The sequence below is a fragment of the Micromys minutus genome (genome assembly GCF_963924665.1).
Source record: "Micromys minutus genome assembly, chromosome: 9".
Classification (NCBI taxonomy): Eukaryota; Metazoa; Chordata; class Mammalia; order Rodentia; family Muridae; genus Micromys; species Micromys minutus.
Genome location: NC_137978.1, coordinates 10658130 through 10802308, shown reverse-complemented (window position 1 = coordinate 10802308; position 144179 = coordinate 10658130). Strand labels below are relative to the sequence as shown.

The 144179-nt window shown below is 40.8% G+C and overlaps 1 protein-coding gene and 1 pseudogene across 3 annotated transcripts; one reads left to right on the top strand and one right to left on the bottom strand.

Moving 5' to 3' along the window:
• The first annotated feature begins 26262 nt into the window (after nt 1–26262).
• TEK (TEK receptor tyrosine kinase) lies at nt 26263–142508 on the top strand. 2 transcript variants are annotated; one of them, XM_080920571.1, is made up of 23 exons: nt 26263–26636; nt 66090–66401; nt 78376–78486; nt 79580–79732; nt 84710–84841; nt 85242–85382; nt 91657–91785; nt 94015–94166; nt 99102–99246; nt 99545–99700; nt 101693–101827; nt 107380–107667; nt 116152–116451; nt 118454–118605; nt 119915–120125; nt 121836–121946; nt 126504–126694; nt 127185–127298; nt 134274–134344; nt 135466–135506; nt 136311–136407; nt 140637–140736; nt 141533–142508. In XM_080920571.1, the coding sequence occupies exons 1-23, from the start codon at nt 26585–26587 to the stop codon at nt 141605–141607; spliced, it is 3369 nt and encodes a 1122-aa protein (XP_080776697.1). In that variant the 5' UTR covers nt 26263–26584; the 3' UTR covers nt 141608–142508. The 2 variants fall into 2 exon arrangements, with proteins under 2 accessions (XP_080776697.1, XP_080776696.1); XM_080920570.1 differs by having other exon boundaries at nt 118454–118608.
• On the bottom strand, nt 129411–129965 carry LOC308423831 (large ribosomal subunit protein uL22-like; annotated as a pseudogene). Its single transcript has one exon. The product of its transcript is annotated as a large ribosomal subunit protein uL22-like (transcript).
• Nucleotides 142509–144179: the final 1671 nt, after the last annotated feature.

Sequence of the window (144179 nt, the reverse complement as noted above, 5' to 3'; positions counted from 1 at the left end):
TGTCTCACCAACCACTCTGGGAGCTAGCATGCTCTTGCAGCATCCTGTGGAAAGAACAAACACACCCTTTTCCCCATATTAATTGGTCCCCTTGACCAGGACCATACCATATGCCAGTATGTGGATCCTTTCATTTCACCTGGGTATAAATTTTCCCAGTTGTAGGATGCCATAGATATTTTTTAACATCTAAATTTAAAAATTTTCTTAAAATAAAAAGGTGTATGATTTAAATACATGGGGATGTAACTCTCCCCTTTTAATTTATGAAAATATTGTTTTAAAGTTTTATAGTATTTGTATTACAATATCTTGTTTTTGAAAATTATAAGGAATTTTAATAATATTGATAATATTAACTTGTCAACAAAGCATCTCAAATGTTTGAGTGTAATAGTCAGTTCTATTATCTGTTATAATCTGATTTGGAGCACCAACCAAAAGAAAATAACATAGGCCATGAAAAATTATACCTTTAGTTGTTTTTTTCTGCTAAAGCAATTGCAACTAGAAAGCTTGACAAAGGTGTTAATATTTAAATAAATATTTGCCATGATTGATTAGAATTAAGTCCTCAAGGGTTAACATAAGAAACTGAGGACATTTAGGACAAATTTTTATAATTTGGCATGTACATTCTCTAGAAATATTAAAATTGTTATCTCAGTCCATTACTATTTTCATGGTAAAAAATGAGATTATAATCTACCTGGTATACAAATTTGTGGTGGCATTGCCTTTATTAAGGGATCCAGGCAACCTAGTATCTTTTAAATATCTAAGTATGGGACAGTATGTTCTTTTAAATTAAGTTGTATTTGTATAACTAATTGTAAAGCTCAAGAATTAGCAGTATCTACAAATAAAATAATTTTAAGTAATTGCAAACTATAAGCTATATATATTGGCTATCAGTATATAAATTTAAAGTTTAACTAATTTTTTAACATTTAAAAACAATGGTTACAGTACATAATTCAGTAATTTCTGCTGTAGCAGGGGGAAACTCAAGAGAATGAACATGTGATCTAATTGTATATATTATTTTCTTATAGATGAACCATCTATAAATATAGCAATTGCATTGTCTATGGGCTGCATGCGTTAATTTACAGGAAATAAAAAGCATGCATAGGGAAAAGAATTAACAACTCATCTTTTGAATGATGATTATCAATTGTCAATTTCGCCTGACAAGGTTTGCACACGCAATAGGCCAAGTATCAGTATTTAGCAATAACTAATATAATTGTTTGGAATAAGGAATAAATATTTTATTAGGTTAAGACATCACCTTTAATATATATATATATATATATACCTTTACTACTTTATCATGCAATTATGTTTTAACACAGCAAAGCTTTTATAATAGGATACTAAAATTTTAGTTAAAGAGGAAAAAAGATGGATTTACATTAATGGTTTCTTTTGTCAAAAGGACTGCTGTAGGTGTGAGGCAAAAATACAGACAATGAACAATTGATTATAATCTACATAATATCTGCTGTTAACTAATTGCTTTCTCTATATTCTCTGCAAAACTTTTCACCTCTCAGTTAACTGCAGAGAGACTAGAATTTGCATCTCTTAAGAACAGCAAACTAAAGTTTGAGTTCTCCTGTGGTGAGCTTAAGGAGAGGTTTTAGTCAACCAACATCTGATGATTTTTGAAAAGTAAATTATCTTTTTGAACTTTCTATGCCACAATCTGGCTAGGAAGACTGATAACCCAATTATTTGGCTCCTTTTCCGGAGCAATGACCATTCTCTAAAGCTCCTTGTAAAAGCAAAAACTCCAGTTAACAAAGCAAGTAAACATTGAGGATTTTAAGTTTCAGCTTCCTGCCATCAAGGCAGCAGTAAAACAATAAAAGACCATCAGCCATTCCCCCAGGCAAAGCTATTTATTGATACCCATTGTTTTAAGGGCTCTTTAAAACCACAAACAGACAAGCCAAATGCAAACCCTTTACAATCATGAAGATGCAAAGGAATGTATAAAAATGATCTTTGAAAATCTGTGATAATTCTTTGGAATGGCAACTGAAGCAGCAAACCAGGCTGTAAAGCTCCTGTAAATTCCACAGCCTCCTCAACCCTTTGCAAAGCTGTGGCAAGTTTTACCTGTTTGATTTTCACTTAGTTACAAATATAGCAGGATTCTAAGGAGAATTAGAAGGCTCAATTAGAAAGCTCAATTAGAGCTTGCAATTGCTCCTGCACTAGCTATTGAGTGGCCACTATTTTCTTCTGAAGCTGATTAACCCATATAGGGACACCACTTTTTAAAAATAATATTATCTGAATGGTGTGCAGGTTTGCTAATTAAAAATATCTTAGATCTGTTTTTCCTTTTCTAGGGGTAACTGCAGCGAGCTCTAATTTAGCCCTGATGTTGCTTTCCCAGACCTTGATTAGGCAGGTAACCACAGTTAAACATTTGTTGTGTAACATAGTTACCGAGTCTATATAAAAGGACTCCTATGTCCTTCATTATATTCCTGCCCCACAAATTTACAGGTAAATTAGGGACAATATATTATTTATTTAATAGTTCTTGACATTAGAAGGGATATAGAATGTCCTTTTGCAGTCTGTGAAATGAGCTAGCATACACAAGTAAACTGCTGTTAGAGTTTGCTACCCCAGGAGCTGTGTGCAGCTCTCCCTGCCCCCTTCTCAGCCAAGTTCTGGCTCTCCAGGTCTTCCTCTGAACCTCCCAGATCTCTGGCACTAATCTCAGGAGAGGAAGGAGTGGGGATGAGGCTAGGCAGACTAAAACAATAGACAGGGGAAGAAGACAGAGCAGGCAGGGTACCTCGTGACCTTAAAATCATGAGCTGAGTTTTCCTGTGTGTCTGCCGAAGTGTCTTTAAAGACAGTTCCAAAAAAGAGGCTTTAAAAATATCAAGATAAAGACAATACTCTTGGCTCTGCCTAAGTGCCTGCCTTACCAGGTATATGCAGTAATATGCAGTCACTGATAATTGGATACTAGCCCCAGAAATCTCTGAATACCCAAGAAACAACTCACAGACCATATAAAGCTAAAAAAAAAAAAAAAAAAAAAAAAAAAAGAAAAAAAGAAAAAAGAAAAAGAAAAGAAAAGAAAGGCCAAAAAGTGGAAGCCTCAGTCCTTCTTAGAAAAAATAACAATAAGTGTATAGCACCCTCTCAGAGTGGGGTACACCTAGACCTTAAATCATTAATAATTCAAGAGCTAAGAATATAGCCTTGTGGCAATTCTTGGTATTTAAAAATCACTATGTTTAATCTTTACACACCAAAACAAAACAAAACAAAACAAAAAAAACTTTGACTATTTCTATGTTATGTTTGCTTTTACATGTACTTTAAGCTCCTTGTGACTAGTAAGATTTCAATGCATACTATCAAACCTTTTAAAAAAATCAAGTACTGACAAAAATTTTTTATATAGTTTTATGCAAAAATGCTTTAAAAAATCTGTGCATTTATCTCTGTTTTTTTAAAAATAAAATTTTTTAAAGAAAAAAAGAAAAGAAAAAAAAACAAAACAAACACTTTTTACGGTGAAGCAGTGGGGGTGTAGAGCTCAGTGCAGTAATATTCTTTAAAAAGCTGTGGGCGGAACAATGCTCTCAAAGCTGTCCACACCCTGGCTTGAAGGAGGCAAAAGTGTTACCCTTTTAAACTGACATTGTCCAACCTTAATTTAAAATCTTGAGATGGCCAGATTGTTTTCTGTTATCCAGATAGATTGAATGAGTCACAGACATCCTTTTAAAATACAGGCAAGAAACTCAGAATTGTGAAAGTAGAGGCCAAGGAGTTCTAGTGACATGATTTCAGGAAGAAGGGGCTGAGCTCAGCCTTTCAAAGCTTGGGAAGCAAAACAGCAATCTCCCTACATACGTTCCAGTACCAGAGGATGGTAAGTTTATGATGCTCTGACTATTACACGGGTACCATTGTCAAAAACATAGCAGAAACCTACCGAGCATTCCTTGGCACTAGAGGGCCTCTCTGTTATACTAGTGATTAATCAAATGTCTGGAGGGATTGTTAAGTTGTTGTAAGTAAATTTTTTCAAGGGGTGTTTGACAGAACTATACAGGAAGGTTCATGGTAGCTACCGTTTTAGCCAAATGAAGAACTGTTAGGAAGCTGCAACTCCAAGCAAGAAACAAATTCAGTGCCAGGAGTGGGACCAAGGTGAAGTGAGATTCCGAGACATGAGCAGTTTGAAAACTTTATCTCCAAAACATCTCCTTAGTAATCCACTTCCATTATGACCCGCTAACTGCCACACACTGCTCTGCTTTGAATGGTTTTTAATGGACCTCTTCCTACCTACCATTGTTTAAGTGAACTTACAGTAATGCTTTTGCGTGTCTTGGAAAATATTCAAAGTTCAGTAAACACAAAGAACGTTACAACAAACAACAGTGTGCTCATTACCCAGAGTTAGCAAGTTGTGGCTATTTTGTCTTGGCAGATATAAATGGCCATGCAAATATGACGACAGCAAGCATACTTGTGTGCACCTATAACCCAGCATTTGGGAGGCAAGGGCAGAAGGACTGCCACAAGTTCAAGGCTAGTGTGTGTTACACGGGAAAGACAGTTTTTAAAAATTTATTTTTTAAATTCATTTAATTTATTTACAATCCAGCCATTGCCCTTTCCCAGTCCCCCCCCCCACATTCCTCACCCCATTCCCCCTTTCCCCTGTTCCCGAGAGGATGCTGCCCTACCACCAGACCTCCCTCCCTGGGGCCTCAGGTCTCTTGAGGACTGGCTGAATCTTCTCTCAGTGAGGACAGACCAGGCAGTCCTCTGATGTATATGTGCGGGGCCTCAGACCAGCTCTTGCATGCTGCCTGGTTGGTGGCTCAGTGTCTGAGCGATCTTGGGGGTCTGGGTCAGTTGAGACTTGCTGGTCTTCCTATGGGGTCACCCTCATCTGCTTCTTCCAGCCTCTCCATAATTCAACCTCGGGGGTCCCCAACTTCACTCCAATGACTGGGTATAAGTATCTTCATCTGTCTTAGCTGTTCGTTGGGCCTCTTGGAGAACAGCCATGCCAGGCTCCTGTCTGTAAGCACACCATAGCATCAGTAATAGTGTCAGGACTATTTGGTGTCTCTCCATGAGTTGGATCCCCAGTTGGTTGGTCACTAGACTGCCTTTCTTTCAGTCTCTTTCCTATCTTTGTCCCTGCAGTTCTTTCAGACCACAACACTTCTGGGTCAGAAATTTTGACCTTGGGTTGGCAACCCCGTCCCTCCTCTTGAGGCCCTGTCTTTCTACTGGAGGTGAACTCTTTGTTCCCTCTCCCCATGTTGGCACTTCCTTAAATTGTCCTATTCATTGGCATTTAAGTTGTTTCATATTTCCATCACTCTGGTGCTCCTGGTGCCTCCCGTGTCCTCATACATACCTTTTCAAACGGGGCTGTGGACTGCTGAGCGCACAGGGAATTCATGTAGGCTTTTTCAATCTAGTCTCCTTAGACAGGCTATGCTGAACTTGTCATTTTCAAACTTGAATGTTTTTTAAAAAATGTTTTAACCTGGATCTTGGATGTCTGTTGATCATCCAGAATGTTCTTGTCAGGACTGGACATTCTTTTCCTTCTGGGATTATCTGTTCCTCTGTTTCCCACTTTTTATTACGGTTTTTAATTTCAAATGCTTTCTTATCACATTTTTTGTAATTTATATTTATTTTCTGTGTATTGGTGTTTTGCCTGCATGTATGTCTGTGTGAGGGTGTCAGAAGCCTCAGAAATGGAGTTACACACAGGTGTAAACTGCTATGTGGTGGCTCAGAATTGAACCCACATCCTCTGGAAGAGCAGTCAGTGCTTAATCACTGAGCCATCTCTCCAGCCTTTTCTTACCACAGTTACATATTCTGATCTTATATGTTATTTGTTGTGAATATCTTTTCTTAGTCCATTACATTATCTTCCAATAAGGTAGCTTTATTTTAGCCAGCCTTTTTTTTTTTTTTAAATCAAAAGGTGGTTTTATATTTATTGAATTAAATTTTTTTTCATGCAATATTTTTTGGTAGTATTCTTTCTCATTTCCCTAACTTTTCGTAGGTCCTCCCCAATCTCCTATCAATTAAGCTTCATGTTCTTAAAGGGATAGCTTAAGAACACAAATTAGGGACTGGGACAGCGGCTAATGGGTAAAAGCACTTGCCTGAGGACCTGAGTTTGGATTCCCATGTGAAAACCAGATGCAGTATTGTAAATATCTGTGAACTCAGCATTCAATTGCAGCATGAAGGGGAGTGGAGGCAAGAGAATTAGTCTAAAGCACATAGGCTGGAAAGTCTGGAGTATTCAGGGGGCCAGAAACAATGAGAGAGACTTTGCCTCAGAAAGGTGGAAAGAGAGAACCAAAAGTTTTCCTCTTACTTACATATGCTTATGTGGTAACTACACACCTGCACTCACACATATCACACACACACACACACACATATACACACACAGATATATATATATATATACACACACATATATACACACATATATACACAATATACATGCACACACATATCACATGCACTCACATACACATACATATATACCACACACATATACACATACACCACATGTACACATCACATGTGTAAACACATATCACATACACACATCCATATACATCACATCCATATACATCCACACATACACACATATATACAGATCACACACACCATATACACATACCATACACATGTGCACATCACATGCACACACATACATAAACATATACAACACACACATACATATATCACACACACACTAAAAATAAATAATTTAAATTTGAAATTTAAATCTGATTTATGTGCATGTGTGTTTATGTGTAAGAATGTGCACACATGCTTGCCTAGAGACCTCAGCGGCCAGAAGAAGACTGAAGTTACAGTCATGAGTCATCTGCTGTGGGTGCTTAGAACTGAAATCAAATCCTCTAGAAGAGCAACAAGCATTATCTTTTATCTTTTTTTTTATTGGATATTCTCTGTATTAACGTTTCAGATGTTATCCCCTTTCCCCAAATCCCATCCCCCTTCCCCCTCCCATTGCCTCCACGAAGGAGCTCCCTCTCCCACCTCAGTGCCTTGGCATTCCTCTACACTGGGAAAATGAGCCTTCACTGGTCCAAAGGCCTCTCTTCCCATTGATGCCAGAGAATGCCATCCTCTGCTGCATATGCACCTGGGGCCATGGGTCTGTCCATTCGAACTCATTGGTTGGTGTTTTAGTCCCTGGGAGCTGTGGTAGGTTTGGTTAGTTGATAATTTTGTTCTTCCAATGGGGTTAAAAACACTTTCAGCTTCTTCAGTCTTTTCTCTGGTTCCTTCATTGGGGTCTCTGTGTTCAGTCTGATGGTTAGCTTCAAGCATCCTCATCTGTATCTGTATGACTCTGGCAGAGCCTCTAATGAGGCATCCATATCAGGTTCCTGCCAGTAAGCACTTCTTGGCGTCAGCAATAGTGCTTGGGTTTATTGACTGCATATGGGATGGATCCCCAGGTGGGACAGTCTCTGAATGATCTTTGCTTCAATCCCTGCTCCTCTATTTGTCCTTGTATTTCCTCCTGTGGTTGGTTTGTTCTCTCTTCTAAGAAGGACTGAGACATCCACATTTTGACCTTCCTTCTTTTTGAGGCTCCTAAGACCTGTGAATTGTTTCTTGGATATTCTGAGCTTTGGGGGCTAGTATCTGCTTATCAGTGAGTATATACCATGTGCGTTCTTTTGTGACTGGGTTACCTCAACTGAGGAAGATAGTTTCAAGTTCCATCCATTTGCCTCAGCTGGCATTTGTGTTCTCTTAGGATCTGTATGACACAAGTCCAGGATTTTCTAGCTTTCATAATCCCTGTTGAAAAGTCTGGTGTAATTCTGATTGGTTGGCTTTTATTTGTTATCTGTCCTTTTTTCTCTTACTGCTTTTAGTATTCTTTCTTTGTTTTGAACATTTGTTGTTTTGACTATTATGTGTCAGGAGGAATTTCTTTTCTGGTCCAATTTATTTGGGGTTCTGTAGGCTTCTTGTGTGTTCGTGATCTTATCTTTCCTTAGGTTAGGGAAATTTTCTTCTACAATTTTGTTGAAGATATTTACTGGGCCTTTTAGTTGGAAGTCTTTCTTCTCTTCTACACCTATTATCCTTATGTTTGGTCTTCTCATTGGGTCCTGGATTTCCTGGATGTTTTGGGTTAGAAGTTTTTTGATTTTTGCATTTTCTCTGACTTTTGTGTCAATGATTTCTATGGTATCTTCTGCCCCTGAGATTCTCTCTTCCATCTTTTGTGTTCTGTTGGAGATGCTTGCGTCTATGTCTTCCAATGTCTTTCTTAGGTTTTCCAACTTCCTTTTGTGATTTCTTCATTGTTTCTATTTCCATTTTCAATTTCTTCACCTGTTTGTGCTTTCCTGTTGCTCTTTAAGTGATTTTTGTGTTTCCTCTTTAAGGGCTTCAACTTGTTGGCGTGTGTTCTCCCAGCTTTCCTGTACTTCTTTAAGTATGTTATTTATGTGCTTCTTAAGGATCTCCATCATCATCATGAAGTATGATTTTAAGTCTAAATCTTGATCTTCTGGTGCATTGTGATATCCACTACCTGCTGAAGTGGAAGAATGCTTTCTGATGTTGCCAGGTTGTCTTGTTTCTTGTTACTTAAGTTCTTGTGCTTGCCCCTTGCCATCTTGTTATCTGTGATACTAGGTGATCTTGTTGTCTGTGGCTGGAGCTGGTCTCTCCTGTGGGTCTGTGGGCCCGTGGTCTCCAGAGGAAGATTGCTCCTGGTGTTCGGCTCTCTGAGTAGGCTGTGAGTTCTGATGGCAGCGGGCCAGCTCTGTTTGGTCCTGAACTGTCCGTTCCCAGGCAGCACTGAGCTACCTGACTGCTGAGAGTTTTTTGCAGTCTCTCCCCAGCTAGTGAGTGAAGAGGAAGTGTGGACTCTTCTGCGGACTCAGGAGTGAGAGCGCTCCTGCGGCTCCTCCAGATGCCCAGCAATCTGCGAGCAGGCCACCAGTCCCAATGAAACATGGCTAGCTCTGGTTTTAGGCCAAAAGTGCAACAAGCATTCTTAACCATTCAGCCATCTCTCCAGCCTCCTAGATTTAAATTTCAATTGACATTTAGGTTAGTGTGAGTAGAATAAGCAATACATTTCTGCATGGAAACAAATTTCCTCAAATGGCTTATTTCCTGCTGTTTTGGGCATGGAGCTGTTTATCCACTTGGGGTTTGCAGAGGCGAAGGCTATTATTGGTGCCAGCCGCCAGCCCCAATTCCATCACTACCTCTGGCCAATTATTATATAGTTGAGCAGGTTTCAAGTATTTGCATTTTATTTCAAAAACTTGTTAGGATCTGCTCCCACAGCAATGCCTGGGAACAATCCAGTTTCCATCTACTTCCCCCAGAGTCATTACATTTTAAGTAGGTGTATTTTTATGCATACTTGTACATAGGCAACAGCCTTTAAAGCTAATTAATTAAAAATAGTCCATATTTTCTCCATGAAATTACCTGGGAGAAATAGCCCGTTCTTTGGGTGAAACTTGAGTTTATCTTTAATAGGCACACAGTGTTCTAGAATTGGATGGAGAACCATCTGGTCATTGTTTCCCTGAGTGTTAAACGTCATTTTGATTTTATTTCAGCACTATAGATGAAGCTGTCATACACACCCTTGGATGTCCTTATCTACGGATGCATTTAGCTCCCTGGAATAAATTCCTGCTACTGGATTGCTAGCTAGGAGCTCATTTGCATTTTTTAATTTTAATAGCTAATTTTAACAGCAAGATAGATTCCCTAGCAGCAAGAAATACAGAGAATTCACCGTTCTTAGAGGATGCTGCTCACACACAATAGTCACACGGTAATAGTGACAGTAAGCTGTGGTAAGGAAGTTTCAAACAAAGAAGCATTCCATTGGGAGGCATCCTCTCTTTTAAATTACTGTAACTAGGAAGTGCAGTTAGGTAGGGGGATGGGACCGGGGCAGGGGACTTGAGGAAGAAAGATTACAGAAATAGAAAAGTTCTCAAGTTCACTTTCATCTAGAGCTGACTTTCCCTCCATGGGAATGCTGACCTGCAACAGGATGTTGAAGTGTTTTTTGGTAAGATGCAGTCACTAGCTACTGCACACTTTTCCTTTCAATTTCCTCGGCTTCTTTTAGTTAAGTGTTTTGTCTTGTGCAGCACACCAACACATCCCTCCAAAGCATTTTCACCCTTTTGGCAGTGGTGAGCCAAGGAGGGTCAGGCTCTAAGATTCAGATGATGCTAACTAGACCTCAGGTACACTTTAGGTATACTTGGATGCTCCAAGTTAATTGCCCACTTTACACATTTACAGTGCATCTTTGTAAGAGGCAGAGTAAAATATGATTTATGAGGCATGGTGGAACAGGCCGTAAGCCCAATATTAGCGAGGCTGAGATTGAAATCACAAGTTCAAGGCTAGCTTAATCTACATAGAAGACTCTGTCTCAAAAATAAGACAAAGTAAGAGTAATAAAATGCCATAGATTGGAATAATTTTAAAAAGGCTTCTAAAATAGAATTATCAGGCAATTTGTGTCAAAAGTAACAACACTAAGAAAGGCTAATTATATTTTAAAACATACCCATTAGTAATTTGTATCAGAAAATATGATCTTTCTGCAAAGTATGTAATCTATAATAAAGATGAACATAATCTGCACATTTCTTTTTAAAAATAGACAGCCTATTATGGTGGTACAGCTGAAAGCCAGCCTGGCTTCCTCAATAAGAGTGTCTTTAAAGAGGTTATTTTTTAAAAGCGGATAACAGGAAGTTGTCTAAAATGCTACAAACAAAACTATCGGACTCGTCTTCGCTTCACTGAAAGAGCAGCGTAATTAATCACTGGCCAGTAAACTAATTTAAAAAATGCCATAAAGATAAAATCAGAAACAAAGTACATATAAACTTATAAATAAGAATATTCAAGCTATTCTAGCAATATGTTTGCTAAATATGAAAATATGCTTTTAACACAAACTTCTCCATGTGCTGTTAGTTTACTGTCTCGGCACTTGGGGAAACTGAGGAAGCGATAAAGTTGCTTTCATTTTCTTTTGCATCACAATTACTGTCCTGAATGAGGGCATCTTTGAACACATTTACTTATATGCATTTTTCAAAGAGTTTTGACTTGATTTGACATGATTAAGCAGACTGTTTAGTTAATTATTTTACAAGTGAGTTCAATTTAAGTGGGTAGAATGTTAAGTGGGTAAAGAAGCCCTTTCTTAAATCCCGTGAAAAAGAAAATGCTTTTTCCTTAACACTACACTGGCTTCTGTCAGCAGTTCTCAGTTTGTTCAGACCCTGGGCCTGGTCTTTCTCAGTCTCCCTTTGCACTGGAGAGAAGAGGAGAGAAGAGGCACCAGCATCCTTTACATCATGGAACTAAGAAGTGCCTATCTCTTCTCTCAACTCTAAATCTTCAAAGAGAGTAATGCTTAGAATAATAAACTCTCAACCAAGGAAACACACAGAGGGCTCCTGGCTGACACAGAGGCAATCAACAACATTTCCCCATGATTGGAAGAAGACAGAAATAGAATTACAACTAATAAAACATACATGTAAATGGTTTACAAAATCTACCGAAGTTCCAAGTAGGTCTCCATTATTTGGAGAGTTTCCTGGAAGGGTGCCTGGGAAACCCAAAGATTCCTTACCAGAGATGCAAATTCAACAGGAACCAAACCTGCTCCTCTCTATATCTGACTGTTATTCTGCTAAGCATAGCCCGATATCTTTGTGCTATTTATACTTTGTACTTACAGAGAAATCAAAACAGAGAACCTATTTAAGTAGTTCTTTAATAAAAAAAAAAAAAACATGTAATAAACTTCTACAGAGGAGCTCATCATTTATAAATAAATCAATTACGCAGTTGAACGACTACAGAACCCAGAACCCTTTGGTGTCCTTTACACCCCAATTCTGCCACATGCAATGTAATAACTGAACAGTTAATGATCTCCTTGTTGTTACAATGATGTTTCCATTTTTGTTACCATGTTGAAGAACATTAAACATTTACATTTAGAAAGACATAAAATTACTAGGCATAGATTGTAGAGCCTGTGAAGATATGGGGGGAGAGGAAGAGATGGGTGGAAGGGAGGAGGAAGGGAGGGAAGAAAAGAGGGAGAGAAGGGGTAGAGAGACAATAGAGAGATAGAAAGTAGGCATAGTATAAATAGAATATCTAATTTAAAAAAGAAAGAAGAAGAAAAAAAAAGAAAGAAAGAAAGCAGGCAGGCACAGTGGCTGACACCTATAATCCCAGGCAGGTAGCCATGAGCACAAGGCTAGTCTAAGCTAAACAGCTCCCACACCTGAGTTATAGAGAGAGACTTTGTTTTGAATACACACACAGAGTGAGAGAGAGAGAATGAACTCTGGTAAGTGTTTGAAATTTCCTTTTCCTCAACTATTGTAGCTTTCATCCATTTGTCCCATGTTGAGTCCACACCCCAAAGCCCACAACAGCTTTCAGGGTTATGGTGGGCAGTGAGAAGTTCCTGAACTTTCTGTGTACGTAGTGTTCAACCCATGGTGTGTTCCCTTCATTTGCTTTGGAGAACTGTAGTGCTTAAATCATTCGCTCTCTTACTTGTTTTCAATAAGTACTCACTGAAGATAAACCACTTTCTGTGATCTTCAGTGTTATTCATGGAATGTTTCGTGGAAGAACAGGAATGGAATTTGCTATCTTTCGTGGTCATGGAAGATTAAGATAACACAGCAGTGCCTGTTCTGGGTTCTGAGAGAAATGACTGCTTTTCTGTTGTAAACAAGTTTGTAAAAGCTACAGGGAGAGTGAAATGCTCCTGAGATAATCCTGAAAACCTAGGGTTATCCTATCACCATAGGATTCTTTGTGCCAGCAAAGGTCTCACCAGTAACCAACAGCTCTGAGTTTTTACGGATAGGAAACATGAACATTTTCTGCTTATTGAGGTTTAGAGATGGTCAGATGTTTGAAATGTTACCATTTAAGATCATGAGAGATTCCTGTTTCTCCCTACCCCAGTGAGGAATGTTTCAGACTCTTTACTATACTTTGGTTCCACCCTTTAGCCCCAGGCATTAATTTCTAAGATTTGGCATGCCGTAAGACTTTACTATTTGAAATTTTCTTTGGGTCGACTGTGTAATGCTATTTTTCAAAGAATCCAGTGCCAGATAGCATGGCATTGTTGTATTAAAAATCTGCTGTATTTTGTCTTTAATACTTATTCCCCAAGTCCTGGCAACCACTGGCCTTTTCACCATCATTAGTTTTCACGTTACTATAGTTTTTCTTTCCCAGAATGCTGTGCAACTGGAATCATGAGTTTTCGTATGGTCATATGTTTGGAAGAGCCATTGATATATCTGCACAGCTTGATACCATATCCTTTACATCCCTGGATGTTATTCCATTGGATGGATGTCTTTGAATGCTCTTCTTATTCACTTTTGGTTGCTGTAATAGACCCCATGACCAAAAAACAAGTTAGGGGAGGAAAGGGTTTATTTCAGTTTACAGGTTCAGAGTCCATCACCAGGGAAGGAGCTCAAGGCAGGTGCTTGAAGCAGAAACTAAAGTGGCAAAGATGTCAGGAGAGCACTGTTCACTGACTAGGTCACATACAGATAGATTTCTTATATAGACCATGGTGCCTGGGCTGGATCCTTCTACATCAATTAGCAATTACAAAAATGCCCCACAGAAAAACCCACAGGCCAAGGAGATGGAAGCGATGTCTCAATTGAGACTCACTTTCCTCAGATGTGTCAAGCTGACTAGCCATCACAGACATTTATACATGCTCCTCTTTCCTGTACAGGCCATCTTACAAACTTCTGATCTCAATCTTTTTACATGTTGTCTTTGTCTTTTGTTTTTTTTTTCTTTGCTGTTGTTTTCTTTTGCTTTATGGATCATTTCCTTCAGCTGTCTTCTCTGGCTGTTCTTGTAAGCATCTGCTTTTGCCTCAGTGGGAACATCTGTGTGGGCTGCCAGCTGAGTGGGGTAGCTGTCTGCTGAGGAGACGAATACCTGAAGGCCCAGTTGCTGACTGGAACCTCTACTGCAGGACGTTCTCTCTTCAGAGCTGGTTCCTAGCTAGAGGGGAGTATTACCAGTCATCAGTGAGTCAGAAAGGAAGGAGGAGCCCCAGCTCAAATTCTTTAATTTAACTTTAGCCTATTACCTGGCCTGTATGAACCCAGAAAACCCCACTTTACTATCTTGCAAAGAAGGCTCTCTCTCTTTAGAAGCCTCTGTGAAACAGCTCACACACACAAAGCACATTGTCTGGCCTTGCACTTTATGTAAATCGAATGATACAATACAACCTGTTATGTCTAGATTACTTTTCTCAGCCCTGTGTTTTTAGGTGCCATCTGTGAAGTGCATATACCAGCATTTTATTTTTAACTGCAGACTGATATTCCACTGTATAAAGACAATATTTTCTTTATTACTTCTTGGTGGCTTGGAATGCACTTTGGAGTTCATTATGACAGTGCTATATATTCTGTGGACATGTTTTCATATTTCCTGGGTATGTACCAAGGAGTAGAATTTCTAGTTTATATAGTATTTCTGTGCTTAACTGCCGCAGGAATAACTAATGGTGTCTTAGTCAGGGTTTGTATTTCTGTACAAACATCATGACCAAGAAGCAAGCTGGAGAAGAAAGGGTTTAATCAGCTTACATTTCCATATCACTCACTGTTCATCACCAAAGGAAGTCAGGACTGGAACTCAAGCAGGTCAGGAAGCAGGAGCTGATGCAGGGGACATGGAGGGATGTTGCTTACCGGCTTGTTTCCCCTGGCTTGCTAAGCCTGCTTTATTATAGAACCCAGGTCTACCAGCCCAGGGATGTCACCACCCACAATGGGCTGGACCCTCCCCCTTGGTCACTAGTTGAGAAAATGCCTCACAGCTGGATCTCATGGAGGCATTTCCTCAACGAAGGCTCCTTTCTCTGTGGTAACTCCAGCCTGTGTGAAGTTGACACGAAACCAGCCAGTGCAAATGGTTTTCCTCAAGCAATACTCGAAAGCTCCAATTCACCACGCCTGGGGGACACACTATTCACTTTCTCATGGCAACTGTTCTGTCATGTGTAACATGCCATTTTATCTAACTAGTCTTAACATAAGGCCACTTCAAATCCTACCTTATCCCATCACCCCCCTTCACACACGCTTACTAATTTAGGACGCTCCAGGTCTATTCTGCCTCCCACTAATCTCTGAGCAGTAGCATTTCTGTCTAGAAGTTAACTGCACTGGGAGTTTCTAGCTTCTAATGGTTTGCAATTCCTTTTTCTTCCATTTCCTTTCCCTTGTGTGCCTCTAATTCTTTTTCACTTCTTTTTGTGTTTTTTTTTTTTTTTTTTTGAAGGAGGGAAAAGTAGATAAAACATAGAATTAACACTACCCTCTTCAAACAGAAATTTTACTTTTATTCCTATTTGAATTGTAAACTAGTTCTTTAGTTTAATTTGTCAGGAGGCTGTGGCAGAGGGAGCACTTCCTGCTGCAAAGGCACACATTGTGGCTCTTCTCTCGCTCCTGGTGTCTCTCTCCTTTTGGGACTGCTGACGTTTTATATGAATGGAGCTGTTGTCGCTTTCATCTTTTCTATGCTCGGGTCACTGAGAGTGGTTCTTTTGAGTTCTGTGCAACTGATGGCCATTAACTTCATTTTAGATGCTTTAACAAAATAGTAATATTTTGTTAAATATTCTTCCTTCCTTCCTTCCTTTCTCCCTCCCTCCCTCTCTTTCTCTCTCTCCCTCCTTCCCTCCCTCCCCCCCCCTTTTCTTTTTTGACATAACCCAAGCACTGTATTAAACACTGTGCTTGCATTTTCTCATTTGGTGTTTTAACAGAATAGCATTACACAAGGAGGCTGAGCCCCTAGTTTCTTGTGGAATATGATAGGGAAGGGTAGGAATGGGCACATATGTCTAGTTTTTCTCATTCCAAGCTTTTTCTTACTAGAGTTCTATTACTGTGCTTCCTGGGAGACCATGAGTTTATTCAGTTTGTAGGCTGGTCAGTTTAGCTAACTCTGCCAGGTTTATTTGCTTACAGATTGTTTATGTCAACGACATTTTAAATTAAACACACATAAAGGGTTCAATACATTTTCCCTATATGTGAATTCTCTGGGTTGCTTTTGTTCTTGTTTTGTTGAGATGCTCTCACTGGGGAGCTCAGGCTGCCTTGGAACTCTGATCCTTCTATCTCAGCCACTGAGTGCTGGGGTTACAAGAAGCAGTAAAGCTCTAGGTTTGGCAGTCTGTCCTTTGAGGCTAATAATAATTCTAGCATGTAGCTAGAATGTGGATCATAGTTGGCAATTCAAATCAGGCTTGACAGCAGAAAATGGCAGTATAGGACCCATGTTCCTACTTAGGTATTTTTCAAAATATAAGAGGAAAAAAATTAACTCCCTGTAAGAAAAGTTAGTTTCTAATTTGGGTGTCTTCATTAGATGCCCCATTTCAACTGTCCCTTTATCTCAGCATTCAAGGGGAGGAGCCAATGGCTATCTCAGGAGCACTATGTGTTTGAGGAGACACCACACAGCCTAAGTGTTCTAGGGTCAGGATTTTTTTTCTTCCCCCTATTTTGTCCCTTTCACTGAAGTGATAAACCATAGAACGAGATGTTGAGACAAAGGGAGACGTTGCCATAACTCCAGGAGGGTGGGATGTCTTGTGGGAAATTAGCCTGGATGTGCCAGGAAAAGAGAGGAGGCTATTGTACCTACAGTGCAGAGGGTAAAGGGCAGTGGCCCCAGATAAAACTGGGGAGCTTGGCAGGATGCCTTCTACAGAGTGCAGTAGGCCTGGCCAACAGTTCACAATGGAACCGGTGAGTCATGAAAGGCAGGAGGCATCCCTGTGCACTGACATGAAGTCTCTTTAGCTTCCCCCTGGAATCAAAGGGCAGGGTCTCTGATTTTGGCAGGGTCTCTAGTAGTTTGGGTTGGTACTTAGTCCTCAGAGGCATGGCGTTTAGCTCTTCTTACTGGGACAAGCCTGTATTTCTAAGTGACTGGGTGGTGATATCTCCAGTATCATGTATGGACACATACATATGGATATTATAAATCCTATGGCAAAGTTGGACTATCATTAGGGAGTTTTCCCAGACATGTAAGATATCAGGCTAACAACACAGAGCTAAACAAACCCCTGTGAGTTCAGCGACTGCGATGTCTTCATTCGCTTTCACAAACCTCCGAATAAACTCCAGTCCAAACCACCTCCGAGTCTCTGTATTCCACGCAGCATCTAGTTACTATGCTTCCTGACTTAAAACCTGTCATTTCTGGTTCTTAATAGCTTTAATCGGGATGCAAGTGGACAAAGGTTTTGTTTCTGTTGTTAGATGGTTTTGTTGTTTCTTGTTTTGTTGTTTTCAATGAAAATGGTCTCTGGCCAGACCTTCGCCACCAAAGCTCTCAGTCTCAAAGTTGCAGATTCTCTCTGTGGACCCCATTGCAAGGTGGTGGTCTGAATGAAGCTAAAACCATGAAGTATAAGAAGTTTGCTGTGTTAAAATCCAAAGCAAAACCCAGTCCTTATAGTTAATGTTAAATGCTTCCAAGTAAGCATCACTAAAGACAGCAATAGTTAATGTGGATAAATGGATCACCTTACAAGATGGGTGATAAAAGAAAATTTCTAAATTTGAATAAATTTACACAACAACTTACAAAACACATGAAAAATTGTTATAACCAAAGAGACAACAGTAGTCAATAGTTAGAGGTGGGATCTTTAATTTTCTGCCCTTGGACGTAGAAAACATAAAACATGGAGGTGAAGTCAGTATGGAGTAGAGGACCACACAAAGCTTCCAAGCCAAACTTAAGATTCCAGAGCATCCCAGTGACAACGGAGTTAAAGCATTGGCCTAGAGGGACCACATTCTGTGACATAAAACAAACCTTAACACATTTAACATAGCTAAAGCATTCAATTTATGGTTCCTAATCATACCAGCACTGAACTAGAAATTATTTACACAAATAGGTCTGAAAAATCTCTAACATTTTGGAAACTAAGCACATTTCTAAATTCATGACATAAAGGGGAATTTAGAACTAAATGCAAAATAAAATTCAACATTTCAAAATTTGTGGGTGGAACAAAAGAAATTCTTCTTTATCTATTAATAAGTTTTTGAAATTTAAATAGAATTACACCATTTCCCCTTCTCATATATAATATATATGTATATGAAATGTATACACATATTACTACATATATTTATTTGTGTGTGTACATACACACACAATACAACCTGCTCAGTTTGCATTTTATTGGTTATTTTATTTATTTACATTCCAAATGTTATCCTCCTTCCCAGTTTCCCCTCCGCAAACCCCCTATTCCATCCCCTTCTCCCTCTTTCTCTGAGGGTGCCCCCCTATCTTACCACCCTAGCATTCCCTACACTGGGGCAGCGCTGCTCAGTCTGTACAATGTTACTTTTAAGTATATGATTCCAGGGTGGATGGCTTGGTATTGGATAACTAATTGGGAGGCTTTTCTTGGGGAAAGACTATTTTTCTCACTCTCTGAATTCCTTAGGTAAGGACCCATGAGATTCTCCTTCCATGTTAGGATGTTAATTGCTATCACCCTTGTTCAGGTCTTGTTTAGGCCGTGATACTGACATACAGCATTATGTGATTATGCTAAAGAAATTTTTTGAATTACTATCAATACGACTCTAAGAAAAAAAATCAGATGAAGTTCAAAACACACATAAGAATTCGAAGAAATACAAACAACTAAAACAATGTTGAGCAAGTGACAAATATTGGCAAAGATGTGGAAGAAAAAGGACTTAATATACTCTTAATGTTCTGTTGGTAGGAAGGCAGCTTAGGAGACTGACTGGAGAAGTGAATGTGCAGAAGCCTCAGAAAGCACAACTAGAACTACCATGTGATCCAGGGATATGCTCATCTTGTGCATATAGTTTGCTTTTTATCATTGAGATAAAACACCATGACCCAAAACAACCTGGGGAGGAAAGAGCTTATTTCATCTTACAGTGTATAGTCCACCATCCAGGGAAGTCAAGGCAGGAAGTTGGAAGCTGGAACTGATGCAGAAACCATGGGGGAATGAATGCTGCCTACTGACTTGCTCCTGATGGCTTGCTCAATCTGCTTATACAAGTCAGGATTGTCTGACTACAGGTAGCACCACAATAGGCTAGGACCTTCCACATGAATCACTAATCAGGAAAATGTCCACGTGGGCTCGCCCTCAGGCCAATCTGCTAGGAGCATCTTCTCAGTGAATAGTCTTTCTTCCCAGATGACTCAAGCCTATCAAAACTATCCAGCATAGTACGTAAGAAAATGAAGTCAGCATAGAAAAGAGATTTCTTAACACACATGTTTACTGTAGCAGCAGTATTCACAATGACTAACATGTTAAATCATCCTAGTTGTCCATCCACACATAAGTAGAGAATTTGTAACACACACACACACACACACACACACACACACACACACACACACACACACACACACCATGAATACAAGGTATTCACCCATAAATGAAAAAACCTTGCCACATGCAGCAAAATGAATGGGGTTAATAATGACTATCATGTTAAGTGGAATGAGCCAACCAGAGACAAACAAATGTTGAAAAGCATCCTAAAATCTGTGGCACAACAAACTTAGTATGATTAACATTATATAATTAGCCAGTTAAAGTAGTTATGATGGTTAATTTTATTGAATGTGCTTTTATTATATTTTTCAAAAGCAGTGATTTTACTATATATAAATTGATTCTGAACAAGCATGACTTTAAAAAATAATCAGTGTTCATATATTTGCTTGATTGTCTTTTATTGGATTATGATTTTGTAAGTCTTCATATCAAATGGTTGAGCTTAGGGCTGGAGAGACAGCTCAGCAGCAAAGCATGCTCCAGGCCGTGAATTTGATCTTCAGCAGGGTGGGCTGTGGTGGGTGGACTAGGAGCTTCAGTAAAAGAAGAAGGCTTCAGAAGCAACAGTGTATCAATGTTTAGTTTATGCTTCAAGAAAACTTCCCTATTTCCATTCATTCTTGGCTTTCTGATCCTGCCACAATAAAAGAACCCAACTTACTTAATAGAGGACAGAGATTTGTCGCTCCATCCATCTTGATGTTCATGTCCGAAGCTGGGTTATATGAACAACCGGCCTTTTACTATGGATACAGGAGGCCAGTGGAGATTAGGATGATTTGGTGGAAAGTGGAGCTGTTCACCGGAGGAAAATGAGATCTATAGAGCAAAACATGCTTAAAAGCTGCACGTGTTCACTTGCTACGATGTGGATGAACTATGGAGATGGGTTCAGTGCTGAGTGGTTCGTTATCAGTCACTACTGCAGGAATGTCTCATAGATAAGGGAAAATCTGAATTCTATTTTCAAAGATGAATCGGAACAGAGCATTTCTTACTTTTATTTATATTTGTTTGAAAGCTTTATACTAATAAAGAAAATACTGGGACTTGTTACACCTCCAATCTGAATATTTTTATTTTTTTTCCTTCTTATGCAAAAGATCTATCCCCCAGTTACAGTACATGTTAGGAAAGCACTTTACCACCAAACTACATCCTCTACTTTAAACTTTGTTCTTTTTTTTTTGTTTTTCTTCCTTCCTTCCTTCCTTCCTTCCTTCCTTCCCCCCCCCCCCCCCATGTCCTATTTCTTTTTTTTTTTTTATTACTGGGAGCTGAACCAAAGACCACTATGAACAAAGTAAGAGTTCTACCACTGAGATATCTATCTCCTAACCTTGCAAACACTGTTGCCTCCTCCTTCTCCCTCTCCTCCTCTTTCAAAGACTTTATTTTCAAAGAGGATCTCACTAATCTTCCAAGGCTGGTTTTGAACTCACTGTGCGGTCCAAGCATGCCTTGAAGTTGTGATACTTCTGCCTGCCTCGGTCTCCAAAGCAGCTGGGATCAGAGGCTTGTTCCAGGAAGCCTAGCTAGGTTTTGAAGTTTTCTGTCTCCTAATGGTTGAGAGTCATTCTGGTCCCTCTTTTCTTGAACAACACAGGTTCACCTGAAAGAAAGCACTAAGCTTCTGCCTTAGGAGATTTAATTGTATCTGGGAAGTTGTCACCTGTTCTAGCCAGCACCAGGTGGATAAAAAATGGTATGTGAACTGGTGATTTATGGCCAAAGAGGTACCAAAGCAAAGAACTACGGAACTTCTTTCTGCCTGTACCACCCTCTGGCATTTAACCACACAATGCTTGGTTTTGTTCTTCAGCTTTTTCCTGTTATGACGCAGTCACTGGCTTGTGTAATTATGAGCTTCAAAAGCTCTTTTTGTGTCTCTTCTTACGAGGACTTAGTGTAGTACTTACTGGTTAGATGCTTAAGACAAAGAAAGGGATTAATGAAAAAGAAAGAGAAAGAAACGGAAGGGAAAGCAGGCACAGTCACTGATAGGGTTTCTGTAAAGCAGTCTGGAGGGTCAGGCATTTTCCATAGCCACACCCCCAGAGTGGGTGTTGCCACTTTAGCTACCCTGGTCTGGCTGAAGGCCAGGACTTGATTGTGGATGGCCCTTCCTTTGCTGCTAGTTGCTGTTAAGAACTGCAGATTTACAGAAAGCTTCATGGAGGTCTGTAAGAAGCCAGGGATGTTACACCACGGCTCAGAGCCATTGACCAGCAGAAAGCAGAATGCCTAGGCTATTTGTAGACACCTGATCAGACTACTTGGGTCTAGCATAGGCAATGTTCACTTGGATTCACTCTATTTGTCAGCAGATGGTTTAAATCCATCTATTTCCAAGGCTCTACTGTTGCAAGTATTCCTCCCCTTAGCTTCTTTCCTTTAGGGCAGTGGATCTCAGCCTTCGTAATGCTACAACCCTTTAATACAGCTCCTCGAATTGTAGTGCCTCCAAACCATAAAATTATTTTGTTGTCACTTCATTACTAATTTTGCTACTGTGAAACAGTCGTTTGACCCCAGGAGGTCACTACCCGAAAGTTGAGAACCATTACTTTAGAAGGTCCTGGGGTTGTAGAAGAACATGAAGAAAAGAGTAACAATGGTCGGTTTTGGTTCGTTACATCACAAAAACGGTCACTTTAAGGTTTAGGTGTTTGTTATGTATATGTGATTGTGTAAGCACTTTACCTTGTTCTCCCCAGGCCTTTCTCCAATCACCATGCCTAGCATCTTCACCACCCCATACACACCAGCTTCTCCTTGCTCTCTAGCTTTGGGCATCTCTTCTGTTCCAGGATAGTCATCTTTTCTTTTGCTACTCATACCGTTTCCTAGTTTTGATTACTACCAGCAATGTTCCTAGACCATAAATTATGGTGCACATTTTAAAATTTTTGCTTGGTAAATATCATAAAACAATCCAGTGGTGCTGGTGGTGATGCGTGAAGCAGGAAGCCATAAGGTGCCTTTATTCAATCTGTATTTGATACAAATTGTTATTTCTTCCCACTTCAAAGACACAGAATCTGAAGTTTTGAGGGATGAATTCAATCCTTCACATCACCAGACAGTATATTACAGACACCACAAATAATACATGGCTTTGCCGGACTTCAAAGCCCTGTTCTTGACGTAAGGATATGAGTAACAATGGTAGTACCTTAATTTTTATCAGTTCACGAAATATTCATATAAGACTTACTATGGAGGGAGATAGAAGGGTGTGAGGTGGGGCCATGGGAATAGGAAAACAGTGGAAGGGAGAAGGAGAATTAACAAAAGCTAATTATGTTTGAAAATGCCATAATGAAGCCTAATTTACAAAAGGGCCATTACATGACCTGTGCTGTGTGTGCTAAGTCTTGGAGATTTAGTGGTGAAGAAGTTAGGTGTGTTTTCATGGAGGATGTAGTCAGAGAGCAGAGGAATACATAAAAAACACAGGCATAAGTGCATGATTAGTTCCATGAAACATATGAAGGGGAATAAACTAGTTGGGAGGCCTGATTTAGTTTGAGTGGTCTTCAGAGACCCTTTAGAAACTGAGAACTAGAAGACAGCTAGCAGGGTGAAGGCAGCATCTTGACCTGTCAGATGACTGGAGCAGCTTAGGGTACAGCTGATTCTCATGTCCTCAACAAGGCTCCTCAGAGAGTGGAGACACACTAATGACCACACCCAGCCTGCTAAAGAAGGTTTCTGAGAATGTCCCGCCCAGAGATGGAAGTGGAAACTCAGCAAGACAACCCATTTCAAAACTTACGAACCTATTGCCCATCAACTCTCCAGACTTGTTGGCCCTGAAGTGTGTCGGGAAGCTCTCATTGTTGGCCTTTGATCGGTTCTCTACGTTTTGAAATCCAAGGAACAGATATCCCAAATAGAGGATCTTGGGATGTCTGCCCATGATTGACTTCACTTTATACCTGTAAGCTATAATACATTCTAAAGATGCTGCTGTCCCAGAGAACATTTGCTTAGGCTTTTGACCCGCTGCAATAGAAACCCAGGAAAAACGGCGTCACTGGCTGTTCTGGATGGTTAAAAGCCACACCACTTTCCTGAGTAATGAAGAATGAATCGGTGGCATCTTGCCTGGACTGCAGGGACCGAGGTGAAGCTAATCTTTCCGGGAAATGGACGAGGAAAGAATTTGACTAGTATTTGGGGGTTAACAATTTATCTTACTAGACAGCAGGCCAAAGGAAACTAAGCTGCTTTTCGGATTAAGCCACCCCAGTAGATGCTGCATGGCGTCATCCTGGGAGGAAGTGGGCAGGACCAGGTGTGGCGGAACATGCCCATAACGTAAGCACTTAGGCTGAGGTAGAAAGATTGTGAATCCCAGTCCAGCCTAGTCTGTATAACAAGACCTTCGCTGGCCCAAAAATTAGCAAATCCAAACAAACTAACAAACAAATAAATATAAAAAAGAAGACGGAAACAGCTGCCAGGGGAGGAGGTAGTGGGCAGTGGAGACTTCCGGAATGACCATCTAGCAATGATGAAAGCTTGTGTCTGAGAAGATAGGCACTTGAGCATTGCCTCAGGCCTTTTATTCCTGCTTCTTACGGCTTGAGGCCAGTGGACTTCACTGGCTCATTCATTCTCCCGGCTCTCTTGGTTTCCCCCATACCTGATCCTGCCCCCTTCCCACTCCCCCTCCTCTCTCCCATCCAGGTCCTTCCCTCCCTCTGCTTCCCATGATTATTTTGTTCTCCTAAGTGGGATTGAAGCATCCTCACTTGGACCTTTATTCTTGTCAAACTTCATATGGTCTGTGAACTGTATCATGGGTGTTCTGAGTTTTGGGGCAGTATCCATTTATTAGTGAGCACATACCATGTATGTCCTTTTGGGTCTGGATCATCTTGCTCGACATTTTCTACTTCCATTTGCCTGAAAAATTCATGATGTTCTCATTTTTAATAGCTGAATAGTACTCCATTGTATAAAAGTACATTTTCGGTATCCATTCCTCTCTTGAAGGACATCTGGATTCTTTCCAGATTTTGGCAATTATAAATAAGGCTGCTATAAACATAGTGGAGTATGTGTCCTTGTGGTATGGTGAGGCATCTTTTGGGTATATGCCGTGGAGTGGTGTAGCTTGGTCTTAAGGTAGAACTATTTCCAATTTTCTGAGGAACTGCCAGATTGATTTTTAGACAGACAGGGCCCAGAGTGGAAGGATGGAGCCACCTACCTACCTTCCTTTTTTTTTTTTTTTTTTTTTTTTTTTTTGCCAAAAATTGTGTCTATCTAAATGAAATGCAGGGACAAAAACGAGGCAGAGACTGACCAGCCCAACTTGGGATCCATCCCATGGGCAGGCACCAGATCCTGACACTATCACTGATGCTATGTTGTGCTTGCAGACAGGAGCCTCTAGCATGGTGGTTCTCTGAGAGGCTCTACCAGCAGCTGACAGAAACAGATGCAGGTACTTACAGCCAACCTGGAATGAGGTCTGGGAAGAGTTGGAGGAAGGTTTGATGGAGCTGAAGGGGATGGCAACCCCATAGGAAGAACAACACTGTCAACTAACCCTCAGAACTCCCAGAGACTAAGTGGGTCGTGGGAAAGAGAGGGGCAATCCTTTCTTCAGGCAGTCAGGTGTCTAGTGGAGCGCTTGCTTCATTCATACAGAGAGCAGATAATCACCTGGAAAGCTTCAGGTGCCTGAGCTTGCTGAAGAATTCATTATTTTCTCTGCTCCTGTAGATACAATGACTTTTGTTGGGTCTTTATAAACATGGCTTATATCTTTGTTGCTTGTATGTTTTATGTATGTGTGTATACATTTAGGTCACATGTAAAGTGCAGGTTTCCAGGTGTCTGTCTTTTCATCACATGGGCTTTGGATTAAACTCAGTCTTGGCTTTACCAGCTGAGCCATCTGATCTGCCTGATTATTTAAGATCTCTGGATAAATCCAGGAGTACTGTTTATGATTATAGTATCAGCACTCAGGAGGAGGCTGAGGACGAATTGCTGTCATGAGCTTGAGGCTCGTTCCAGGCTGGCCTACAATGTAGAGCAAGCTGCTCTCTCAGAAAGTACCTCCCCCCTATTTTTGTATATAATTTGCATCTGAAATTTTGTTTGCCAGCAACTATGAAATTATTTGTATTACTAAAATCTTCCGGTGCCAAGTTCTCCAACAAATTAGATCACCCTCAGATGAAATGCTAATAAAAGTTAAAGCTGTAGCCAGTAGCATGCGTATATTTGGGCTCAGGGCCAACAGACAGGCCATCTGGGTGTAAGAAAATAGGCTAATGGCTGTGGAATCTAGTCTCTAGTGGCTTTGCTGAGAACTGACCTCAACCACGCGTCCCCAAATTGATTGCCTTCCACGTTATGATTTCTCATCACAGGAAACTTCTTTGCCCAATTCGAACCCTGTGAGCAAGAACGCAAACACGAGAGCAAATGCTGCTTCCCAATGTCCCAAAACCCCTCTTGTCAGGGATCCCAAATGCACCCCAGAGAACTGCTTAGCCTGCGAAGGGCTGGTCCTCGTCGCATACCATACATAGGTGGAGGGCTTGTTTTTCAATTCCTGGCCTATGAGAGGATACCCCTATTGTTCCTGAAAATGCTGACCAGGACCTTGCTTGTAACAAAGATCCCTCTGCCCCGCAATCCAGTCAAGGCAGGAGCAGGAACAGGAGCAGAAGATAAGCGCTTGGATGAAGGGAAAGATGGATAGGGCTCGCTCTGCCCCAAGCCCTGCTGATACCAAGTGCCTCTAAGATACAGCCTTTCCCATCCTAATCTACAAAGGAAACAGGAAAAAGGAACTTAAAACTCCCTGTGCTCAGACAGAAATGAGACTGTTACCGCCTGCTTCTGCGGTGTTCCTCCTTGTCTCCAACTTGTAAACAGGAGCGAGTAGACCATGCGAGTGGGAAGTCTCAGAGTTGTGGGTTTTTGAAAGGCTCCCGGGAACCTCATGCTCATCTGTGGACGCTGGATGGGGAGATCTGGGGAAATATGAACTCTTTAGCCGGCTTAGCTCTCTGTGGAGTCAGCTTGCTCCTTTATGGTAAGTTTTGGCCTGACGCTTATTTTTTGTGTGTTTTCTCTCTCTCACCAAACCTTTGATTTGGTGACGCTGACACTGCTTTTCTGTGACTCTCCAGTTTACACATGCAAAGGATGAAGTTCAGGTTCCCTGAGGCACCAGCTGGGTTTTCTAACCATCTCTTGTAGATAGATGCTGTTTCCTGGGTTGCCAAAGCTTCTCCCAGAACTAAGTCACCCTTATTTGAAGGGATCTGATTATTCTGGCATATTCTTTCTTGTCTCTCATTTGGTGTCTGTTGTTTTCTTGTTCATAACAACAAGATTGGGTTGTAATTACTTTAATCAAAGTCTTTAATTAGATTTTTTTTTATAGAAACAAAATTCCTACCTAGCAGTGTACAAAAAAACGTCGTTGTTAGGTAAAATGATCGCTTTTCTGAAAAGATTACATATGTCCACCCTATTTAATTCTGGTGGTCCAATTCGGGGCTTTTTTTTTTTTTTTAGGTAGGGGTCAGGGAAGTTAGGGTTATGCCACTGACTTTGGTTTTTTGATGTTTCACATAGAATAAGCCATAAAGATTAGCCCAACCAGGATAACTAAAACGTAGGCAATTACCAAGCTCACTGAACTCAGTATCTGCCAAATCCTATAGTGGCCTCTGTAGAAAGGGCAGCCAGAATGAGCTTGGGTTTTTGTGTGTGCATCACAGACTCTGCACTGTGGGTTGCCTTATAACTCACCAGCACAGGTAATTCATGCTCGGAGAAACATCAGGGCCCAAACTGTAGATCACAGATTCATTGTCGCTTCCACAGTTTCCTGGATCGATTTGAAAATATTCTAATTAGTATGATAAGAATGTAATTGACACAGGAGATGAATTTGGGAAATTTCACCAAACTTAATGGTGAGGCTATATATTGTAATAGAATTTGATGCAAACAAATACTTTTGATGTTAATTTTATAGTTTTCTATATGATTAAATGTTTTGTTAAGTATTTGAAAAAAATTAGCCCATTAAAGCATGGTAATTGTATACAGTTTCTCATATATCTTTTCAATTTGACTTCAGCAGCCAGTGTATCAGAAGTTTAATAATAATATTTAAGAGTATCACAACTTGCTGGAAGAGCAGCTAAGATGGTGTCAATTACTTATGTAGTAATTTATGTTAGTTATACTAACTTAATACATTGTTACATATTTGTATTAGTCTTTATATTAATGTAGAGATAGACTGATGTCTTTGTTATTATGTACTTTTAAATAATTATTAAAGCTCCTCACTTTCATCTGGCTTTCCACAAATCACACTGATATGGGACTGACTTTACACCAGAGATTTTAATAATGCAAAGACCAGGTATCTACTTTTGCTCTGATGTAGTTTTGAGTTAAATAGACTAATAGTATGCTCACATACATACACAGTACATGCACACACACAGAGAACTGTTTTAACTTACTCTTTCTCCTTTAGTGAGCTTGTTATGGCATTCTGCAAAATAAGTCTAGAAAAGATGTCATAAATTTATACAAAAAAAAAAAAGGTCTGTTCCAAAATAGTTGTCTCACTGATGCTTGGCTTCAGTTCCTTCAGACTGATTTCTGGGAGGAAGATGGCAAGAAGGTCATGTTCTTGTTTGGAAGTAAGACACAGAAAACTTGGTTTCTGCTGACGAACTCTGTTGATTCCTGACTTTCATTCTGTCTTAGCCTCCATGAATGCTTGAGGCTTGGTGACCACAGAAACAGCCTCAGGAGTTCTTCTTCAAGTCAGACTCTAATAGTCAGACTCTGACACTTCTTTAATGTGACAGGGGATATAGAGCTCATATGGATAGTCTACTTGGTGGCCTCATGCTTCTTTTTGTTGAACAAACATAATGGAAGAATAAAGACTCTGTATTTGCCTCAATAAGGGTTGCCCTGGGTGGCAAAGCACCTTGCTAATGCATAAACTGGAAGAGGCTGAGACTTCCATAACAACTCAAGACTCTGGTGCTTGCTCCTTCCACCTGAGAATTGTTGCCATTTTCAGCTTGCAAACAAGTTCTCATATAACTTACCTCCCCTTTTTAATTCCCTGTCTACACCAAACATGGCTGCACACTCTAAAGAATTGTATACCCTTAATAAAAAACCACCCACCTCTATTGTTTCATCATGATGTCCTATATGATTCACACTGATAGGAAGTCTTCAGCCACATATCTTCAGCTGTCCTTCCTGTCCTGTGTGACATTTTAAACAACTGGATTCAGAGATAGCAGGGATGTTGTCTGGGCTGGCAAAGGAAATGCAATAGTAAGGTGAGGAAAGTGGTCCCAGAGGAACCTTCTCCTTGGACAGGGATCAGGACACCTCTTGGAATTGTTTTCCAAGGGAAGATCTGGGCTTTGTCAGAAACTCTTCTTTCCAGCCATTGCTGTTGTTAGCACTTCCCTCTTAGCACTGTCCTGAGAGGACTTCCAGGGAGAGTCTAATTCTTCTAAGACATCTCTCCATGAGGAAAGGAATTATCCAAGCCCATCTCAAAAAAACTATGCTGTGTCCTTTTAGAGCAGCAATTCTCAACCTTCCTAGCGCTGTAACCCTTTAATACAGTTCTTCATATTGTGGTGACCCCCAGCCGTACAATTATTTTCGTTGCTACCTGATAACTGTAATTTTGCTACTGTTATGAATCATAATGTAAACATCTGATATGTTACTCTCAAAGGGGTCATGGCTCACAGGTTGGCAAACACTTCTCTAGGGGCTTTAGATAGGTTGGCTCTGAATTCTTCTGAAGATAACACTTTATTATTTACAGTTCCACCTTTCAAAAGATAGGTGTGAGCAAGTTACCTCTGACTCCTAGTAGGAGGTTTTCTAGTTAGCACACAGAATCAGGACTCAAAATTTCCTTTAATCTGGAAGGATGAGTTCAAAGAAAAAGACATTATTTTAAAAAATAGTTAAACATTAACTTTGTTATTTGGGTTAAAATAGATTATGGATATTATTATAGGAGAAAACTGGTAATGTTTAAAATTCTTGTGAATAATGAGTAGGTTTTGATAAGACACAAAATTAATAGAAGCTCTCTTGTTGTGAAATATGATCCATAAATTAGGTAAATGAGAAATGATATCACTTCAACATGTTGATTAATGTATCCCCTTAAACATCCCAGAGAACCTTCACAGCAAACCAACCAGCCAAGTGCAACAGTTTAAAACACGGATAAGGAATCACAAAGTTGAGTTTTCAACATCAAAGCCCAATGTATTTCTGTACTAAGCAACGATGATACTATCTTTTCCACCATCTAGGCAAAGCTCTCAGTACATGTGGTCTTTTCCTACAATACCTCAACATGGTTGAGCCCTTCAAGGTTTTATCCATTCATCCCTGGTCATAGTACATATCAAGACCACCTTCAAAATCTATACATCGTTTTGTCTCAGCTGTCATTCATGAAATCTTACCCTTCTGAAAACATCAATTTAATTAAAAAAAAATTATCTTATTTGTGTGGGTGCTTTGGATCCGTCTGTGTACCGTGTGTGTGCGCACACGCGCGCGCGCGCGAGCGCGTGCCAGTGGAGACCAGAAGAGGTCATTGGATCCCTGGGACATATGGAGTTATAGATGGTTGTACGCTGCTTAATGGGTGCTGGAAATCTAACCTGGGCCCTTAGGAACGGAAGCCAGTGCTGGAAACTGTGCCACCTCCCCTAGTCAGCATTTCCTCTTCACGGCTTTCTCCTAGTTCGGTGCAGCCAATCCTGTATCATTGAGTTTTGGACAAGTAGAATTAACTCAATTAGATTCTTAAAATCTTTTACAACAGATGTTAATCATTTTCTATTCTTATCAGTGCATTTGTCTGACTTGTAGTGATTTTTTTAAAAAACTGAATAGAGTTTAATAGTTGTGGTAAGGAACAATTGGTACTGGGGAAAAAGGAATGTTGTAGACAGGGTTGAAGCTACATTGAAGCAATATGTATAGTGGATGTATACGTATACAATGAAAATAAATCATTGCTATCTTAAAAGGTAAATTTTAAGTAAAAGAAACGTATCTTTCTGGGCATCAAAAATAAAGAGAAAACACGAAAGGATGTTTAGCTAGATTTCTTACTTAGTATTAGGCATTTTATAATTGTTGAATACTTCCTATAACATATGCAGATGTTTTATTCAATAGACATCCAATGAATTTTTTGCATGCCTTTTGGTATTCTTCTTTGTATATCTTTGATTTCAATCGGTGCTGTCTTACTGGAGATGTACCTTGAGTCATGTACAGTACTAGAAACTAAAAAGATAAACAAAGATTATCCATATCCCTCTTTTCCTTACAACACTCAGGTTTTAAAATGAAAAACGCCCGATGAATTGTAGGATTTTGTGATAAATGATATAATTGTAACTTATGCAAAATAAAAACATTTACAAGTATGACAGAAATATTTGTTAGATCCAATGATACAAAATGAGATTGCAACATCTAAATTCTATATACATATTTCCATCTGGTTTTTGCTTTTCTTGGGGATAAAATCCAAGGTCTCATGCACGTTAGGCAAACACTCTATTACTAAGCTGAATTCACAATTCGTGGAGGCATATACCTTTTATACCAGCCTTTAGGAGGTAGAGGCAGGAGGATTGGGAGGTCAGAACCAGACTGGATTTCGTAAGGCATTTAAGACTAACCTGAGCTACATAGAGAGACTCTGTTTCAACAACCAATGGCTGGGGATGTAGCTCAGTAGCAGGATATATGCCTAGAGTTTACAGAGCCCTGGAGCTATTCTTCAGCATTATACAAAATTAGAATTAAGTGTACTGTAAACATTTAAGTAAAAGTCTAACCACTGTAATGACTTCACTAGCTGCTTGTTTAAAAATACGAAAATGAAATTGGGAAATTTGCAGGTTGAGTTTTTCTTTTCAAGCGTTCCAAAATAATCACAAATATTTTCAAAAGTATTTATGAGTTATGCAGAACTGTGTTTTTTGAGACAGAGTCTCATTGAAAACCTTGGGCTGGTTTGTAACTCTTTGTAGTCATGTTGGCTGTGAGCTTAGAGATTCTCCTGTCTCTGCCTCCAAGGTGCTGAGACAGCAGGTCTGAGCTACCATGTCTGGCTTACATGATGTTAAAACTGGAGAAAAAAAAATGAAAAGAAAAACAAAGACTTTCCATAAAAGGAAGCAACCCAAAAGACTGTTGGGAGTATGAAACTGCAGGAATTTATTAAATTCCTTTATTAAATTACGGTTGGGGTCAGACTAGGAAGGGCCTTAGAGACCATTTTAAAGCTTGTACTTTGCTCTCTGTATGTTACAGCTTAGCAGGGTGTTAGTCCTTTATTGTTGTTGTTGTTGTTGTTATTATTATTATTATTAAATCACATCTGGTTTAAGCTCTGGGAGAATCACTGTAATATTAATGTGGAGGATGGGCTAAAGAGGTGTAGGCTGTGTCCAGTATCCCATCTCAGCCTTGTTGGCAAGAAGGCTGCAGGGATGACTAGGAAATTTGAAACAGCTTTAGAAGAAAATGCAGGGTTAGTGACTGGTTGCATCTTGAGGAGGAGAGCAGTATTTTGGTTTGCACAGAGGCAGAGCCATTCCAAGTGCTGGGAAAGGAAACATGGCAGAAGCAATTGGCTGAAGGTCCGGGATAGAGCAGATGATGCTTTTGTACGTGTTGATGTTGAGATTGCAGTTAAAGGGGACTGCTCAGCAAAATCTGGCTTTTCAGGTCTGAAACTCAAAAGAAGAGAATTAGGCAAAGGATTGACACAAATATATCTTGATAGCCAAGAGCTTTTTGATGAGGTAGAAGTTGGGGGGCGGTAGAAACTGCAAAACCAATCTGTATTCTTTCTTGAGATCTTTAGATAGTTGGTGTTGTTAGCTACAGAAAGAGTTTTAAGAAGGAAAGTAACATTCAGGCACCAGAGTGTCAGGCCCCAGGCCTGCAGCACTTGCCGACAGATGAGATTCTTCACAGAGAGCCAGGCAGCTGCCTTGGCTAAACCAGATGTGGGAGGGGCCGGATCAGCTGACATCACTCCCAGCCTCCAGGAAAGGCAACGTCTAAAGTTGCCTCCCTTAGTTCTGGAATTTTAAACCGATAACCCAATTTCCACCATCCTGACTAAACTCTTCCTTAGCTCACATCATAAACACGCAGGTATTTTTTTTTTTAACCAATGGAGTCATGCTTGCTTCCTTCTATACCTACCTCAAAGAACTATTTTATAAAATTTTATTTATCACCCACTCTGTGTGTGTGTGTGTGTGTTTGTGTGTGTTTGTGTGTGCCTGAGTGCTCATGTGTGGGTGTGCATATGTGTGATACACATGAAAGCCAGAGTTTGGTTCTCTTTTTCTACAACGTGGATCTCAGAGATTGAACTCAGATCATCATCCTTTGTCTCTTCAGCGGTCTATGTTCCTTCCCCAAGGTGTGGACCAGGACTGAAGTTCAGAGCCTGCCAGATGGGCAGAATCTTTACTCTTTGGCACATTTGTTGCTGATGGGGAATGAATTCCCATAAGAACACGTCTGATGTGGTGTGGAAGTGACAGAAATGGGGACATTTATGGGTCAGTCACAGGAGTTGGTGAGGCCTCAGGGTGTTGTGGGTGGCTGCTGTTGACTCCCTGCTTGTCACACAGCCTCTTGTTCAGGGCTTGACCAGGGAGCTGTGTGTGTGTGTGTGTGTGTGTGTGTGTGTGTGTGTGTGTGTGTGTGTGTGGTGGTGGTGGTCACACCTATCTCAGCAGATCTGTCAGCTTTCCCGCTTTTGTTAGAGGGTGATATCATGCTTCCTGGGGGGAGCTCTGGAAGACAATGAGCAGCCACTTTCCTCTAGATACAATGGGCGGAGTCAGGAAGGCAGTATTGACATTGCTGGGGCCTAGGAGCTACTCACTGCTCTGTGGCTGTGAGATGGTGAACCAGCATAACCTTGGCACACAGGCCTGGCTTGTACAAGGCGTCTGGCTGCAGGGCCAAAGAGGACTCCACCCTAGGGACAGGGGTACTTCAGACATCTGGGAATCTGGGATGGGTTTTAAATTCCGATCCCTGTATCAAAAACAACCCAAAACCAAACAACAACAATAAAAAACAATCCCCAAAACAAAACAATTGTACCAGGAATAACAAAGATCGAATACCCATGTGCCAAGTCTTTTAATATAACTCTCAACATCCTGTCTAATAGGTATTATTACTCACTTTTTAAGTACCAAGGTAACCAAGGCTCACATGGTTAAATTACTTGCCCAGAGTTAAGATGAGTAATAGGCCATCAAATATTTGGAAGTTTCTAACATATCTACATTCAAAGGATGCCATCCCTTCCCACTGTAACTCTGATGGGACTGTCATTCACTGGACACAGAATGTCCTTTTTAAAAAAATTTTTTTTGTATTAGATACTCTCTGTATTTACATTTGAAATGTTATTCCCTTTGCCCACCCTGCTTTCATCCCCCCTCCCCCTCTACTTGTCTTCACAAAGGGGCACTAGCTCCCAATCACCCTCTCTACCTCCATGCCTTGGCATTCCCCTACACTGGGAAAACATGCCCTCCCTCGACCAAAGACCTCTTCTCACATTGATGCCAGACACTGCTATTCTCTGCTACATATGCAACTGGAGCCATGGGCCTCTCAATGCGTGCTCAATGGTTGATGATCTAGTCCAGAGAGCTGTGGAGGATTTAGTTGGTCGACAATGCTGTTCTTCACATGAGGCTGCAACCCTCTTCAGTTCTTTCATCCCTCCCCCTCCAGCACCCTCACTGGGGTCCCTGTGCTCAGTCTGATGGTTAGCTGTGAGCATGTTCAGCTACATGACTCTGGCAGAGCCCCTGAGGAGGCACCCCTATCTGGTTCCTGCCAGTAAGCACCTCCCAGCATCAGTTATAGTGCTTGAGCCCAGAATGTCCTTTCTATTGAAGGACAGCAGACGGTTTACAAGGAGGGTACAAATTCCAACAGGAGTTTAGAATCAGCTTGGACTTTTAGTATAAGATGTAAGATCTTCCTCAAGGTCAAAGTCCCTGGCCACTTTGGGAAGAGAATGCGGTTGATAACAGCCACAGATGTTATTTAACACAGGCCCAGTGCTGTGGGACCAGAGCTCCATCCTGGTACCCTGTAATTACACGAACTTCATTATTTGTTTGGACTGCTTTGGCCTGGTTTCTGTCTTCTAAAAGTGAAGCATTTTGAATGATTGCATGCCTCTGGGGAAGTGTTGGAAAACAAGAGTCAAGCAAAGACTGACCTGAGCACACAAACTTTAAAACATGCCTCTTGACTGCTGACTAGGTCACTTCAGGTTGTACCCTCAAAAGCAAGGAAAACATGTGCTTTGGGGCAAAGGTTTTAAAAGCACAACTGCTTAGCAGTACTTGCTGCAGTGTTAGTATGTGATAAGCATTTACATAATGGGATGGTCTTAACTGCTTTGTGTACAAAGCTAGAACCTCTCATGTTGCCTGATACTGGTGTGCAGGCCTCCATTCCTGAGCTAATCTGTTTATATGTGTGGGGGGCTGACTCTGGCTTCTTTGACTGCTTAAGACCATCTTTTTTATCAGGAAAAAGGAGAGAAGGGCTTAAAGCTCTGGGTTCTTAGGCTTCTTTTCAAAATCTGGGTGGGGACATTTCTTGCTTGTGACTCACTCAGCCAGCAAGGTGGAGCCCCCTACATTTCCCCAACCAAGTCCCAACTTCTTATGGCCTCTGGGTCTTGACTTAGCAGGGGCTCTAGGATGATTTGTCGCTTGCAAGCACCCTCCTTATTTCATTTATTCGAAGCCTGTTGCTATCTAATTGACAGCTGATCAAACTGAGCAGAAGCGGCCGTATTTTTTTTCTGCTTGTGGGGGTTTGAATGTAGAATGTATGTAGGCCAAGCATGTAACCACTGAGTTCTACATACTTCACAGTTGGCTTCCAGGGTGATGAGGCTTTGTTATTATGTCATAATGCCGAGTGCTCAATGCTTACATGTTACAATAGTTCTGCTCACAGCTAACTACTTCTCTCTCCTAGTTCCCCTCTCCCCATCTCTGTTCTTTCTGTCCCTCCCTCCTGCACCTGAAAACACTTACTACTCTTCTAAGGTTGATTTAATCATCCTTCAACTTTCATATTCAACATCAGAATCAAAGAGGGAGAAGGTGGTTGTGTTTGAACCTCTTCCAGTGCCAGTCTTTGCCCAGTGGCTGTGTCAGCCTGTTGTGATTCTCAGACCTTCACATGTTGGAGGTGTGCTCTATTCGTGCTGGGTTCCTTTTAGTTTCTAGATATTTACCATCAAGTGTTTGTGTACTAGCATTCTGTTGGTTAGTTTTTGTCAGCTTGATATAAGCTAACACTTTCTGGGGAGAGGAACCTCAACAGGGAAAATGCCTGCATCAAATTTGCCTATAAGCAAATCTTAGGGACATTTTCTTGATTTAATGCTTGAGATGGGAGACTCCAGTCCACTGTGGGTGGTCCTACCCCTGGGGAGGGATCCAGGGTGCTATAAGAAAATAGGTTGAGAAAGCCACCAAGCAGTGTTTCTCCATGGTCTCTTTAGTTCCTGTCCTGACTTCCCTCAGTGATGGACTGTAAGTATAAGATGAAATAAACCCTTTCCTTCCCTTTCCAAGTTGTTTTGGTCATGATATTTATCACAGCAATAGAAACTTCACACATACACACACACACACACACACACACACACACACACACACACACACAAAGGCTGGCATTGAAAAAGGTTCAAACAACCAACATAATATGATCTCCCTCTGTTTGGAATAACCTCTTCATCTGTCTAACATTGAAAGAGAATCCCTACTCTAATAAGAGCACAAAGATGCATGTTTGCTGCAACGAAGAATTTTGGAAGAGGACAGGGTCTCACCAAGAGTGTGGCATTTGAGAAGGACAAATGACCTTGTGGAAAATCGGTAGATGTAAAGAATGGAGGAAGATATTATAAAATGGAGAGCAAAGCATTGAAATGAAGCATGAAACATTTAAGAAACGCTTCTTTAGTTCCTCAGTGGATGTTACTGTCACTACAGTGAAGAAAGTGTTAGGCTAAACATTTTCTTAGGGAAAATAGGCTAAAAAGAAGCTAATCTGTCTTGAGATTGCACGAGATGGAGACACTTATATTGAGTCCTTTAAGATGTGGTCTGAGACCATGAGAGCAATGGAGGTATTCAGGCCTGTCTAGAAAGCAAGAAACAAAATCAGTGTAGAACCAGGAACACCTGGGGGAGGAAGAAATCTTTTCTCTAACCAGTAGCTACTGGTAAGTTTCAGGTACTCCTATAAATAGATGCTCACCCAGGATCCTGTAAGCTACCTAATTGGAGTCATAGGGTCACAACCTTCTGCTCAAGTCCACGAAGGCAGGAGGACATCAAGGGGTTATGTAGGTAGAAGAGGAAACACAGGGTCTGCCCAGAGAAGATGAGCCCACGAGAGGGGAGAGTCTATGAGACATAGTGGAGACTTTAGCACAGGAGAGAGAGGGGGCCTCGACAGTGGTAAGGTGTTGCTGTGACGAAGTGGTTGCAGTGACTGGGCAGGGCTTGGGTTGAGAGTTAAGGAAATAGATCAGGAAAGTGAAGTTTGCCCTCTGAGAGATGTCTCCTGCCTGGCAGCATTCTAACTCCGTGTGTTTCTCTGTGAGCTTGCTTAGAGGATGAGCTGTAAGGGAGAAGGACCCAGGATCTCTCTACCGTTGTTGACCAAGGATGACGGGGGAGGCTGTACTGGAGTCTGAAGGAGGGGGGGAGGGGCTGTTATAGAACAGATACTGAAGCAGGATGAACACATCCTCTGAAGCAAAGATTGTTGTATGTTTCTGAATACATCATAACAGGAATGGGTGGGTTTTGGGGAGAGGGTTGTGGTACTGTTATTTAGCACGATTAGATTGGTATGTTTCATGCTTGTATATGATACTATGTATGACTCATGTTTATTCTCATTACCCTCTTGTCCCCCACCACACCCCAGTGATCTCTTTTTCAATTCGGCCTGCTCCTGCTTTCATATACTTTGGCAGGCTCATGTAACACTTACAGGTTCCTGGGTGAACATCTATTTATAGGGGCACAGGCAACTTACCAGTAGCTATGTGATTAGAGAAGATGTCTCTCTCTTCCCCCGGCAGCCATTAGCTGTCCATAGCTCCTCATGGTAGGTAGGACCTCGTGAAGCAACTGCTAACTGCTGAGAATCATGGAATCCTTGACCTTTTTCTTAAACTACCTTTTCAAGAGAGAGACAGAAATACTGCTCTTCAGAACTAAAGTGTCTTCATTTGAGTGAGCGTGGAAGGCAAAAACGCTTAAAGCAAGTCCCCTGCCGTTGTCAGCCTTGAGTTTTCGTTCCTGCTTAAAGCTTGTGCTGGTTTGTTATCCTTGTGTAAGAGGCTACTTCCCCAAAGCGATCGCTAGACTGATCTAGAAATGGTTACTCACCTGCGTGACCTGAGCTGCCTGTGCTTGTACATCAGGGTGGCCCTGTTTTAACTGGGGCAGCTGGGGCTTCAGCTGGGGCAGTTGGGGCAGCTGGGGCTTCAGCTGGGGCAGTTGGGTCAGCTGGAGCAGCTGGGGCTTTAGTTGGGGCCGTTGGGGCAGCTGGAGCAGCTGGGGCAGCTGGGGCAACTGGGGCAGCTGGAGCCCCTCTGCTTCTTGCTGCCAGTGTGGAGTGGGGGCTGTTTGGATGGCTCAGCTCACACCCCCTCCTCCTGGACCTGGCAGGTCATAGTGGGAATTTGTTTTCCTAATGGTGTTATAAGCCAGTGAGGGGTAACTAGAAACAGACAAATGAGTGAGTTTTCCCTTAAGAGCTTGGCTTAGGATTGCACTGCCACTCCTAAAATAGATGCCATGCCTAAACTCAGGACTGGGAACTATACTAGACCACGAAGGGATTAAACAAGGACAGGGAGGTAATGGCAGATGAAGAGATGGGACCAAGAGTTCAGCCGGATGTACCTGGTGTTTGTTAGCATTGAGTTCAAGAAACTTCATCTGTAAAGCTTTATCATGTTAGTACCAACTTCTGGACTCTGAGAAGAACGTGTGGGTTAATTCTAACAGACCTCACACACAGAAGTGCTTGACTTTAGAAGACATTAAGTAGATATTACATTGTCACCAATTTTATCCACCTAACAGGACTGTGTACACAGAGTAGCATAGAAAGGTCTGACTCCACGGATTGGCAGAGTTTCAGCCATCTTACCAGCCTCAAAAGGACTCCAAGGGGAAGTCTTCTAAAGAGCACTCAAACAATTGGTTCATAATTTCACTTTCTCTGTCTGAGAAGTACCTCAGAGCCGTAGACTCAGATCCCTACCCCCAGCTCGTGCTCTGTTCTGCCTGGCTTCTCTGCCCCTCCATCCTGTGCGGCTCAACCCCATGTCGGTACTGCAAGGAACACAAGCACCTGTCCAGAGGTGTGGAACCGGAGCCAGCGACAGAGCCAGCTGCAGAAGCTCTGCCACCTAAGGGGCCTGACCACCGGGTGACTCTAGACTAATCCAGCATGAGTAATATGTGAGTCCCTCCAGCTGCTTTTGGGAGCAAACAAAAGACAGCACTGTTGCCAGGCAGGGAAGGATCCCCTCTGACTGTATCACCGTTTTCCCAGGGATGGCTTTCTCTGAGGACACCCAGTGACTTGGAGTAGCTTCTATCAGGCATCCCCTAAATCTCCAACAGATTAAGTTTTGACAAAACTCTAAAGCTCATAAACCCACACCGAGCCCATGTTTCCACCTTATGGAAAGGGCCCTGTTCATTTGCATGGGACCTTGGACAAGTCTTGTTCCCTTGTGTGGACGAAGGATAATGATGTCACCCACCCTAACAGGGTGTGAAATGAATCATGACCAATGCCTAGCAAAATGCAGATGAATAACAGACACCCAAACCTATTAGCTGTCCTTATTTTCTATCTCTCTGTATGATGAGGCTAGATTTTCCTCGGAGCTCCTGTGTTTAAGAATCTGTATCCAGCATTCTCCCTTTATCTGTGGTTTTGTTTCCCACGGTTTTTGTTATCTGTTAACCTCAGGCCAAACTATTGCCCAGGAGGCTCCAGAGATAATGGCAAAGTTTCAATAGCTCAGCATCGTGACTCAAAATCTCTTCCTGTTCAGCTGCTCTACCTCACTACTTTTGTCTAGTGTATCCATGCTGTACGCACGATCTGCCACTTAGTCACTTGAGTCACGATCTTGGGTGCTAGGTTAACCATTATGGCATCACAACACTTGTACTCAAATATTCAGTATTTTAAAATAATTACTGAAAAGTGCCAAAAGAGTAACAGGGTGGATGCAATGAAGAGAAAGCACGGGCAAAAACGTATAAAATGTCATCTATATTGAGAAAGAATGAATGTGTGTGTGTGTTCTGGGGCTGCCAAGAATCTATGGAATTATGGGAAAAACCCTAAAAAGTTAGACTAACTTACTGCTGTGTATCACATATCAGATGTTATGTGACAAGTGCTTAGTTCATAAAGGCATTAACTGGGTTGGTGCATTTATAGAAAAAAATGCATGCGTGGAGTTTGGTCCATTCTGTGACGTCAGACTTTCACTGAGTAACACGGACTGCTCCAGTGTAGATGGAGACGATCGCTGGACACGTTCTCCTCGACACCTCTCCCTCTCAGCGCATTCCACAGCTCGCCAACCAAGCTTTCACTTTACTTCCATTTTTCCCAAAGAGCACTGTCTGTTTATTTATTTACTTAGTGTGTGTGCATGTATGTAGGATAGAGGAAAATATAAACAATTTATATTTTCTTCCTTTCACAAAGTAGGTATAATCATGACTAAAACCCATAGTTTGCTGCAGAGGAGGTTGGTGTTACAGTGTAAGTTGAGACTAGATATTCAGTGGGTTGTTCATGGTAGCTACGTTCTGTAACCCTGGGCACAGGACTAGCATTCTGCAAACCTCTGACCACAACACTTTCATTAGTAGATCAATATGTAACTCTACCTGTTTACAGCAAGTCTTTTTTTTTTCTTCTTGTTCGTAGGAAGCCAGGCAGTGCTAGAGCACTGTGCTTGGAGACTTGCAAGCAAAAAAGCACAAAAATGGGGGAAAAAAAAGAGTGTCCCTGAATAAATTAGAAAGAGATGGTTTATAGTGTGAGAACCGAGCAGAAGGATACCTGCTCCACTCGAGCTGGGAGCTTATATATCTGTGGTCTCTTCATGCATTCAAACGCCTGGGAAATACTGCAGCACGGGTTCTGAGGGTACAGGCAGAGCGTAGCTAGAATGTTAATTCATAGAGATAGCATCTGTAAATAATCAGGGCTCCGCTTGCAACACTGGAAAACAGGAGCAAGTTAGCCCCAACGTCACCCAGCTTCCTCTGGAAGTCCCTTCAAAGTCCTGTACTTCTGCAGAAGCATGGTTTTCTGTTGTCACCCTGTGCTCCGCACTCTACTCCAAATGACTTATCCAGAGATCCATCCAGTGAAGGATTTTCTCCATGTTTTGGCATCAGTGCCGAAAGACCCCCCAGGTGAGCTTTCACCTCCTGCTGCTGCCTTGGCGGCAGGCTGTTGTTCACAGCAGTTTCTCTCATCTTGGAAGCCTGGGTCCCAATCTCTGCAGCCTCTAAGCAGCCTGTCCAGTCTACACAAGCTATGCAAAAGTGATTAGATTTTCACTAAGCCGATGACGTCACAGAAGGAGATGTCTTTAAAATGTTTCCTTTTGCAAAAACTGCTGTTACTTTAATCACCGTTTTCCCATCTATGATACAACAATGTTTTATAATTTTTGACTCATATGATGTAAAATTTACTTCCAAATAATTCTCCTCAAACCACTAAAGATATTATCTTTGACACTTTATAAAATAATTACAACTTTTTATATTAAAGAATAAAGACCTGGTCTTCAGCAGGATAAATAATTGAGAGAATTCTGAAAAAGCAGAGTGTGTTTTGGAAATAGTTCTACTAGGTCTTAGTGTGGGCTTTGGCACCTTTTATATTTTTAAATCATTTTTGTTTTATGTGTGTGGATGTTTTGCTTGTGTGTCTACGTGTCCATGTACCTACCATCTGCCCTTGGAGGCCAGAAGATGTCACAGTCTCTGGAACATGTGGGTGCTCAGAATTGAATCTAGGTCCTCTGGGAAAAACAGCTAGGGCTTTTCATCTCAGCTCTCTCTGTCGTAGCCTTCAAACTATGGAGAGTACACAGCATCAACCAACCAGACCCTCCAGAGCTTTCAAGGACTAAACCACCAACCAAAGAGTACACATGGAGGGACCCATGGCTCAGCTGCATGTGTAGCAGAGGATGGCCTTGTCTGGTATCAGTGGGAGGGGACACCCTTCCTTGGTCCTGTGAAGGCTTGATAGCCCAGCATAGGGAAATGCTAGGGAGTTGGTGGGTAGGGATGGGAGCACCCTCATGGAAGCAGGGAGGAGAGGGCAGGGAATAAAGAATTTGTGGAGCGGAAACCAAGAAAAGGGATAACATTTGAAATGTAAACAAATAAAATAACTAATAAAAAGACCCCACCCCCCCCCAAAAAATCATGGAGGACAATGTCAAGAGTTTGGACACATAGATCATCAGGGCAAACCAGATCTGGATTTCTATAAAATTTTAACATAGTATAAAGGATACAAAATCATGAAAAAAAGAGAATAGTAGTTTCAAAAACCTGGTGTTTGGTTTGGGAGAAGAGTTACTTAATAAACACATTTTTTCCCCAAGGCAGAATGCACATGCGTGCCTATCCTCACAATTCTAGAGGTAGGGCTTGCCACAGTTTAAGACCAGGTGTAGCTACATAGCGACAGGACAACCCAGGCTGCAGAATAAAATCCTACCTTAAGAAACGAAAACAAACACAACACTCCACAAAACAACAGCAGTAAATCAAGCCATTACACAAAGATGGATCTTTTAAACTTAAAATAAAGTGGAGGAAATAAAAAAATTAAGTCTTAGCTGGCAGAGAAGACACCATGATCATCAAAAGTAAAAACCAGTTTACCTGGTCATTAATATAAATCATATACATCATATTCATATACACATACACATACACATATGCATATGCACATGTATATACATATGCAAACACATACACACATACATGTACATGTATGTATATTCAAAAGTGACATTTGGAGATAAACAGCAAAATGAGAAAAATTCTTGCAACAAATATGGCAGACAAAAAAGAATAAACTGCATTTTATTTAAAAGTCACTGAAATCAATAGAATAAAATGAAAATGGGGAAAAGGAACAACAACAAAAATTGCCCACAAAGGGAAGTAAAGCTGGCAAATAAGAGTACAAAGAGGTTTGTTCTAAAGCTGACTCAAGAGATCATTTTCCTGTCATAACAGAAGAGCAGAGAAACAAGTAAGTGTGTTCAGTCATTCACACCAGGCTGGTAACAGATGCCTTCTTATGGCCACAGCCCTTTAGAAAGCAACTTGGCATTCAAGAGCAGGAATCTTTAAAGTGTTGTGATAAGGCAAAGCAAGCACTCAGGAGATGAAATTCTATTCCATTTCAGCTTAGGTGGGAGGCCCTGTGGTTTCTGTGGTTTGCTCCTATCTACATAAATGAAGGCTATATATTAACTTCAGCATGCACAAAACATATTTAAAAAGGCATTTCATAAGAAGAGTTATGTTTTTATATAACTTTTAAAATGCTATGAGAAGATATGTTATATTTATGATTTTTAGAAATACTGTGCTTTCTTTTATCTTAAAATTCATATTACTTAATTAAGTTGAGAATCAATGACCAAAGTCCCCATGTTTATTATGATTGTTGTCTATTTTAAATACATGAAAAATTGATGTCTGTTGTAATATTGATCAGCTTATCAGTATGATAGATACAGGATGTATTTGAGAAAAAAATTTCTACCTTGGCAATTTTTATGAAATTATTCTAATGGCCAATAAGTAAGACAAGCAAGACACCGAGAAATGTTTCCCTTGTAATATTTAGTTAGGTTTAAAAGTTTGGGAAGAAAATCTTAGGCAGTAAAAATATAGATAGTGATTTTTTTTATTAAAGAAACATTGACTTATTTGTATGTCTGGGCACCTGCTTGCCTTGATGTGCACCAGAGGTGTGCAGTGCCACAGAAGTTAGAAGGCGGTGATGGGTCCCTTGGAACTGGAGTTACAGGGGATTGTGAGCCACTTTATGTGAGTGCTGGGAACTGAATGTGTGTCCTCGGTAAGAGCAACAAGAGCAGCAAGTGCTCTTAGCAGTCGAGCCCTCTCTCTAACCCCTAGACATCAATTCTAAAGTACAGTGTTTGAAAGTTTCAGTGTCAAATATGTTTATATAATTACAAAGCAAGTCTCACTCACACAAACAGTTGGATGCACAGAAAAGTATTTTGTATAATCCGTCAGTAACATTAGTTGATATGTTCCCTTATGAATAGATCAGTAGCTGCACACAGATAATGAAATATAGTCAAAGACAGGATTGAATGCTTGAGTGGGAACATCTGTTAACACCGTCTTTAAACACAAATACAGTTGGTCGTTCTATGTTATGTTGTAAAATGTAGCTGGAAGAAAGAAAAATCAGTCTTAACTACAGGACTATTGACCACAAACTAGAAAGAACCCATAGGAAGTAAGCTTACAGGGTTAATTGTGGTTTCCAGTGCTGCCATGTTATGATGTTATTTTATGCCTGAAACATACATTCCTCCCGTCTTTAGAATGCTCATCGTCTTGTCTTTACATGGAGGAAGGAGTGTGGCATAACAAAAGTATGGGGTTAAATCTCAGAAGTGGGTTTAGAATATCAAATACACATTATTTTTATTTTAATTACGGGCTGAACAGGCCGTGCTTATTTTTAGGGTTGTGAAATAACTGGGGATATTCAAGAATTTCTGGCTTAATGAGTAATATAATTTATTCCCGACTCTTTGTTTCCATCTTCCATATAAGCCTTAGAAGCAATGCTAGTTGAGCGTAGGTGAGATGACGTCACCTCGTAGCTGATTTCCCGTCTTCCACCACGGCCCCTTTGCCATTACCATTATCTCGCAATTCAGCCAGTGTTGGTAGCCCGAGTTTCTGGCTACTGCCAGTGAATACTTAGATTCAGATCAACTACTAGAACATGCTCCCTCTCGATGGCTCTGTTAAGCTGTAAGCTCGTGGCTTACAACATCGTCTAGGGACAGCCATGCTGGTCAGGGTGAAAAGCCGTCTAGGACTCTCTGGGGACTCATTCACGTCCTCACTTTAGACTCTGCTGCTGACACGTGTTACAGGATATGCTCTGGCAGGGACAGTCGAGGGCCTGAAGTCACAAGTGGGTGTTCTGCTTGAAAAATGACTGCTGAAGGCAAAAGTAGAAACATTCATTAGCAAGTGGACGACTCGGCATGAAGAGTTGATTTGCAGCTTTCGCTTTCTCTAGATTCAAATCACATAACATATAAAGCAATAATCTGATAGGTTGACAATTCTAATAGAGAGGCCATGTTCTAACGAATGAGCTTTATGATATTTTTGCTTATTGAAAAAAACTTTACGCAATATATTCTGATCATGTTCTTCTTTCCCTGAATTCCTCCTAGATCCTTCTCACCTCCCTACCCACTAACTTGCTTTGTCTCTTTCCCTTTGAAACAAGGAAAAACCAACAAACAAAACAAAACAGCCCCCCACATAAAAACAAATGCAAATAAATAAGTAAAAGACCATTAAGACAAAAACTAAGCTATCCCATCGAATTTAGTGCTCCAAAGTCTCTCACTGTCTGCCCGCTATGACATTGACTTTTGACATCGCTGTGGTGAGGTATGTTGCTCCTAGTACTGTTACTGTATTGGCGATTAATGCTATGAACTCGGACTAGACAGATATCTCATTCGCTCTGGGAGACTCGTCGCCCTCAAACTGAGGTTCTAAGGACCATGATGGATGTATGGTTACTTTCTTCATTGATGGCGTGTTAGCGTTGCTCTTTCACAAATGTTACAATTTTGAAATTGGTCACACATAACCTTAGAAGCCAAGTTTGAATTTCAATCATACAAAATAATGCAAAAATTTGACTCTCTTTGAACACATCCAACATTAAACCACATCCAACATTAAACCACTTAAGCATTTAAGTCAATTTAACATAACTTTATTCTCCCAGGGCTTTGAGCAGGGAGTCATATTACAATTCTGAATCCAGAGACTCCAGATTTCAGTTCCTAGAGCACAGGGCTTGTAACCTGGTATTATACATATGTGTCATCTTTAGGGTACAGTTAGATTTAATCAGTAAATCTACAAAGTAAAACTTATTCTCAAGAAGGAAGATTCAACAAAGAAAGAAAGAAAAACTAAGATTTTGCATCATAGCTCTGTATGCCAGGACTTGGGACAGTTCCGACGTTTTCAGAACACGCAAACTGTAGCTTGTTTCTTATCCAGGTTGATGTTGCTTTACTCAAGCTGTTACTTCATGAAATAAGAGAGAAATGGGTATAAAATGGAAACACATTTTTTTTTTGTTTTGTTTTGTTTTGGTCACTGTTATAGACTGGAAAGTGTTTATTTGCTCATTTTCTCAAACTCTTTTCCCTGGAGATAAGATTTAAAAAATCCTGTCTACAAACATTTGCTTTTCCTTCTGATGGCTCTACAGGCAAGCTGTCACTTAGGAGAATCTGAATCTGGATCTGGTTGTGATGCTTTTGAAGGAAAACAAATCCCATTTTCATTGATTTCACAACTTTAGGGATTCGTAAATCAATACACTGGGATTATAAATCATCATTACCTTTATCACAGTAAACAATATATCTACTATGTGTCACATATTCCTTTTGTTATTTTAGAGATGGGGGTAGGTTTTTTTTTTTTTTTTTTTTTTTTTTTTATGTAGCACAGGCTAGCTCTATATTTGCCTCAGCCTCTTGGGTGCTGGAATTACAGGTAAATGTTACTCTGTCTGGTGTATATTCTTCTTAAATGGACACGTTCATAATGTACACATTTATGGGGAACAATGGGACATTACACTGATATTCAATTTAGGGTAAACATAATCATCTTGCTGGCTTCTTTTTCTTGACCTCCTTCCCACCTTTCCTTCCCTTCATCGTTTCTTTCTTGACAAGATCTCATGAAACCCAGGCTGGCATCCAGCTCCCTCTATAGCAGAAGATAACCTTAAATTACAGCTCTCCCTGCTTCCACTTCTCAAGTGCTGGGCTTTCAGGTATGCACTAGCATGCCTGGCTGGCTGTGTCAAAAGTTCAGAGTCTCCTTCTCTAGCTTTTCGAAGAATGCAAAGTGTTACCACCTCACTCAGTCATCCCACTGTACGGCCGAATACTCACGCCTACTTACCACCATTTTCATCCCTTCAGGCCCCTGACATTTCAGACCAGCCTTGCACACACTTAGTATCACAGTTGTAGAAGTTACAAAAGATGTTATTCATACTTAAACGTTGACTTACCCATCCTCATGGAAGTGCTTAGAATAAGTACCTTGGCCTCTCCTTGCTGATGACCAGTCTGTGGTGCACAGGATAAATAACTTGTTTATGATTCAGAATTGCTTCAGTGACGTGAGGCAGTCAGAACTGAAATTGAAGGTGTCCCCGTTTCCTGACCACTGCCACATTCTGCTTAACAGTGTTAAGTTTCCACGATCTGTTTTGAGACGCACAGCACTACCCAGGCATCTGAAAGTAGGGGGATTGGTTAGGCTGCCTTCAAAATAAAGGTGTTCGTCCATTCTTCCCAAGAGCTTAAATTTTAAGATAGTTATCTCTTTATTCTCTGTGTCTAACACTGCTATCCAGAGATAGCTACTGTCAGAATTGTCTAGATAAGGTTGAATCGATACCCCTCTTTTTGGAAGTGTGTTGCCTTCTGCAAGCATTCCTTTACAAGGGTGCGTACATACTCCTTGTTTTCTCTGGAACTCATCTTTGGCCCTGGGTCTGGTTGAATATAATTTGAATAACCTCTTCTCCACTTCTGCCTCTGCCTCCTCACTGTCCAACTTGCCATGCATCCAGGCTTGTAGGCCAGCTTTAACCTCAGCTAGAAATAAGAATACTGTGTTCATGGGCACAGATAGTACAGAAAAGCACAGGCAGAGCATCTGTGAGTGTGACCTGCTGGCCTAATGAATAAGACCATTTCTCCTGGGCTCGATCTCCCTCCCTCTCCCTCTCCCTCTCCCTCTCTCTTTCTTTCTGTGTTGCCTGTTGGAATGTCAATTGAGAGGATGTCAAATGTATATATCGACTTACTTCAAGTTTCCATTTTACTAAATTTTGTCTTTTTAAAATTAGGTTTATTCATGTTATTGTAGTGTGAGTATTTTGTTTGGATATCTGTCTGTGCACCACATGCAAGCTTAGCACCTGTGGGGGTGAAAGAGGACATTATATCCCTCAAACCGGGTGCTGTGGATAGTTGTGGGCCACCACATGGGTGCTGGGAATCGAAGCCAGGTCTGCTACAAAAGTAACAAGTGCTTGTAACGGAATAATCTCACTACCCTCTCCATCCCACCTTGTTAAAATCACACACCATCTTTCTATGTCTCTAATATTTTTATTTTTGTTTTTATTTACTAAACGTGTTTTTGGTTTAACAATCACCATGTTTTATTCTTGTTTTAATTTGAAGTTATAGATGCTTGTGAGCCACATTGGAGCTGGGAACTGAGCTGAGGTCCTCTAGAATAGCAGTTAGCTTTGAGCTGTTGGGCCATCTCTATAGCCCATGTCACCTTAATAAAATCACTCAATATCTTGTCACGTCTTTGAATTTTAAAAGTTGGCAAAATTTGACAGATAGTTTGTATACCCTATAGATTTTATACTTGTTTATTATGTCCTGTATCCATATATTTTTATTCTAAGCATCTTTGGCTTTGAGGATAAACCTATATTATCTACAGATAGCAAATACTTAAATGAATGACTGAACTTATTTATTTCTAAGTAGAATTTTCACAATGAGATAGTTTTCTTTTTCAGTTTTTGAAATTTATGATAATTTTCTCTTTATTTTTATTTTCTTTCTCTCTCTCTAGCTTGAGTTTTATTTCCTGAGAATACGTCTTGATTTGTTTATAAAAATAAAAAAATAAACATAAAATTTTGCTTCTGAAAGCAGTGTGAGATTATCATAGCAGGAGTGAGAGTAGAATTCTTTTTTATTTTCTAGAAATTCTTTTACTTTAAAAAATCTTTTAATAATTTTCTAGAAGATAGCTTTATTTCTTTTTAATATAAAAGTGATTGGTGTGCTTTTTTTCCTCCAACAAAAAATGTTTAAGTTGATTTATTGAAGTGTGGTATGGGGTTTTGTGATGGTGTGGCAATACCAAATCAGAAGTTGCTTTTTGGGGGGTATTATTAAGGCAAAAGTGGGAGTGAAGAGAAAAACGAGGCCAAGGTCACAGTGCTGCACACTAGTTCTTGCAGGAGCTGAGCTGTTAATGAGAGACATAATCAACTGCTGCTGGCCTGCAGGCCCCTGCCTCTCCTGTCACCTCAGCTGCATAGTCCCTTCCTTAGGCTCTCTAGACTGATCTGTCATTCAGCAACAAAAGGTCACTGTCTGGCCCATGGGGTTCTTGCATTCCCCTAACTGATGAGGTGTCTATTTTCACTGGTCCACGTTGTTAATTATTTTGGACATCGCCTTTGAGCCGTCCAAATATATCCTAGTTAGAAAACCTCAAGTGCCCATTCTCAGTCTGTGTATATACTTATGTAATATCTTTGCCCATCCGTTCGCTTTTCAGATTTTATGAGTCTTGTGGGTGTCATTAGTATTATCTTGGGAGATTTAAGTTTTTCTATAGTTTTAAGTATTTGTTTTCTTGTATGTCTGTTAAATCATAACTAATACTCAAACCTACCTCCCAATTGTCTTCACTTTATGATCTGATTACACTTCTCCAGTGCTTGCTTTCTTTTATCCTCCTTTCTCCTCTGCTTGTTTGGCTAGAACAGTGATGTTGTGTTCCCTAGTTGCCTTAGGGATTTATTGCTATGAAGAGACACCATGACCAAGGTAACTCTTATAAAGTCAAATATTTAATTGTGGATGGCTTGCAGTTTCACAGGTTTAGTCCATTATTATCATGATGGGAAGCATGGCAGCACTCAGTCAGACATGGAACTGGAGAAGTTGATCCTCAGGCAGACACTGTGTGCCACACTGAGTGTAACTTCAGACCTCAAAGCCTGCCTACACAGTGACACACTTCCCCCAACAAAGCCACACCTACTCCAACAAGGTCTCACCTCCTAATAGTGCCACTCCCTATAGGCCAAACCTTCAAGCACATTAGTCTATGGGGGGCCATACCTATTCAAACCACCATTCTAGTCATTTGTAGCACATACATTCTGATTTAAAATTCTAGTATTGTCTACATATATGTTCTTTTCAGAAGCACACTCTGCCCCATGTGTATTGGTTTCTAATAATAGTGAGTCCCCGTGTAAACACAGTCCTTCCATTACAACCTTTCTCATCTTCTTTTCCTTTCTAAGCTGTTGCCAACTTACTTTGGAGTTTGAGTTTCAATTTACTTTTCTACAGTAAAGATTGCTAATTTAAGAAGATGTTTTTGATATTAGAAATAGTTTAATGAATGAGGTAGGCGTGCTAATTAAACACACACACACACACACACACACACACACACACACACACTTAATCCCAAGGGTCAGGAGGCAGAGGCATGTGGATCTCTGTAAATTCAAGGGTAGCCTGTTCTAGCTGGACAGTTACAATCTAGCTAAGGCTGCATATCGAAACTCTTTTTTAAAAAGTTGATGAAAACACATTTTTAACAATAACTTCATTGGTCTTTGTGGCAGTAGATGAAATAACTGGTAATTTAACATTTCGGTTAGCCCCATAGTTGTATTTTTCCATTTCCCCCTGTCTTTATAAGCTGGAAGGGGCTATAGGATGTGAGTCAATGATGTTTTAAGACTAAGATTCAGGCTTCAGTGGTAACTGGTTATGTTTTCTTCACATGATGTTGTTACAGAGATGACCTAGCATTTGGCATACTTTAAAGTTTCTATAGATAAAAATAATGCATTTGGACTCCAGTTAGGATAGCTATGCTGGGTGTACTTTGCTGTCAATGGCAGAAACCACAGTCACCAGGAAATATGGATTGCTTCCTATGGCATGACTGTGAGGCATTCTCTTGTTTGTTAATTGATGTAGGAGGGCCCAGCTCACAGTGGCTGAAACGATTCTTGGTAAATAGTCCTGGGTTGTATATAAAACAGCCTGAGCAGGGAGGGTAAGCCAGTAAGCAAACTATGATGGTATCCGATGTTTGATCTCTAGACTTTGAGTTGTGAAAAATACTGGAACATAAACTTTTTTGAGCCTTAGGGTCTGAGCTATAATTTGGAAGAAACTGGACTTCAGTTGACAAGTATCTGTAGGGAGAAGGAGAAGCGATAGCCAGAAAGGAATGGGGCATGAAGTTTGATCAAGTGAATGAGAATGGAGTGTGAGGAGAGGTAATTTATGGCAATACAGCTGTAGGCTATGGGTTGTGGGATAGAGAAGAACATTATTGACAATGGCACATCATTTTCAACAATCCTGTTATGGTTTTTATGTGCTTGTCTCAGGCAGTGGCACTATGAGAAAATGTGGCCTTGTTGCTGTAGGTGTGACTCTGTGAGTGTGTTCTTTAAGACCCTCATTCTCGCTGCCTGTAAGTCAGTCTTGTCCTGGCTGCCTTTGAAACAACAGGTGGGACTCTTAACTCTTCCAGCCCCATGTTTGCCTAGATGCTGCCATACTCCCAACTTGATGATAGTGGACTAAAGCTCTGAACCTGTAAGCTAGCTCCAATTGTAGGAGTTGCTTTGGTCTTGGTGTCTGTTCACAGCAGAAAAACCCTAACTAAGAGAAAACTAAAATTAGAAAAAAATAAGAAATGAGGATGAAAGACAGCTCAGAGGCTCCTCTTGCAGAGAACCCTACTTAGGAACCCACCATCTACATGGTGTCTTACAACTGCCTATAAATTCACTTCCAGGGGATCTGATGTACTCTTATAACCTCTCTAGAGGCAAATGCATGCATCTGATGCACATATACACACCCTGGCACATATATGTACACATGATTAAATGACTAAATAAGGAAGAGAAGGAAGGATAAGAGGAGAAAACAGGCCAAGTTCAACCTTCTACAAAAGCTGACACAAAGCTATTCAGCAGGCACTTTTCTCTGAAGTAAGGGCAATGGCACTTGCTGAGTTTTGGAAGATGAACTGCAAGTGAGGTCCAAGGGAAACCCACTAGTTAAGATCCACGGTATTATGCATGGAACATAGAACACACATCTGTTTCTAGTGGAATGAATAAAGAACACTATCAGACAATATGTATGAGGGTAACTGTCAGAAGAGGAAGGGCTAGGAATTCTAGGATGCTTTACATTTGAGGTCTCATGCAGCTATCAGCATTCCTTCCTTTGTCTAAGTTAGTTTCCTTGTTTTTGGTATGGAGATACTCGTGTGGTGGTAGCAAGAATTAACAATACATTTAATTTATCTGGGCTGAGATAGGTACTTAATTAATAGCTATTGTGTTATTAAAATAATTTTTAAATTTTTAAAAAGAGGGCATCAGATCTCATTATAGATGGTTGTGGGCCACCCTGTGGTTGCTGGGAACTGATCTCAGGACCTCTGGAAGAGTAGTCAATGCTCTTAACCTCTGACCCATCTCTCTAGCTCTAAAATAATTTTAATAACCATGTATAATTGAAAAATAGAACTAGTAAATACTTGATAGAAGTGATTTGTAAACTGGTTTTCTTAAAGAAATAGACATTCCAGGGAGTTGCCCAGGCCTGGGAGAGTAGATGGAAAGCCAGTATCTCTGTCAATCAACTGAAAGTATGGCTTTATTTGTTCATAGGTATTATTTATTATCAGGATACACCCAAAGGGACAAGGGAGAAATTATGGAACCTGAAGGGAACAGTGATAAGAGAAGCATGCACTGTAGATGGCTCAGAGAAAATGTGGTTGGGAGAACAACTGCCCTGGCAAAATCTCTCTTGCATCTTCCTCTCTTGCTGGTTCTGTCCAGTAACCAAGACTGGAAAGACACAATAAGATCCATGGATCTAGAGCTGCCATGAACCACCCTCAGGCTGGAGAGGGTTTCTGAGAGAGGTGAAACAAATGGCTGGAAGTGAAATCATGGGTCACAAACTGATGGGCTCTGTTCTGCTTGAGACAGCTTTCTAGATTGCTCCCCTGCCACCTCTCCTCTCCTCTCCTCTCCTCTCCTCTCCCTGTTCTGCTTTTTCTGGAGATCTCCAGACACGTCTCTAATCGAGGCATCTTTGTTGCAATACTAAAAAAAGTCTCTGGATAGCTCATCTCTTGGCAGACCAACATCCCAGTTTTCTATTTTGCACATTTTTACCCCAGGTTCTCTTTTGATTATTCCTGTGGATCAGCATCCTATGACCCCAGCCCCTTGATCCTTAGAAGGAGACGGCAAGCACAGGCACAGACAGTAAAATACCTGAGTAGGACCCCACCCTGAAATTACCATTCTTACCATGCCCTGGGCCTGTACCTAAACTCCCTCAGCCCCAGGTTGACCCTGAACCCAGGAATTTTCCTACCTCTGTATCTGCCTTTTCTTTGTATCTTTCTGACATCTGGCTCATAGTGCAGCTGCCTCTGTATTTTTAGATCTGTGAACCTTCTTATATAATTCACATTGCATCCTTATATTTTATATAGTTAAGAAATTATAAATTTTCAAACTCATGTTTTCAATGTTCTTTCCCACAGCCCTAAGGGCTGTCCTGAAGGTCACAGCATTCTACCATTTTGCTGAGACACAGACACACCCCTGTCTCCTGGACTCACACTGTCTCAGATTATCAAGGAGTTATTAACCATGGCAGAGAGGGCATTTCTTGAAGGAGGAATGTGAAAATATGCACACTATTATACAAACAAGCCACACACTCATAGCAACCATCAACACTTGTGGAGGCCCACAACCTGCTGGCTTCAATCCAGGGGCAGGAAACCATTTAATGCTGTCCCTTACATGCCATGCTGGACACATAGAACTGAATAGAAAAGGGTGGGAAGTAGCTAGAGAAGGGCAAGTGTATACTGTATACTGGTATATGGTATACTGGCTGGGTCTGGTTGTACATGCCTAGAGTCCCAGCCACCTGGGACACTGACGTGGGAGGAATGCTTAGGTATAGGAGTTCAGGGCCAGCCCAGGCAGTATGGTGACAGCCCATCTCACACTGAAACAGTGAATAAACTGGTATACTATAATTCAACTTAAAAGTGGAAGTAGTGGATATGCGCTAGAGAATCTGTTTGGAACACATAATGAAATCAACTCCCTCCAGAGACTTGCAAATCCACTCTTCTGTCTGTCTTTAAAATCCAATGAATAGTTAATAAGGGATGCCTGCCAGTAGTTTTGTGAGATATTCTCTGACTGTAAAATCAAACTGACATTACTCCTTCACTCCCTTGCTTTGGTGTTAAAATGCTAGCCAATCATGTCTTTGTAATAAGAACACTGTGAGGAGCCAGTGCTTGGTAGCATAGAACTTTTTCTCACGGAAATTGCTACATATTTTTATTGTTCCTGAACTTTTGAAATAATACAATCTATAATTCTTGCCCCAGTGAGACTTAGTCGGTAAAAGGAATTTGGCATCAAGTCTGACTACCTGAGTTTGATCACTAGGATATGTATATGTATATATGTAGAACATATGCTTGCATGTGCACACACACACCCCATAAATAAAGACATGTAATTGTTTTAAAATTAAAAATGAAATCTCAGGAATTGTTGGCAGGCCCAGGAACACACTGGTTTAGTTTGGTGCAGATATCTATGGCATCTGCTCAGGTGAACCCCTCAGTAACTTCTCATCCTGTCCTGTGTCCCCATGCCAAAGTATATGGCAGGCTGCTTTTTGGTGAGCAGAAAATCCACTTCCTATCAAGGTCAACCCTACAAGAAGAGGGCAAGCATCAAAGGCTTCAGAAAGAAACACACGATCCTCCTTAGTGCTCTCTCAGCCTGGCCTGCTTCCTGTCCATAAGTGTTTGAAGTATACGGGAGCACAGGCACACAGCAGGACACAAAGCATTGTGAGTTCCCTTTTCTGAAGTACCTTAGCTTCAAGACCACTGAGAAAAACAATTATTTTTATCGTGGGGTGGAGGGCAACAGAGATATGGTTTCATGCAGATATATATACACACATGTATATATATGTGTATGTATATATGTGTGTATATGTATATATATATATGTGTGTGTGTGTGTGTGTGTGTGTGTATATAAAATTTTGGCCATGCTAATAAAAATGTCTCTTAATAAAAATTTCAGAGATTTAAGAGCCATTTCCCCTTTTACAAATGAAGATGATGTGACAAAACTCTGAGATTGAGCACTTCACTGTCTCATGACTGCCTGTTTGTGTGAGGCAAATAGCAACTCACAAAACATTTCCTTGGATGGGTCCCCTTTCTCAAAGGAGAAGGGGATGGGTGTGAGGGGAGGAGCTATGTGAAGAGGGAAGGAGGAAGGGAGCCAAGATTGGGATGTAAAGTGGATAAATAAATAAATTTAAAAAATAGTTCACTGGGTTTAAAGTCAGTTGCGTTTGGTGGCTGCTAAAGTTCTTCCAATTCAACCCAAGCATATTAAACATATCAATAATCCATAAACATAGTGCTTGGCAACTGGAGCAGTGAAGGTGGGTAAAGCACAGGCGTTTTTCTCTGCTTCCCCAAGGAAGGGGATGGACTAGTCAGTGATAAACTAGAACCCTTCATTAGTCCTGTGTTCTTTCCTATTTATTTATTTTTCTTTAAAATTATAAAGAAAATGAAGTATTAAGCATGCAAACACTGAATGCTCACACCGCTTTTGCCTGCTTCTAATTCCCGTGCCTGGCAGTTTAATTAGCCAGAGGTAACCACTGCCTTGTTTATCCACAGAAAATGTGAAGACCTTGTTGTCAAGTGTTATGTATAACAAGGTTTGCCAACAAGTGGAAAACTTCATTGTATAATACTCTAGTTGCAGAGAGGGTTTTGGGTTTTTTTCCGTAGTCAACTCTGCCAGTATTTTCCCTTCATGGTTTTGATAATTTTCATGCCTTTGAGTGAACAGACTGTTAAGTCTGTTGAAGACACAGACTATATTTTATTCTTCTTTTCACCCACAAAATGTAGCATAAAACCCAGTAGTGAGGTATTTATTGAATATAATTATGATAGTGTCATTTTTTGTGTATGTATGTGTTTGTTTGCCTATGTATGTGTTAGTAGGTGCACATGCATGTTTGTGGGTGTGCATGTAGATGTGAAAGACAGCCCTGAGTGCCATTTCTCAGACACCACACAGCTTGTTATCTTGTTCCTCTGGGGCTCAGCAATCAGACTCAGCTGGCTATTGAGAGCCAAGGATCCTCCTATCTCTACCTCTGTTGCTTTGGTGTTACAAGTGAATATCGATGTGTCAGGCTTAGTTATCAAGCACTTTACTGAATGAGTTATTCTTCAGCGTCTAGTCTCATTCAGTGCTAACCTGTTCACTCATTAATGTGTGGCTGTATCAATTATGTCCCAAGCATTGTATTTATTATTAGAGGTAGAGTGATGTGGAAGGTATATTTCTTCATGGTATTTGCAATGGAGTATGGTGAAATAGTAGGTTTAATACCAATAAGATATGAGTTCAAATTTCACATTACTGTGGTGTTACCTTGGGTTTATCGAGCATCTATAAGTCTTCCTTCCTTCCTTCCCTCCATCCCTCACCCCCCTTTCTTTTTTCTGAGACAAAAACCCTTTCTATGTAGCCTAGGTTGGGTGCAAACTCATGATTCTTCACCTCAGTCTTCTTTAGTGCTAAGATTATAGGCTGCCATGTTTGGCTTGGGATTTTAAATCTCTAACCTACAAAATGAACTATAGATGCCTTTTCTTCAACATTGTGACACTTCATATGGATAGTAATTGTAATGGTTTATAGCAGAGTGTTTTCTGTCCAGTATATAGTACAAATGTTAGCTTTCTTTCCTGAGCAGCATAATAGTAAGCCTGCCAGGTAGCCTACATTTTCTTTTGCCAATTTTAGCAACCATCATGATTCTGAATTGCTTTCATAGTAAACTCATTATCTTGGTTTGCTCTTGTAATAGGAGATTCTTAGCCTCTCTCTCTCTCTCTCTCTCTCTCTCTCTCTCTCTCTCTCTCTCTCTCTGTGTGTGTGTGTGTGTGTATGTGCATGTGTGTGTGTGTGTGTGTGTGCATGTGTATATGTGTGCAAGCCAAGCCATCAAATTTTTCTCTTTATTAGAAGCTAAAGAACAGGGTGATGAAGAGCTAAGGGTGTTGTCATGGAGAACAGAGGTGTCTTTTTCTGGGTGATGACATATACCTTTTGGGACAGCATAGAAAGTAGAGAATTTGGAAGACTACTTATGTAGCAAAAGAGGCCAGAACGTAAAAGTGTTTGAGTCCAAATGGTCCATGAATTTCCTGGTACTGAATAAGCCAGGTTCGGTGAGAGAATTTGCCTCCATGTTAGTCTTATTCTCATGTAACCAAATCAGCAAGAAGACTCCTTAGAGGAGGAAGGGTTTCAATTGACTCATGACTTTAGAGGTCTTAGTCTGTGGTTCGTGTCTTTGTTTATTCAGTGCCAGTGGTGAAGTGGTGCATCATGTGACAGGAGCCAGTGGCAGAGGTTACTCACACCCTAAGCACAGGAAGCAAAGAGAGGAAGGAGCTGGAGACTAGGTACAACCTTCAGAGGCACACTCCCAGTGACCAACTTCCTCCAGCAGGTCTCTACTTCCTCCAACACCTCCCCAAAACAGCATGGTGAATGGAGGTCTAAAAAAAAAACCACAAGAGGCTAGGGAGAGGGCAGCTCATCTTCAAACCATAAAAGCCTCTTTGAGTAAAGCTGGGTAGAGAAGTTCATCATTGTCAGACTTGACGATCTCATCCCTGGGTTTCTCTATTCTCTTTGCTTTATATTTTTTTCTTACTTTTTGATTGCTTCTCTTCAATTTTTTTCCTTATTGTCCTATTTTCTGACAATATTTAAATGACAAAATTTAACTGCTTTAAATCCCCCAATCCTTAATATAGATTTGGTCACTTATATTATTGCCCTGGAGCAAGAGAAAGAGTACCAAAAATAAATAAATAACTAACTAAATAAAGTGAGAACTTGAGAATTGGCTTTAGAATTACTTTGTGTTACTACAGATCATCTCCTTTTTTGTTGTAAAATGTGGGGCTTCTATCTGATAACTCCAAGGTCCCTGTTTTAAAAAGCCTTCAGCTTGATAGTACCACACTCCTTCGAACTCTGATACCTCCCAGGATGTCAAGTGTCCAACATGTCAAATGTGCCAGATGTCTAACAACAAATATCTGTATGGATGCTCAGCTTGTCTGAAGCTAGTAATAACTAGCCCGTATTTATTTACTTGTTTGTTTGTTCTGTATGAAAATTTCTGTCATTTGTAGATAGGGAGAAAATGTTTTTCTCTCCATCAGACAGACAAGGACCTCATTTGGCTGGAAAGCAGGGATGGGAAATGGGAGTACCCCTGGAAGAAACTGGCTTGGCACAACTCCTGCATAAAAATAGTTTGTCATAGGGGCACAACCCAGTCACTCCCAGAGTGCACTTGCCCGATTCTCAACTCCTAGTTATACATTAGTAATTTCCTTTGTCGTGTCCAGTCTTGTGCATTTTGGGATCATCCTGTTAGATGTCTAATGACTTAGAAGGAACTTTGAGGATGAAGCCATTGCTCAAACACTCACGGCATACATAAAAGAATCACAGAGAACAAAAAGAAACGGGATGGTTCTGTGGAAGACAGGGTTGGGAACTGGATTCCCTCTCTGTAGACTAGAAGACAGAAACATTATAAATGTCACTAACCTAAGTTTTAGGAAGCAATAAGTATAATATAATGCCAACTTTAGGACAAATTTAAGGAGATTTCAGAAGGCAATCCTTCTAAATAATCATTTTAATAAAAATCCTGACCAGTAGTTATCCTTCTAGAAAAACTGTTCTGTCTTTTTATGTCTTTCATAGCCTCAGTAACTCAACTCCTCATCTGCTTTATTCTAGATATGTACTTGTTTGTGTTGTTAGTGTGTGAATCCATGTGCACACGTGCATGTGCTACAGGACGTGGCTACAAGTCTAAGAACAAGTTTGTGGAGTTGGGTCTCTTTACTTTTACATGGATCTCAGGGATCTAACACAGGTCACCAAGGTCTCAGAGTAACTACTTTTCTGCCATCTCACTGAGCCCATAGCTAGTTTATACTAAATATCTACAAACTCTCCCTTCCCATGCCAGACAGCTCTTATTAAGTTCACTATTAAATCATCCCAGAGTTATGCAGTTCTCTATCATGGTACTAATATTATATTCATCAGTGTGATTAATTTTTCATATCTGTTTTTCATCTTTGTTTGTAAGCCATAGAAGAGTTGTAGTGTCCAAGGCCTATTATTAATAAATAAACAGTTGTTTATTTAATGGCCATAAATTTTATGGATAATTTTTATCTTATAATTTCTTCTAACAATTGCCCAACTGTTCTACATAGCTTTTGCATTATCTTTGGCTCATTACAGGAGATCTAAATTCCAAAACTGCTAAAGCTTTAGCTAAAGCCTTTTGGGGTCCATTGCTCTTCACCTGGTATATGAAGTGCTTTGGGACAAAATAGAACTAATAGTCATTTGAAACGCACATGACTTTCATATACCTTTCTCTGCTGCAAAAGGAGGATCGTTTAACATCCTCTGAGCTTACCAGTTCTTCAAGGTCAAGGACCTAAATAATCAGAAGTTAATTACTGAAGCTGTGTGCCGCTGGATCTGGAGCATGCTTTATGGAGTGTGCCCTGTGGAGTGTGCTTTAGGGAGTGTGCCCTGTGGAGTATGCTTTCTGGAGTGTGCCCTGTGGAGTATGCTTTATGGAGTGTGCCCTGTGGAGTATGTTTTATGGAGTATGCTCTATGAAGTATGTTTTATGGAGTGTGCTCTATGGAGTATGTTCTATGAACTGTGCTCTATGAAGTATGTTCTATGGAGTATGTTCTATGAACTGTGCTCTATGAAGTATGTTCTATGAGCTGTGCTCTATGAAGTATGTTCTATGAACTGTGCTCTATGAAGTATGTTCTATGGAGTATGTTCTATGAGCTGTGCTCTATGGAGTATGTTCTATGAGCTGTGCTCTATGAAGTATGTTCTATGAACTGTGCTCTATGGAGTATGTTCTATGAACTGTGCTCTATGAAGTATGCTACTGCTGTTTTGCAGTGGAATAAATTCTCATTGGCATTCATGCCTGAAGCCTTCACTCATCTGTTTGAAAAGGAGTTAGAATAGATGACTTTTGAGTATGTTTAATGAAGCAGTATCACTCTTCTTGTCAAATAAAAATCAAATGTAGAGTCTGAGTGTCAAAATACAGTGAAGACTTGAGCAGCTCAGGACGACTGTGATACGCATGTGGGAAGGAGGCAGGTTGGAGTCCATCCTGCTGCTTTACTCATTTTTATTCTCAGAAACCTCAAGGGCATCTTTTATGACAGTGAAACAGAATGATTCTCGAAATCAAGCTTAAAGGCATGATCCTTTCTCCAAGTTTGAGTTCAATTTAATTTGATTTTACAGGTGTTGATTTGGATCCAAAGTCATCTTGTGACTACTTATAGAGACAAATATTTTTATTTCCATAGTGTTGTTAATTACGATGCAAAGCAATATCAAGTAGAAGAAAATCTAAGTGTGAAAAAAAATGTTAAGGGCTGTGGATATAGCTCAATACAATGCTTGTCTAGTATTCAGAAGGTCCTGAGTTCAAGCCCCAGCATGATTAAAAGCAAAAAGAGGAGTTGGAGACAAAGCTTAGTTGGTAAAGTGCTTGCCATGGAAGCACGGACACCCCCAGTACCCACGTAAAAGTCAGGTATGCTGCGACAGTCCTGTAACCCCAGAGCTGGAGAGGGGGGGACAAGCAGATCCCTAGGGCTTGCTTGAACAGTGAACCCAATCTAATTCAATAGCAGCTGAGGTTAATCTTTATTCCTGACATACATGTACACACACCCGTACACATGCATTTGTACCCGCACTGCTGGAATTATTGGCACACAGGGTCATCTCTAGCTTTTTAAATGGGTGGCTCAACCCACAGTGCCATCTCCTCATCCCTGAAAGACCTGCCTTTTGACAGCCACTCTCAGGCAAATACTCTGCGCAACCTGTGCTGTGTGTTTCAGCAGCTCTGCTGTTGCTCCCACGTCTCCCACGTGTCGGTAGAAGGCTCCTTTGATGCGTCTGCGAGATGTATCAGCGAGGGAAGGCGGCGAAGCCTGATGACCTGACTTTGGTCCTGGGACCCACGTGGTAGAAGAGCATTAACTTCTACAAGTTGTCCTCTGGCCTCCACATATGCAACATGTCACACATGCCAGCATGCGTGCACACACACACACACACACACACACACACACACACACACACAAAATATAATAAAAAAAAAGAGAAGATTTTTAAAGAAGCCATAGGCTACAGTCATGTAGAGGGCTCTTGTCCTCTTTCTCCTTATTAAATTTGATTGTAAGTTTTCCCTGCCCCCAGCATTGCTGTGCGCTGCCACATTCTATGTAATCAATGCGAAGACTGAAACAGAAAATGTGTCATTGAAATTCGAGTCACGAAAGTAAGTGGGCACAGGGATACATGACAAGAGACACATATTTCTGTAGCCATCCCCCCCTTCGGGGTATAAATTACTAACCACAACAATGGCATTGCAGATTCATTTCGTCATGGACCCACACGTGCTGTGGCTTCCGCACGTGAAGACCCAGAGGTGGCACCTTTCTCTGTCAGTTGTCATTCTCCTCGGCTCCTGAGCTCTTCACTGAGCTCATTTCCAGACCGCTGGCCAGAACCTGGCTGTATTTTCCATCCTGGGTATCCTGTCTGGGCTCTTGCACCATGGTGAATGCTGCACCGGGGTTCACACATTCAGCCTCACGGTCCTCTTAGTGAGACCAGTGCCCTTTTCTTCAACACTTCACAGAAAGATGTTCATTCTCCGTCAGTGTGGATGTGAAATGCCTGAAAAATTGGCCGCAGCTTCTCAGGGATCACTAAAGACATGGCGGCGACAGCAGTCGTATCGGACTCCTCCAGAAGAGCTGATCATGGCTCTTGACCTTCTTCATGGGGAGTGCAATGACATCCACTCTTTTTCCAGTTCCTTTTCTGGGGGCTGTGAACCTAGGCTTTAGCAGCTGAGCCATCTCTCCAGCCCTACATTTACTTTTTATGTAGGTAATTTTGCACATCTAAGTAGGTGGTGAGAGATTTCCTGTGAGCATTTCCCGCTGACCATTCAGTATTCCCCTGCTAGATCGACTCTGAGCTTCCTTTCATGTATCACCTTCTAAAAGCTATCTACACACACACACACACACACACACACACACACACAGATCTTACTTTGAGAAAACTAAACAGATGGTTTAAAGTGTGTGTTCTAGGAACCTAGTGGGCATTTTGTTACCAAGAGCCCATATATGTCATCTGGGCTCCAGCATAAATGGCCTGTCTCTGCTGTAAATGGTTCCTGTTGGTGATGACAGCAGCTCTTGAAGACTGTCAAAGAGGGTTGATAAAATTGATACGTTGAAAAAGGTGGTACCATCAGACCAAGTTCTGATTCCCAAGTACACTGTTTCATTTTTTTCAGCATTGAGAGTAAGGAGAAGTAGCTGAGGGGGAGGGACAGGATTGTAAGGTCCCGATTCAGACCTAGCTGGCCTTTTTGAGCCAGCTGTGTGGTCTGTGATTTCCTAAGGTTGTAAAATGATCCATGCTCAGTGCCAGTGAGCGCAGATCTCCTGTTTCTGTCCGTTGACTAAACCTAGAAAAGATCGGGGCTGGATAGAGCTGCAGTTGGAGGGATGAGCATTTCCTTCCTGAGGAAGACCTTCTGTGGACCATGCCTAGAACGAGGACAGCAGGGGGGGTGTGTGCTCAGTCAGGGGTCTGGCTGCATGTGTGTATGAAGAGGAGGTGTGAGCTGGAGCTATTTTTGGAGGCTGTGATTTCACTTTGAGATTTCTCTGGCTCATCCTATCTGCAACAATTTCATGATCTGTCTGGGTTGGCATTGACTGTCAGCTGAAGGCAGTCTAGAGTTATCTGAGAAGAGATGTTTTGATTGAAGAATTGCCTGGACCAGCTTGACCCATGGCTATGTCTGTGGAGGGTTTGTCTTGCTTATTACCTGACGCAAGTCTTGAGGCCGAAGGTCCTGGCTATGGAAGAAAGCTAGCTAGCTAAGTGTGGTCAAGGAGTGAGCCAGACAGCAAGCTAACCAGCAACATTCCTCCACTCCACAGGCTCTGCTTAGGGTTTCTGCTAAATTTCTGTCCTAACCTCCATAATGGTCAACCTTGACTGGAAAGTGCAAACTAGTCCTTTGAAGTTGTTCTTGGTCAAAGTGTTATAGCAAAGCAAGAAAATGAAGCTAAAACATTATCCCCAACTCCACATTTTCCAGAGATCTTACAGACAAGGCCAGACGAGGGATGCTTCAAGATTAAGCTTGGAAAACTATGCTAGGTCCATGTCCTCTCATGCAACTAACTGCAAGTGCTACTTAAATTGAGTTGGCCTTGAAATTCTTTTAATTAATCAGATAAAGAACCTCCTAGTAAGGACATCCTCAGAACACCACTGTGCACAGCAACACTGGCCACTGAGCCGGATGACAAACTGTATGACAGGTGCTGTGCCATGTGCTCAGTCTTATAACCTCCAGTCGGCCTCCTATCTGTGGCCACCTTTCTGTGCTATTCTGTAAAAGCAGTGGCATTAGTTTCTGTCCCCTTGTAATGTAAGTATCAAAAGGTGAGAGAAACTAGATGAGAGGCTGTGAGAGAAGGAGGTAGATAGAGAGGCATATGAATGGGTAGAGAAAAACGAAGAAAGCAAAACAATGTCATCATCAACAACAAAGATGTTACTTTTCCCCATGTCTGTTAATCCATCTAGCTACCTGTATAACCTTGCCTCATGCTTGGGATTGAACCCAGGGCCTCAGGTAAGCCAGGCAAGCATTCCACTGCTGAGTTATTTCCCCAGTCCAGGTTTTTAGTTTTTAAAATGCAAATGTAGTTTTCTTGTTTCTTGAATAAATGTTAAAGGTCAGGCTGTAGGGGTGAGGTTTGATGTTAGGCATTCAGGAGAGGAGGGAAATCAAATATGGCCATTGGGTATCAGGGTGTGTGTGTGTGTGTGTGTGTGTGTGTGTGTGTGTGTGTGTGTGTGTGTCTGGCAGTGCCTGTAAGTATTTTATGGTATTTAGTCTTTATGAGGCACAGGACTTACTTGCACCATTGTAAAGATGAGGAAAATGAGGCCTAGAGGGAAATGAAGAGTTCCCTTAGTCAGTGCCTCTCTAATCTCTTTAAAAATTTAACAGTAATACTTTTCTGAAAATATCTCCTGCTTTAGAAGAGGCTGAACTTTTGCCAGACTTCACAACTAAGTTTGTAATATACTTTGGAGTCACTTAAGACTATGTGTTCAGTCTGCTGTTCTACTGTGCTCTGTGCCTTCTAACTGGTTTAACCTGACTTTAAGAAAATTACCTGAGTGAACCTTACCTGCCTTGGATTTCCCATGCAATCAGCTTTTACACGCTAAGGAAATACACAGCTTTAATCTTAACTATCTCCTCTTTCACACCTCTGACCATGAATAATCTACACATGTGTGTATACTGTGGTAATCATTTGTAGAAAGCAGCCATCAGGTTGAGAATAACCTTAGACAACAAACGTCCTGTAACAGTTGCTTACACCTGCATGTGGTTTTAGGTGCTGGTCTGGATTACTAAAGTAACATTTCCCCTAGTACAACTCTTAAAATTCACTGTCTAAAAGCATCCTGCATCCCTTCCCCTACCATGTTTTCTGTGCTGTTCAATAAATACTGAGCAGAGCTCTTTGTTACAATATAGAACACAGACAGACAGCTAGGACAGACACAAATCAGACTTGTACATCAGAAGGGAACACAGACAGATCCTAGACCAAGTTTCACACAAATAGAAATTGTAGGAAGAGAGGTAGAAATTGGTCTAAACTACTCCAAGAGGAAGTCTCTTTTGCCACCCATTATTGGGACATTGACACATTTTGGTGCCCTCCCTTCTGAGATTTTAAAATAATATTTTGAAAATGAAGGTCTATAAAGTTAGCACAAGTGTAGTTGATAGTGGGCAGCATGATAAAATCAATTCACTAATTAAAAGCTAATCATAATTTATTAATAATATTATACTATCTTCATTACTTATCTCAGTTGAGCAAGCATTTAATGAATGTCTCAATCAATATAGAGGGAGGTGTGTGGGCATATACATACATATATATATTTGCGTGCATGTGTGTGTGTGTGTGTGTTCGAGCGCGCGCGCACACACACACACACACACACACACACACACACACACACACACACAGGAGAAAATAAGCCGAGCAGATGAAAGGACTTGATTCCTGGGAGTTTTGACTTTGTCCAGTGAAAAACAGGCACACGATCAGAACATTTTAAAATAATTGTTCATATGACTGTTTTTATTAATTAATTATTTTATTTATTTATATCACTAATATTGCCATCTCCAGGCTCCCCTCCCACTTCTCTTCATCTCAGAGAGGGTGTCCCCTGGGGGGCATCAACTCTACAGGATTAGGCACATCCTCTCCCACTGAGGCCAGACAAGGCAGTCCTCTGCTACATGTGCAGGGGTGGGAGTGGAGTAGGGTGGGGGAGGGTGGCTGGCTTGGACCAGTCCATGCATGCTTTTTGGCTGGTGGCTCAGCCTCGGAGAGCTTCCTGGGGTCTGGGTAAGTTGAGACTATGGCCTTCCTATGGGGCTGTCACCCTGTTCAGTTCCTCCAAACCTTTCCCTAACTCCTCCATAGAGGTCCTGCCCTCAGTCTAATGCTTGGCTGTGAGTATCTGTGTCTGTCTTAGTCAGCTGGGGGTAGAGCCTCTCAGAAGATAGTCATGCTAAGCTCCTGTCTGCAAGCACAACATAGCATCAGTATGGTGCCCACCCACAGGACAGATCCCTCTTAGACCCTAAAAGATCATATGACTATTGCTAAATGAGGCTTTAGGCAAGAGGAGCTTTACCTGTGGAGTCACGTTAATGGTTGCCATACATCATGCTCTCTCTTTTTAGGACTAGTAGAAGGAGCCATGGACCTGATCTTGATCAATTCCCTACCTCTTGTGTCTGATGCTGAAACATCCCTCACCTGCATTGCCTCTGGGTGGCACCCGCACGAGCCCATCACCATAGGAAGGGACTTTGAAGCCTTAATGAACCAGCACCAAGATCCACTGGAAGTTACTCAAGATGTGACCAGAGAATGGGCGAAAAAAGTTGTTTGGAAGAGAGAAAAAGCCAGTAAGATTAATGGTGCATATTTCTGTGAAGGTCGAGTTCGAGGACAGGCTATAAGGATACGAACCATGAAGATGCGTCAACAAGGTAACATGCTCAAAACGCTGGCCAGGTTGGACTCTCCGGGATACACACACATTTTGACAGCTATTGTCTTTGAAGTTGCATAAACTACCCTAGTGTAGAAACTGAAGACACTGTCTTCCTTGGCATTGCTTATCTCTGCTACACAGAGTGTTAGTGATGAAAGATACAGCCCAGTCTAACCCTCTCCCTAGACTGGAACCAGTCTGGCCAAATCCTTATTATATATCATGTCTAGTTCATAATATGACATGAAATTTATTGTACATTCAAATTGTCTCATAATGTTATGCATATATAATTATGCTGCATGTATATAATATGAAAATATCATTGTCAGAAATATTGCCTATTTTAATATTGGTCATGTATTTTCTTTATTTGATTTTTTTTTTGGTCTGTTTATAAATGTTCCTAAATGTACTTAATGTTTTGGAGAAATACATGGTCTAGATTTTTCCAAAAGGAAAGCTGGCTCAGCAGTTCACTTTTCTTGTAAAGGAGCTGGACATGGATCCCAGGACTCACATCAGGAGGCTCTCTCTCTCTCTCTCTCTCTCTGTGTGTGTGTGTGTGTGTGTGTGTGTCTGTCTATCTGTCTCACACACACGTTGTAGTAAATATTTAAAAATGAATACTTTATTTCTTTATTGGCCACAAAGTCTCACTCTGCTGGCATCGCTTCTAGTAGGAACCTGTGCACAGACTCTGTCACTCGGTCTAAGGTGCCCCTGTGGTCTCACCCTGTCTGAATGACTGTCTCTGTCTTGGGTGGAATTACCACCCCGCCCAGCACAAATGTGACTCAAGGCTCAGTAGCTTTTCATAGAGGTTTATATATCAATCCACAAACCCTCCACACAATAAGATTACATCAAATAGACAAAGATACAAGGTTCCCTCTCATATGAGATAAAAGACCTATAAAATCCTTAAAATGTTCATAGCTACCTAATGCCAATAAAGCCCACCTGGATCTAGCTCATTCTTCCCGAGCTCTTTCTTGATCCTCCGCTGTCCCCTTCTCTGACCCTCTGCCTCCACCTCCCTTCCCCCACCCAATCACCGGCTCTCGCCTTTATTTTACTAATTAAAATGGGAAGAAGGTTCTAATAAAGTCCTGAGTATGTGACTAGGAAGCCCCTCTTGGTAAAGTAAAATTAACATCAAAATACAAAACAGCTATAAGACAATCTACAACACACACACACACACACACACACACACACTGATTCATAACTGGAGAGGTTAAGAAGAGTTGTTGCTCTCTCAGAAGACCTGGATTTGATTCTTAACACCTACATGCATGATGGATCACAACTACTCAATGTGCTTTTGTAACCTCTGAGAGCAACATATATACAGACATACATGCAGGCAAAACACTCATACACATAAATAATCTAAAAACTCCTTTAAATTAATAAATTAATTGAGAATAAACAAATTCAATGAGAGATATCTACCTGTAACCCAATTTAATTGGTTTCTCTTTTTTTTTCTCTTTTTTATTGGATATTGTCTGTATTTGCAGTTCAAATATTATCCCCTTTCTCCCCTCTCCCATCCTTCTCCTCCCTCCCCTTGCTTCCATGAAGCTGCTTCCACTCCCAACCATTCACTCCCAACTCAGCACCTTGGCATTCCCCTACACTGGGAAAATGAGCCTTCACTAGACCAAAGCCTTCTTCTCCCATTGATGCCAGACAATGCCATCCTCTGCTACATATGCAACTGGAGCCATGGGTCTTACCTGTGTACTCACTGGTTGGTATTTTATTCCCTGGGAACTCTGGAGTTTGATTGGTTGATATAGTTGTTGTGCCCACAGGGTTGCAAACCCTTTCAGCTCCTTCTGTACTTTCTCTCACTCTACCATTGGGGTCCCCATGCTCAGTCTGATGGTTAGCTACAAGCATCTTCATCTGTATCAGTATGGCTCTGGCAGAGCCTCTAAGGGGACATCCATATCAGGCTCCTACCAGTAAGCACTTCTTGGCATCAGCAATAGTGACTGGGTTTGGTGGCTGCATATAAAATAGATTCTGAAGTGAAACTGAATCTGGATGATCTTTTTTTCAGTCCCTGTTCCTCTATTTGTCCTGGTGTTTCCTCCTGTGACTCCCTTCTAAGGACTGAGGCACCCACCTCAGTGGATGTGGCCTTCTTTTTGAGCTTCATAAGGTCTGTGGATTGTTTCTTGCATTTTCAGAGTGTTTTTTTTTTCTTTCTTTTTTTTTTTTTTTTTGGCTAGTATCTGCTTATCAGTGAGTACATACCATGTGTGTTCCTTTGTGAGTGGGTTTCCACACTCAGGATGTTACTTTCTAGTTCCATCCATTTGTCTAAGAATTTCATGAAGGCATTGTACTTAATAGCTGAGTATTACTCCATTGTGTAAATATACCATCTGCCCAGAATCTTCTAGCTTTCATAGTCTCTGTTGAGAAGTGTAGAGTAATTATGATAGGTATGCTTTTATATCTTACTAGACCTTTTCCCTTACTGCCTTTAACATTCTTTCATTGTTTTGTACATTTGGTTTTTTTGTTTTTTTTTTTACTATTATGTGTCTGGAGGAATTTCTTTTCTGGTACAATCTATTTGGAGTTCTTCTTGTATGTTTATGGACATCTTGTTCTTTAGGTTAGGGAAGTTTTCTTCTATCATTTTGTTAAAGATATTTACAGACCTTTAAGTTGGGAATCCTAGCTCTCTTCTACACCTATTATCCTTAGGTTTGGTCTTCTCATCGTGTCCCAGATTTCCTGGATGTTTTGGATTAGGAGCTTTTTGCATTTTGCATTTTCTTTGACTGTTGTATCAATGTTTTCTATGATATCTTCTGCACATGAGATTCTGTCTATTATATTCTATTAGTGATGCTTGCATCTATGACTCCAGCATTGAGTCTTTTTGTGACTTCTTTATTGTTTCTATTTCCATTTTTAGATCCTGAATGGATATTCAATTTCTTCACCTGTTTGGTTGTGCTTTCCTGTAGCTCTTCAATTGATTTTTGTGTTTCTTCTTTAAGGGCTTCTATTTGTTTACCTGTGTTCTCCTGTATTTCTTTAAGGGAGTTATTCATGTCCTTCTTGAAATCCTCTATCATCATCATGAAGTATGATTTGAAGTCAAAATCTTGATCTTCTGGTGCATTGGGATGTCTACTACCTGCTGAAGTGGGAGAATGAGTTCTGATGTTGCCAGGTTGTCTTGGTTTCTGTTGCTTAGGTTCTTGTGCTTGCCTCTTGCCATCTTGTTATTGGTGATGCTAGGTGAACCTTGTTGTTTCTTACTGGAGCTTGTCCCTCCTGTAGGCCAGTGGGCAGTTGGCTTAGGAGTGAAGGTGCTCCTGGGTGATCAGCTCTCTGCATGTAGGTTGTTGGTCCTGATGGCAGTGGGAAGGCTCCAGCTCTGGGTGCAGATGGAAACGGGAAGGGTCCTGTCCTAGGCAGCACCGTGATTCCTGTGCCCTGTGAGTTCTTGGAGGGTTTCTCTTTGGACAGTCAGTGGAGACAAAGTGAGGTCTCACCTGTAGGCTTAGGAGTGAGAGCGCTCCTGGGTGCTTACTCTCTGAGGGCAGGTTGTGGGTCCCAATGGCAGTGGGATGGCCCCAGCTCTGGGTGCATGCTTAATTGGTTTCTTGTATCAATGATGTTTTTATTTTAAACAATTATTTATTTATTATTACTATGTATTTGATATAATTTATTGTTGGTGTAATATAGTTAAACAAAACAATTATATAATATAATCATTACTAACCATTATTGATTTATTCAATTAAATATTTGAACAAAATATTATGTAACATAAACATAAATAGGCACACAACTATAAACATTTATAGTTCAAAAAATTGGGCTTAAAAACTATGTAGTGTTTATTAGCTATAGATTTATTGGACTGACCTTGGCTGGAGGAACTTGGCTCAGTTCAGTATGTTTATTGTTGTCGCAGGCTAACCCAGGTATGTTCTCACGGAGATGAAAGAGGAAGAAGAGAACAAATGCAAACTTGAGACTTCTTGAACTCTAAACTGGGATCTGCATGCTATTACTAACGCGCCATTTTATTGCCCGAAAGAGGTCAAATATCTGAGCTTAGAATCTGAGCGAGGGTTTCTACAAACTCATATGACAAAGAGCACGGTTTTAGAGAAGAATGAGGACCTGTGACCCTCTTTGTCAGCTACCATTCTGGGAAGGGGACCATGCTTCCCTTTTGGTGGTTGAACAGCCAGGCTCCATTCAAAAAATATTAGAATGCCGAAGTAGAATTTTGAATTCGCCTCTAAAAGAGATGGGGGACACAGAAGGGGGTGGGGAGAGAGAGACAGAGACAGAGAGAGAGAGACAGTGAGAGATAGAGAGAGAAACAGACAGACAGAGAGAGAGAAGAGAGAGAAACAGAGACAGAGGGGGGGGGAGAGGGGGAGAGAGGGGAGAGAGAGAGAGACAGAGAGACAGAGAGAGAGAGAGAGGGAGAGAGGGGGAGAGAGGAGAGAGAGAGAGAGAGAGAGAGAGAGAGAGAGAGAGAGAGGGATTGTATCTCTGTACCTTGCTCCATGGAGTATATATAATGGAATTAAAGTCTCAGTATGATGATACTTGGAGTATAAGGCACGCAAACATTATTTAGTGATGTGCTCTGAGGCTCCTGGACACAGAGATGGCAGGTAGATAGACGTCTGGCATATTTGATGCTGTCTTCTGTGAGGAAGGCACAGATTTCATGCTGTGATGACCTTGCCTTGATCTCAAAGGAGTGATCTGACCCCTGACTACCTTCAGCTGCCTTCTTGGAATGGTTAGTGGCTCAAATAAAGACATCCTTATAAAGTTTTTGTTGACTAAGCACAAGGCTCAAGGGCTGCCACTTAACAGAATCGTGAGATTGTTAGTGTTTTTATTTTTTAATTTTAAATATTTTTTATCTTAATTTTTAATTCCATTTTTTTCTTTTAAAAGTTTTTTTTATGTGCTACATGTTATACATATTTTGCTACATGTATGACTGTACACCATATGGGTGCCTGCTTCCTTCAGAAACCAGAAGAGGGTGTTAGATTCTCTGGGACTAGAGTTACAAACAGTTGTGAGCCACCATGGAAATGCAATGAACTGAACCCATGTCCTCTGCTAGAACAAGTGTTCTTACTCTCAGAGATTTATTTCTGCTAGTTTTGAGTGGTATGCGTGTGTGTGTGTGTGTGTGTGTGTGTGTGTGTGTGTGTGTGTGTGTGTGTGTGACCATGCAGCATATGTGTAGAGGTCAGAGGACAACTTTGCATTTCCTTTCCACATTTGATCTGCACAGGGATCCAACTCAGGTGGCCAAACTTGGTAGCAATTGCCTTTACTTGCTGAGCCATCTCATGTGCTCTTGCAGGGCCTTTTAGTTCCTTGGCGTGTATATAAGCCACCTGTGGCTCTTTCTAAATGGAGACTATGACTCAGAAGTTTGCTGAGCAAGCCCTGAGACTCCTGTGCTGGAATCAGAGGGCCTGGAGACAAGTGCCCACTCTACCACAGACTGCCCTTTGAGTAGTGAGCAGTTAGAGTCAGCCCCTGTCTGACATCCACCTGAAATCATATGTTTGATTTGCTAAGTTCACTAAGTAAAATATTTAGAGGCAGAAAGCTCCGTTTAAGGTCAAAAATGATAAAAATCTCTGTTCCTCTCAGACAAAGGGGTTTTTTCTTTTTAAAAAGCAAAACTATACTGTTCACCTTTAAATGACATCAGGGCAAGTGGAAAAAGCACAGGGCAGACATTCCCAGGATTGCAGATCTCCACAGGGGGAGCAGAGGCTGAACAAAGGGATATGAGGTGTGCCAAAGCTATCACGGCTGATGGGCAGCTCTGTTATTTTTCACATGTCATATGGGTTTGATTTGTGTAAAGCCTGTGTCATTTGCTGAGTTTCCAACATTCCTAATGATGATGATCTGAGATTTGTGCCCCATTTGCTTAGAGTGTAAAGTGTCAACATTCCCTCTTGGGGCTGTCTTGAGGTCACTCTTGATGAAATATGAATGGGGAGTATGTAGAGGATATTGAACAGAGTTTTGGGAGTTAGAAACTATCACTAACGAGCCATCTAGACCATGAACCTGGCTCCCAGGGGTACAGGATATTTTAAGTTCAGTTAAATGAGACAAGGCAGGTTTGGATGGCAAGCAACAGTAAGATGGGGTGGCTTTTACACTTATATCCTGCAAGTTTGAATTCTTTATCATTCACTGGCTGTACAGTTTGAAACAAGTTAGTTAACTTTTGTTGGTCTCATTTCTCCCTATCTGTGAAATGGGTATAACAGCACCTACATAGTTATGTTGATTTTTAAATAAGATTATGACCATATGTACATGTCTGTCTGTCTGTTTGTCTCTATGTATATATGTAGTTTGATCTCAGGAGCACACTGATTTATATAACACTTGTATAAAGTAACTTCATTCAAAATAAGCTGCTTATAAACACTAGAAATGGGATTTCATGATCCCTAGTTCGGAAATTGTGGTCAGGCCTTTGTACAGCAGTCTCGGTGTTAACAGTTCTCTCTTCGGTTCTGAGCACTGGCTTTGAAAGTATGAGGTCTGTAGTGAAGGCCTAACAGGATCCAGAGCAGAGGAGTAGAAATGTGACAGTGGAAGACAGCGGGTGGTCTAAGTCCAGGCGTGCGGGTCAGGACAGGTTCAACCATAGGTATTCCTTATTTGAACATCAAGGAGGATGAAGATGGTTTCCAGGTGCTTCTGAAAATCAAATGAGGTGCTTTGAAGTGACTAGCACGGTCAAGTGTGAATTGCTGTTACAGCACATTGGAAAGTAGTAATTTCATAGGTTCATTGTTGTTGTTTGGTTGGTTATTTTGGTGTTTTGTTTGTTATAAAAGTAGCTTTTTCCCACCTGGGTGGTTGGTATCTCTGAGGCGTTCACTCTCAATCTGTTTAGTCCTCAGAGCTTCTGGCTTCCATACACTCTAATCTAGGTCTAGAATGTTTCCAGCCTCTGAAACTCACTGCTGAATAAGCTAACCCTTTCTACTTTCTGAGCTTTGGCTGGCTGGTTCAATTCAGCTGTTCTGACTCAAAATCCTTTCCAAGCTGACTGACTCAATCTGGTTTCTTTCTCTGAGCTACTCCTGAATTGCTCTACTTGGTCTCAAACTAACTCTAGCAATCTATTCTGATCTGGCTCCTTCTCATTCTCTGGCTCTTTCTGTCTTCACCTGTGTCTAGCTTGTTCTCTCTCTTCAACCTGTCTCTGTACAATGGTCACAGTAAAGCTGCCTCTTCCACTCTCTCCCTGCACTGTTCCCTTGAGTAGCTTCCCTTTCCTCTCTCTTCTCAAGAGAGTTGGGCAGATCCTATTCTGTCAAATCTTCCTCTGATTTGTCAGTTTGTCTGACACTCAATTAGACATCTTTCAAATATGGGTGCTTCTTTCTAAAAACTAACTTTACCTCCATTGTTTCAGATTTAAAGTGTGTTCTAAGGGAGTGTCTGTATTCCAGCCAGGGGGATTAAAGACATACACTAAGGCTAAGCCACAGGACAACTAGAAACAGCTTTCTTCCTGAAAAAAAAAATCTTGGAGGTCACACTGTGGCCAAATATCCTGCAACGGTTTGTTTTGAGACAATGTCTATGTAGCCCTGGCTGGCTACAAACTCTTGGCAATCTTTCTTCTTCACCCTCCCGAATACAAAAACCACCACACCCAGGAATTAGTTTTCCTACTCAGGATTTTAGGGTGTGTCCTAATTGTGCAGGCACATACAAAATAGGCATAAAGGTGACACATTTCCACCTCTATTTGGACAGTAAGAACATCTTAGACATATTGGTCTGTCTTTCCTATTGGTCACTCAGTGGCGGGGGGTGGGGGGGCGTGTCGGAGAGAAAGCAATCTGGATTGTGCTATCATAAGACTTTCTTTATGCTACTGTCCTTATGCTCCATAGTAAAGTATCTTGGGAGGGCTAAGGTGAAAGCTCAGTCAGCAACGTGCTTGCCTGTGATTACAGGGACTTGAATTTGATCCCAGAATTCTTGTAAAAAAAATGCATGCTTGCAATCTCAAATCTGGAGGTGGGGTGGGTGCAGAGCCAGTAAGAAACCTGAGGATGCTCTTAGTTTTCCATTCAAATGATGACCTTATGCATGTCATCCTCCAGTATAGGGCTCAGCAAGCTCATTTATAAAGTGAAGTAGTTGGACTGAGAAGTTTTGTGAACACTAATATATAACCTGTGAGCTCCTGTCTTAGGGTTTCCCTACTGTGAAGAGACTCCATGACCACAGCAACTCCTATAAAAGAAAAGACTTAATTGTGGCTGACTTACAGTTCACAGGTTTAGTCCATCTTCATCATGGCGGGGAAACAGGGCAGCCAGCATGGAAGGTGAGTGAGAAGCAGCTGAGAGTTCCGCCTTTTGATCTGAAAGCAGCAGGAGACTGATTTGAGCTTCTGGGACCAAAGACTACCTCCCTCCTCTACCTCCACCAGAGACACACTTTCTCCCAAAAGGCCACGCCTTCTAATAATTCAACTTCCTATAGGCCAAGCGTTCAAATACTTGAGTCTATAGGAGGCATTCCTATTCAAACCACCACAGCCCCGTCATTAAAGCAAGCAAGCAATGCAACGCAAAGCAAAGCAAAGCAAAGCAAAGCAAAGCAAAGCAAAACAAAACAAGAGGGTGAAAAAAAAACCTGGCTTTCCTGGAATTTTTGTGGGACCTTGAGCCAAGTTACTTAAACTCTCTGAACCTCAGTTTCATTTGTAAAATGGGGATAATGGAAGTGCTTATGTCATAGGGATATTATGAAAAACAAATTCTTATAATGTTTTTAGATCAGTGTTTGGCCCACAATATTATTAAATGGTGCTTGTTCTGATGATCCAGGCAAGTCATGTGGCCTTGATAAGTGCGTACTGAATATGTAACAAGCTCTTATACTTTAGGAAACCTAAAGTTTAGGACACAATCTTACTTTCTTGCTGGTAGTTGGCAAAGAATGACCAGCTTGGAGACATTCATGCAGGCAGACAGACGCAGACCTTTGGTGTGAAGCTGCCCCTGAGGAAATAGGGAGCTAAGAGACCAAGTCTGAAATAATAAAGAGGAGTGGGGAAAAAGCTACATTGGAATTGAGCCTATGAGGATTCTGAGTTCCTTTCTGAATACAATGCTCCCTGCAAAGTCCCACGCTCAGCTAAACAATCTCCACACAAAGGGGAGAAAACATAAACAAACTGCAGAGAAAGTCACAAAGATGAAATGATCAGAAATGTTCTCACAGGAGTCTCTCACAGCCAGGGAGAACTTGGTGTGTTAGGGTGGCTAAATTGTCAAGATGACAAGGAATGCTCTAATGCTTCCCATCTGTACCCATGTCCCCTGACCCTGCTTCCCTTCTCTGCATGGTGACCCATTTCAGTTCCTGCATCACACGCACATTACAGACTCATCATCCCAGTGATGTCATTTATTGATAATTGGCACAGGCATCATGGGTACCTTGAGGCTTAGCCCCTACTGCTTCCTAACCTTCATGGTAGATTTCATTTCCGATTTATAGATGAGGCAGCTGGAATTTGCAGAGGAGTTTGGTGACTGTTAGAGGATGAATTTGTGCCTGAGGCTATGTGTTTCCAGTGTTCACACTGCTTTTCTATTCCTTGCTCTGTACTTTGCTCCCTCCATGCTTGACCTGGGCACCAATGCATCAAAGACACCCACTTTCCTGACCATACAGAGAAGACCAGACAGGAAACTTTTCTTCAGTTAGCAGCCACAGCACATAGCTCCCCCTAACCCCCAAAGCAACACCAAAGCCTTTCTCAGTGTGGTTCAGAGACACTCCCTACTTTCACAAGTATCTTACTCAGGGTTTTACTGCTGTGAACAGACACCATGACCAAGGCAACTCTTCCACAGACAACATTTAATTGGGGCTGGCTCACAGGTTCAGAGGTTCAGTCCATGGTTATCAAGATGGGAACATAGCAGTGTCCAGGCAGGCATGATTCAGGAGCTGAGAGTTCTCCATCTTCATCTGAAGGCCACTAAGAGACGACTGGTTCCCATGTGGGTCTCATTGCCCATGATCACAGTGACACACCTCTTCCAGCAAGGCCATACTTTTTAATAGTGCCACTCTCTGGGACAAGCATATTTAAAGCACCACAGCATGGTCGCTGTCTAAGCCAGAGAGATACACAAAGCACTTGAGAGTCTTACAAGCCAGCCCCCATCAAAAAGACAAGGATAAGGGGAGAATTAAGACACTGACCAACTGAGTCATCGACAGGTCCTTAGGGGAGCCTCTCTGATTTCGTTTAAGACTTGGTCCTGGACCAAAACTTAAATGCTGTTTTGCCATTAAATGCAAGGTGGCCTGCTGTTGGTTTCTGACTTAGGTGCTTTCTTATCAGAGAGTCTCTTATTTATGTAGTGTGCTCTGTAGCATTCACACAATTGGGGACTTGGTTCTGAAGTCTTTAGTGGTATCATTCAAGCTGTCTGTATTTTTCCTTGGTAGTTGCTGCTCTGCCTGTTCAGTTGGTTTCAGAAAGTAGCCACTCTGCTTGGAGACCTGTCAGTTTCCTGCTCTTACTGTTACTGTTTTGTTTCATGGGTTTTGTAGGGCTCATGCTAGTACATAAACTAGACACATGCATGAGATGTTCTAATACGATTTTACTAGGTGGCTCTGTCTCACCACACAGAGACTATCTTGATCCTCAAATACTCTGGCATTGCAAATATTTTTCCCATGCAAGTACCACAAGATTAGTGTTTATTTGTTAGTTTAATACGTATTTTCCTCTTGCTTTATTCTCAAGATGATGTGTTCATTTTGTTTCATGTACAGTTATGAAAACAGTGCACACACACACACACACACATAAATATTCCTTCCCTATCTTTTTACACATATTTGTATATCTTCTGTCACTTTATCTGTATTTTTTGTGCCACAGTTTTCTCTGTCCTCATCTGCTCTCTCTTTTTGTCTTCCATTGATATCCATCATCTCCTGATCTAACACTACCTAAGGACAGTCCCTTACCTTATTCCACAGAATGCCATTCTCTGTCTGTTATGGTGTACATTAAAGGGATTCAGACCCTTTCTGAACTAGACTCAGTTCTGGAAGGCTGTTAGATACTTTCATTCGCACATCTTCTTTAGTAAACCCAAGCAATGGGGCAATGTTGTGTTTCAAGCTTGACACAGAGGCAGAGTTTGCAGTCATGGATAGTACCATAAGTCAAATACAGAATACTTTATTTCTCCCTCAGTACTGGCCAGTTCTGCAATGAATCCACCCATACATGTTAACTAAAGCTAGAGGGTAAAGCATTAGCATCTATCCTTTTCAATATTTAGTCTTTACCACAGGAACAAGTGCAGCATGCTGCTCATTGTCTTTGTTTGTTCTAAAGCAGTTACACTTTTTAAAAGCCACAGTCACTGCCACATAGAAAGGCCGAAAGAAAAGCGAGTAGGCAACCGGCACTGTTTTCTATGTTGAGGACTCATATTTCATTAGAATACTTTTGCATTTTGAGTAAACACAGTAGGGATTGGGGAAGGGTAGCAGATTTATAGTTAATATAGTTTATAATTAATATCAGAATATAGTGTAATGGCAGGTACCAATCATCATAATGTCCCCATTTCCCAAGCAATTTACAGAATAGAACTATTATAAATATTGTGTGTGTGTGTGTATTATAAATGAAAGGACTATTTCTTTTGTTAGATTCTTTAAAAGGCTCATACAATCTCTTATGCACTATTGTTCTTCATATTAAAAACCCCAGGTAGTGATTGGGTCTCATCCCCTGGAGTTTTAGTGTTAATTAGAGAAAAATATGTGATTTTCTATCATCTATCTATCTATCTATCTATCTATCAATTTATTTATTTATCATTTTTCTCTTTTAAAAGCTTCCTTCTTACCTGCGACCTTAACTATGACCGTGGACAGGGGAGATAATGTGAATATATCTTTCAAAAAGGTGTTAATTAAAGAAGAAGATGCAGTGATTTACAAAAATGGTGAGTCTATTTCGTCTCCTTCTGTTGTTTCCATCTGCGAGATATTGGGTTATAACTAGCACACTGGATATTATTGTATTGCAATTTCTAGGGTAGTTGTCTAAAGAGCTGCCATGACACAAGCTTGTCAAATTCTCTGTGTAACAGAAGCCCTCTTTGTAAGGAAAAGATGACGGGGCACCAATGAAAGGAAAAGTCACTGAAAGGAAAAGTCATGGGGCACCAATATTGTGAAAAGATGACAATCCGAGTCACAGCACCAATGTTAGGGGAAGGATGAAGAGAGTGGGGGGCATATGGCCCATGGAGGTGTGGCGAGGCCTAAGGGCAAGGGAATGCCTCTGGGGGGGTCCATGTTGGGAACCCCTTCCCCCTGAGGGACCAGCCACACAATGGTATAGTACAGAATAGAGTTTATTCAAGTCATGGGAGAGTTAAGAGGGTGGTAGAGGCAGAGAGAGAGATAGAGATAGAGAGAGAGAGAGAGAGAGAGAGAGAGAGAGAGAGAGAGACAGAGAGACAGAGAGAGACAGAGAGAGAGAGACAGAGAGACAGAGAGACAGAAAGAGAGAGAGAGACAGAGAGAGAGAGAGTGAGTAGAGGAGTAGAGACCGGCCATGAGCACGTGGGAGAGAGGAGGGAAGGGAAAGGGAAGTGAAGGGGTAGGAGTGGGAGAGCAAGGCTGCAAGAGCACAAGAGCAAGAGAGAGAGGAGGGGTCAAGCAGCTCCTTTTATAGTGTCAGGTCACTGGGGCAGAGCATACCTGGCCACTGCAGGGTAATTGAGGGGTGGGGTATACCTGGCTGCTGCTAGGTAACTGAGGGGTGGGGTTTACAGAATCCCAACACTCTTAGACAAGGTGTTGGTTATTTAATCAACCAAAGTGAGGAAGGGACTAGACAAAAAGGAATGCACATACATGCACACACATGTAAAGTATAATGAAACCTGATAATGACATATAAATAGAGTCTTAAATCCAACCAGGTTCAGTTGCAAGACTGTCTGACCCTGAGGTTGTTTGGTTATAAGAACAAACATATAGGTGTGTTTGGGCACAAACTTTTTTCCCTCCACTTTTTTCCCTCAACAGGTTCCTTCATCCATTCAGTGCCCCGGCATGAGGTTCCTGATATTTTAGAAGTGCACCTGCCTCACGCTCAGCCCCAGGATGCCGGTGTGTACTCCGCCAGGTACATAGGAGGAAACCTGTTCACCTCTGCCTTCACCAGGCTGATTGTCCGGAGTAAGTGACTGAGAGGCCACTGTTCTACACTGATGGAGTTGTTAGAATTTATAGTGTCAAGTTATGGTAGCCCGCGGTGCTACACAAGCAAGATGAAGGGGTAGCAGGCAGGATACTAAGCACTCTTGACAATTTGATAGGAAGGTCAACAAGCAAGTTGCAGACTGTATGGTCTAGAGAAGGTGTGGAGTTCAGAAGTAGTGGGTTGGACTAAATGGTCTATACTTCTCATTCAGGAGGTTGTTGTTACCATGGGTAAGGTACACCATCCTTTACCTATGTGTTTTACATTTCCAGTAGAAAGAATTAGTTTGGTCTAACAACGTGGATGTCACCCAGCCTAAACCAGGAAGCCACACGCAAGAGTAGAGCCATGAAACAGAGGCCATAGTTGTATTGCAGGGCCATCCCCAAGAGAAAGCAGAATTGAACTGAGAAGTACAGTCTCTCTGGATACTGGGAAGTGACTATTACAGGAGGAGTGGGTCATCTGGGCTTCTAGGTAAACAAAATTTCTTTCAAGTGCCATGCACTCTAGAGCATTTAACTCTCTAGTGTGACCTTTATTGTTAGGTTTGATAACTGCAAGAGTTAGACCTTGGAAAAATGTCTTTCTCCACTATAAGATAATCATCAAGGTGGAAAGAGCCAGCATTAGTAATTTTTATGGGGCAATTGACTTATAGAAAGCAAAAGATTTGCCTCAAATTTCCTTCAGCCAAGTTTGATCTGTGCCATTAATCACTCAGGCCTTCAGGCCTAAATCTCTGCAGTTCACTGTATTGAAATGTAAATACAGAGAATATCCAATAAAAAGGAAATCATTAACTGTCTTGAATAGCATTGTGTGGGTGTTAAAGACAGAGGATAGCACAATAAAGCACATCCCTTGGGTAATTCCCAGTCAGAGCAGGTATGTATATAATTAGATAGTTCAACATTATAATAGAATGGTAGAAATAGAATGGTGTGGTTAACTTAGTTTATTCCCCAATACACTTAAAGAGATATAAAGTAAAGTATAATATGGGCAGGATTATTTGAACTTGACTCAAGAAAAATTTGCTCCTATTCCCAAAACTTGCTTTCTTGTGCAGTGTTTACTTAAAGCCCATCTCTAAAGGAAGTCTATAGATCTGTAGTGTTCAGCTGTTTTAGAGCAGAACCATCAGACTGATGCCTGCTTGCTTGAGATTGGGAATAAACAGAAGGGTTTTCCTACTCTTTTTTTTTTTTTTTTCTTTTTTTATATTTTAAACGACTTTATTTTGCAAAACAAAGATAAATGTACAGATTTTAAACATTTTTTGCTTAAAATTATACATTTTTGTCAGTACTGTTTTTTCAGACATTAAAATAAATTTTACATAAAACCATGTGAATATATTTTTTAGTCAGTACTTGATTTTTTTCAAGGGCTTGACAGTATGCATTGAAAACCTACTAGTTGCAATAAGCGTAAAGTACATGCAAAACAAAACGCAACATGGAAATAGTCAAAGTCTTCTTGTTTTGTGAATATATGTATATTTTTTTGTTTTCTTTATTTCTTGGACTTCATACAGTCTGTGAGTTGTTTCTGGGGGAGTGCAAGCCTCTGGGGTTAGCATCCCACTATCAGTGACTGCATATTATGTCTGTTCTTTTGTGACTGGGTTATCTCACTCAGGATGATCTTCTCTAGATGCAGCCATTTTCTTAAGAATTTGGTTAAGTCATTGTTTCTGGTGGCTGAGTAGTATTCCATTGTGTATATGTACCACAATTTTTGTATCCATTCGTCTTCTGAAGGACATCTGGGTTCCTTCCAGCTTCTGGCTATTATAAATAGAGCCGCTATGAACATTGTGGTGCATATATCTTTGTTGTGTATTAAAGTGTCTCTGGGGTATATGCCCAGAAGTGGAATAGCTGGGTCTTCAGGTAGTACTATATCCAATTTTCTGAGGTATCGCCAGACAGATTTCCAGAGTGGTTGTATTAGCTGGGTTTTCCTACTCTTAACTCTCACTTGAACCCATAATTTCTGGCACTAGTGTATAGATTCCCCAACACCAAGTGATTTTCCAGAAGACATCTCCTGGATATCTTTTTAATTATTAATTAATTTATACTAATTAATCTTAAAGTTTAACTCAGTTCTGCCTCCACCTGGAGACAGGGTCAGACCCCACGGGTAAGGGCTCTGTTACATAAAATTGTCCTTATTTTGCTTGCAAGTTGAGAACTGCTGGTCACGTCCTGTTCCTGACAGAATGATTATAAACCAAGGCTTCTCAAGCTTCCATTCTTTGCTTTGTGTTGAACCGTTAGGTCGTTTCTCAGAACTCAGAGAAATAATGTGGGTTTATTATAGAGAATATCAAAGAGGATCCAGGTTAACAGCCACAGGACAAAGGTACGCAGGACAAGGTGCAGAGCTGGGGGAGGTAGTACTTCCAGGCACTATTTAGGAGCCTGCTAATTCAGAAGCTCCCTCAGTGCTGTTCAGTCATTAGCCATCCTTTCAGCCCTTAGTCATCCTTAGAGATTAGAGGTGAGACTAATGTCAGGTCTCCAAGTCTCCTTGGGTGTTTCTGGTGACCCTTATCATGAAGTTACTTAAGGGCCCCTTTACCACCATAATTATCATTCAAAAACTATTCTCATTAGCATACAATAGCTGTTTATTACTTTGAGGGTTTTGGGAACAGTGTGCCAGGAAACAAGTGTAGGAACCAAAATTTTATTTAATATATCACATTGTCATCTGGAAAACGTTTAAAATCTTTAAACATTTGAACTAGTATATCATGAAAGTCTCCTAATTTAGATCCCAAGTACTAGGTTTACAGAGCAGAGCTACCATATCCAGTTGACAGCTTTTGAATATGTCAAAAACATGAATAGAGATTAGAATTTGGAACTCATTGGGCCTTTTCCTATAAAGCAAAAGATCCCCTCACCCCCTGTATTGTTTTCAGGTTGGAGTATATGGTGTTGCCTGTTTTGGCATATTTAACAAAGCTATTTGAGAATCTCAGTAGTGTCTAAAGTCATTCAAAGGAAGTTTGAGTGGAGCTATGCTCACCTGTTTAACAACAGCTCCCCAATTATGAATTACTTGATGTTTATTGAGGGAAGCTGGAGGCACAAGGCCATCTCTTCTGTATGAAGCAAAGCATAGGAAAGATGGTACTTTAATATTTTGTCTTAGAAGCCCCACTGGTATGTTTATAGATTGCTTTTCAATATTTTTTTTCATGACAAAAGATTTCTTACAATATAGGCTTGTATTTTCCTCTGCATTCCATGGCTTCAAAAAAATACAGCATCACGAGGCTTAAAAATGAAGCTACACTGTTAATTGGGTACTAACCCCAGAAAGCTCTGAACACCCCAGAAACAACTCGCAGGCCATATGAAGCTCAAGAAAAACAAAGGCCAAATAGTGAAAGCCTCAGTCCTTCTTAGGAAAAAAAAAAAAGAGTTTTGCACCCTCTCAGAGTGTGGTACACCTAGACTTTAAATCATTAATAATCCGTGAACTAGGAATATAGCCTTGTGGCAATTTTTGGTATTCAAAGATCATTATGTTTAGTCTATACACACTAAGAAAACTCTGACTGTTTCCATGTTACGTTCTGTTCCGCATGTACTTTATGCTTATGGTAACTAGTGGGATTTCAATGCATGCTATCAAATCTCTAAAGAATTTCCAAAATGCTTTTAAAAATCTGTACATGTATCTCTCTTCTTTAAATAAAGTTGTAAGAAAAAATGAAGTCACACAAGTGGATATTATTTGATTATCAACAAACTCTTAACTTCTCTACCCTAAGAGATCACCCCTGTTATCTTTTAGAGTTTTATTCTTCTTCCTAGGATTGGGAATGAGGCTGGGCTATGTCTACAGGCACACACTAGGCTGGAGAACAATTTCATGGACGAAGAGCCTGTTTCACTTAAATTATCTGACTTTATTGTGTGTGAGAGCCTAGTAGCCTGGCTCACACTAATTATGTAGAATTTTTTCTGTTATATACCAAGAAATGTAACTATTAGCTTTCAGACATCTTGTAACTATCTGTTAAGTGAGGCTGGTATGTGTTGATAATTTTCCTTATTATTTTTAGAGAAAATACTGATAGCTAGGAGTTCTTGCCAAAGAGAGTTTGGGGTTACATCAGCTGCAGGCACGTATCCAAGCACTAGGAGACTACGTCTGGGGACAACGACACTAGTTCCCTATAGATAAAAAAATCAAGCCAAAATTTCAACCATAAAGAGCCATACCAGCACTCCTGGGTTTTCTGTATATTTGAAGTTATTTTGAGTCTAATTAACAATCTAAAACCACCAAGTATTGAAAGCAACTAGGAAAGATGAACTAGGAAGCATTTTACTGCCTTGAGCTGAATTTTGCACATCTCGCTTTTTGCTTCACTTCTTTCTTACATACTTCCTAGTGGAAATAGTTCCCCCAGTTGGCTATCCCTTTCTTAAGCCTGAGTCCTCCTCACCTACTGCAGGCTGAGTTGATGTGCGGGCTTGCTGGCTGTGGGTCTGAGGTTTGTTTCTGTCAGGTTCCTTGGTGATAGAGACGCCATTGATCAAAGTATCTGTTTTAAAAATGCTTCAGTCTAGGACCATAGCAGGGGCATGCCTAAGCCTCCTCCTTCCGAATGCCTCAGCCTGGATCGCATTCTCTAGCCTCATCTTTCTCGCTGCTTATGTGGTCCTGTACTCCCAAGTTATGTCCTGCCCTCACATGTACTTTTATGGTGGCAAGGCAGGGTTTGGTACTTCTTGTCTCTGCTTCTATTATTCTAATATTTCAAATAGTGTACTATTTGCTTTTAGAGTGACAAGGCTGTATTTTGTCTTCATTTTCATAGCCTGCTAAAATAAGTGCCCTGTTTTAGTTGCTCAGTAACAGTTCATTGAGGGAATCTGCTTTCCACCCCATGTCTCCTTGTTTTGTTTTTTTAACAATAGGATGTGAAGCTCAGAAGTGGGGGCCCGACTGTAACCGTCCTTGTACGACTTGTAAGAACAATGGTGTCTGCCATGAAGATACTGGAGAATGCATTTGCCCTCCTGGGTTTATGGGGAGGACGTGTGAGAAAGGTAAGAATATACCTGATAAACAGCTTGAACACAGATGAGAAGGAAGTCAAATGGCTCCCCTTGGGTCCATGGTACCACCTCTGTGTGGATTAGACACCTTTTCTAAAGGCTTTTTGTTTTGTTTTGTTTTTTACTGCAATGTTACTGGAAAGTTATAACAAAAACACTAATTTGTGGGTCTACAGTCAAGGTTTATAACCCATGAAACCTAGTGGTGGCCTATTTGGGAGGCAGTTTTGTTTTCTTTAAAGTGGATCATAAAGGAAGGCATGGCCCTCTGTCTGCCAGCCTTCAGATTAAAATCCCCCTGTCTAGGAGAAACTTGATAAAAGTGGAGTCCAGCCTCCCAAGGGCTTACGATTTGATTCTGATTCAGCCTCTGTGTCGTTTCCTCCCACAGCGTGTGAGCCACACACATTTGGCAGGACCTGTAAAGAAAGCTGTAGTGGACCAGAGGGATGCAAGTCCTATGTGTTCTGTCTCCCAGACCCCTATGGCTGCTCCTGTGCCACAGGCTGGAGGGGGTTGCAGTGCAACGAAGGTATGCACCACTTACTCGGAGACCAGGGGAAACTGCAGCTGGTGTCCAGAGGCCAAGGTTGCTGACATCAGCCATCAGCAGGGTGCACTGGACTGCTTGGCTGCTTACCTGTTGTTGGATGCGGGGATTTAAGTCATAGATTTTTTTTTTTTTTAAATGAAAAAGACATTATATTGGATATACAGTGAGATGGGATCTGGGAGTAGATGTTTCTCCTGCATATCACCTAGGGATCTTGTTAAATCATGGATTCTAACTTGCATAGTTCTGGAACTGGGGGGCTGAGGTTCTGCTTTTATAATGGATCTCTAGGCAATTATGTTGCTGCTGAGTTTTAGATAATGCTTTGAGTACGAAAATTAAGACAGATTTTATTTTACTTTATTGCCTTATGCCATGGAAATCAGTCTTTAGGACAAATCCAGATAAGATTTAAGGTTCAAGAATAAAGTTAACTCCTGTTACTCAGGAACCTTACTAAAGAACTAACAATTACTATTGCCAAATTCATTAATAAATCCTTTCTCTCAGACTTCTCTTTGCGCGTATGGTGAGGACACTTGAGATCTATGCCCACCAGTTTTGAAGTACATGATATTGTATGCATGCCTGCCCTTGCCACAGCATATTGCCACAGCATATCACTAAGAAGGTCCCTAACAGCACAACTAAAAGTTTGTATCCTTGAGTAACACATCCATACTTGACCCACCAATCCCTGGAAACCACTGTCCACGCTGTTCCTTAGATTCCATCTACAGGTCAGAGCAAAAAATACCTGCCATTCTGTCTAGTTTATTCAACTTAGATAATTCAGCTTAGACTCATCTCCCTCACTCCCCCCCTCCCTCCCCCTCTCCCTCCCTCTCTCTCTCTCTCTCTCTCTCTCTCTCTCTCTCTCCCTCTCTCTCCCCCTCTCCTTCTCTCTCTCCCTCCGTCTTTCTCCCCCCCCCCCATTTCCCCACACATAAAAGTTTATCTGCAGGTGTAGAGTGTTTGTATCCTGTGGTAACTGTGCTTGTTTTCTTGTGTTTCAGGGAGCTTCCACACTGTTTTGGGCAGTTACCTGTAAACAGTGTATGACTGCTCTTTCTTTATGCTCACTGTGTTTGCTGTTTTTTGACAGACTGATCCTAGGCATTTTAACAAATGCGAGGTGATGTCTCGCTGAGTTTTTAATTTGGATTCCCTTGCAGTTGTCTGGCTGTGGGCTGCCAGAGGTCACAGCCAGGGCCATGTGTATGTTTTGCCACATCTGTTGTTCTTCCTTGATGACCGGCATTATTAAATATGTTTTCATGTTCATATTGGTCATCTATATATCCTCTAAGAGATGTCAACCCAGGTTATTTGCCCATTTAAAAAACATTTATTTATTTACATTTCAAATGTTGCCCCTTCTCCTGGCTCCCCTTGGAGAGTTCTTCCTCCTATTCCCCCCCCCCCAGCTTCTGAGAGGGCAGCCCCCACAGCATCTCCCCTTCTTGTCTATCAAGTGTTTTAGGTGCATCCTCTCCCAATGATGCCAGATGTGGAAGTCCTCTGCTACGTGTCAGGGGCCTTGGACCAGCCCATGTATGTTCTTTGGTCTGTGGCCCAGTCTCTGGGAGCTCTGAAGGGGTCCAGGTTAGTTGACACTGTTGGTCTTCCTGTGGGTTTGCCAACTCCTTGAGTGCCTTCAATCCTTCCCCTGACCTCTCTCAATGTTTGTTTGTGAGTATCTGTTTCAGTCAGCTGCTGGGTGGAGCCTCTCAGAGGGCTCCTGTCTGCAAGGAGGACATAGCATCATTAATAGTCCGAGGAACTGGTGCCTGCCCACAGAATAGGTGTCAAGTTTGACCAGTTACTGGGTGGCTTTTTCTTCAGTCTCTGCTCCATCTTTTGACTATTTTTTTTAATTGAACAACTTTATTTTAAAAAACAAAGATAAATGTACAGAGTTTAAACATTTTTGCATAAAAGTATACGAATACATTTTTGTCAGTACTTGGTTTTTTTTAAAGGTTTGATAGTGTGCATTAAGATCTTACTAGTTACAATGAGCATAAAGTACATGTACTTTTGACTATTTTTTAAAGACAGGTTTTCTTGCTCTTCCATTACTCAAGCTTCTCCTTTGTACTAGAAAGAACCTCTTATAGTATGCATGGTCTGCAACCACTTCCTGATGGTCCTCTACTGTGCTAACTACCTGCAGCCTTTTAATTTGATGCAAATTTTCTTATTTGTCTCTTTGGCTTTTGTTTCCTGTTTTTAAGATCATACACAGATAATTCCCCCAATTGATAAAAAAAATTCTTTTTTTTTCTCCTAACAATTTGAGGTCTTGGGTTTAAATCATTAAACTTAATTTTCAGTTGAATTTTGTATGGAGGTTGAAATAACAAATACATTTTATTCTTCTGCTTGTGACTGTCTGTGTTTCTTCTACATTACTTATTGACATGATCATCTTTTGTCCATTGTGTATTTTGGTTCCTTTACTGAACCAATTGACAATAAATATATAGATCTGTTTCTGGGTTTTCTGTCCATTGATCTATGTGGCTGTTTTTGATGCTAAAATGTGATTTTGAGTACTAGAGCTTTATAATATATTTTGAAATCAAGAAGTAGTATGCTACCTCTGGTATTGTTATTTCTTGCTCAGTGTCTTTGGTTATTCTGATTTTTATATGAAAGTAACATTTGCTTTTATTTTTGCTCCAATGAAAATATTCCAGGAGAGCTTTAGTAGACATTGTACTGATGATGCTGAAAATGCAAGCTTTCTGTTGAACAAGTTGGCAAGTTGAGACTATCCACCATAAAGCCAAGGGATAATATAGTTTTTAAATCAGTTTTTAAGTAAAAGTAAACCTATGGTTGACCAAAATAAGGACAGCTGGTCGACAGAATCCGTTCATGGTCTAACAGATTGTAATGTTGTTGTACTAGGCAGTTGAGTAGCTCTCACAGGAACAGAACAGTTCAAAAGAGCTTGCAAAATTTAGAAGTGCATTGAATGGCAGAAACACTGTTGTAAGGAGAAAGTGAGGGGCAAGAAAAGAAAACCAATAAGTTCTCTGATTTGTAGTTTGTAGCAGTTTGACAGATATTTTTCTCTGTCTTTGTTCTGCTTGGTGTTTACTTGATTGTCAGATGTGTAAATGTCAACAGAATTAGGAATCTTAAACACGATCTCTTTTTTAAAAATTATTTATTTATTTATTTAGTGTGTGTGTGTGTGTGTGTGTTTGTGTGTGTGTGTGTGTGTGTGTGTGTGTGTGTGAATGTGGTAGAATTATTCCCAATTTCTGAGAAACTACCAGATTGATTTCCAGAGTGTATGTACAAGTTCGCACCCCCACCAGCAAAAGTGGAGTTCTTCTTGCTCCACATTTTTTCCAGCATGTGCTGCCACTTGAGGTTTTGACCTTAGACATTCTGACAGGTATATGGTGGACTCTTGGAGTCATTTTAATTTACATTTTCCTGATGGGTAAGGACATTGAACATTTCTTTACGTGTTTCTCAGCCATCCGAGATTCCTCTGTTGGGAATTCTCTATTTAGCTCTGTGCCCCATTTTTTAGTTGGATCGTTTGGTTTGATGGTGTCTAACTTCTTGAGTTTTTTTTTTTTTTATATTTTGTATATTAGCTCTCTGTTATATGTAGGTGAAGATAATTTTCCATTCTGCGGGCTGCCATTTTGTCCTATTCATGGTATCCTTTGCCTTACAGAAACTTTTCAGTTTCATGAGGTCCCATTAATCAATTGTTGATCTTAGAGCCTGAGCCATTGGTATTCTGTTCAGGAAGTTGTGTCCTGTACTAATGTGTTCAAGGCTATTTCCCACTCTCTCTTCTATTAGTTTTAGTGTATCTGGTTTTATGTTGAGGTTCTCAAACTACTTGGACTTGAACTTTGTGCAGGGTGATAAAGATGGATATTTTTGCATTCTTCTACATGCAGACTGCCAGTTAGAACAGCACCATTTGTTAAAGATGCTTTATTTTTTCCATTGATGGTTTGGGCTTCTTTGTCAAAAACCAAGTACTCATAGTTGTATAAGTTTATTTCTGGGTCTTTAATTGTATTCCATTTATCAACTTATCTGCTTCTATACCCAGAGCCAGGCACGACTCCCAGTGAAGAGATAACGACACCAACCCACCCACAAAATCTTTGACCCAAAATTTGTCTTGTCTACCAGAAGTGCAGGGACAAAGATGGAGCACAGACTGAGGATGTAGCTACCCAATGACTGACCCAAACTGAGACCCACCCCATGGGCAAGAACCAATCTCTGACACTATCCATGACTCTCTGTTACGTTTACAGATAGGAACCTAACATAACTATCCTCTGAGATATGTGGTCACTGTGCAGCTGACCAGAGCAGATACAGAGATCCACACCCAAACATTAGACAGATCTCAGGGAGTCTTGTAGAAGTGTTAGGGAACAGACTGAGGGACCCAAGAGGACAGAGACTCCATGTAAAGAGCAACAGTCACCTATTCTAGACCCTTGGGGGCTACCAGAGACTAAACCACCAACCAAAGAGTGAGCATGGGCTCCCTGCATATATGAAGTAGATGTGCAGCTTGGTCTTCATGCAGGTTTCTCCACAACTGGATCAAGGGCTTACCCAGACTCCAGTGCCTGCCTGTGGATCCTGTTCCCAGTGCCTGCCTGTGAATCCTGTTCCCTAGCTAACTGCCTTATCTAGTCTCAGTGGGAGAGAATATGCCCAGTCCTGTAGTGACTTGATTTGACAGGGTGGGTTGGTACTGGGGTGTGGGGTCACCTCTCACAGGAGAAGTGGGGAGGGAAGGACTGCATAAGGGAGACTGAGAGAAGGGGCATCTGCAATCAGAATGTGAAGTGAATAAATAAATAAATTAGTGGAAAATATGCTAAGAAAAGAAACTTCAGAAAGAAGAGGTTTGTTTGGCTTATAATTCAAGAGTACATTCCATTTGGTGGGAACATCAGATGGCAGGAACTTGAAGCAGCAGGTCACATGGCATCCATAGCCAGAATGCAGAGAGAATGATGCCTTTGTGCAGCTCACTTTCTCCTTTTCATATAGCCCAGGATCCCAGCTCAGGGGATGAAGCCACCCACAATCCGCAGGTCTTCCTCCCTTGATTAACCTTAACCTCATCAGCATAATCCCTATCAGGCACGCCCAGAGGCTCATTTCTCAGGTGTTCTAGATTCCATGAAGTTGACAACTGAGATTAATTATCACTGTAGCTTTCCCATTTCAGATGGGGGGGGTGCTTATGTATTTTCTGCTAAAATTCTTCATTGTTGTGAATGTACTTTCCTTGAACATAATTACTTATAACTGATTTTAAAATCTTACCCCTTTTTGTACTATTAGGTCCTTGCAGTTAGTTGCAAGTTTTCTTTTTTTCCTTCCTTCCTTCCTTCCTTCCTTCCTTCCTTCCTTCCTTCCTTCCTTTCTTTCTTTCTTCCTTCCTTCCTTCCTTTCTTTCTTTCTTAAATTGAACACACTTCTTTATCACTTCTTATGTTGAGTAATTTGAAATTTTATTGTGAATACCTAATATTACATTGTGGGGATTCTGGAGTATAATATATCCCTTAGGGGGAATGCTCAGTTTGTTTTGTTTTAATTTAGTAGGCTACTGGCTTGGTAGGATTCAAGCTACAGGCTATGACTCTCAGTCATCAGACCAAACTCTCTCTCTTGAGGGTTTTTCATCTTTATCTGGGTTGCTCTGAGTATGTTGAGCATGCATATAGTTCAAAGGTCAGCAAAGGATCTGAACTTCTTTTCCAATTCAATATTTCTGATTTCCTTTCTCTTTCCAGTAACTAACTCTTTTATTTACCAGGCTGATGAGATGATGGATTTTTTTTATTTTTAAGTTTTATCCTCTCACATGGTGCTCTTCATACCCAACACTCAGACCAAAACCTGAGAAACGAGAAACACACCATTACTATCTTCCAAATTTCACTTCCCCTTTAAAACCTCCCTGGCTTCCTCTGCCCACATACATTCACCCTGACTTCCATTAGTCTTTTTTGGGATACTGTACTGTGAAGTGTGTTCTAGTAGAAACTTACTAAGTTCTCTGGAAAGAAAGTGGACAAAACTTTAAATCTCAGTAAATCTCACAGATGGAACCCTACTGTATACAATTCAGCAGAGTTGCCAGATAGTATGTAAGGAGACTAAACTCAGCCATTGAGAGCCTTGGTCTTCTCCCTTTCTCAGTACTAACATCAGTTTCTAACGTTTTTGTTTCCAGCATGCCCATATGGTTATTATGGACCAGACTGTAAGCTCAGGTGCCACTGCCCCAATGAAGAGATGTGTGATCGCTTCCAAGGCTGCCTCTGCTCTCAAGGATGGCAAGGGCTGCAGTGTGAGAAAGAAGGTAAAGCCAGGTAACACTGTGGTCAGGGTCATGTTCGGCATGTCTGAGGAGAGCCCTACTGTGTAAGAATCACATCACCAAGATAAGACAACAGATACCCGTTCTATATCCTCCAAAGAATCTGTAGTAGTTTCTTTTCTACTGCTGTTGGAAGACATCATGGCCAAGACAACTATAAAAGAAGTTTAACTTAGTTTGGTTCCAGAGGGTTAGAATCTCTGGTGGCAAAGGAGAGGCTGTAGGTAGTTGGAGTAGCATTGAGAACTATTGTCTTGATCAACAAGCAGGAGGCAGAGATAGTAGGATGGAGTGAACAGAAAGAGGAAAATGCAATGGGAATATCCCAAAGTCTTTAAAAAAACTCAAAGCCATTACCAGTGACACATTTACTCTGACATCTCCTAGTCACCCACACCAAACTGGACACCCCTCTCAGAGAGCCCAATCTCTAATATAACTCCGATGCAGATACCCTCTTCTTTTTGAGTTGTTCTTTCTTTTTAACTGAAAATGTTTAAGAGACATTTTTAGGGATAGAACACTGACTTCTAATCCTGACATCCATAATTCTTCTCAAACCGTCCACCACTCCAGATGAAGAGTTAAACACCTGAGCCTATGGGAGTCATTCTCATCCACACCAGCACAGGTGCCTCATTTCTGAATAAACAAAATGCTTGCTGAGATCTTCATAGACATACTTGCTGGCAAAACACCCGTACACAGAAAACATTAGAAAAAGAGCATGAAATACATTGTACAAGGGGAAATGGATTTAGAAAGAAACACATTTCCAGTTTAGTCTTTGCTCTGAGCAAGGCAGCTAGATGGCTTGGCTTTCTGTCCCTGTGTTGAAATGGCTGAGGAAGGCAGCAAGATCGCCTACAGGAGATATCATACAATATGACAGGACACCAGAGGGATTGAAGAACAAGGCTTATTCCTCTGGAGCTAATCTACTTTTGATTGAATTAACTGTGCTCCTGTAAGGACTAGATAATTTTTTTCTGAGAGCATTACCCAGTGTCTTACATAGAGGTCTCATTTATAAAAGTCTACCACCTCAAAACACCACCATGTTAAAGGTCAAATTACCAGGACAGACACCTTTGGGGATACACTTAAACCAAAATCCAATGATGCTAACATATTTAATTAATATAATCAGAATTTTCTTTTGTAGTCGAAGACCATGTGCTTTAACTAAAAATCAATTAATTCTTCATAGTACAGGTATGAGACACATGGATCCCTGACACCATCCATTGCGTTTTGTTAATACTGAGGAATTTTTTCTTCGTTCGGTATGGCAGCACCATTTTTGGTTTGACTGTTGGCTAGAAAGTGCTTTGGAAGAGTTTATCTCACGTTTGTGACATACTTGTGTATAATTTAAACCACTTATTATTTTACAAACTACTTACAGATTTCTCTGTGAAGTCTGTGAAAGACCTCTCGCACTTCCGTACCGAAGATCATTTTGTTGATAGGAAACACTGTGTGGCTGTTTCCTGAGATGAGGAACTTGATATTAACTGCTTGATTTTATAAATCACTTTAAAAAGCAAGGTGGGGCTAAGAACTAGGTTTGAGGTAGTGTGTGGCTATGATGATCATTTTATATTGAGCTCAGCACCATGGCAGAAGACTTTGGGTTCAGAAAGATCTGAGCTTGAGTCCAGGTTTTGAGGTTCAGTCCTTTCTTCTTTAAAGTAGAGATATTAATAGAATCCTCAAATTTATTAGAGAATGATAAATTAAAATAGTTAGAAAGTCTCACATAGAGTAGGTTTTGGTCTCTTTTTCTGTTGCTGTGATAAGATATTCTGACAAAGGCAACTTAAGAGAGAATGGTTTATTTTGGCTCAAAGTTCAAGGTACTTCCCAACGTGGTGGGGAAGTAAAGGCAGCAGGAGCTGAAGAAGGTGGTCATATTGCAACCAGATTCAAGACCAGAAGAGCAAAGAATGATAGTGTTTTCCCCTGTTCAGCATCCCTGACAGGGAATGTACAAGTACGTCTTCTCACATCAAATCACCCAATCAAGAAAATTCCTTGCAGACATGCTCATAGACCCATCTTCCAGGTGACTGTAATTTTTGTAAAGTTAATTTAACCACAGTGATTACTAGTGATTAATTTAGATTACTAGATTAGCTATTGCTGTTATGCTGAAGATTAGACTGCATTGTTTTATTTTTATTTTTCTTTTTATTTTTTTTAATCTAGGCAGGCCAAGGATGACTCCACAGATAGAGGATTTGCCAGATCACATAGAAGTCAACAGTGGAAAATTTAACCCCATCTGCAAAGCCTCTGGCTGGCCACTACCTACTAGTGAAGAAATGACTCTGGTGAAGCCAGATGGAACAGTGCTCCAAGTAAGAACCATTCTTCAGTACATCTGTTTAGCACCATAAGATGGTTTCACTACAGCAGTTTGTCTCTGAAGGCTAAATTTACTCCAGGTCTTAACCCCGTCCTGGCTGGTGTGCTGTCATCTTTGTGCCAAGTTGCTTGTGTTAAATGCAGATACTGACTCACTGCAATCTCACTTCCTCTGCATGGGCTGGGAATTTGTCATCACAATGGAGTCGTCAGATCTGAGTGTCAAGGATAGCCCCATCCTATAAAACTGTCCAACTGTGTGTACTGAACTATGTTCAGGTCAGATGGTGTAAGACCCTCACATTACCTCCTCTAAATCCTATAGTAAGGCGAGGAAGGGGTCTAGAGGCCACACAGGGATGTTGAAACCTGTGAATGAGTAACATACTATGCTATCATGAAAAAGATTTTTGTAACATATTGAGAACTATATGTTCATTTCAATCATTAGTCTTTTTTAATTGAAAACAATCTTTTTCACATAGCATATTCTGATCATGGGTTTCCTTCTATTGTCTCCTCCCAGATCTTCTCTGCTTCCTCACTCATCCAACTCCATGCCTTCTTTTGCTCTCTCTTTAGAAAAAAAAATGCAGGTCAAAACAAATAAACCAAAGCAAACAGAAGAGAAAAAGAAAAAGAAAAAAAAACATGAAAAACACATAACCACTCAGAGATACACACATCCACAAACCCCATAAAAACACAAATCAGAAACTATAATAGACAAGCAAAAGACAACAAATATAAACATCAACAATCCCCTCCAACAAACAAAAAAATCCAAACAAAGCATTAAGAGCAAAATTTCAAAAAATCAAACATTTTGCTCATAATACTTTGGGTAATTTTTGTCTTGGACCTTGCCTTAGTTAAGGTTTTATTGTTGCAAAGAGACAACCAAGACCGGCTCTTATAAAAGCAAACATTTAATTGGAGCTGGTTTACAGTTTCAGAGGTTCAGTCCATTATCATCATGGCGGGAAGTATGGCAGGACATACCTTCTAATAGTGCCACTTTCTATGAGCCAAGCATATTTAAACTATCACAGCCATCTTCTAGACACAGGGCTTCTCTTAAGTGTAGTTTGCTTGCTCAGTGGGGCTCCATTAGAGAAAACTAATTTTTCCTTGAAAAGTGTTGTCAATTGGAGATAGATAGGCTTAAGGATGGGAGATTATTGTGTCTATTTCCTCTCTCAGCACTGGGACACCATCCGAATGTTCCAAGGTATCTCACTCTCTGTCCTGTTGTGAGTCTCCATATTTGTTCCCGTCTGTTGTAGGAGGACCTGAGACTAGTGGAGTGAGACACTGATTTCTATATATAGCAGAATGTTGTTAGGAGAAATTTAATTATTATGTTTCTTTAGCAGAACAGCGGTATTTGGTTTTCTATCTAGTCTCAGGTTCTCAGCCATCTGAGCAGTGTTAGGCATGGGCTTCATCTCATGGAGTGGACCTTAAATCTTACCAGAGAGCGATTGGTTACTCTCCTACTTCTGTGCCACTATTGCACTAGCATATTATGCAGAAAGGTCACCATTATAGGTTGAAGGGTTTGTAGCTCAGTTGGTGTTACCTTTCTGTAGCTCAGTTGGTGTTACCTTTCTCCTCTGTCAGTATACAAAGTATCTTTCTGTACTAGGGATACTAGTTATCCGGAATAGAGGCTCTAGGTAGACACCAGCTTGACCTTTCAGTGTTGAGTAAGTAGTGTACGTGTTGATTTCAGCAATAAGGTCTTATCATCAGTTTGTAGAGAGCCATGGCAATAGCCTGGGTTGTTTGAGGGTTTCTATGAGACCCCTTTGGCCAATAACTTGATTAGATGTAACTTAACCCAGGCACTGGATATTTCACTTGGTGGCAAGAGAGATCTAGTTAGGCCTTTGTCTCCCGGTTCAACTATTTCATTCACATATTTTTCATGTATTTCATATAAGATTTTTCATAATGCTATATGAGTCTGCACTCCCAACCAGCAATGGATGAGACTTACCTTACTCCACATTTTCACCATCATAAGCTGTCATTTGTCTCTGTGAGAATATCTAACAAACATCTACAGTTGTAGGCTTCTATGTGATCCCTAAAATGATCCTTAGTTTCAGCTGTTCCTCAACCTTTCCCCTACCACCTCCTTCCTCTCTCTCTTCATTTAATCATCCCATTCCAATCCCTCCCCATCTCTCCATAACTATATAAGCTATTTCTGTCCCCTCTAGTTCTTTCCTCCATATCCAGCATCTGTGGTTATATGGACCACCGCCTTCTTTAACAGACAATACTCTCATATGAGAGAATACATATCACATTTGCCTTTTGGGGTCTGGATTATATCACTCAGGGTGATATTTTTTCTAGCTCCATCTATTTACCTGCAAATTTCATGATTTCATTTTTTTTCTTACAGCTGAGTAATATTTATTGTCCCACAATTTCCTTATGTATTCTGTTGAGAGACATCTCGGCAGTTTCCAATTTCTGGCTACTGCGAAGACAGCAGCAATGAACATGGATAAGCCAGTGTCTCTGTAGTAGGATGAAGTATTCTTTGGGTCTATGCTTAGAGTGGTATAGCTGGATCTTGAGGCAGATCTATCCCCAGCTAACTGAGGAATCGCCACCCTGATTTTCATGGTGCTATCCAAGTTTGCACTCCTGACCAGCAATAGACAAGTCTTCCCCTTACTCTACACTATCCATCCTAAGCTGTCATTTGTTTGATGTGAGAAGAGACACCTCAACTGTGGATGGTTCTTATCTAAAAGTTCCCTTTCTATGCCCATGTGCTGAGTGTCTCTCCATAGTTCCCAGTTGGGGTGTGGCGAGGTTGGGGTCTAGTCCTAGACTGGGGACATAAAGTTTCCCTAGTGTCACTTACTGAAAAGACCGTCCTTGCTCCACTGCATATTCTTAGCACTGTGTTGCAGATAAGGTTAATGCGGACGTGGGGTCTGCTTCTCAGCTCTCTAGGTTTTCCGTTGGTCTGTTGTTCTTATCTCCTCATGTCAGTATCAGGCTGTTTTAGTCACTAGAGTTTTGCAGTACAGATGGAAATTGTAAGAACGTTTGCATTTTGTTTTCATTCAGTTTTTCCTTGCTCTGAATGAGTTAATAAATGTGTGAACCTGTGTGTGTGTGTGGGCATAAGAGCACTGCATATTTTTTTCTTTTCTCTTGATTAACTATTATTCTCATCTGAATTAAAGTCTTCCCTGTAGCTATGTGGGCAGGTTTGTTTCCTCTACAGTATTCCTTGAGCATTCATGATTCATTCAAGTGTTTTCTGTAAAGCTGGCTTAGTGGTTATAAATTCCTTTAGTTTATTTCTCATTGTCAAGTGTTTTAAGTTTTCTTTAAGGACAGATAGCTTTACTGAGTGTAGTTTTCTGGGTTGGTAGTTGTTGTTATTTTAGGACCTGAAATACTTCAAGTCCTCTGTGCTTTTAAAGTTTCAGTTGAATATTCGCTGTTATCCCAATAGACCCGATATTATATTGCACATGATATTTTTCTCTTGCTTTCAATACACTTTGTCATGTGTATTTAGTGTTCCTAATTATAATTAGATAAGAAAGTTCTTTTATGGTCTGTCTCTGTGGTACCTAAATGACTCTTGTATCTGGATTGGCATGCCTTTTTCTAGCTCCGGAAATTTTTCTGTTATAATGTTTTATATATATACCTATATATGCTTTATATATTCTGCGCCTTTAGAATGAAATTATTGTTCTATGCCTAGTTGGACTTTTCAGAGTATTGAAATTCCCAGTTTAGCTTCTTACTAATTTATTTTTGTCCTTGTTTGGTTATTCCAGTTTCTACTCCTTGTACTCAGTTTTAGATATTCTGTACCTGGAGGCTCTTTTCTTGAGCACTGGTCTCAGGATATAGGTGTTTGGAATCCAGCTAATGCTTAGTCTCACTGTTTGGCTTTGAGCTCCAGGTGAGGTCTCATGCTCAGCTTCTTTCTTTGCTCCTTGGTTGATGAAATCTTGCTCCTTGCTATGGCCCAAAGGTCTCATGAAAGAGGCAGTTCTTAGCCCATAAAGGTCCAACAGTTTAGCTTACAGAGTACATACTTGTGTAGTGGGGCAAGTCTATGAGGCTCTGCCTGACCATAGGTTTCACATGCCTAATACTAGGTAAGGTCTAAAAATTGAAGTTAATCTCCCCATCCCCCAACAAAAGGGAGGCATCTCTTTCTACACTATGCTGTTTGGAGTTGGGCAAACTCTGAGTAAGTTTACTTTCTTCCTTCTACAGTATACCTTTTCTTATTTTTATGCTAAAAATCAACACTGGCTTCTCTCACTTGATTCCCCCAGCTCTTGTGAAGGCATTTTGGTGAGTGAACAGCTCACTGGGCTTATTGCTCTGTGAAGAGAAGATTGCTGGAACTTCTAATTTGGCTGTTTTCTTGGTCTTCTACCCTTAACTTTTTATCATTGCCTGCCTCATGTTTGCACGAAAGGGAGCTGAATGTGTGAGGATAAGTATCTGAGGAAGTGGGCAAAAGGAACAGATCCATGGGCCTTTTGCCTTTGCACCATTCCTAACAGCCCCTCAATTATGCAGGAAGCTACTTTGTCCTTCCACACTACTATATCAAAAAAGGAGAAAAAAAAAGCTACCCAGGGCAGTTTTAGAAGAACCAAACTCCTTGCTGGTGTTTATTCGACACTTTCAAACACAAATACAACAGCAGGATCTTGGAAGGCACTAGGCCAATACAAACTTTCAGGGCTGCTCCAATGGCTTTGGAAACAAGCCAGTGATTATATTAGCATTGTTCTTAGCTTCTCAGTCTCTCCTAGAAAACTTCCTACTGAACAATGAACTGGAGTATGTGTTATACGCCTTTCTGTGTAAATACCCCACAAAATCCTAATAAGTCTTTGTATTTGACTGACTGTTTCTAGCCAAATGACTTCAACCATACAGATCGTTTCTCGGTGGCCATATTCACTATCAAACGAATCTTACCTCCTGATTCGGGAGTTTGGGTCTGCAGTGTGAACACAGTGGCTGGGATGGTGGAAAAGCCTTTCAACATTTCTGTCAAAGGTAGGTTTCTTGCATTATATAACACAAAGGTGGGTTTCTTGTACTGTAGCAAGGACATTTTTCTTGAAGCAGTGATGGGGCCTGCCGAGTCATGGCACAAATTTTACATTTTAAGCCTTCATGTAATCAGAACCCACTGAAAGAGTGTGGAAGAGGGCTCTTCTAAGGAATCACTTTAAAGCAGGGGTAGCAGTGGAGAGACAGGATTGAACCGGAACTCAGAGAGCTAGCTGTGAGATTAAGCAATGGCACACCCGGAATGCTCAAGAATGGTTCTGACTGCTACATTTGTATTTAGTCCTTCCAGAGCCCCTGCATGCCCCGAATGTTATTGACACCGGACACAACTTTGCTATCATCAATATCAGCTCTGAGCCTTACTTTGGGGATGGACCAATCAAATCCAAGAAGCTTTTCTATAAGCCTGTTAATCAGGCCTGGAAACATATTCAAGGTAAGGTTTGGATGCAAAAGGCATCATCAACTGGAGGTCTAGTGCCAGAAAAAAAGATGTCCCCTATAGATCAAAATCTCCCACCCATATCAGCCCATGCTCATAGAAGAACATAAGAATATTTGGCACATGCAGAAGCCATGAGAGTTTCAGGAATGACTTGTTTAGAACCACTGAGCACTCTGGCACACAGACAAAGCCATACATTGGCTACCATCATCTATATCAGCATTTCTTCTCAGGCCTCTGAACTGTCAGTCATTAAAACTTTAAAACTCTACCATGTCTGGCTATGGTGGAAAGTTTATACCATGGGAACTGTAAGATCTAGAGCCATGATGGAAAGGCAGAGGTACTTGAAAGCGATTATTTCTGCCGTGTTAGATGCATCCTACCCCACCTCTCAGTTCTTACCTTGTTTCATCCCGAGGACACTTAACACCGAGGGTTTTATTTAAAAAAATTGACTCTAGAAAAACTTAGTCTGTGGAGACAGGATTGCACTTAAGGGAGGGAAAGAGGGGGTGCTGTGATGAGAGCTGCCGGCCCCTCCCTGCTGCTGAGGAACAATGCTGGGAACTGAGACAAAAGATTACGAATATCTTGGAAAAGGTAAATGTATCTTAAAACATACATTAGCTCTATTTGCTGTGTGATGATGTAAAATGGTAGTTTTTAAGATGCAAGTTAAAAACAAATAGAGCATTGTCAACCTCTCATGCTGTTTTAGGCTGGGCCATCTTGCAGGCTGTCCATTGCTCTGCCACTCTCAACTTCATCAAATTATGCCTAATTTCTCAAAACTATTTCCTCTAAACTTCCCATGTTCTACTGTATATATAAGCATTTGTGACTATTATGAAAAATAAGAAAAGAGGGCTTTGCTCATGCAGAGGACCTGGGTTCAATCTCCAGCATTCTTGTGGTGGCTCATATCTGTCTAAGCTCTAGTCCCAGGGGATCTGACTTACTCTTCTGATTTCCATAGGCCTCAGGCACCCACATGGTATACTTACTTACGCAGGTAAAACACAGGTCCATACACAAAACACAAATACACAAATCTAAAAGTAATATAAGAAAAACAGGGGCTTGACTTCATAATGCAGCTGAACTTGATACACAGAATAAAGTGACATTATTTATTACAGAACTCTTCACATCTCATTGTAGATACAGCCCAAATTTATTATCTCAAGAATCTAAGGTTGATATGTGGCTTTTCTGTTTTAACATCAATTGCTGGGGCTTTTCTTGTAATATGGCTTTAATAATGAGGAATAATCTAAGAATCATTAAACATAGTTTACTTTTTTTTTTTTTTAGCAACTTATCATAAGATGAGTCAGAAGTTGAACTTTGCAATATCCATAACTATAAAGACAGGGTTAAAGAGGCCAACAAAACAAATGGCTAAGAGAAAAGCACATGCCAGTTATTAGTGGAAAATGTTTTTAAGGGACTCTAGAGCTCCTCACCGTTAGAGTATGACTATTAGAGATCCACTGTTTGGTAACATTAAACAAAAACCTCTGGGCTTTTTTTTTTTTTTTTTTTTTTCTTGCTTAATTGCAATCAGGTTTGGCCTTGAAAACAGTGAAAATAACATTATTTTATATTATGTTTATTGAGTCCCCAAAGTATGGTATCCTATGTAGTAGCTTTGTGAGGATTAATTTTGCAAACGAAAATGCAAAAATACCAAAGCAAAAATGTATACATAGTCTAAAAACATAATGCTAATATATACACCAAAACCTAAAAATATACATGCTAATGTATATACCCTAAACCTGGAAATGCCTGTTCCAAGGCCTAATTTCCTTTACATTGGATACTGTATGTTCTTGAAGACAGAATCACCTCTTTATGTCAGCGATACACTATTTTTTTTTTAAACCTAATTTAGTTCACACTGCAAAGGCAGGCACTCTGGTTTACAGAACACAACAGGATGCACACTGAAGCTTTCTGGACTTTCTCTCTTCCAAGTGATGAATGAGATTGTCACACTCAACTACTTGGAGCCTCGGACTGACTACGAGCTGTGTGTGCAGCTGGCCCGTCCTGGAGAGGGTGGAGAGGGGCATCCTGGTCCTGTGAGACGATTCACAACAGCATCTATCGGTCAGTTGAAGCCAACGGACATTTATTCCTGAGCTGGGTGGGAGGGGGAGGAAGGGGAAAGAGGAAGGAAGACCAGGAAGGGTGGTGTTGGGTGAGTGGGGGGTAGGGATGGGGGTGGAAGGACTTTTCTGTAGAATGGGGGGGAGGGAGAATGGCAGGAAGACTCAATACTTCAAGCCAAACAGTTCCTTTATTTGGGCTGGACTGTTGGTCTGTCTCCCTGGGGGAAGGGGACTGTGGCCATTCAGGGAGACAGAGGAGGAAGCAGATGAGCCTTCAGGAAGGCAAAGACATCCCTGAGATTTACATAGCAGCCACTGTGTTGGGCCTTGACTTCTGTATATTACCCCCGGCTTCCTGTTTCCATCCCATGGGGCCACTCCAGGCTTCTGCCACAAATATGCTTCAGAAATTCAAGTTTATTTATTTTTTTAAAAATAATTTCTATTTTTCAAAGTAATTTGTGCCCATAGTTCAGACATCAAATAGAAGGAAAGGCTTTTGTCTGAAGTACAGTCCTCCTTAGCTCCACCCCTCCTCCTCCCCCATCTCTGCTTCCTACCAGCAACTGTTTCTATGTAAAGCTGTTTCTTACAGGGTTTACCTTTGAGTTGCTAAGTTGGTGGTTTAGATATTAAGATCTATCAGAACCACCAGAAGAGTTTATTAAAACAAACTGTTGGACTTTAGTCCCAGAATCTAATAAAATTTTGTTTTATTATTCTGTGTATATGTCACTCTCCCCACCCCCTGCATGCATATATAGTAATTCATGCAGTGTCTGTGGATGTCAGAAAAGGCATCAGATCCCCTGGCACTGGAATAGCAGCCCATCGTGAACCACTCTAAAAGCCTGGGTCCTTTAGAAGAGAAGCCAGTGCTCTTAACCCCTGAACCATCTCTCCAGCCCCATCCACCCTGAACCTTTGATCCAATAGGTTTGCGGCCAGGCTATGGTTCAACAATTATAGTTTCTAATAAATTCCCCAGAGATGGTTAATGGTGCTGCTGTCCTTGGTCCACATGGTCTAGATAATATGTATAGAAGAAACATTTTTCTCTCTGCTTCTTTCTTTCTCTCCCTCCTTCCTTCTTTCTTTAATTCTTTTTTTTTTTTTTTTTTTTTTTTTTTTTTTTTTTTTTTTTTGTTATTTTGTTTTGTTCTTGTGGTTTTGTTGGGTTTTTTTTTTACATTTTTATTTTTATTTGTTGTTGTTGTTTTTAGATAGGGCTTTACTCTATAGTCCAGGGTAGGCCAGAATTCACGGTATAGCTCCCAGTGGCCTCTAACTCATAATTCTTTTACTTCAGCCTCTGGAGTACTGACTTACATGTGTGAGTGCCTCACAGAACATTTCTTGATTCATTGGTGGTATTCAGTGGCCTTGCACTGTGCAAACGGAGGAGCTCTCAATCTGTGCTAACTCCTCGATGCTGACCTGGCTTCCAGCTCTCTGCCACTCAGTGTCCTCCTTTGACCCAGTAGCATGACCTTTAATAACATTGTCCTCTTGTCCTTGTTACTATTTCTGATGAGTGTTCTATAGTTGCAAGTCCTTGTTTTTTTTTTTTTTTTTTAAGATTTATTTGTTTTATGTATGTGAGTACACTGTAGCTCTCTTCAGACACACCAGAAGAGGGCATTGGATTCCATTACAGATGGTTGTGAGCCATCATGTGGTTGCTGGGAATTGAATTCAGGACCTTTGGTAGTCAGTGCCTCTGAGCCGTCTCTCCATCCCTAGTTGAAAGTTCTTGTGTGTTCCCTGTATTATGTAGCAAGTCATAACTGTTTAGTTCTATATTCCCTTCCTTGTCATGTGGATCAATTCCCAAGACAACAACTTAGGGAGGAAAGGTGTGTTTTGGCTCATGGTTTCAGAGAGCTTGATCCATGGTCATTCAGCTCTGTCTGTGTGAGCAAAACACACTGATACAGGGAGCCTGTAGCAAAGGGATCTTTTTTCCCCCTTATGGTGGGCATGAAGAACAGAGTAGAGGAAGGGGCCAGGTATCCAAACAACCATTAAGTACCCACATCGAACAAGATAATCATCTACCTAGGTCTTACTTCCTCCCTATTCTAGAACGTCTAAAAGATGAACCTCCCTCTACAAGCCAAGTGTCAAGTATATAAGCTCTTCAGAGGACAACTTGTATCCAAACTACAGTAGCTTCCAAACACAGAAGCCTTTAGCTCTAAGTCCTGAAGCTCTTTTTTTGCTCTAGGCCCTTAAGGGAGAAGCTCATTGCCCAGGGCTTAGCGTACCAATGCCTAGCAACTAAGCTACAGCTCTTGAGCTTTGGTTGTTTGGTTCCTAGGTGCTTTATCTTAATGGCTCTCTTGGACCTTTCTGATGCTGGGGTTTGTAGTCCTTGCAAACACAACTCTCACCCCCACCCCACCCCCATCCTCTATACTCTGTTTTCTTTGTGCATCCCCAGGGTACCTGCCATCTCATACTTCCCTAATACTTCCACTGTCTGTCTACAGTTCATGGAGACTCTAGCCTTCATCTCTCTGTAAACCCTCAGATCCCTTCTAGGGTGATGGTAAGGAATGGAACCCATCACAATAAGATTGGCATATATGCCACAGAGAGAATACAAGTTTCTCTGAGTTGAGAGTAAGGGGTACTGCCATGTCATTAACCGGGACTGAGAGGCAAGTGGCAGTTAATTCTTCCATAAGTCAGTATTGGATCAAAGGAGGAAGGTCACAATCTGACTCACAGGGAAATTATTCATGGCCAGAACATAAAACACTCCACAGACCAGAAGCACCGACATCAGTCTTCAGAATACAGTCCAGCCAGGATGCATTTAGAGGCCTCTTGGAATATTTCAAAGTACTCCAGGGGTCTGTGGAAAGGGAATTCTTGAAGTCCTCCTTTCCCACCAATTGAACTTTGCTGATGCTTGCTTTTTTTAATTCATCTGGCACTTACAATGTTTGTTTTAATTGAGGTGGGAAGGCCACAGAGGCCAGGAGAGGAGGGAAGAGAACATGTTCTGAGTTCGCTGGCCGAGAAAAAAAAAAAGCCAAAGCTGTGTGAAGGGTAACTATACCCTGTAATTTTAATTTTTTCAAACCTGATTTTTAATGATGGTTCTTAAAATCTTTAACCTCCTTTGTAGCCCAACACCCACCAGAAGTAGTAGAAAAGAAAGGATATGGGGGAAGTAGACCTGTTTAGAAAGGTTATTTGGAGCAATTTCCATCAGTGCTGTCTGGAAATCGGCAGTTTAGTTCATAGGTTAGCAGGCAGCAGCGGCTTGGTCCACTTGTAAACTCCTCACGGATACACCAACCGTCCAGTTCGGTGGAGCTGGGTTAGCAGCATTGGTGACACAACCTAGCAGAGACAGCCAGGCCTTACTTAACCTTCGTAGTTTCAGCAGAAGGGACAAGGAGAAACCCCAGTAGAAGTCTCAGCTGTGCCTCTCTCAGGGAAGCAAAGGTCAGACCTACAAGAACTGCACAGCTAGCTGTACCAGTAAGCCAAGCTCTCTCTCGGCCACTTCTACCCTCCAAACACCACGTGTCCTCCACGTGCATTGCATCCAATCAGCCCACAGAAGCGGCAAGAAGCTACAGCACACCACCAGAAGTTTTTGGTGCTTTTTCTCTATAGCAGCTCAGCTACACAATGCAAGGTGGACCAATACATGCATGTTGTTAGCAAAGAATCCTTCATCGCAGCCTTTCACATGTTTGCCTTAGCAGAGCATCCTCTTTCCTGTGTCTGCTTCAGTGAAACATTCTTTTATGTGTTTGCTTGGCAAAAAAACCATCCAACTGACTTTCCAAAGAACTCTTAAGTTTCCACTCCAGTGTCCCAAAAGGAAGGCTAAAGTAGAGACCGCATTTAAAGTTCCTCCTGCTTCCCAGAGCAAAGAGGGAGGGACTTTTACAAGTGTTTTCTGATACCTGTGTTCTCTTTATAAGCTGTCTACATATCTACCATGAGTGGCTTATTCTGGGATTCAAATTCTAGGGGCTAGCAAAAGGGGTAGATCTCACCTCTGCATTTTTCTAGATTATAATGATACAGCAAAGAAGACCTTTAACATAATGCAAAGGAAATGTTTGCCCAGCTGCTCATCCTCACTGGTTTACAATTAGAGATGGGTAGGTTTGCAGTGCTTTTTTCTCCCCTTCAGCTAAGCATTTAAAGTGTTTCTCAAATTTTTTTAAATGTCATACTCTGAAGTGTCGAAGGTTTTTTTTTTTTAATCTTTAAACATGAGTTTTATTAGACCACATATTATGTAAGAGTCTCCTGCCACACACGTGCTGTCTGTGGGCTATCACCACCGTTTGTAAAGCGTTGTCCTGATTTAAAATGTTCTCACACTTTGCAAATCAGTTTTGCCTCTAGTGGCAACAATGCTACCATCTTGAAATCAGGAAGAAAGACTGTTTTTCATGCTCCGAAAGAACTTTCTATCTGGAACTTATAAATCAATTACTATCATTAATTGCAATGAATAAGATAGACACATTCTTCCTTTGTTTGTTGACACGGGCTGTGAAAGGAAAGAGGAAGGGAACAAATATTGGCCGAGTTCCTAAGACTTCCCAAGCCCTTTCAACCCATACCTCCTTTTTTCTTCTCTGTCTGTAAGCTGAGTCTGGTTGTGCCATTTTACAGATGAACTTAGGTTATGAATTTGCCCAGATTACAAAGTAGAAGTGAGATGCTCCCGCTCTCTAATTTTAGAAGCCTATATTATTTCTTTTGGCAATTTTCTCTGGCATTCTAGGTGCCTGAGTCATTGTGGCCAGACAACAGGTGTTTGTAGCTGATTCTCAATGCGGCCAGAATGGAGCCATGGCTGGCCCCTTAACGTAGCAGCTGTGGCATCTGAAATTCTCTTTGCTGACACTTAAAGCTTGAACATGGCTTTCTCGAAATGGTATTGAAACAAACCCCACTGTGCTCATTTCTAGCAAACCTTCTGACTTCCTTTTCCAAGTGTAGGCTTGACTTTTAGGAAGTTTCCATTCGAGTTTTTACCCATAACATTATAAACATTTTTATTGATCTCCTGCTCTTACTTGTTTATGGTAATCCTTGGGATGGTTTTATAATTTCATTAAAGAATGAAGACTTGCCTTTCTCTAGTCATTCACTAATGTAAATGATGCCAAAAGGAAATGTCTCTATACACAAGTATTTTTATCTTCCTTTGGGATTTTTCCCCCTCAGGATAAATCCTTTGTAGTCAAGAGTTAAGGCCAAAGTTATAGATATTTTTAAAGGCTCTTGAAAAAGTTACTCATGTTGCCTCAAGGAGGTTGTATTCCCATTTAAAACTCCCCAAGGTATGTGCCAAAAATTACTTTGAAGATTTACTGTTTTGTTATAAGGGGGCTTATCGGAGGAAGTATCATGGCTGATTGCTCATTGTTTTTTTTTTTTTTTATATATATAGCTTGTGAATATTTTATATTATTCTAAAAGACAAGATTATTCTGTGCAGCTGCCCTCTGGAGCTGTCGTTACTTTTGTCCAACATGACGATAACCATCTTCTGGTCACTCCTAGGACTCCCTCCTCCAAGAGGTCTCAGTCTCCTGCCAAAAAGCCAGACAGCTCTAAATTTGACCTGGCAGCCGATATTTACAAGCTCAGAAGACGAATTTTATGTGGAAGTTGAGAGGTGGTCCCTGCAAACAAAGAGTGATCAGCAAAACATCAAAGTGCCTGGGAACCTGACCTCAGTGCTACTGAACAACTTACTCCCCAGGGAGCAGTACACTGTTCGAGCTAGGGTCAACACCAAGGCCCAGGGAGAGTGGAGTGAAGAGCTCAGGGCCTGGACCCTTAGTGACAGTAAGTAATTCCCGCAGCCCCCACCTCACCCAGCAACATGTGCCCTCAACTTCTATTCAGATCATTAGAGGTCATAAGGGCAGTTCATTGTGTGACTGGGGGCTAATTAGTGCTCATCGTTTTAGCATCCTACAGCATTAAAAGGGAAGAGACCACTGGGCTTTGGGCAAGACCATGCTACCACTTGTCCTTTCTTGCTATGGACTTATTTATTAGTAATAAGGTTGTCAGTAATAATAAGAAAGTTTGTCTAAAGGGCTTAAACTGAATCTGACAGTTTTTAAGGATTACTGTTATTATATATCTACAGTGGGTGCTAACTGACGGTGGATGAGTCTTCCTCAATCTTATAAACAAAAAGTCTGCTTTGGAAACATTTCATATTCCGAGTTACTATTTATGAGAGCAGGAAGAACCTCTTTTCTGTAAAAATGGTCGGTAGTCTAAGATTTTCTAGATTTAGATTGGTTATTTGATACTTCAGGGTTTGTTATAATACTGAAACTTCCATGTCTGGGTCAGTAAGTCTAACCTGCTTCACGGAATGAGGTCTACGTCTTTGCAATCGGAAGCAATGGAATGATGAGCTAGAGACACCTTTTGGCCGTGGTCCTCACCAACCCCAAAGTCAAGGTCATCTGCTGCAACTGTTTCTCTTTGCTTAGTACATGTAGGAGAAGCAGCTCCATAGTCCCTCCTGATACTTTCTTATGCCAGTGACTCGTGGAAAACAGAACTGTTTAGCCAGTGTCTGGGGACCATTCATTGTTGTCATAGTTACAGTTTCTCTGTGATGCTAAAAAAAAAAAAAAAAAAACCATGACCAAAATCAACTAGGGAGAAAGGGTTTATTTGGCTGACATACCCCATGTGGTACTCCACTGAGGAAAGCCAAGGCAGAAATTCAAGGCAGGAACTGAAGCAGAGGCCACGGAAGAACAGAACTTATTGGTTGGCAGCCTGCTTTTTTACATACCTCAAGTGCTCAGGTGTGGCCCCACCCACAATGGGCTGGGCCTTCCCAAATCAACACTAATTAAGAAAATGCTTCACAGGCTGGCCTCTAGGCCAATTTTATGGAAGCATTTCCTCAATTATGGTTTCCTCTACTCAGGTAAATCTAAGTTATGTCAAGTTGACAAAAGCAAAAAACAAATGACAAACATGATTCATATTGAATTTATACATGCATATATATATATAATATAAACACGTTTTATCTGTATACATGTATATATATTATATTTACTTGTGTGAAAATTAAAAGCTACAGAATAGTGTAAGCACTAACACAGAGAATGAACAATTATCATACTCTTATATCTGCTTTAACAACACACACACACATACACACACACATTAAAATTACTCATGACTGTTATCCACATTCTGTTTATATTTTCTGTCTCCAGACATAATTGTGTTTATTATGAGTCTTTCCATTCATTTTAGTATAGAGGGGTAGAGTCAGAAAAAATATATTTCTTCATCCTCTTTTGAATAAATGTGATTTATATCTTTTAATTTTGTTATATATGTACATTTTAAACTTCTGTATAAAATTCTATCCTATAAGCATGACATATTGTTTTGGATTTATTTTTGTTTAAATTTTTTGAGATTTTTATCTATTTATTTTTATTTTATGTATATGGGCATTTTGCCTACACTTGTGTCTGTCCACCACATGTATGCAGTGTGTTTGGAGGCCAAAGAGGGCATTGGGTTTGGACTGGAGGTACCACAATTGTTAGATGCCATGTGGATACAGGAAGTTAAGTGCAGATCTTCCAGATGAGTAAGCAGTGCTCTCAACTACTAAGCCATCTCTCCACTCCCATATAAATTATTTTAGAGAGCACACAAACATAGTGTGTTATTATGACATCTTCACAAATATATGTCATTGTATTTTCTTATATTTGTTCCTCTCACTCCAGGACTTTGCCCCTCCTCCATAGCTACCCTTGCTAGCTTCCCTCCTTCCTATGTGATTACTCTTCCCATTTCATGTCATAAATGCATGCATCCATATATGTTCATGTTTAAACCTAAATGCTATATATTAAAAAAAAGAAAGAATTTGTCAGTCTGATCACATTTGGACCATCCCCCATCCTGAAATCATCACAGTTTTGTCCTACTTTACAACTAACTGTTGCATTTTCTTTTACTGTACGTCTGCTGATGGGCCTAGGCTTCTGCATGACAGCTGTAAACAGCGTGCAGATTCATGCCTCATATATAATGCTGACATAGCTGTATTATATGGCAATTGTTGTTCTAGTCTGTCTCTTTTTTCTTCTGTGGATGACAGAGGCCCACTCTGGACCTCAGACTGTCTTGAAACCACTACTTAGCCCAGTTTGTCCTAAAACCAGTGATGATCCTCTTGTCCCAGCCTCCTTAGTGATGGTCTAATTGGGATTCTGTTCTGCAACCACCATCCTGATTTCCACAGTAGCTGCTCAGGTTTGTGCTCCTGTGGGTAAGGATCACCCTTTCTCCATAGCCCCATAGAACTTGTTTGTGTTGATGACAGTCATTCTGCTCACTGGGGTGAGGTACCAACTCAACACAGTTTTGTCTGTATTTCTCCGATGGCTAGGAATGCTGAACAGATTTTCAAAAATTCACTGGCCGTTTGAATTTATTCTTTTGAGAGGTGCCTGCTCATTTCATGAACCTCCTTACTGACTGGGTATTTGAGGTTTCCTGATCAGGTTCAATAGCCTTCTTCCTGATTAGGTATTTGAGATTTTTTTTTTAATGCTTAATGTTTTGAGTTCTTTACAGATGTGGACATCAATCAACTGTGAGATGTGTCAGATGTGTAACTGACAAAGGTTTTCTCCCATTTTTTAAAGCTGTGTCTTCATCCTGGTGATTGTTCCCTTTACTGTGCAGAAGCCTTTACATTTCATGCAGTTTTTCTTTCTGTCAGTATTTGGGTTGGTTTTCTATGCTATTAATGTCCTTTGTAGAAATCCCTTGCCTGTGTCTGTACCTTGAAGTATTTCCTGTTTTTTAGAAGGTTGGGAGTTTCACATGGTACTTAGTCTAATTTAAACTGATGCTTGTACAGGGTGAGACAGGAATCTGGATAGCTTCATATATTTATATCTGGATACCTAGTTTTCTTAGAGTCATTTTCTGAAGTGGCTGTCTTGTCTCCAGTGTATGTTTTATAACCTTCTTTAAATTAGGTGGTTGTAGATATGGAGGCTTATTTCTGAGTTTTCTGTTACTATCAGACTGCTTTCATTGCCAGCGCCGTGCTATTTCGGTCATTATGACTCTCTGGCTATTTGTGGTCTTTCGTGCTTTCATATAAACTTACGGACTTTTTCTTTAGTTCTATGATCAATGTTACTAGACTTTTAAAATAAGGATTGTGTTGTGTCCATAGATTACATTGGGTAATACTGCCTGCCATTTTCACATTGCTAATCTATGAGCATGGGAGTTCTTTCGATTTTGCAGTGAACTTCAACTTCTTCCTTTGGTGTTTTAAAGTTTTCATTGTAAGGGGTCTTTCCCCACTTGGTTTATTCCCAGGTTATTTGTTTGAAGCTACCATGCATGGGAATGTTTTTCTTGATGAGTTCACTATCAGTATATAGAAAATAATGAGTTTTGCTGTTGTTTTGAGACAAGAGTTTCATGTGTTACAGGTTGGCCTTGAGCTTGCTAGAAAGCTGAAGATGACTTTATACCTCTGATCCTTCTGCCTCCACCTCCTGAGCTGAATTCTGGAATACAGGCATGCGCCATCACACCCAACTTACGCACTGCTGGGGATGGAACACAGGGCTTCCTGCTAGGTGAGCTCTGCCAAACAAGCTACATCCTCAGTCCTCAACCTGCTTATTTTTGTATATTTATTTTCTATCTTGCTACTTGCTTATCGGATCTATTTCCTTTCGAATCTTTAAATAGAAGATTGTGCTTACTACAAATGGAGATAATTTGATTTGGCATTCCTATTTATATTTCTATCCTTATCCTACTAAGACTTGAAGTACTTAAGAGTGGAATGAGTGAACAGTCTCGCCTCACTACTAATTTTAGAGGAAAAAAATTCAGTGTGTGCCCACTTAATCAAATGTTGCTTATGGGTTTGTTGTGTTTAGTATTTATTATGTTAAGATGCACCCCTTATTGTCCCACTTTCTTTAGGGCTTTTATTAAGAAGGGGTCAAATGTCTTTTTTGAGACAATCATCTGATTTCTGTTCTTAAGTATATTTCTGTACTGTTTTACATTTGCTAATATATTTTGAGCAATCTGTGTGTCCTCTGAATGAAACTACCTTTTCATAGTGCATGTTGCTAATATGTTTGTGGATTCAGTTTGAGGTATCTTATTGTGATTTTTTTTTGCATCTAAGTTAATCAGAAATTTGTCTACAGTGTGTGTGTGTGTGTATTTTACCTATTTTAGGTATTATGCAGCCTTGAAGAAGGAATTTGGTAGTGTCTTTTCCTTTTATATTTTATTAAGCAATTTGAGTTACTCCTTGTAAAAGTGTTGGTAGAATTCAGCGTTGAGTGTATCTGGTCCTGGGTTTTTTCTTTGTTGGAAGATTATTAATTATATAATCTCATTGCTTGTTATAGATCTTTTAATGGTATTTACATTTTCTTGATTTAATTTGGTAAGTCATGGGAATGTATGAATTTAGTCTATATTTTCTAGAATTTTAAAGAATACAAGTGATCAAATATAATGATCCTCTATAGTTTTTTGGAATCTGTTTTTAAGCATGTATGTGTGTGTGTGTGTGTGTGTGTGTATGTGTGTGTGTACGCGCAATCAGAGGACAAACTGCAGCACTTGGCTCTTTCCTTCTACTATATGGGTTCCAGAAATTAATTTTCAGGTGTGGAAGCTTTTACCTCTTGATACATCTAATTAGTCCCTGAAATCTATTCTAATATATCCCCTTATTTCTAATTTTATAAATTTGGATATTTTTTCTTTGTCTTGTTAATTTGGCTAAGAATTGTTGACCTCATATTTTTGAAGAATCTTGTTTCATTATTTATATTGTGCTCTCAGTTTTCATGTCACTAATCTCTGTCCTAATCTTTATTATTTCTTTCAGTCTGGTGCTTCAGTGGTAGTCATATTTTTAGTTTTCTGTGACCTTGAAGTTCACTCTTATTTATTTGAAAGCTCATGATTTTTTAATGTAAGAACTCATGGTTATACACGTTTTCTTTAATATGTTTGCTATATTCCAAACGTTCTAATAAATTGTTCATTCGTTTTCATTTGTGTCTATTAACTTTTCAGCTTGATTTCTTAAGTCACCCATTGGTCATTCACGATTGTGCTCTTCATTCTCCCAGCTTTTGTATTGTTTCTATGGCTTCTCTTGTAATTGATTTCTAGTTTTATCCTACCATAATCTGACAGGACATAAGAAATTGTTTCATATTTTATGTAGTTCTTGAGACAAGATATCATGAATCTCAGGATGGCCTCAAAGTCACTGTGTAGCTAAGAAGGATTTTGAATTCCTGATCCTCTAGAATATGTGTGGAAAGGCTCTTATTAGGCCCTGTCCATTGGAAGTTGTAAATGCCTCTTGGGCTGGGATATCTATGCCTGATATTTTGTTAATTAGTTGTCTCCATATCTTTGATTTTTAATTTCAACCTCTTCTACTCCATGGATGCTTACTTTTTTGGATTATATTCCAAGGGTCTGAGGTGTTGTAATTATGCTTATTAATTTTATACACATACACACACATTTACGGGTCCATGTGCCTGTGTACATGCTCAGAAAACATAGAAGAAAGTGAGGTGTTCTATCACTCTCTGTCTTATTAAGACAGGGTCTCTCACTCATCTGGAGTTACGCTAGTGTGTCATGCCCAGTGATCTCCACAGTGCTGTGTGACATTCACATGCATGGCTACACCTGAGTTTTGACATAGGTGCCAGGATCTTAATGCAGTTCTTCAGGCTTATGTAGCAAATGCTCTTATTTAGTATGTTATCTCTGTAGTCTGATTCACCCCATAGTTAATATTTGTATATAATGTTTTTCTTTAACTTTGTCTTCCATTCCTGATAGTTTTTCTTCTGCTTAGTCTGGTCTATTGGTAATACTTTCTACTGTGTTTCTTTTTTAATCAAATGATATTGTAATTTCTAATATCCTCCCCATCTCTTTTTCATGTTGAATTTCTCTTCTGCTTTGATGAAATTTTTTTCTCCTATTGCTGATTTTCGAATCTGTTCTGAGTTGGTTTCTTTACTTCATTTGTTTACTTGTATCCTCTTTGAGGTCAGTTTACTTTTACAAATAAATATTGAATTCTACATCTAATTCTTTATACGTTCCAGTATATTTGAATTTAGTAGTGAAAACATTATGATCTTTTAAGGATTCTGGTTGCCTTTCTTTCTCAGGTTTCTTGTGCTTTCCTGTTACAATTTACTTGTCTTTTGGTTGGGATGCCGCTCCTGGTTTTACTTGAGTCAGTAAGCAGTAATCCCAAGAAAAGAGAAAGTCAACTGCGTGAAACAGCAGCAGTGCTAAATTGAACAGGGTGTATAAGTGCAGCTTAGGTCAACTAAAAGCTAGTCACATGCCATCTCATAGACTGTCATTATCATAGGACAGAAAATAGAATAAAAACCACCAAGAATGTGTTACATAGTAAACATTGTCTAGTGTATTGTAAAGATGGTAAGTGAATGATATAAGGGGAGGGGCCTGTGAAAAGAAAAGATAGAGAAGCAGAGTTAAGTAAATGAGGGACAGAGAATAGAAAAGGAAGGAAACACGGAAAGGCAAGAAATACACATTTTCAGGGGAGTAAGAGATATTACATTTGATAGGTGATTTTTTGAAAATGTGATTTCAGAGATCCAGTTTTCAGTAAAAGCTGTGTGTTGTGGTTTGTATCTATAATTCCAACACCAGGGAGGCAGAGAGAAGAGGATCCTGTGACTTCACTGGTGGGTGACCCTATCGCAAAAACTAAGGTACAATGTAATTTAGGAAGACACCAGCCATCAACCTCTGGCCTCCACACACACCTATATGCACAATCCTGTGTATTCATACACATACATATACAAACACTTTTAATTGAAAGCCTTCCCAATAATGCAAACTTCCTAAACAAAGTTAGCTGAAAGTAAGACTGGAGATATTAATGAAAGCATAGATGCTATCAGCAACCAGATAGTCAAATGTCACTAAAAGTAGAGAAGGAGGCACAGTGGAGAGAAAGGGAAATGACAAGAGAGCTCCCTTGATAATAAAAGCTATATAAGAAAAATCAGAAGAATATACAAAAGTTAATTTTTAAAAAAGAAAGGAAGAAAGCTTGAAATACCTCTTCTCTTTTATTCCGTGTCTTTACATGATCACATGACATAGAGGCAGCTTCCAGTCCACCATTTTACCCAGGAGTCTTTACTAAGCCATTTATCAATTTCTTTAACATGTAAGTTGTCATACTTTATTTACTTATTCATTTTGATACCACACCAAAGAATTGTCATGTCTACTCTTACGCATGTTCAGTGTGCACCGGGTTGATACCACACCAAAGAATTGTCATGTCTACTCTTACGCATGTTCAGTGTGCACCGGGTTGGAAGCTTTCCTAAGGGAACATGTCCAGAAGTGAATCTCACGTACACAGGTCCTCTGAAAGAAGCTAGTGAGTGTGTGCTGTTTCCAGGAATGCAAAAAAAAATTACTGCATTTCTCCTGTCCATCTTCATATACCTCTGTGTGGGTGTCACCTGATGAAGTCATCCAGTTACAGTTTTACCAATCTTACAAGACTACTGGAGCCCATGATTGTTGTGAACCTGTCTTTCTCACACTGTCTGTGTCTGTGAAGGGAAAATGCTCTCACTTTTCTCACGTCTCGAGTCTTATCTGTGAGGGTTCAACACATTTTTTTTACACATACACTAGCATGCCTGCTGTCTATGAATGTGTTTGGTGTAAAGATAACCACATGGCACTGTAGCTAAGACAGTGGACTCTGGAGCGAGACTATGAGAGTAGAATCCCGCATCTTCTGCCTAACCATGATGTGACCTTGACTGAGACTCAGATCTCTGTGTCTCACTACTTACAGTAAGGAAATGAGTTAGAACATGGAATTGTATATTTAAGTACCATATGAATTAATCTTTTTATTCCATCCAGCCTCAAGAACATTGTAGATAGGTTTGTGAAGCAACACAAATCCCAAAGCTTTCATTTACTGTAAGGATAGAAACATGCAAGACATGTTTTGTTTTTTCTACCCTGGGCCAGTCTCTCACCTAACAGGCATCACAGTACCATTTGCCAGTGAACGAGTCAGCGTGTGAGGGGGAGTATTCTTCCTGTTCACGTTAGTGAATGGCGCTGAATGAGTTGACCTGAGCCCTCCCCCAAAACCACAACCATCTAAGAGGCAGCAACATGTCTCAAATAAATTCTTTTTTAAATTTCTAGTTCTCCCTCCTCAACCAGAAAACATCAAGATCTCCAACATCACTGACTCCACAGCTATGGTTTCTTGGACCATAGTGGATGGCTATTCAATTTCTTCCATCATCATCCGGTATAAGGTTCAGGGCAAAAATGAAGACCAGCACATTGACGTGAAGATCAAAAATGCCACTGTCACTCAGTACCAGCTCAAGGGTCTAGAGCCAGAGACTACATACCATGTGGATATTTTTGCTGAGAACAACATAGGATCAAGCAATGCAGCCTTTTCCCATGAACTGAGGACACAATCCCAGTCCCAAGGTTGGTAGTAGACTAATATTACCATAGAATACTTTCAACAGCACTGCAGAAGCCTCACGGTCTTGAGATACTTGCTTTATATATATTCTAAGTGTCAGCATTCATTTGTCCTAGTAAGCTTTATCATCTCTATGTAAAGATTTAAAATAAAATTGTCCTGAGAAAGGTATCTAGTGATCCATTTTTGTTATTAAACCTTAGAATTAATTAGCCACAGGCATACAATAGTCTAAGAAAGATGTGAACAATGTAGATTTCAGTTTTGTAAAGAGGTATGTGGAACCTGCTTATGAGAAACAGGCTACAGACTGTGTGGATCTCTCTCTCTCTCTCTTTCTCTCTCTCTCTCTCTCTCTCTCTCTCTCTCTCTCTCTCTCTGTTTCTCTGTCTGTCTGTCTTTCTCTCTCTCTCTGTGTGTGTCTCTCTCTGTTTCTCTGTCTGTCTGACTGTCTCTCTCTGTGTGTGTCTCTCTCTCTGTTTCTCTGTCTCTGTTTCTCTCTGTTTCTCTCTCTGTCTCTCTCTCTGTTTCTCTGTCTCTCTGTCTCTGTCTCTGTCTCTGTCTCTCTCTCTCTCTCTCTCTCTCTCTCTCTCTGTGTGTGTGTGTGTGTGTGTGTGTATGTGTGTGCATGAGCATGTGTATATGTGCCATGTGATGGTGGCATTTCATTTTTTTCTTGAACTGAATTCTTCTTTGATTTTCAATGTCTCTATGCTATTCTGAGTTTTCTACTTTCTCATATAATCTAAATCTAAAATGCTTGTCAGTACTAGATGCAAGCTAACAAAACTTAGCTATTTGGACTGCTGCTTTCTGAGAAAGCTTGAGATCCTCCCAGAGTGCCAAGCACACTATGATCACTGCTTGGGTGAAATCTGTCTAATATAATTGCGTGCTCTGGGGCCCAGCATCAAGTGTAAGGATAGACTTCGAATCTGTACAGATGGTGTTACATGGCACTCTTCAGCGACCTATACCTGTGAAGGAGTGAAGTCAATGTCAGAAGGAAAGGCAATTGTGCAGATTCTTAATTTGGACTAAGGTTTACTTTTAAAGCCAATATTATAGTTCTTGATTCTGTGGTCAGGACCATATGTGGTTTTAAAATACAATAAAAGAAGCTGTTTATTCATTGACAATTCTGGGATATTTTTTGAAATATCCAGTGAATGATGTATCTACCACACTATAGATAATATTGTAGTTCTTAGATTACACTGTTTATCAGTGTTTAACTTTTATAAGCATTGTAGCTTGGTAAAAATACACATAGGTTCTAAATGCAAAGTATATAAAAATTCAATGTGGAAATTTTAGACTATGATACAGCAAAACAAACCCTTTCACCACTCTTGATATTTCTATGATCAATTCATAGAAATGTATTGAACACTTTTAAGAAGTGGGATCATAATCTGTATAGTGATTATTAAGACATACTGAGTTCATCTCATTGGGATTCAGAGGAAAGGTATAGAAGGATTTAAAACAGTCTTACATGGATTATTTTAACATAAGCTCTAAATGTAATGCTTTATTTTTTCCTTGATTTTATTTTTCCCCCAAACTTCTGCCATCAACAATCACCAGGTTTTCCCACCCACTCTTCAAAACAAGGAAAAATACAGAACAAGATGACATATCTTTATAGGCTCTATGCTGTTGGCAGCAGGACATCAAACCATTTCTAGAAAAACTGAGCTACAAATTACTAAATGTTAAATAGCTAGTTATTTTATTACTAAATAATTTTCACCTATGTGGGCCCCTACTTGAGAGCAAAGTTGAACAAATAACATCTATTCATAGACACTTTGAAGGCACATTTGTAAATCCAAGAGAGTTAGACCCATTTCTATGGAGTTTGGAAATTAGTGAATAGTCCACAGTCATAGTACGCTAGGCAGTTATATTCCCATTAAAATGTGTCTTTCCCAACAGATGGTCTTTATCCATCATCTACCTAGACTAACTCAGTGGCTTCACCTCTGTTTCCCTGAACAGCCTCTGCAGACCTTGGAGGGGGAAAGATGCTACTTATAGCCATTCTTGGGTCAGCTGGAATGACTTGTATCACCGTGCTGTTGGCGTTTCTGATTATGTTGCAACTGAAGAGAGCAAATGTCCAAAGGAGAATGGCTCAGGCCTTCCAGAACGTGGTAGTATCCCATCTTTTTACTAGCTAATGAGCCCTGGCCAACATTTTGCTTTGATTCCTAGAAACAAGTTTCATTCTTTTCCTTTGGCTTCCATCACACAATGGGAGGCAAATAGCATGACCATGAAAAGTTCTTGTGCAAGCCAGATGAGATTTGCAAGTGAAAAACATACTTTTAATTATTATGCATAAGAATATGTCTAAAACAGGGTTCCTCCCCAAAATGTGTTTAGTCAGTTGTCTGACAGAATATTTCATTCGAATGAATTGCACATTTTTTAATAAAAAAAGGACATGAAGATAACCATACCAAAATATAAGAATTCATTTCCTAATTATGTATGACACTAAATGATTATCTACACATGTTCTCATTCTTGGTTCCCATTTGCCATTTATCATATCTCCCTCAATCCTATCACCCCTTCTACTTGTAAGAGTTACATATGCATGTACTTTTTCCCAATGAACAATCTTTGGTTGGAATTTGTGGCACATGGTATTATCTCATTCTTTGATCTAAGTTCTACAAGACTGAACTTGACCAGCAGTTCTATTGGAATACTAAAACCCTGGCATTTCTGGAGCTTATGACTTTGAGTTCCGTAGAAGAATCTGTGCCCAATCCTGTCGACTTTGTATATGAAACATTGAACACAATTCCATGTTTTGAAATCTAACTCATGTGTTTGAATCCCCAAGATTATCTTCCATGGAGGACAAAGGGGGCTCATTCTCTGATTCCAAGCCAGAGCTATTCAACTCAGGAGAGGATGAATCAGCAGGGGTACTGGGTCTATAAAGCTTGTCACAATATTAGTGATTTGTCAAGAGACTGCTAGTTGCCACTTGAATTCAGAACAAGAGATGTGCTGGGGGTTTGCTTCAAGCACCAGTCATTCTTGGCCACTGAAAACTTGATAAAATTCAAATTTTAGGATGAGAAAGCACTGAGCAGGGACAATGAGGCCCATGATGTTAGGAAAGGCCTCACTGAGGCACGAGGCATGCCTGAAGACTGCGATGAGTCCCTTCAATAGGATACAAACTGATCTCTGTAGAGCAGAAGGGGAAGCAAACACACCTCACAGAGTGTCATTGCTTCTCTCTAATAGACAAGCCTGTGGCCATGCAGCACTCTAGGCAGCTGCTTCATGAGTGTGGAATTGTAGGAAGAAACCCATTTGCATGCCCACGCTAGAATTACGTGAGTGATTTATTTTCCACCTGTGTCGATACAAAGCAGAAGACACTATGCACCTTAGGATGACAAATGTCCTGACACAAAATATGGTATTTTCTTCCAGAGAGAAGAACCAGCTGTTCAGTTCAACTCAGGAACTCTGGCCCTAAACAGGAAGGCCAAAAACAATCCGGATCCCACAATTTATCCTGTGCTTGACTGGAATGACATCAAGTTTCAAGATGTGATTGGAGAGGGCAACTTTGGCCAGGTTCTGAAGGCACGCATCAAGAAGGATGGGCTACGGATGGATGCTGCCATCAAGAGGATGAAGGGTCAGTGTTTGTAAGACAGCCTTTTGCTGGGGTGGGGAGACATTCACTTCCTATTGAAATCTTCCATTTGTGGCCATATAGTCTTTGAACCAGGAGTTGCCATGGTGTCAGATGTGACTATTATGTGCAAATAAAGGTGTTTCCTTTAAGATGAAGACTGTGGTAGACACCATCAAAATGTGCAGGTATAGGACAGGAGTAAGAGCCTCTCAAACACCAATATGTTGGTTCCTAGGGATTTGGGAATGTTTGTGTTCTGCCATTTATCATTCATTTGGGGAGGTGTTATTGTTTCTCTTAGGGCTTATTTTTGAAACGGAGTATCAGAATTAGCTAGACTTGTTAAAAACAGACTGACCATCTATCTCCCTTCCCCCATCACACTTAAGTATTCCCAGTCAAGGTCAAAGAATTCACATTCATATTTCCATGTTAGGCTGATTTAGTAGCTTTTCATATTTTTTGACCACACTACTGAACCTCTTTCTGTGAGAATTGACTTTAAATTTGCTCTATGCCATTGTAGGATTATGTCACCAGGAACTGAATCAAAATATTATCTAAGTTTAGAGATAGTTCCTCTCTGCCCGTGTGTCTTTGTTGTTGTTGTTTGTCTGTTCTTTGAGACAGACCCTCACTGTGTATTCCAGACTAACCTGGAACTCACTCTGTAACTAACCTAAAATTCAGGGCAATCCCTCTTTTCTCCAAGATAGAGGCAAAAGCAGTAATATTTAGAAAATAAACACAAACAAAAACTTGATAAATAGCCATAAATTACCTATCTATTCTGCTTTTGTTGCAGGATATTTAGCAAACACTGAAATAGTCAGGGGTGTGTGTGGTGGTTGGAGCATGGACTTATGCAATCAGCTTTGACTGGGATCTTATCTGAACTTGATTTTTCATTTTATATCTTATATAAAAGTAAGGCAGCTTAACTATGTTCCATGGCAGAAAAATTTCACAGGCAAAATAATAATATTCTAGGGCAGTCTACTTAATGATGCACCAATTAACAACATTTTCCCAAGGCACTGACTCTCAAGACCAAAGTCTACATTGAAGGTCCTGCGATAGAAACAGGGCACTGAACCTGGTATTTCGAATCAGTCCATATCAGAAATGTCTCTGTCCTATCTGATTCATTGGTATAATCTCTAAGCCTGTTGTAGTGTACACAGAGCCACCAGGACCCCTCCCCTGATCATGCTCTTTTTCAAAAACCACCCTGTGCTTCACTCAAAGTTGGCCAGTCAGTCTGAGCATCAGCCAATGGTCTTCTCTCCAGTCCAACCCTGATAGTTTGCCTCATCAAGGTGCCACTAATGAGACAGGACAGGAAGAACAGAAAAACTGCAGCCCAGTTTCCTAGAAAACGACCACAGGAGAGTAGTTCTCCTCCAGGCGGGATTTGCTTCGGAAAGGGCATGTGTTAGTTTGTGGATACGTTTTTGTTTGGATTTCAAGAGGACAGGAGTGTCATTGAACATTCTCCAATGCTCAAAGTAGCTCCCTCAAACATTTATCAGCCCAGCTACGAGTGGTGAGGCTCATAAACAACGCTTTAGAGGACAGAGCTTTCCAGGCCTGACTGTGACTAAGTTAGCCTGGGAGTAAAGACAGGACAGGCTCAGGTGTCCCTTCTTTGCCTGTACCCATTGGAAAGATGTGAAGCAGCAACATTACAACTCGCAACCTTTCTTCCAGAATATGCCTCCAAAGACGATCACAGGGACTTTGCAGGAGAACTGGAGGTTCTTTGTAAACTTGGACACCATCCAAACATCATTAATCTCTTGGGAGCTTGTGAACACCGAGGTAAGAAGCTCCCCTGCCCTTGCCCCCATTCCCAGAAGAGTTAAGAAGATAAAAAAGGAACATTCCATAACAAAAGGAGGAGAGATAACCATCTTGAACATCTAAGAACATTATTTATTTAAAAGCTTCAGTTTCAATCTGAGTATCTATCTAGTCCCATTTATTGACTGGGCTGATATTTATCACTTACTTTTGTAGAGCGAAGGGCTAAGGTTAAATTAGCTCTCTGTGGTAGTTTAACTTTTAATGGCTAAGGTATCCATGCCATCTTTTCACCCTTCTCCTTACTAATCAGGAGATTAAGAAAGCATTACTATATACACGTAGGAAGCCTATGCCATGAGAAATAGTAGAGTGTTTTGGCTCCACAGAATTGAATTCTTTGGCTTTGAGTCAGGGTCTCACCATTGCCCAGGCTGGCAGGAGACTCACTCTGTAGTTCAGGCTAAACTAAAATACAAAGTAGTCTTCCTACACCAAAGGCATGGGTACCAGTAATGTGCCGTGAAAGCACTGATCATGGTTTGGTTGAGCAGTGATATTAAGTTCATATATGAGAGTACTAGTTTTAACCAGTGTTTTCAGTTCAGGAACAGTGTAGCTTTACAACTGCTCTGTGTCTTCATATTTTTAAACCTGGGAATTCAAGTTTGATTCAAATGCTTGCTACCGTAAGAGGTGCAAGGAGCTGTAAGGGAGATCACAGCAAAACGTTGTCTTCCGAGTTTGCTTTGATATTCATGCGTCATGGACTTGTACTTCTTAATCTGCCTCAACAAAATTTCTCATGGAAAAATTTGCTTCCATAAACAGAAAGGCTCCAGGCTGTATTTATTTATAAACCTGACAACCTTTTGTTGACTTTCTCAGAAAACCCATCAACAATAGAAAAGAGCTGGGCTTTTTTTCCCCTCAATTTACTAAGCTAAAAATATGGGTGTCTTAAGCAATATATCATTCTATGATCCAATAAGGGTATTATTCTGAAAGCCAGATCATATCTCTTAGATTAAATAATGAAGTAATGACATTTGTTTTTGAGTTATTTCCTGGAAATAATAGTTGGTGTGGGTCAGCAGTACATTAAAAGAAGAAGAAAAATCAGAGCTGGAGTAGTGGCTTGGAGATTAAGAGCACTGGCTACTCTTGCAGAAAACCTGGGTTTGGTTCCCAAACCCACATGGCAGGTCACAACCATTGGTCCCTTTAGTTCCAGAGGGATTCTGACACCCTCAGCTGATCTTCATGGATGCCTATGTGGTGTATGAAAGAGGAGGGTCACAATTTTTTTAATTTTTATTAGATTTTATTATTTATTTAGTTTTATATTTTTATATTTACTTCTCTTCTTCCTTTTAACAACATAACCTCTATTTCTCCTCCCTTCTTTACTCTCAGTTCCTTCCCCCACTTCTCTGTTCCCTCCTCTCTCATCCACTCTTCCTCCATTTTACCCTAGAAAAGAGCAGGCCTCTCATGGATAGCAGCCAACATGGCATGTCAAATTGCACTTAGGCTGGGCACCTCCTCTTGTACTGAGGCTGCATGAGGCAATCCAGTAGGAGGAAAATGTCCCCAAAGCAGGCAAAACAGTCAGTGACAGCCCCTGCTCCCCTGTTAGAAGTCCCGGAAGCACAATCCTCACAACTGTAACATACAGGGCCTACATCAGTCCTGAGCAGGTTCTCTGGCTGTTGGTTTAGTCTCTGTGAGCCCCTATGGGAACAGGTTGGTTGGTTCTATGGGTTTTCTTTTGGGGAGGGGTATTTTTTTCTTTTTCCTTTTCCTTGTATACACTACATCCTTACTGCAGTTTCTCTTCCCTCCACTTCACCCACCCCTCCTACATTCTTTCCCTCAGATGATCCCCTATTTCCCTTATAAGAAAAGGAGGGAAAGGAGGGAGGGAGGAGAGGAAGAGAGGGGAACAGGGGGAGAGCAGAGGAGGGAGAGAGGGAGAATAGACCTTTCAGGACTACAAACTGAACATGACATAGCAAATTACAATAAGACTAGGCAGAAACCTTATATTAAGGATAGACAAGCTGACCCGTAGAAAGCAAAGGGTCCCAGATGTAAGCAAAAGAAACAGGGAGAGTCCCCACTCTTACTGTTAGGAGTCCCACAAAAACACCAAGCTACACAATCAAAATGTAAATGCAGAGGATCTAGCTCAGATCTATATAAAGAGTCTGCAATTGTCACTTCAGTGTCCGTGAGCCCCTATGAGCCTAGGTAAGTTGATTCTGTGGGCTGTGCTCTGGTCGTGTTCTTAACCCTTCTGACTCCTATAATTTTTCCTCCCTTTCTTCAGCAGGGTTTCCCTAGTGGTTGGCTGTGGGTCTCTGTATCTGCTCCCATCAGTTGCTGGAGGAAGCCTCTCTGGTTACAACTGGGTTAGGCATTGATTTATGGGTATAGCAGAATATCATTAGGAACCATTTCATGTACTTGTGTCATATCCTAAATCTCTGGGCTGTCTAGTCTCTAGTTCCATGTCATTCAGGCAGTGTCAAATGTGGGCTCCCTCTTATGGCATGGAGTTCAAGTTGGAGCAGTCTTTGGTTGGCCACTCCCACAGTTTTTGCCCTACCACTACCCCAGCACTTCATGCAGGCAGACTAGTTTATGGATCCTAGGTTTTGTGGCTGGGTTGATGTCCCAATCCTACTGCTGGGAGACTTGCCTGGTTATAGAAGAGGGCCAGTTGAGGCTTCATTGTTCGTGTCATTCTTACAGACTCCAAGGATTCTATGCTGCGTTAGGTTTCTACTTTGCCTCTCAAATGCCCTTCCCCAATTTCAGTTGTCACATCCAGTACTCTCTCCTTTTATCACTCCCTCTAGCATGCCTGAACTCTCCTGTTCCCATTCCCATCCATCCCCAAGTCCTATTCTATTTTGCTTTCCTGGAGAGATCCACATGTTCCTCCTTGAGCCCTTCAAAGCATTTCCAACTAAATTTATGAACATGACAAGGCTGTCTACTCTCCATAAATATTGTGTTGTTTTATATATTAAAAAATAGATAAAGCAGAAGGGGTATGTTTGGTAGAGGTGTAGTGTGGTATGGGTCAATACTGAGGTATCCCACAGAGTTTATTTAGGGCATAGTTGAGAGAGAGAGAGAGAGAGAGAGAGAGAGAGAGAGAGAGAGAGAGAGACAGAGACAGAGAGAGATAGAAAGACAGAGAGAGACAGAGACAGAGAGACAGACAGAGAGCGGGGGGGGGGGGAGAAGTAGAGGCTGGCCATGAACACAAGGAGAGAGAGAGGTGAAGAGGAATGGAGAGAGAAGGGATAGAGAGGGAAGAGGGGAAGAGAGTAAGAGAAGAGAGTGGGGGGGGGGGGGGGCAAACAGACCCTATGTATACCTGGCTGTTGCCAGGTAACTGTGAGGAATAGCCGAGAAGGAATGCGAACATATTCAGTAATTGATGTTCTAGCTAGAGCAATGAGACAACTGAAGAAGATCAAGAGGATGTAAGTTGGAAAGAAATGCACAAGCAATCCCCCAAATTTTACCAGGGAACTCCTACAGCTGATAGACACCTATAGTTAAGTGGCTTGATACAAGATTAGTCCAAAATAATCAGTGACCCTCCCATACACAGATGACAAATAGGCTGAGAAGGAAATCAGGGAAGCAATATCCTTCACAATAGCTGCAAATGATATGAAATATCTTGGGGTAACTTTAACCAAGCAAGTAAAAGATGTGTCTGACAAAAACTTTCAGTCTTTGAAGAAATAAATTGAAGAAGACACCAGAAGATATCAGAAGATGAAATGATCTCCCATGCTCATGGGTTGGTAGGAGTAACATAGTAAAAGTGTCATTTCTACCAAAAGCAATCTACAGATTCAACACATTGGTATTGACTTTAAAAATCCTCATCTAATTTGTAACACCATTCTTTTTCACTATTTTTTTTAACAAGGAAAAGAATTTAGGTTAAAAGTAAAACAGTGAGACAGACTTCCTTTAGGAACTCTATTGCTCTATTTTATTCTTCTAAAATTCAAGTTTTTTTGTGTCTTTAAGCAAAATATGATTTGAAAAGCTAGCTCCCTGCTAGGCAGTTGTCTAGTGAGTACTTGGTTTTTAGCATGGTTTTAGGGAGAAGGGAAGGCAGAGACATTTGGCCATTGGTCTACTGTTGCTAGAGATGCAGACCAGAGCAATGTTCCTAGCTTGTGTTGGCTTTTTAATGAGTACTGGATGAAGTTAGTGAGACTCTGATGAAGGTGTCCCAGGGAAGAGGATGTTATGATTTTCTTGCCCTAGTGTTATGGAGTTGATGAAAGTATTTCAGAAATAGCGGTGCATTCACATCAGGTAACAGTGAAGGAGTGGGAAAGGAAGATGGTGAACGCAGGGCTGGTCCCTTGAGAGCCACAGCTCTCTAACATCAGCATCCATCATCTCCTTACTACTAGATGTATCTCCTTTGATCACAATCTCCAATCCAAGCCAATCTCCAATACCAGAGCACATCTTGAAGTTCGCCCAGCTGTTCGGTCAGGATACGATGACTCTCTCACCCCTTCCCTGCAGGCTACTTGTACCTCGCTATTGAGTATGCCCCACACGGAAACCTCCTGGACTTCCTGCGTAAGAGCCGAGTGCTAGAGACAGACCCTGCCTTTGCCATTGCCAACAGCACAGCTTCCACACTGTCATCCCAGCAGCTTCTTCATTTTGCTGCAGATGTGGCCCGGGGGATGGACTACTTGAGCCAAAAACAGGTTTGCTTTTAGACCCTTACTTTGGACATCTTGCTGTGGAGTTCCTTCTGCAGGGCTCTAATGTGTTTAGACAGTTTTCCATGATCTTTTCTTCTCTGGTTCCTTTTTAGTCTTCCTGAGTTAAGAAACTGATACCATTCCACCCCATAGAAAGAATTCAATTCCCAGTTCTGACAGTGTATTTCCCAGGGGATTTAAAAGCATGTATTTAGTGAGGTGCCCTGATAGTATCATACCGAGGTTCACCTGCCAATAATGTCAACAGCAGAGGTTCCTCATTACTGTGGAAAGTCCTGTACTTCCTCCCAACCATAAAATGACTCTTTCAAGATGTGAGAAGTTGCTTGTCAGAACCTACTATCTGAGAGTTGTGAAGTGCTTTAAGGGAGCTGGGTTCTGAAGACCTTGTCAAGGCCTTTCCACTGTGCCATTTCTTATGTATTCTCTACCAAGTACTACACTAAAGATGCATGACTCTTTAAATTTTTAGTTTATCCACAGGGACCTGGCTGCCAGAAACATTTTAGTTGGTGAAAACTACATAGCCAAAATAGCAGATTTTGGATTGTCCCGAGGTCAAGAAGTATATGTGAAAAAGACAATGGTAAGTTCTGGACACAGAAGACCTCCCTGTCCTGCTAGAATGTCATTGCTCTGGGTGGCTGACACATCTGTATATAGATAGTGTGTGGCCTGGTACTCTTTCACATTTGGGTTCCTAACATGATAGATACTGTTGTCACTGGGGACATACACAGTTGGCCTCCTTAGGAGTTTCTTGGTCTTACTGATCAAATACTTTTAAAGTGGACCCAGTCGGAATCCCAAGGATGGGTGTTAGAAGTCACTTGGAACATGTTGGAGGAAGGAAATGGGAGAGAAAGAGAGAAAACGTTACATCTTAGTTGAGAACAAGTGGGCAATGTGGACACTCTGAGGAAAAGGGTCAGGCACATAGAGCTTTGTTTCTTGTGACTTTTATTGAACAGGGCAGGACATTGCCCTCCTTTAAGGTAACAAGGCTTTAGGGAATGTAAGTAACACAGGTAGCCGTCAGGTAGTGTAGCTATACAATTGAACAAAGCCTACTGGTCAGTGTTCTGTCTGTATCCAGTCTAGGCCTGATGAACTTCCATTCCCTGCTTCTAAACAACAAATGGGGAAGGGAAACAAAAAAGAAAAAAAAAACCAAAAACTTAGGGACCTATGAGGGGAAGTATGCTGTCACTAGATGTCCCTGTAGAGAAGAATGTATGAAGGCTTGCCTATGACTGTCCTCTCAATAGAAGGTGTACTCACTCAGCCCAAATCAAAGTTAGTTAAATCAACTCTTTCTTAATGATACTCTGCTGAACATGATTTTACCTTCAAATCTAAGATCAGAGTAGAGCAGAACCGTGTAATATTTGGTGCCCAGAGAAATCAGGTCGATTCTCCTTTGGTGCCTGCCCAGGAATCAAAATGCCTGGAGACAGCCACGCCCCTGCACATGTGTCACACTGATGACATCATATTCCCTAGGTGGTCAGGCCTTGCTGGTAAACAGGGCAGGAGCAAGCTCATGTCCTTCTTCAGGGGCATGGCTCTGCCGACCATCTCTTAGACTGAGCTTTCCCGAGCCTTCTCCATTTGTCATGAAAGGGTCTTTTTGAGTCTGTGTCTCTGACCTCTTAACAAGGTCCAAGGCTCTGCCTTATCCTCAGATACATGCTTCTTTTTATTTTCAAAATACTCATTTACTGACAGAATAGAAAATACTCACAATTTCCTGAAAAGCCGAGTGTCCCTATGCAATCACCTTAACAGACTTTTCTAATCAGTGCTGCCCTCGGTCTTTGTACCTACACCCACACAGTTACACGCGGTTTAGTTTTAGTTTTCCACTCCTGTTTCGGAGGAGCATGTAACCCAGAGCCTCCCTTGTTCCCATGTGGCCCTCTAGTCTGGCCTCAGTACCCTCAGGAGCTGCAGGAGGCTCCTCAAGGTTCAGTGTGTAGAGAGCTGTTTCTCTCCTGGTCCTGTCTGGTGTTTCCCCACTCACTGCAGTGTTCCTCCCTGAAGGGGGTGGGTCCCCACTTGCCCATGATGGCCAGCTCCCCAGTTTTTCACACTAGTTTATAGTATCCCCTTCCTTGCCTTTCTCTGATTTGGTGGTTGTGCAGTCCCGGGTAAGCGGTTGGAAGGATCCACAGGTTGGGTAAAGTTTAGCTTCATGGTCTGAAGGCATCCATTTTGATGCCTGTCTCAGATATTCAGTGATGGTACTGCTCGGTTTGACATCCTAGAAAAGGCAATAGTTTCTTTCAGAGCTCAGAAGAGAAGGATGCTGTTGGGGCAAAGCAATCGGGACTAAATTCTGTCTTCCAAAAGTGCAGTAAAGTATTTATCAAGCAACAAAGACTGGGAACAAAAGGCAAGAGAAGGGCATGATTGGAAAGAAAAAGCTGGTGCAGGATAGCAAAATGCCACCAGGGGAAAGACTGGCTGCTTTCTCATGTCAAGTTTTCAAATCAGTGGTTTGTACCTGACAATTACAAGTGGAACTTTAAAATAACAGTTGCTGAGTCCTACCTCCTAGACAGTCTGATGCCAGGGTGAGGTACTCTGCATTAGGAAAGTTATCTTTACTGTGGTTTCCTTTAGGGTATATTTAACTTATTCATTGATAATTTCTTTTTTTTTTTTTAATTTTAACTCCATTTATTTTATGCTGAATTTATTCCCGTGCCATGAGCTTTTGCTTCTTCAGTTTCTTCTGGGATATCTTTTTCTTCTGTGCAACCTCCTCCTCTGGTTTTGGAACGATCTGTTTCTTTTCAGTGAGGACCATCTCAATGTGGCAGGGGGAGCTCATGTATGGGTTAATTCGGCCATGAGCTCTGTAGGTTCCCCGGTGCATCTTAGGTGCCTTGTTCACCTGGATGTGTTCAGTGACTAGAGAATCTACATCTAAACTCTTAAGTTCAGCATTACTCTCGGCATTCTTAAGCATATGCAGCAAAAACTCAGCACTCTTTTTTGGCCACCGTCCCTGTGTCCAGCCCCACTGTTTGGCCTGGGCGCACCTACCAACGACACCATTTTAATGCCGGAATGGCACACATTGCTTCTTTAAAGTGACATCCTTCAGATACTTGGTGGCTTTACGGATATGCATACCCTTGATTGCCTGGGCAGTTTCCCGGGTGTTCTTAAAATGAACACGGAGGTTTGAACCTCTGGATTTGCATTATTCTGTGGGGTTTTCTGGGTCAAGGGAGTAGCAAACCATCTTTACAGGTCACCTCTGGCCACTTACAGGAAGAGGCTCATTGATAATTTCTTATATCGAACCCACATTTCCTTTCTTCTCCTCACTAGGTACCCCTCAAATACTTTTTGCTCCCTGTTGTGGTGAGTTTTTGCTACACCTCTTTGACTCCTGGCTGTTCTCACACGCACACACACACCCAGAAGCTATCTTTGGATCTGTGAATAAAACACACACACACACACACACACACACACACACACACACACATTTTTAAAAATGTCTTGGCCTACCTCAAAGGCTTGGCACCCCTAAACCCTCCCCTGCTACCCCAGGCCCAGTCGGGAAAGTGGCCCGTAGCCACTCACCCCAAGTCTCACATGGCCGGTTGGCTTGCTCTCATGCCGCTCCTGCATTGCTTCCTTCTACGAGTGATGGTGACTCTCTCACCCTCAAGACAATAAATGTCTCACCCTGTACCTAGCCAATAGCCACTGGCATCTTTATTGATCAATGAAAAAGCAACTGGGGACAAGGACCTTCAGCATCTGGACACACAGATTCCCAACTGAAACAAAGCATTAGAACCAATAGTCAACACCTCCCACCTTCCTTTTCTCTGTCTTTATTTTCTCAAACGATCCACTAAGTTCAGTTAGTGCTGCCTGCATGAACATGCGTGTGCAGCCGAGCATGGACAACTTATCAGCACACACTCTGCTAAAGAGAAATGACTGCCCTCCACAGGAGGCCATGGACTTCCATTAGCTCCCCAGCTAAAAGTGGAGCTTCTCCCATCCATGCCAGAATACCGACAGGCTTGATTGTGTGTGGACCTCTTGCTGGTAATCACAGATACCATGAACTCATGAGTATAAAGCCCCTATTTTGTCTAGAAGACAGCATTTGACAGAAACGCTCCCATCCTCTGCCTTAAATTCTTCCCATTGTATCTTTCTCAGAGTTCCCCAAGCTTCTGATATATAAGTACTCCAGTCATGGAAATCCAATTAGAATTAGAAAGCAGTTAGAAAGCAGTTAGACACCCCCACAGCCCTGTCACTATCGACTCAAATGGTATATCTTATTGGGCGGTCAGTATTACAGCACATGCAGGCTCTGTGACTAAGTCCACTGATGCCTTTCTCCACAATCAGCCTTTGGATTACCTTTCAGTGTTCTGAAAAGTAGCCAGCAGGGAAGTTTTTGGTTCAGTTCTGGCTATCTTTCTCTGTGTCCTACAACCAAAATGTGCTGTGTCTTCAGCAATAGGGCTTTTTAGTCTAGCTGTGGGGGGCAAGCAAGAACAATAACATCCCATGTTGTTTTAGGGGTGTCTGGGACTTTCCTGACCAATAACTCATAGGGAGGCATCCCATGCTCACATGAAGATTCTCATTTAATAACAGATCTTCTGGGGAGAGCATTGTCCACCCATGAAGAGTGACTCCATTCAAAACCCTTTTGAGTTACATATTTAAATTAGCTTTCAAAATAATGTGTTTCCATAACAACTTTTATTTTATTTAGTCTGATCCTGTTCCCCATCCCCCATTTTTGCTTACTCCTTACACTGTTTTCTTTCTTCTGTTTTTATAACTGCATGGGTCCAGCTCTCCCCTGCACATCTGAAGGCTTGTTCCTGTCCCACTTGCATATGCCAGTTTAAGCTTCCTGTCCTGTACAGACACACCAAATTAAACACACAAATGTAAAAAGTTCAGAGCTAGGATTCAGGTGTTTATCTTTCTGGGTATATTTTCTTCCCAACCCTCATAAGTAATTCCACTGTTGAAAGCATTACTATAAACTATACTGAGCTATTATTATTGAATATTATTAATAAACATCAGCCATTTCCTCATTGACTTATTGTAAGGCCATTTATAATAATAGTAGGTTCAGGGATAATATGTTAAGACTTAGTCAGTACTTTCAGCAAAAGCCATCAGATAAACATAGCAATTACAACAATTCAGTGCCCAAGGCTCAGGAACACATATGTGTAGGAGCACAGAGAAAGCTCCCTGAACCAACCCTGAGGGCAGTCATGGAGGGTTTCATGGAGGAAGTCAGCTCCTATGCAACACTGTGAATGTTGAGTAGATATTAGATATGAAGATGAATTGCAGGAACTGGATAATAAGGGCCAATGTAGAACTCTGGAATCAAAATAGAACAGTAGGACTTTGGGGGATTATATAATACAACAAGTAAGGTGAGTTCAAGTTCAGGGTTTGAGGAGGCAGCAGGGATAGGGTCTTGAGGCTCTGTGACCTCCAGTCAAGTGCTTTGAAACTCAGGTAAGGACTTGTATTTTAGGTTATGGATGCTAATGATGGTATTTTAAAGTAAAGACCCATATCTGTAAACTATTCATTTCCATCAATCATCTTGTAGAAAGGACAGGACATTAACAGGTGAGTCCTATCAGGTAGAGTGCTCACTGAAGAGGAGAGATACTACCATCAGGTGGCAGCTGAATCAAGGTGACAGGGAGAGTGAAAGTGGATGGAGTCCAAAGAAGTCAAATGCAGAAGGTGTGGATGCACATTCAGAACCTTGGCAGTATGAAAGCCAAGGCCTGTGGGGTTGGGGAAAGAAAGCAGCTGATGCGACCGTACTTTCCACTCTACGGCTGTGATACAAAAGTAAGCTAGAGGAACAGGTGGGGGATTTGGGCCCAGATTGACATAGAAAGAAGGAAAGTATATGAGAAAGAATATAGGGTAAGTGGGTAGATGGGGCCACCCTCTTGAATCTGAGCCAGTTTGGGATGTACAGCCATTCCACAAAGGACTGGGAGAGGTCCACACACTGAATCACCCTTCGAGACAGGAGGAGATGGGCAGCCTATTAAAATGCCTGCAAAGGCAGGTTGAGGAAGACCACCCCCCCCAAAGCCCTTCTGATTTTATAGGCTAAAGTGGCACTGTTGAAAATTTGGGCATCTCTGGGAGGAGAAGAGGGAGGAAAGGAAGAATAGATCTCTCTAACGGTGAGCTATATTACTTCACAGATGCATAGGAATCCTCCAAATCATAAAGAATTTTGAAGGAAATAGGAACAAAGTTTCACAATACCAGGCTACAACTCATTTTACCCAGCCTGGACACAGTATGACCCTAAACGAGCTACTTGTAGCCTAAAATATTTTCCTTCCTGATTGATCGAATGCTATGGCAACCCAGACATGCCCATCTCTGTTGAAATAGCTTTTATTTGCCTGACTTATTTATTGTCTCTTAGGCTTCCAGCCTCTGCACAATCTAATCTAGGCCTAGAATGTTTTCAGTGTCTGAGACTTACTCCTGAATAAGCTCACCCCTTCTTAGTTCTTTCTGATTTCTGGCTTTATGGTTCAATCCAGCTGTTCCTGCTCACACTCTTCTCCAACCTGACTGAGTCAATCTGACTTCTTTCTCTGGGACTCTCCTGAATCATTCTGCTTGGCCTCATACTAACTTTGGTAATATATTCTAATCTTTCAACTCCATCTCGTTCTGTCTTCACCTGTGTTTGGTTTGTTCTTTCTATTTAACCTGAGACAGGTTAAACAGTTCCTGCAAAACAGCCTCTCCTCTCTCTCTCTCTCTCTCTCTCTCTCTCTCTCTCTCTCTCTCTCTCTCTCTCTCTGCAGTGCTCTGTCAAGTAGCTTTTCTTTCCTCTCTGTTCTCACAGAATTCAGGCAGATTCTATTCTGCAAATCTTTCTCTGATTCGTCACTTTGTCTGTCCCTTCATTAGACGTCAGTTTCAAACAGGGGGACTTCCTTCTACGAACTAACTTTAACTTCATTGTTTGGGATTAAAGGTGTGTGCTAAGGGTGTGTTTGTATTACAGCTAGAGGGAATAAAAGTGTGCGCTAAGGCTGAACCTCACCACAACAAAAAAAAAAAAAAAAAACAGTTTTTTTTTTTCAGTAAATAACTCAACCATGGTGTTCCTGATGTGATCAAATATCCTGCAACACACCTCTAAGGTGGTTTTTTCAAGTCTACCTTTTCCCCCATTGTCCCCTTCTCATATTACAGCTACATTCTCAGTTTCTGTGCCTGTCCCCTATTTAAAAAAAAAAAATCTATGGGTGCCACTCAAGCACAAGGTGATCAGATGAATAGCTGAATGACTATCAAGTGTGCACATTCACATAGACAGACTCACATCAGACTCCCTGGGGTAAGCCTAACACTGTTTGCATATCTTTGAATTTAAAAACCTGTCTGCGGTTGGAAATTCACAAACTGAGGCTTTCTTAGTCTATTGTGCCCACCCGTAATTCTACACACAAGGTCTTCCCTAAGTGAAGTCTCACTTTGTTCTCTCCAGGGAAGGCTCCCAGTGCGCTGGATGGCAATTGAGTCACTGAACTATAGTGTCTATACAACCAACAGTGATGTGTAAGTAAGCACCTTGCCTCTAAGAATTTTTTTAAAGTATATATGTGGGCTGGAGAGATGGGTCAGTGGTTAAGAGCACTGACTGCTCTTCCAGAGGTCCTATGTTCAATTCCCAGCAACCACATGGTGACTCACAACCATCTGATGCCTTCTTCTGGTATGTCTGAAGACAGCTGCAGTATACTTATATATAATCAATCAATCAATCAATCTTTTTTAAAGCATATATATTTGGCAGAAATGCTAAGGAGAAGCAGGGATAGCCTGGGTTATTGTGCGGGCAGTTCACTGGCCTGCTCTCAGGGACAAAGCAGCTGCTTATGTTAGGACCTGCCACTGCCACCAGGTAGGCTAGGCATGTGCAGCAGATGGAAGGAGGAAATAAACTCAAAGAAAATGAAGCTGCAGAATGGAAGTTCCCAGTGTAAATGCCCACGGGTCAGGTTTGAGGGTGTCTTTTCCCATCACATACAGACTTCAGGTGGTAAAGCCATGACTTCTAACGAGAGAAAGGGTATAGGGGTCTCCCCATGAGTCTGCTCCCTGAACCTAGCATTGTGGAAGCAGCCTAGAATAACTGCCACAGTGGTAGAGCCACGCCTTCTTACAGCCTGCAGTGACAAGGCACGTATACACAAGTCCTCTTGCAGGAGGAGAAAGTAAGATCAGGAGGGAGGGAACCAGAGTCCTTATTTAGGGAGGAGGAGACTACCATGTTCTCACTGAAGCATCACCAGGGCTCCTCTACTTTTGGAGGATGATTCTTAGGGGTCCCATATTTTCAGTAGTTTATACCAACCATTCAAGTATCAGATGGCAGAGAAGCATCTCCTCTCCCAGATGTCTGGTGTGGAATTCATTGTCTTCCACACTAGGGCCCTGCATTCATGGCTTACTGGGTTAAGTTTGGAAAGATGAGTCACCCCCACCACACCCCCAACCCTAAAACCCTCTACAAACCTAAGAAGAACTCATGCTGTGTGTCAGGCCTTAGCCTAGAAAGCATATGACTAGCTTTTCCTCTTTGGCTAGAAGGTTGCTTACCAGGGTTTGGGGTGGGGCAGAAACCCCAGTGGTCACTCTATTCACTGATGATTTGTTTTATGCTGTCTCTCCTGCAGATGGTCCTATGGTGTATTGCTCTGGGAGATTGTTAGCTTAGGTGAGTATTTAATTTATATACCAGGTGAAACACCGGGTGGAGACCCTCCAGAGTCTCCTCGTAACCACATAACCATATTTCCACGGGACACTCTTTAACTGATGCCAGCAGCAGAGGACAGCTGCACACAGTTCTGTTTCTAAACACTGTATATTAACACCATACTCCATACTAAGGGCCTCATGGTGTGAGCTTTACTTTAAATTGTTTCTGCCCGAGCACGAGTGTCAAAGAGCAGTGACAAGTTACCCTATAACCTGAGCTGGATGGTACACAACCAGTAAAAGTCCCAGCCATTTACTCTCACGGGCAAAACACATGCCCCAAACCAAACACTTCATGTATAACACGATAGTGGTTTAATGAGTCAATGTTTTTAAATTGCAAGTTGCTATATTCAAAAGCAACGAGAAGGTATTGCGTAGGATTTCCCTTCCTTTGAAGTCTTCCTACGATAGTGAATAGCATTTTAAAGTTAAGCTGTACTGTAACTGTTGTTGATAAAGCAGGAATTGCATAGATATAGACTTTTAGTGTGAAAAATGAAATGTCATTGGTACATGACATAGGAGACTCGGGGAGAAAGGAGAGGTACCGTCAGGAATGCAGTCTTGGTGGGTTTCCTCCGTCCAAGGTGTGGTGTGGTCAGTGATGTGAACCCAGACTATTACATAGTGAGGTTGTGAAGGGAGACACTCTGAGTGCTTGCCTTCTATCTTCTCCCTCCTCATTGCTTAGCACTGGGGCAGGGAACATAGCTTTCTGTGTGAGTGGGAATCATGGACCCTACTTCCTGTGTTTCAGGAGGCACCCCATACTGTGGCATGACATGCGCGGAACTCTATGAGAAGTTGCCCCAGGGCTACAGGCTGGAGAAGCCCCTGAACTGTGATGATGAGGTGTAAGTCAGGCCTCCCTGAGGTCATTTCCTTTCTCCATGGGACTCTAATGGAGCCATTGTCAGATATGTAGCACACCCACATTAAGATGTCAGATAGGTGAAAAAAAAAGAGATTTCTGCTAGTAGGACCACTATGTGATGGGCAAGGAACAGCAACTTTCCCTGCTACTTGATCTAGGAGAGTGATTAAGGTACTTGAGGAGGGTGGAGGGAGGAAGAGCAAGGACAGAAGAGTGTGAGATACACACAATTGTCCGTGAAAAGTGCAGTAAACTTTTTATTTAGGTTGGTGTGGAGATTTTAGAGTCATTCTGTTGAGCAACAACTTGTTCAGCTTTTGCTTCTTTTGGGGTTATTTTTTTCTCAAGGAAGAACAATTAATGTCAGGGGAGCCTCCATTGCAGAACTAGCCAGTGGGAGTCCCTACGTGGCAAAATTTCAAGAGTGTCTGGCAATAAGTTGAACAAACAAGTTGTTCAGACTTTTAAGAAAGAAGGAGATGCTCATATTTCCCCTGGTACAAGAGGTATAAACATAGTCACCCTGAGCAGACATGGAGGATCGAAGACCTCCAAGAGGATATGAATAAATTCTGGAATGAAGGCTGTAAAAAGCACAGTTGAATAAAAAAAAAAAAAAACAATTTAGGCTATAAAAATGGTATTTTATAAAACAAGAATCTGTGAAGAAAGGCCAAAATGAGATATATCCTGAAATGAAAACGTCAGTTATTCATATGAAAACCCAGAGGAGAGCCCTGGCAATTGATTAGATCAAGTGGAAGACTGTCAGGTCATGATAAGGTGAAGGACTGGAATTACCCAATCAAAAACATGTTCAATTTAAAACAAACACAACCAATAGCCAAGAAATAGAACCTATCGGGTATAATTGAACACTGTAAAAAAAAAAAAAAACACTAAACTGAAGAAACCATTGGAATAAGAAGGTGGTAAATGGACCCAACTCAAAGACACAGAAAATGTTTTTAATGTACTCAAAGAAATTTACAAAGTCTAAGAAAAAGATGTATATCAAGGTGCAAAAATCATGTAGAACATCAGATAAAACTAAAAAGGACCTCTCCATGTCTAATAACAGTCAAAGCATTAAATGCACAGAAAAAAAAGGGAAAAAATGAATACTGCAAAAAAGAAAGACCAATCCACATGTACAAATAGGCCTGTCAGAATAATAGCCATCCCCACCCCCATGGAGACTAGGAAAGCCAGAAGGACTTGGATGGATATTCTACAAGTTATATAAGATTACAGATTCTAACAAAGACTACCACAGCAGGCAAAACTGTCAGTGAAAATTGAAGTATAAAGAAAAACTTTCCATGCTAAAAATATTTAAAGAATTTATGACTAATATATCTCTACAGAGGACATTAAAAGAAATGCTTAGGTCTGAAAAAAAAAGTTAAACCAAAAGAGGTATAATAAAACACCAGAAAGGCAACAAAATATCAGGAATTAATAGACATTATTTAATAATAATAATCTTATTAGTATCAACTCCCCCAATTAAAACAAAACACAGACTAATAGATTTTGTTTAAAAACAGGATCTAGGGCTGGAGTCATTGTTCAGATGTTCAAGAAAAAGACTCAAAACCAAAGAGAGAAACAAATAGAATTCATCATTTTGCTGTATTCAAGAAACAAATCTCATCTCACCATCAACAATAAATACCACCGGAGAGTAAAAGAATTTCAAGCAAAAATAACTAAGAAACAGGTCTTATTCTAATATGGCAGCATGCTCTTCAAACTAACATTTATGAGCAGGACATTTCACACTCACTAAAGCAGTGGTTCTCAACCTTTGTAACACTGCAACCCTTTAGTACAGTTCCTTGTGTTGTGGTGACCCCGAATCATAAAATTATTTATGTTGCTACTTCATAACTGTCATTTTACTGCTGGTATAAATATGTAAATATCTGTGCTTTCTTATAGTCTTAGGTGATCCTCATAAAAGAGTCCCCCAAACCCCTCAAAGGGTCATCACTCACAGGTTGAGGACTACTGCATTAAAGAAAAACCTACAATAGGATATGTCCTAAACATACACACTTCAAGCTCTCATAAAAGAAATACGGTTAGATCTAAAGAGCACTGATTAAACATAGCACAGGGATAGTGTGTTATTTCAATACTCCACTGTCATCAATAGACAGATTTTTCAGACCTAAGATCTATCTTCAGAAATTCAGAAAATAAGGCATAAGTCAAATGGACCAGTAGTTACCTACAGAACATTCCATTAAAACACTAAAGAATACCCAGTCTTCTCAGCATGGAACTTTCTGGAAAACCCACCACATATTAGAACACAAAGCAAGTCTCACTAAATACAAGAAAACTAAAATCACATCCTGCATTCTAACCAGTCACAAATAGAATAAAGCTGGATATCGACAGCAATAAAAGCAACACAAATTAAACAATACAATTTTTGGCGGTAATTGGGTCAAGGAAGAACTCAAAAAAGAGATTTTTGAAAGTTTAGAATTGAATTAAAATGAAAACACAACATACCAAAATTTAAGGGACATAAAGAAGGCAATCCATCATCTGAGAGGGGAACCTAAATTATTAAAATGTTCTATAATGTTGGGCTGTAGGCAAATCTATGGGACATTTTTTAATTAGTTATTGATGGGGGAGGGCCTAGCAAGTGGTGTTATTCCTAGACTGGTGGTCACTGGTCTATAAGAAAGCAGCACCCCTCCATGGCCTTCACATCAGATCCTGCCTCCTGGTTTCTGCCCTCATTACTTTTGATGATGAACTGTTATTTGTAACTGTGAGAAAAATCAACCCAAGTTAATTTTCGTTATGGTGATCCTCTGCCATAATAGAAACCATAAATAAGAAAACACATTAAAGACCCTAAAAATCTACCAAAAACTACAATGACAAAATATGTTTTTAAAGTAGCAGAATATAAAATCAGACAACAAAAGTGAGAAACCTTCCAATATGTAAGGGCAAATACACTGAGGAAAAAAGATCAGGGACACAATACAATTCATAATAGCCTCAAACATAACCTGGAGAAATGAAATACCTGTATAATGAATATGCTAAGATACTGGAGAAAGATTGAAGAAAAATACCAGAGGATAGAAAGGTTAATAGATTTAATATTTTCAATATCCCTATTTCAAAATCAATCTACAGATTCAGGGGACACCCCCATCAAAATTGCTATACAAGTCTTCAAAGAAATTGAAAAAAATATTAAATTTTATATGGAAGCATGAAAGATCCAGGATAACCAAAACAATCCTGAATAAAAAAATGCTAGACATATCACTATTCCAGATTTCAAGTTGTTCTGCAAATTAAAGACAGCATGGCACTAACATAAAAATAGACAAACTGATCAATACAACAGATTTGAGAATGCTCACATAAGTCTGTCTTATTTTTGACAAAGGCTAGCAATACACTGTAGAAAAGAGAAAGCCTCTCCAAGTGGCTTTGGCAAACTGGTAAGTTCTAGGTAGAAGGAAAAACTAGATACTTACCTTTGATCCTGCACAAAACTCAACTCTAAATGAATTAAGCAATGTCAACAGAAGAGCTGACACTCTGGACATTATAGAAGAAAAGTAGGAAATGCATTTGCATTTATAGGTACAGGAGAGGGATTTCTGAGCGGGAGTCTAGGCATGCAAGCATTAAGATAAACAAGTAATAACTGGGCTGTCATAGAGTGACAGTCCTCCTGTATAGACACGTACACCACATCTGAGTTAATGTTTCAACAGAATTAGTATCTGTGAGCTGTTTCCTAGTTCTTAGAATGGCTGTCAATAATTGGTCCTTCGCTCCTGATTAAAGATGCCATTTGTTTTTAGTGACAGGACTTCTAAAAGAAATATACATATTGGCATTCCATAAGGGGAACTAATGTTTTAGGGAGGTAGTATTCCAAAAGAAACGCTGCTATAGACAGGTAGCTCAGTTCATTCTGCACGGCTACAATAGCTGAGAGCAAAGTTCTGAAAGAATGGCAATGAGTCTGCACTGTAGCTCCAAATGAAGAAAGGAGATGTGGGTTTGGTGAAAGGTGGAGTACATATATTTTATGCCTGACAAGTCACATCCCTCAGTGACTAATTTTGTTCTTCTTCTGCCTCACGCTTCATTCCTATGGTACGCCCTGGCCTAAAGCACACTCAGAGTTAATCCTTGTACTCTTTATGTTCAAAGGTATGATCTAATGAGACAATGCTGGAGAGAGAAGCCTTATGAGAGACCATCATTTGCCCAGATATTGGTGTCCTTAAACAGGATGCTAGAAGAACGAAAGGTGAGCACAATTTGATGCAGGTCCTCTTTCCCTAAGAATTTGTGATGTGCTCAAGGTGATCACTAAAATGTCATTGAGACAACTCAACAAGCTGTTCTAAGAATTGCCTTAGGTATTACGGGCACATAATGGATATGCTCCCTAACTTTGAGAAGTTAGGGAAAAATAAGATTTCTATATAAAATATAGTCACTCATACAATAATAAACAGCCTGCAGGTTATCTCTCAGAGCTGGAAGCAGTCTTATTTGTGTAACCTGTCCATTTATAGATAAATGAATAGATCAATATATATATATATATATATATATATATATATATAAATTTATAGATGAAGAAACAAAGAGGTTTAAGTGACTTGGTCAAGAATATATACAGACAACAAGTCTGGCCTATAATTTACTATTTGGAGGGAATGAAAGTCTCTTGAAAAATTTAAAAAGTAACTGTATCAATTTAGGGGTCAACAGGCAAATTAATCCAGGTTAGCAAGATTATCCATATAGGGACAGGTGGCCTAGGGAAGGAGCCTACACTAGTTGAACTTTTTTAGAAGAAGCCAATGAGATCCCAAAGGTGGTCAGAAACTAAGGCTCAGGGGAGGAAGGAATTTTACTTAGAAGTCAAGGGATGAAATTCAGAAGACAAAACAAAAACCACTGTCATATACACAGAGAGGGAGTAAGAACAAAGAATGTCCCCCTAGCTATGAAAGATAAGGAAGCCAGGACATTGACCTAGCTGCTCCTGGAGGGACAGAAGCAGTGTGCTGTATTCTAATCCTTTCTCATTTCAGACATACGTGAACACCACGCTTTATGAGAAGTTTACCTATGCGGGAATTGACTGCTCTGCTGAAGAAGCAGCCTAGGGCAGAGTCCTCCCTTTTCGATGGCCATTTCTCTTCACTGGCATAAGAGCGCCTTGACACCTGTACTCAGCAAGCAGCCCACTGCCAAGAAATGTGATATACAAGTGTATATATTGTGCTATGTGTTTGGGACCCTCATGATACAGCTCGTGAGGATCTGTAGTGCGTTCTGACTCTACTATGACTGTATATACTGCTCGGAGTAAGAACGTGCTAAGATCAGAATGCCTGGTTGTGGTTTCATATAATATATTTTTCTAAAAACATGGATTGCACAGGAAGGTGTGAGTACAAATACTGTAATGCATAACTTGTTATTGTCCTGGATGTTTTTTATATTTTCCTTTATAACTGAATGCTATAAAAATGTTTTGCTGTGTACACATAAGATGCTGTTCGTTAACCTAAGCATTTCCTTGATGGAACAGGAAGAAAAGTGAGGAAAATGTACAAATGACATTAGAATATGGGTTACTACACAAGAGGCTAAACATTCCAAGTAGCAGAAAAGAGGGTCTCTCAATTCTGCTCCTCACCTACAGAAGCCAGTTCATTTGGTCATGTGACAGTTTGTCCTGTGATTTTACAGCACCCAAATCATTCCAAAATGTTAACATCTAAAAACTTTCTTAGAAGACTAGGAACTTTTAGAGAGATATAAGGTCAAAAAACAAATTGATGGGACTTACATTTCGTTTCTCTAGTAATCTGTTGTATATTCTAAGAAGTAAAACGAGGAATTTAGGAGTGCTGTGTGACATTTGTGACATGGAGTTACCATTCCCACATGTATCATACATTGTAAAAGTGTGTAGTTTTGATCACTTGTGAATTTACTGTTGCTGTTGTAACCACCTGCTGCAATGGTTTCTCCTGTAGGTGAATAAACGTCTTGTCTACCCACTGTGTCTCGTAAAAATATATTTGGAAATGTACTTTTATGTCGATGTCTTAAGATGCATGAAGTTGGTGAGTACATATTTATGGCAGGAAAGCAAAGCACACAGGCTGGTAAGCTCTATAACTCTACCTCTTAATTCGCTGTCTGGCCTCAGCGGAGCAGACCTCCAATAGCATCCACTGAGCCACAGCTTCACCCACAGGAGAGGAAGAAGCATTAGCAGTCATTGCTATCAAAGTCACCAGCAACCGTCTCCGTCATTGTAGACATTCATGTGTTAGCTGTTGAGAATCCTTGTGATTTTCCTCAGTACCAACCCCAGTTGACGGAATAATGCCAGACATGTTAAAAAATTCTGTGTGCTATGCACCAAACACTCCTCCAACCTCTTGCAGAGAGTGTCTTTCCAAAGCAAACCAGGTATATAAATACTGTAAAAACTATGCAGAGAATATCCAATAAAAAGATTTTTTAAAGTATCTCTTCTATTAAATGTTCACATCATAAGCAACAAGAAACATGAAAAACCAAAGAGACAAGTTATTGCCAAAGGAATTTTTCTACAATTTCCTTGTAATTGATTCCAAAAAAATACATGTATTTCCTAGCAAAGAATTTTCAAATTGGCATTTAAAGAAATATCTTCAGATTTCAAGAAAACATGGAAAAGTAATATAATGAAATTGGGAAACAGAAACTTAGGAGAGAAATATAATTCTGGAATTAAAATGTAAAATGAAAGAACTGAAAATTCTAAAAGGAGGGTATCAATAGCTGAATAGCTTCAGCAGAAGAATTCCAAATTTAAAACACATTGTTTGATAATACCAATAAATAAAATCAGAAGTAAAAAGAATGAAAAGAAGAAAAGAACGCTTCAAGATCTGCCCTCTCTGCCTCCTTCCCTGGGGATGCCACAGGTCCTCCTGGGACCCAGCCTTTCTGCCTCATCCCACCCATTTGTGGAAGCTGCCAGCACCAAGAACCACAAAAGTTGGGGACCTATTGGCCTCTCCAGCCTGGAAATCAAGTTGGCAACCATCTTTCCCCTTCCCTTCCCCCCACCTACCCTCCCCTTCCCTCCCCTTACCCCTCTTTCCCTCTCCTTCCCCCTCCTTCCCTCCTGCTCCCTCTCCTCCCCTTCCCACTCCTTCCCTCCCCTTCCCTCTCCTTCCCTCCCCTTCCCTCTCCTTCCCTACCCTCTCCTTCCCTCCCCTTCCCTCTCCTTCCCTCCCCTTCCCTCTCCTTCCCTCCCCTTCCCTCTCCTTCCCTCTCCTTTCTTTCCTCTGATTCCAATCCCCAAGTTTCATCCACAGCATGTAACAGATCACCTGCAGAGGCTTTTTTCCCTTCTCTGCCTCTAGTACCCATGGACTCTGCCAAATCTCCTGGAAGATCCTCTCATCTCCTTCCCCCTCTCACCAATCCTCTTCTCCTCCCCTTATGTCTGCCCCCAATGACTAGAAACACTTTGTATATAGGAACCCCAGGGGCTACTCCAGCCAGGGACTCAAAAATAGTCCCTATCAGGTAACCCAAAGCCACCAAATATTTCTAAGATTAAGAGATTGCAACAAAAACCAAGGAATGAAACAGCTACCCAACAAACACAAGATATCAACATTTAGAATTACAATCACCCCAAACCCAGATGCCTAGACATCAGCATCA

Excerpts from the sequence above, each read along its gene's own strand:
- TEK (XM_080920570.1), top strand. The coding sequence starts at position 26,585 with ATGAACTCTTTAGCCGGCTTAGCTCTCTGTGGAGTCAGCTTGCTCCTT. Across the intron at positions 94,167-99,101 it reads CAGATGGAACAGTGCTCCAA|CCAAATGACTTCAACCATAC; the intron begins GTAAGAACCATT and ends GACTGTTTCTAG. Across the intron at positions 134,345-135,465 it reads TATACAACCAACAGTGATGT|ATGGTCCTATGGTGTATTGC; the intron begins GTAAGTAAGCAC and ends TCTCTCCTGCAG.